At 39.8% G+C, this 141034-nt stretch overlaps 5 protein-coding genes and 1 pseudogene across 5 annotated transcripts; all 6 read right to left on the bottom strand.

Annotated features, from left to right (window-relative positions):
- Positions 1-22832: 22832 nt before the first annotated feature.
- On the bottom strand, positions 22833-27313 carry LOC118798685 (fucolectin-5-like). Its single transcript, XM_036558173.1, has 6 exons — positions 27235-27313; positions 26999-27075; positions 26142-26439; positions 24716-24870; positions 23558-23840; positions 22833-23080 (listed from the first exon to the last, which is right to left on the bottom strand). Exons 2-6 carry the CDS (start codon positions 27069-27071, stop codon positions 22930-22932), a joined length of 960 nt encoding a protein of 319 aa, XP_036414066.1. The 5' UTR covers positions 27072-27075; positions 27235-27313; the 3' UTR covers positions 22833-22929.
- A 4843-nt stretch (positions 27314-32156) lies between these two features.
- On the bottom strand, positions 32157-36663 carry LOC118798683 (fucolectin-1-like). Its single transcript, XM_036558170.1, has 6 exons — positions 36569-36663; positions 36281-36357; positions 34764-35061; positions 34140-34294; positions 32988-33270; positions 32157-32869 (listed from the first exon to the last, which is right to left on the bottom strand). Exons 2-6 carry the CDS (start codon positions 36351-36353, stop codon positions 32716-32718), a joined length of 963 nt encoding a protein of 320 aa, XP_036414063.1. The 5' UTR covers positions 36354-36357; positions 36569-36663; the 3' UTR covers positions 32157-32715.
- Positions 36664-38454: 1791 nt separating this feature from the next.
- LOC118798515 lies at positions 38455-57325 on the bottom strand. The gene is made up of 12 exons (XM_036557895.1): positions 57214-57325; positions 55778-55850; positions 54380-54677; positions 53961-54115; positions 50156-50438; positions 49842-49990; positions 48613-48621; positions 45845-45922; positions 42242-42539; positions 40289-40443; positions 39370-39652; positions 38455-39235 (listed from the first exon to the last, which is right to left on the bottom strand). The coding sequence occupies exons 2-12, from the start codon at positions 55845-55847 to the stop codon at positions 39085-39087; spliced, it is 1929 nt and encodes a 642-aa protein (XP_036413788.1). The 5' UTR covers positions 55848-55850; positions 57214-57325; the 3' UTR covers positions 38455-39084.
- Positions 57326-62422: 5097 nt separating this feature from the next.
- LOC118798514 lies at positions 62423-87520 on the bottom strand. Its single transcript, XM_036557894.1, has 11 exons — positions 87279-87520; positions 86075-86148; positions 85474-85771; positions 84229-84380; positions 81880-82162; positions 80427-80574; positions 69870-69942; positions 68379-68676; positions 65252-65406; positions 64318-64600; positions 62423-62773 (listed from the first exon to the last, which is right to left on the bottom strand). Exons 2-11 carry the CDS (start codon positions 86142-86144, stop codon positions 62623-62625), a joined length of 1911 nt encoding a protein of 636 aa, XP_036413787.1. The 5' UTR covers positions 86145-86148; positions 87279-87520; the 3' UTR covers positions 62423-62622.
- Positions 87521-112762: 25242 nt separating this feature from the next.
- On the bottom strand, positions 112763-121542 carry LOC118798684 (fucolectin-2-like). Its single transcript, XM_036558172.1, has 6 exons — positions 121375-121542; positions 120986-121061; positions 119626-119923; positions 117320-117474; positions 114612-114894; positions 112763-113536 (listed from the first exon to the last, which is right to left on the bottom strand). The coding sequence occupies exons 2-6, from the start codon at positions 121056-121058 to the stop codon at positions 113386-113388; spliced, it is 960 nt and encodes a 319-aa protein (XP_036414065.1). The 5' UTR covers positions 121059-121061; positions 121375-121542; the 3' UTR covers positions 112763-113385.
- A 3708-nt stretch (positions 121543-125250) lies between these two features.
- Positions 125251-131882, bottom strand: LOC118798686 (annotated as a pseudogene).
- Positions 131883-141034: the final 9152 nt, after the last annotated feature.

Below are 141034 nucleotides of genomic sequence, written 5' to 3'. Positions count from 1 at the left end.
ACACACAAACACACACATAAACACACATAAACACACACACACAAACACACACATAAATACACACATAAACACACACACACACAAACACACACATAAACACACACATAAACACACACATACACACACATACACACATCAGTGCTTTTATAGGATTAGATAAGTTTAGATACAGCAGTTTGGCCCCGCCCACTCAGCCTACAGCTGTTTAGTCCCATCCATTAAGCCTATAGCAGTTTAACCCCACCCATTCAGCCTACAGCAGTTTGGCCCCGCCCATTCAGCCTACATTAGTTTAGTTCTGCCTGTTTTTTCAGTGATGTGTAATAAAGGACAGCCAAGGAGAAACAAACAGAGCTCATTTATGTATATCAGTCTTAGAGGCACAGGAACAGAAACTGACTGTTTGATTCTCAGCCATAAAGAGAAGTTAGAAAATAATCATATAGGAATGAACTATAATATGCTGCGCAGAGAATTGACCACCATCCAAATAATATATGGATGACGGTGGCTCTGTGTTCAGAACCTGATGAGTGTTTTAGAGCAGCTGATAAACTGAACAGCAACAGATCAGCTACAGTTGGTAACTGAACACCTACAAAGAGGAGCTATGAAGGAGGTGTTTCTGATAAAGTGGCCATTAAGCATAGCTGCTGTAGACAATAAAGAGATTACTGTTCAAACATATATCATACCATACATTTTTATTTTTTATTTTCTTAAAAACAATGATAATAATATACACAATGAATATGTCAATGTTTTACATTAGACACCAAAATGTATGATATATTAAGTATTTTGAGAACAACAGTATGTTTTATCAAATGATATGTTTGTAGATTTGATCACTACTTTTGTAATATGAAGTATTACGAATATTAATTTTATTAGAACTTCATTCTTGATGTTCTCCAGCTTTCTCAGTGATTGAAGAACCTTCTGCAGCTCTGTTCTTCATTCTGAACCCACATTCTTCATGTCCTGCTGATGATCTGAAAGCTGTGAAGCTGTTCAGGATGAGCAGATTACAGTCGTTTATACGTTTATCTGAATCAGCGTTTTATGTTACTGTAAATTTTGCACTGCGGTGTACAATTAATAAAGACTGTAGATGTGAAAAAAGCTGCATTCGACTTTGTTTCTGTCTCCACAGTTTAACAAATGTGATTAAAGTAAATGAAACTCGAATAAATCCGGAGTCTGCGGTTAATTAGTTTTGGGTTTTGTTATGTCAGCATGTATCAGTTATTGTTTTAAAGTTTTATAAAGAGATCTATGTAAACGTCAGTATTAAGCATTGCCCGGCTGACGGGCTGCTTTTACAGTGTTCCTGTTCAGGAGAGTCCAGAGCGCCGGTGTGTCGGCCGTCCAGCCAAGCACAAAGCTCATAATCTTTTAATGCAGGAAAGATTAAAACATTTGGGTGTTGACAAGCGCAAGAGAATCTCCTCAAGTGTTTAAGCCGTTCTGCAGGAGTCACACACCACCACGTCCCTCTGACTTCATTAAAGTAATTGGCTTTTCAGATTGATCTCCATAGTCAATCAGGTATATCTGTGAGTAAGAGGCTTAGCGGAAATATTTCTCGTAATTAGACGGTCAGCGCAGCAGGCAGGACGGCGGAGAGGAGGCTGGAGAAAGAAAGGAAAAAAAAACATGAATGTGGCCAGAAGCTCCTCCCACATTCTGACAGGCCTGACAGACTCTGTCTGACTGACCTTCTGATGAACAAGAATATCAACACACTTGTTAAACTTCTAGTTCTATATATTTATGCATATGCTGATCCGTAAGAGAGGTGGGTAACAGAGATGATCTGTAATAGAGGTGGGTAACAGTGATGATCTGTAATAGAGGTGGGTAACAGAGATGATCTGTAATAGAGGTGGGTAACAGTGATGATCTGTAACAGAGGTGGGTAACAGAGATGATCTGTAATAGAGGTGGGTAACAGTGATGATCTGTAACAGAGGTGGGTAACAGTGATGATCTGTAATAGAGGTGGGTAACAGAGATGATCTGTAATAGAGGTGGGTAACAGTGATGATCTGTAATAGAGGTGGATAACAGTGATGATCTGTAATAGAGGTGGGTAACAGTGATGATCTGTAACAGAGGTGGGTAACAGTGATGATCTGTAATAGAGGTGGGTAACAGTGATAATCTGAAATGGAGGTGGGTAACAGTGATGATCTGTAATAGAGGTGGGTAACTGATGATTTGATATGGAGGCGGGTAACAGATGATCTGTAATAGAGGTGGGTAACAGTGATGATCTGTAATAGAGGTGGGTAACAGAGATGATCTGTAATAGAGGTGGGTAACAGTGATGATCTGTAATAGAGGTGGGTAACAGAGATGATCTGTAATAGAGGTGGGTAACAGAGATGATCTGTAATAGAGGTGGGTAACAGTGATGATCTGTAATAGAGGTGGGTAACAGTGATGATCTGTAACAGAGGTGGGTAACAGTGATGATCTGTAATAGAGGTGGGTAACAGTGATAATCTGAAATGGAGGTGGGTAACAGTGATGATCTGTAATAGAGGTGGGTAACAGAGATGATCTGTAATAGAGGTGGGTAACAGTGATAATCTGAAATGGAGGTGGATAACAGTGATGATCTGTAATAGAGGTGGGTAACAGTGATGATCTGTAATAGAGGTGGGTAACAGTGATGATCTGTAATAGAGGTGGGTAACAGAGATGATCTGTAATAGAGGTGGATAACAGAGATGATCTGTAATAGAGGTGGGTAACAGTGATGATCTGTAATAGAGGTGGGTAACAGTGATGATCTGTAATAGAGGTGGGTAACCTATCTATCTATCTATCTATCTATCTCTCTCTCTCTCTCTGTATGTATGTGACTGTATGTTCTGTACAAAGTTATAATCAAATGGATCACACACACACACACACACACACACACACAGGTTTTTAAACTGACACAGTTTGAGGCACACAGCTGAAGTCAGCTTTGTTTTTTCTGTTCTACCTTAAATGCCAGAATGTCCCTGCTGCACTGCTTCACATGTGAAGTAAGTCTGTGATGATTACATTACTTGTTAGCTCCATTAGCCTTATAGCTGCAGTCCTAAAACTGAAGTAGCAAACCTCAGTCACTGAACATGTCTTAGCCGATGGACTGTGTTTGGGGTAAGGATGTGCGTTACTGAACTTCATCGCTTTTATATATACTTTACCAGAGTATCACTTTAACCCTGTGCGTTAGTGTCTTCTGTAGCGTTGCAGAGGTTATTGTATAACTGCTGTTATAAAGCCCCTCACTGGCAATTCAGTGCGATATTCATTATCAGACTGATCATAGATCACCAGGGAGAGCAGCAGGTGACCGCAGGGCGGGTTCAGTGGGATTAAAGTGAGGGTCTGTGAGAGCAGGTGCATCCTCTAAAATCCTCTCAGATTTCATAACATCACTGTTCTGATTCAGCATGAAGATAAAATTAGTGTAAACAGTGCTGCTTCTGTACAGAATTGAACAATAAATAAATAAATAAAAAGACTAATCTATGCTTTGATGGGCTGACATTGGCTGGGTGGCATTTATCACAGTAGAGTCTATATATATATATATATATATATATATATATATCCTTTGTCTTACATCATTTAAACAATACAGTTAAATATGCAGGACTTTTATTATGATAACATTGGCGTTGGAGACTCTATGCTTTGCAGTTGTCCTCCAGTGCTTGAAAATGGGCAATAGCGGCTAAATCAGTGTTCTTCATGTACTTGTTTGATCATTTATATCTTAATTCTGCTGCGCTGTATCTGCCGCTGAGTCCTGAATGAATTCATGGAGGCAGATGTAACTATCGCTCCACATTAGAATAATAGCTGAGTTAGCTGTGGCTAAATTACAGTAAGTGTACAGCATTCATGCTGTGCCAGGTTTGTGTACTGAATGGTTCCTGTTGTGTGCAGCGCTCTGTCCCTGCTTTAACATTATAGTCATCAGTCTGAGCTGATTTTATAGAGTTTATGTTGGGGAACCAGACACAGTCGGTGCCGTCCAATCGGGAGGCCACTGTCTATGTTGGCAGGATTTTAAGGCAGCATGTATATATGTGTGCTCTCCTGAGACAAAGGCTGTTCCATTAGGAAGGCAGCAAAAGTCTGGAGTTAATTTTGTGCCAAAAGCTTTGAATAAAATAATAAACTCCACAAGCAAAATATTTACTACCAAAATGTCCAAAATATTTTGCAAATACAAAACAATGAGATTTAAATCAAAGTCAACTTTTCAAAAAGATTACTGCTTATTTTCACTCATTCTGATATAAATGTATTACTCATTTTGCCAGTTTTTGCTTTTAGGTTATGAGGGGAAAACTGTGCTGAACAGCTGAAGGCATTTCCTGCACATGTGGGGAAAACATGACGGAACCGGTGCCACGGGCTGAGGTCATTCTGGAACAATGAAAAATACGCTAAGTTACTGGACGATGTAAAAGTTCGAAATAAATACCGCAAATACTTATTTTTGTCTGCTCTGTTTGTCTTGAATTGCTCTGTATCAAAATTACATCAGTGTTTGGTGAATGTTGATGGCTAAATTTCAGACTCGGGGCCCATAAATCAGATGGAAATGGACAAATAAAATGTATATTAGCCGCTTAGCAGATTGTGTGCATTTTGTACAAAATTTAAAAAAGTATTTTTATCCGTTGTGTGTTAGAAATAAAGCAGGTTCATTAAGGTGGATGAGGACAGTGAATGAACTGAAATGATTCACAAACTAGTCATCACGATTATCTGTGTTAATCTGTGGCACCGAGTCGAGTAAATCACGACAGATACGAGTCCTTACAGCAGCTGATCTTCATATACAGTAAATTCACACGATGCAGGAAAGCAGCTGCTGCAGATTCAGAGCCTCCCTTAAACACTGAGGTGATCCACCTTTACAGTCGGAGGGGAGTGTCAGCTAACAAAGGGCCGCAAGTAAACAATGAAAACGTGAACAGTGCAGTGAAAGTTATGAAGTATGATGGCTCTGTAGAGTGTCTGGAATGTGATGCCTGCTAAGGCTCCTTTTCGGTTAAAGTGCTGCCCAACAACAGAGGAACCTTTGAAGGTAGTGACTAGTTACAGAGGCGTCCGGTGGGTGAAGCAGATCTGTCAGTTGGAATATTTATCCACACTAAAATGAAAAACTGATTTGTGTGTCAGATTTAACAGAATATGTGGTGGTCTCCAGTAGTTTGAGACCCCGGTTCTAGATGGGAGAAGTGCAGATACATGCTGGACGGGATGCTTCAGTATCAGTGGAGTCTGCGCTTTCAGGACGGCTGAAAATGTGATATTTCTGCTGTTTGGTGAGAAAACAAATCCCCTCGGTGTGGTCACAAGCTGTGCTAACAGCACTGACGTTTTCAGTGGCACCCTCGCCCTGACGCTGGACACGGGCATGCAGTCTGATTATTGTGTTTAGGTTTTAAAGTCTAACAGCCATGAATCAACCTTGAAGAACTAAAATGACACAATGAGAACGAAAAGCTGAACATGTTCCAGCCCAGCCTGTCAGCTTAGTTAGACAGATTAGCAGTAAAGGGAAAGATACGGTCAACAGTGTTTTAGGTAATTGTCCACTTTATGTTCCCTGATAGATGTGATTTTGTCCACCCAGTATGAGGGAGTGAATGTTGCAGTGATAGTTTGGTAAAAGAACAGAAAATCCAACCCTGAAATGTCAACAAAGTCTGCGTCTTTAGTTTTAGCAATAGAGCTATGACGCTAATGTAGCTAACACGTAATGGAAACTTATACTCCACCAGTTAGCATAGCGCCTAAACCAACACAGACCGTGTGGAGTTGATAAGTATCTCTGATAGATGTGATTCTGAGTTTTCTGACTCTGTATGTTGTGCTTTTATCTATAAACATGGACTAGTGTACCAGCTCCATTAGCCCTGAGGCTCCAGTGCTGAACTTAAAGACACAAACTTGGCTGATCACCTACATTTGCTGGGGAAACTGAGGGGACTTTTTTCTCTAAACATACACTTTCACAAAAAGCAAAAGCTCGTTCTTTCTGGTACAGAACACTGACAGTTTTCTGGTAGACGGTTCTGCTCCCAGGACGGAGGCTGAGGGAAAACAAACAGCTCCACTCCAGCTCTCTGTTTGCAGAGATGGTGAGAAGCTGTGATGATGTCACCACCAGAACACAGAACATCCCAAACTGTCTGCTCCACTCCAATCCAAACACATGAGTTCACCTTCACTCTGCTTACCAACCAATTCGTCTCTGTAACTGCTTCGTAATGCACTGATAAATTAACAGTGGGCCTATTAAGGTGGTCAACAACAAGAGGCAGGTGGTACTTGGCCTGTCACGGTCAGGAAATTTTAGCTGATGACGAATTGCCATAAATAAATACATTTTTTAATAAATAATTGTGATTAACAAATTAATGATCTCTTTTCAGCTTTTAAAGTACAAAGCTAAGAGGGTAAACCTGGTTGATTAGCTGTGGTTTCCCAGCTGTCGAAACTTACAGCTTCCAGCTGATGGCAGAAACAGCTGGAGCTGAATGTTACTGCATATTATAACACTAATGAGCCCATATGGAAAAAAAATATGTTCCAAAAATATTTTTGCAATGTATAAAAATGGCCAAAAAATCTATTTGTTAAATGTATGTTTATAAAGTTTGTAATAAAGTTTACAGATGTAACTAAACGTACTGACTTCTGTGATCTGCACTGTACTTTACATTAACCATGTACGTCTGCAGTCAGACTCTCACACACAATGTATTTCACATAAACAAGATATCAGATCATAACTGCATATCAATACCTACAACTATAAGGGCTGGCTCCAGGGCTGCGGCGCTCCCGGCCACCAGAGGGCACACCTCCCATGTCCAATCAAGCCCAACGTCCTACACCTGGGCAGAGGGCTTTATAACCGCAGAGAAGGAGCCACACGTTGCTGTGTCTTTGTCTCGTTGTGAGCCAACAGAAACGGCCGGTCATTTTGGAAAGAGGGCTGAGAGTTTTCTCCAGCCTCCTCTCGAGATTTCCTTCTCTGCTCTCACAAAAATAATAAAATAAAATAAAAAAAATAAAAACTTCTTTCTGTTCTTTTTTGGTTTTGTTTCTGTTGGGAAAGTCATCTGTCTTTTTTCAATTGGACTTCTGAGAACCAGTTTTTTCCCTGGTATCCTTTTTCTCTTTCCCGCCTGACAAAAACAGGTGGGTTTACAAATTCGGACAGCTTTTCCCTCGCTTCTGTCCTGTTAAAGGATCATTTGATCAGATTTAAAATGAAGATACTGGAACACAAACTCATTTCTAAAGGTATCAGACAGTGAAGAGCGTCAGACAGGATTCTGGATATTTTCATACATTTTCAGATGGATTTGATAAACACATTTACACACAGTTATTGTTGTGTAATATTTCCCCATACATTTTAAAATGAATGCATTTTAAAATATATTTGGTTAATATGGCAACATTTTCGGAAATACATTTTAGTGTTGAGTGTTTTTCAAATAAATCAAAAATATATGTCCATATTTTTAGTGGAATATATTTGAAAGGAAATGTGTCTGATTTACAAAACTGTATTTTCCTCTTCACAGAGACAACGTCAACATTTCTACAGAGCGCTTATTGTGTGTAAATGCTGTGTATGTTTGTGTATTGTGTGTTTGTGTAAATACTGTGTGTGTTTATTGTGTTTAAGTGTGAATAAAGCTGCAATTGTCTTTTTCTCAGCACGGGCATCTTTTTTGAAAGGGGGTCCTCACTTTTTACCCCTCATTGCTTTGCTAGCAGCTCCACACAGAGTCACAATCATTTTTCAGAATCTTGGAAATTTTTAAGTATAAAATTATATTTATAAGTATAAAAATGTCTAAACTCACCAGAAATATATTAATCTCAGTGTTCAGTCAGTTCACTGCTAACTTTATTCTCCAGAAGTGTCTTTTATGAAGGTTTTCACTCTCAGCACAACCACATTGTCTCGTATTTTGTTGAATTGTTCCCCAAAAGGCTGCATGTTCTCTAAGATCTCACCAAGAAATGCAGCTGATTCAAAACCAACAACCTCAACTTCTAGAAAAGCTGCATATATGAATTTTACATGTTTATTTCTAACAATATTCTGAATGTTACTAAAGAAGGATTTCTCAGCTGAATTTATGCTGAGTATATTCTACAAACAGTAGACCTGTACACCTTTTTACAGTGACAGTGCAAAGTATATAAACAGTAAACCACTTTTAAAAATCTGTTCAGCAAATTCCAGCATCATCCAAAAACTAGATTTTTAAATTGTCAAATATATGCATGTTTAAGATATTGTCCCACTTGCATATACAGATATTACAAAATATTTTATGTCCAACACAAATCATATTGAAAGAATATGAATAATCAGCTGTAAATATAGATTTTGATTTTTTTTTGCTTTCAACTTGTCTTAAATGAGAGTGTTTTAAGATGAAGTGAAGCTTCGCATCCCTGAACTATTAAACAAATAATGCCCAGGTTTAAAACGAACACCACTGAGAGACACAGGTTAGAGCCCAGAGCTACAAACAGTCATTAATTACAGGACAAAGTGCAAGTCTGAACTGTTTAAGACAGCAGGTTGAGCTGTTTTAGATGATACTGGACTGATGGCTGCAGTGAGCTGCGGATACAGCTCTCACTCTCTCTCTCTCTCTCTCTCTCTCTCTCTCGGGCCCTGACGGTTTAGCAGATGAAAGATGAGGCCCTGAGCTTCGGTCAGCTGATGAACCATTGTGTCCATGTAGTATTTAAAGCCTGACGTTTGTGAAAACAAGGCTGTGTCTCTGCAAGGCTAAATGTGCGATTCTGCAACCAAGTAGATCAGAGATTATGAACCTGAACATTTAGTGTGTGGAGCATTGAGTGGTCACTTCATGTGTAGGTTGTGTAAGTCCACATTAAATCACATTCTTGAAGTCTCTCAAAGAAGAGAACACGTGGAGAAAAGTAAACACAGAATTACAAATGCATGACTCTGATGGAGGGTTTGTGAAGTGTGTCCAGTGTATATTCTGATTGACCCCTTGACCCCACACTGAGGACCCTTTCATAGTTCTAACACAATCATAACAGGTTACAGGTCAGAGGAGCGATGGAGAGAAAGTAACTGAGAGAAAAACAAAGAAAGACAAGCAACTGACTATAAACATTCAGAGACTTCTACAGAGAACGCAGTTTCAAAAGAAAAGTTCTGCTTCACTCTGACTCCATCTAGTGGACAAACAAATGAACTGCCAGTGACTTAGTTGTTTAAGATGCATTTTCTGTAGTCAGTGCAGAGGCTGCCAATCTCAGTCCTGTGGACCCCAAACTATTCTGATTTTTGTGTTTCCCTCATCCAGCACACCTAATACAGCTTACTAACCCATCAATCGGCTCCTCGTGTGCTGCATCAGGCGTGAGGGTTGGGGTTGCAGTCAGGGGTTAGGTTTGGGGCTGGGATTTGGGCAGCTGTAATCGAGGTTTGTGTTTTAGGGATAGGGGTTCGGACGAGGGGTAGCAGTAAAATCATGTGTCACAGGGTTGGGGATCCATTCACGGCTGGCTCAGGTCCCTGGGGCGCCTAGAGATACATACCCCCTGCCCAACTGACCCTTTGGTAACAACACTAGATTACCCAGGCCAGCCAGACAAGGCCCGAGAATTGGTCTTGTCTTGGGGCCTATCCCAATCAATCTCCCCGAGCAAGGGGTAGAAAATCAGGACTCGGACGCATGTTTTCTAATGGTTTTCTGAAGGTTTTCCAGTGGTCGTCTAATGGTTTTCTGAAGGTTGTCTGATGGTTTTTGAAGGTTTTCTAACGGCTTTCTAATGGTTGTATAATGGTTGACTAATGATTGTTGGTTGTCTGATGGTTTTCAGAAAGTTGTCTAATGGTTTTCTGAAGTTTGTCTAATGGTTGTCTAACGGTTTTGCAAGGTTTTCTAATGGTTGTCTAATTGTTTTCTGAAGGTTGTCTATTGGTTTCCTAATGTTTGTGTAATGGCTGTCTAATGGTTTTATAATCGTTGTCTAATGGTTTTCTGAAGGTTGTATAATGGTTGTCTAATGGTTTTTGCAGGGTTTTCTAATGGTTGGGTAATGGTTTTCTACTGGTTTTCAGATGGTTGTTTTAATGTTTTTCTGAAGGTTGTCTAATGGTTTCCTAATGGTTGTGTAATGGCTGTCCAAAGGTCATATAATCATTGTCTGTCTAATGGTTTTCTGAAGGTTGTATAATGGTTGTCTAATGGTTTTTGCAAGCTTTTCTGAAGGTTGTCTAATGATTTTCTCATGGTTTTCTAATGGTTTTCTGATGGTTGTTTAATGGTTGCCTGATGGTTGTCTAATGGTTTTCTGAAGGTAGTCTAATGGTTTTCTGAAGGTTGTCTAATGGTTTTATGAAGGTTTACTAATGGCGGTCTAATGGTTTCTAATGGTCGTCTCAAGGTTGTTTAATGGTTGTATAATGACTGTGTAATGTTTTCTGAAGGTTTGCTAATGGTTGTCTAATGGTTTTCTTAAGGTTGTCTGATGGTTGTATAATGCTTTCTAATGGTTTTTCTGAAGGTTGTCTAATGGTTTTCTAAAGGTTTTCTAATGGTTTTCTGAAGGTTGTCTAATGGTTGTGTAAATGTTTTCTAATGGTTTCTTATGGTTTTCTGAAGAATTTCTGAAGGTTGTCTAATGCCTACATAATGGTTGTATAATGATATTCTGAAGGTTTCCTAATGTTTGTTCAATGGTTGTCTAATGCTTTTTTTAAAGTTGTCTAATGCTTGTATAATGGTTGTTTAATGGTTATATGATGGTTGTCCAATGGTTTTTTGACGGTTGTCTAATGGTTGTCTAATGGGTTCTGAATTTTATCTAATGGTTTCTCATGGTTCCCTAATGGCTTTCTAAATGTTCATCTAAATGTTTTCCAATGGTTTGTAAATGTTTTCTGAAGGCTGTCTAATGGTTGCATAATGGTTGGCTTATGGTTTTCTCAGTGTTGTCTAATGGTGGTCTAATTGTTTACTGAAGGTAGTCTAATGGTTTTCAATTGGTTTAATGGTTTTCATAATGTTGTCTAATGGTTTACTAATGGTTTCTAATATTTTTAAGGGCTTTTCAAGGCTGTGTAATGGTTTTCTAATAGTTTCTAATGGTTTTCTGAAGATTGTATAATAGTTGTATAATCGTTGTCCAATGGTTTTCTGAAGGTTGTCTCATGCCTTCTAATGGATTTCTACTGGTTTCTAATGTTTCTCTAATGGTTTTCTAAAGGTTCTCTAATGGTTGTATAAATGTTTTCCAATGGTTTGTAAATGTTTCCTGAAGGTTGTCTATTGGTTGTGTAAATGTTTTCTAATGGTTTCCTCAAGGTTTTCTAATGGTTTTCTAATGGTTGTCTAATGGTTTCTGATGGTTTCATGGTTTTCTTAATGTTCTCTAATGGTTTACCAATGGTTTCTAAACAATTTTGAAAGTTTTTTCAATTATGTGTAATTTTGTTGTTGTTTGATGGTTTTCTAATAGTTTCTAATGGTTTTCTGAAGGTTGTTTAATAGTTGTATAATGGTTCTCCAATGGTTTTCTGAAGGTTGTCTGTCTTCTAATGGATTTGTAATGGTTTCTAATGGTTTTCTCAAGGTTGTCTAATTGTTGTCTAGTGGTTTTCTTAAGGTTTTCTAGTTGTTTCTAATGGTTTTCTGAATGTTTTCTAATGGTTTTCTGAAGGAAGCCTAATGGTTGTATAATGGTTGTCTAATGGTTTTCTGAAGATTTTCTAATAGTTGTTTTATGGTTTTCTGAAAGTGGTCTAATGGTTGTGTAATGGTTTTCTGAAGGTTGTCTAATGGTTTTTAATGGTTTTCTGAAGGTTGTCTAATGGTTTTTAATGGTTTTCTGAAGGTTGTCTAATGGTTGTTTAATGTTCGTTTAATGGTTTCCTAAAGGTTGTCTAATTATCTAATTGTTTTCTGAAGTTTTTGTAATCGTTGTCTAATGGCTGTATAATGGTTTTCTGAAGTTTGTCTAATGGTTGTCTAATGGCTGTATAATGGTTTTCTGAAGTTTGCCTAATGGTTGTCTAATGGTGTTCTGAAGGTTGTCTAATTGTTGTCTAGTGGTTTTCTTAAGGTTTTCTAGTTGTTTCTAATGGTTTTCTGAATGTTTTCTAATGGTTTTCTGAAGGAAGCCTAATGGTTGTATAATGGTTGTCTAATGGTTTTCTGAAGATTTTCTAATAGTTGTTTTATGGTTTTCTGAAATTGGTCTAATGGTTGTGTAATGGTTTTCTGAAGGTTGTCTAATGGTTTTTAATGGTTTTCTGAAGGTTGTCTAATGGTTTTTAATGGTTTTCTGAAGGTTGTCTAATGGTTGTTTAATGTTTGTTTAATGGTTTCCTAAAGGTTGTCTAATTATCTAATTGTTTTCTGAAGTTTTTGTAATCGTTGTCTAATGGCTGTATAATGGTTTTCTGAAGTTTGTCTAATGGTTGTCTAATGGCTGTATAATGGTTTTCTGAAGTTTGCCTAATGGTTGTCTAATGGTGTTCTGAAGGTTGTCTAATGGTTGTCTAGTGGTTCTCTAATGGCTCTTTGAAGGTTCCTAGTGGTTGTCTAATGGTGTTCTGAAGGTTGTATAATGGTTTCTGATGTTTTCTGAAGGTAGTCTAATGGTTGTATGATGGTTTTCTAAAGGTTTTTTGAAGGTTGTCTAATGATTTGTATAACGGTTGTCCGGTGGTTTTCTCGGGGTTGTCTAGTGGATTCTAATGGTTTCGGAATAGTTTTCCAATGGTTTTCTGAAGGTTGTCTAATGGTTGCTTAGTGGTTGTCTAATTGTTATTTAATGGTTGTCCAATATTTTTTTGAAGGTTGTCTAATTGTTTCCTAATAGTTTTCTTAAGGTTGACTAATGGCGGTCTAATGTTTTTCTAATGGTTTCAAATGGTTGTCTATAGGTTGTCTAATGGTTTTTAATGGTTCTCTGATGTTTTTCTGAAGGTTTCCTAATTTTTTTAATGGTTTTCTGAAGGCTCACAAATTGTTTCAAATTGTGTTCTGAAGGTTGTGTAATGGTTACTAATGGTTTTCTCAAGGTTGTCTAATGGTTTTCTGAAGGTTGCCTAATGGTTTCTAATGGTTTTTAATGGTTGTCCAATTGTTTTCTGAAGGTTTTCTAATGGTGGTCTAATGGTTTCTGAAGGTTGTCTAATCGTTTCTGATATTGGTTTATAATGGTTTTCTTAAAGTTCTAATGGATTCTAATGGTTATCTAATGGTTTATAATGGTTTTCTGAAAGTTGTCTAATGGTTGTATAATGTTTGTCCAATGGATTTCTCAAGGTTGTCTAATGGTTCCTAATGGTTTTCTAATGGTTGTCCAATGATCCTCTCAAGGGTGTCTAATGGTTGTCTAGTGGTTTCTGAAGGTTATCTAGTGGTTTTCTAATGGTTCCTAATATTTTCCTCAAGGTTTTCTGAAGGTTGTCTGATGGTGTTTTAACAGTTATCTAATGGTTGTCCAATGGTTTTTTGATGGTTTTCTAATGGTTGTCTAGTGGTTTCTGAATGTTGTCTAATGGTTTTCTAATGGTTCCTAATATTTTCTTGGTTGTCTAATGATTTTCTAATGGTTTTCTGAAGGTTGTCGAATGGTTTCTAATGATTCTCTAATGGATTTCGAATGGTTTCTAATGATTTTCTCAAGATTGTCTTATGGTTTCTAATGATTTTCTCAAGATTGTCTTATGGTTTCTAATGGTTTTCTAATAGTTGTCAAAAGGTTTTCTTAAGGTTGTCTAATGTTTTTCAATGATTTCTAATATTTTCCTGAAGTTTTTTCTCAAGGTTGTTTAATGGTTGTCTAATGGTTTTTAAGGGTTGTCTAATGGTTTTCTGAAAGTTGTCTAATGGTTTTTGATGGTTTTCTGAATGGCTTCTAATCTTTTTCTAATGGTTTTTAAATGTTTTTTCTCTAATGGTTGTTAATTATCTTCTGAAGGTTGCCTAATGGATTCTAATGTTTTTCTAATGGTTTATAATTATTTTTTCAAGGTTGTCTAATGGTTCCTAATGGTTTTCTAATGGTTTTCCAATGGTTTTCTCAAGGTTGTCTAACGGTTGTCTCGTGGTTTCTGAAGGTTGTCTAATAGTTCGTAATGGTTTTCTTAAGGTTGTCCAATGTTTTTTTTTGAAGGTTGTCTAATGGTTTTCTGAAGGTTGTCTAATAGTGGTCTAATATTTTCTAATGGTTTTCTAATGGTTGTAAAATGGTTTTCTTACGGTTGTCTAATGGTTTTCTAATGGTGTCAAATATTTTTCTGAAGGTTTTTCTGAAGGTTGCTTAATGGTTGTCTAATCGGTGTCTAATGAATTCTAATGGTTTTGTAACGGTTTGTAATGCTTTTCTTAAGGTTATGTAATGGTTGTATAATGGTTATCCAATGGTTTTCTCAGTGTTGTCTGATGGATTCTAATGGTTTCTAATTGTTTTCTAATGGTTGTCCAGTGTTTTTCAGATTTTTATCTAATGGTTTCTTATGGTTGTCATATGGTTTTCTTAAGGTTGCGTAGTTGTTGTCCAATGCTTTTTTAGGTTGTCTAATGGTTTTCTGAAGCTTGTCTAATGGTGGTCTTATGGTTTTCTAATGGTTTCAAATGGTTTTCTTCAGTTTGTCTAATGGTTTTTAATCGTTCTTAAGGATTTCTATAGTTTTCTTAATGTTTTTCTAAAGGTTGTGTAATGGTTGCCTGATGGTTTTTTAATGGTTTTAGTTTTTCTGATTGTTGTCTAATGGTGTTCAGAAGACAGTCTAATGGTTTCACATGGTTTTCTTTAGGTTGTCTAATAGTTTTCTAATGGTTCTATGATGTTTTTCAGAAAGATTTCTAATGGTTTCTAATGGTTGCCCAATGGTTTTCTGACGGTTGTCTAATGGATTTTTTAATGGTTTCTGAAGGTTGTCTAATAGTTTCTATTGTTTTCTAATGACTTATGTTTTTCTGAAGGATGTCTAATGGATTCTAATGTTTTCTATCGGTTCTCTTAAGGTTGTCTCATGATTGTATAATGGTTGTCCAATCGTTTTCTCAATGTTGTCTAATGGATTCTCATGTATTTCTAAAGGTTTTTCTGAAGGTTTTCTTATGGCTGTATAATGTTTGCCCAGTGGTTTTCTCAAGGTTGAGCAATGGATTCTAATGATTTTATAATGGTTTGTAATTTTTTTTATAATGGTTGTCCAGTGGTTTTCTGAGTGTTGTCTAATGGTTGTCTAATGTTTTCTGAAAGTTGTCTAATGGTTTTTTAATGGTTTCTTTTATTTTTCAGAAGGTTTTCTCAAGGTTGTCTAATGGCTGTATTTTGGTTTTCAAATGTTATTTCATAGTTGTCTATGGTTGTCTTACAGTTTTCTGAATGTTTTCTAATGGTTGTCTAATATTTGTATAATGTTTGTCCAGTCTTTTTTTTGAAAGTTGTCTAATGGTTGTATAATGGTTGTATAATGGTTTATTGAAGGTTTTCTGAAGGTTTAATAGCTGTGTAATGGTTGTACATTAGCTGTCTGGAGGTTGTCTAATGGTTATTTAATGGTTGTCTAATGGTTTTCTGAAAGTTGTATAAAGATGCTCTAATGATTTTCTAGTGGTTTCTTATGTTTTTATTAAGGTTGTCTAATCGTTCTATAATGGTTGTCTAATAGTTTTCTGAAGGTTGTCTCATTGTTGTTTAAATGTTTTCTAATGGTGTATAATGGTTTTCTGAAGGTTGTCTAATTATTTTCTGAAGGATTCCTAATGGCTGTTTAACAGTTGTATAGTGGTTGTCCAATGGTTTTCTGAAGGTTGTCTAATGATTTTCTAATGGTTTTCTCAACATTGTCTAATGGGGGTCTAATGGTTTTCTGAAGGTTGTCTAATGGTTTTTATGGTTTTCTAATGGATTTCGAATGGTTTCTAATGATTTTAGAAGGTTGTCTAATGTTTTCTAATGGTTTCTAATGTTTGTCCAGTGGTTTTCTGATGGTTGTCTAAAGGCTGCATAATTGTTTCTGAAGGTTTTCTAATCTTTTCAAATCGTTTTTTAGTGGTTTATAATGGTTTTCTGAAGGTTGTCTAATGGTTTTTATGGTTTTCTAATGGATTTTTAATGGTTTCTAATTATTTTCTCAAGGTTGTCTAACGGTTTCTAATTGTTTTCTAATGGTTGTCCAATGATTTTTGAAGGTTGTCTAATGGTTGTATAATGGTTCTCCACTGGTTTCCTCAAGATTGTGTAATGGTTTTCTAATGGTTTTTGGAAGGTTGTCTAATGGTTTTCTGAAGGATTTCTACTGGTTGTTTACTGGTTGTCTAATGGTTGCATAATGGTTGTCCAATGTTTTTTAAGGTTTACTAATGGTTGTGTAATTATAATTGTGTAATGGTCTCTAGTGTTTTTCTGAAAGTTGTCTCATGGCTTCTGAACTTTGTCTAATGAATTCTAATGGTTTTCTAAGGGTTGCATAATCATTGTCTGAGGTTTTCTAATAGTGATCTAATGGTTTATAATATTTTTCTGAAGGTTTTTGCCGAAGGTTGTTTAATGGTTGTCTAATGGTTTCTAATCGTTTTCTGAAGGTTGTCTAATGGTTGTATAATGGTTGTCTAATGGTCTTCTCAAGGTTGTCTAATGTATTCTAATGCATTTCTAAAGGTTTCTGATTTTCCCAAGGTTGTCTAATGGTGTCTAATGTTTTTCTAATGGTTTTTGAAGGTTGTCTAATAATTTTTTCTGAAGGTTCTCTAATGGTTTCTAATGGTTTTAAATGGTTTTCTGAAGGTTGTCCAATGGGTTTCTGAAGGTTGTCTAATGATTGTCTAATGGTTTTCCAATGGTTTTCTTAAGGTTTTCTAATGGATTCTAATGGTTTTATAATGGTTTCTAATTGTTTTTGTCGAGGTTGTCTAATGGTTTTGAATGGTTTTCTAGTGGTATTCTGAATGTTGTCTAATGGTTGTTTAATGCTTTTGTAATGGTTGTCTGGCTGTTTTCTGAATGTTTTCTGATGGTTGTCTAATGTTTGTATAATGGTTGTCCAATTTTTTTTGAAGGTTGTCTAATGGTTGTCTAATGGTTGTCCAATTTTTTTTGAAGTTTGTCTAATGGTTGTCTAATAGTTTTTAAGGTTTTGTGAAAGTTGTTTAATAGTTGTATAATGGTTGTCCAATGGTTTTCTCAGGGTTATGTAATGGATTCTAATGGTTTTCTAATTGTTTCTAATTAGATTGTTCAAGGTTGTCAAATGGTTTCGAATGTTTTTTAATTGTTGTCCAATGGTTTTCTTAAGGCTGTCTAATGCTTGTCTAATTGTTTCTGAACATTGTCTAATGGTTGTCTAATGGTTTTCTAATGGTTTCTAAACACACTTCATGATAGATTCAGGACAACACATATGATGATGATGATGGACTCAGGACAACACACTCAATGTTGATGGACTCAGGACAACACACAAGATGATGATGATGATGGACTCAAGACAACACACTTGATAACAGACTCAGGACAACTAACATGAGGATGATGATGGACTCAGGACATCAAACATGTCGATGAGGGACTCAGTACGACACACGATGATGATGATGATGGACTCAGCACAACACACATTATGATGATGGACTCAGGACAACACACGATGATAATGATGATGATGATGATGATGATACACTCAGGACAACACACATGATGTTGATGATGATGGAGTCAGGACAACACACGCCATGATGATGATGGACCCAGGACAACACACGCAATGATGATGATGATGATGGACCCAGGACAACACACATGACGAATATGGACTCGGAACAAAACACATCATGAAGATGGACACAGGACAATACACTTGTTGATGGACTCAGCATAAGACACATGATTATGATGATGATGGACTCAGGACAATACATATGATGATGATGATGATGATGATGATGGACAACACACATGATGATGATAATGGACTCAGGACAACACACATATGATGATGATAATGGACTCAGGACAACACACATATGATGATGATGATGATGATGGACTCAGGACAACACATATGATGATAATGAAGGCCTCAGGACAACACACATGACGATGATGATGGACTCAGGACATCAAACATGACGATGATGATGGACTCAGGAGAACACACATGATGATGATGGACTCAGCACAACATACATTATGATGATCAACTCAGGACAACACACATGATGATGATGATGATGGACTCAAGACAACACACTTGATAACAGACTCAGGACAACTAACATGACGATGATGATGGACTCAGGACATCAAACATGTCGATGAGGGACTCAGTACGACACACACGATGATGATGATGATGGACTCAGCACAACACACATTATGATGATGGACTCAGGACAACACACGATGATAATGATGATGATGATGATGATGATGATGATACACTCAGGACAACACACATGATGTTGACGATGATGGAGTCAGGACAACACACACAATGATGATGATGGACTCAGGACAACACACGCAATGATGATGATGGACCCAGGACAACACATGATGATGATGATGATGATGGACCCAGGACAACACACATGACGAATATGGACTCGGAACAAAACACATCATGAAGATGGACACAGGACAATACACTTGTTGATGGACTCAGCACAAGACACATGATTATGATGATGGACTCAGGACAACATAAACGATGATTATGATGATGATGGACTCAGGACAATACATATGATGATGATGATGATGGACTAAGGACTACACACATGATGATGATGATGGACAACACACATGATGATGATAATGGACTCAGGACAACACACATATGATGATGATAATGGACTCAGGACAACACACATATGATGATGATGATGATGATGATGGACTCAGGACAACACACATGATGATAATGAAGGCCTCAGGACAACACACATGACGATCATGATGGACTCAGGAGAACACATGATGATGATGGACTCAGCACAACATACATTATGATGATCAACTCAGGACAACACACATGATGGACTCAGCACATCAAACACAACGATGATGATGGACTCAAGACAACACACATTATTATGATGATGGACTCAGGACAACATACATGATGATGGACTCAAGAGAACACATGATGATGATGATGATGATGATGGACTCAGGACAACCCACATGATGATGATGGACTCAACACATATGATAATGATGATGGCCTCAGGACAACATACATGATGATGATGATGATGATGATGACGATAACACATATGATGATAATGGACTCAGGACAACACACATGATGATGATGGACTCAGGACATCAAACGTGATGATGATGGCCTCAGCACATCAAACATGACGATGATGATAGACTCAGGACAACGCACGTGATGATGATGGATTTAGGACAACATACAATGATCATGGACTCAAGACAACACATATGATGATGATGGTCTCAGCACATCAAACATGACGATGATGATAGACTCAAGACAACACATATGATGATGATGGCCTCAGCACATCAAACATGACGATGATGATAGACTCAAGACAACACATGATGATGATGATGGACTCAGGACAACACACATGATGATGGACTCAGGACAACATACACGATGATGATGATGGACTCAGGACAACACACATGATGATGATGATGGACTCAGGACAACATACACGACGATGATGATGATGGACTCACGATAACATACGACGATGACAATGGACACATGATGATGATGATGATAATGGATTCAGGACATCAAACATGACGATGATGGACTCAGGACAACACACATGATTATGATGATGGACTCAGGACAACATACACGATGATGATGGACTCAAGACAACAGATATGATGATGATGGCCTCAGGACAATATACCTGACAATGATGATGGACTCAGGACAACACACGTGATTATGATGGACTCAGGACAACAAACATGATGATGAAGATGGACTCAGGACATCAAACATGACGATGATGGACTCAGGACAACAAACACGATGATGATGATGGACTTAGGACAACACACATTATGATGATGGACACAGGACAACACACATGATGATGGACTCAGGACATCAAACATGACGATGATAATGTACTCAGGACAACACTCTTGATGATAGACTAAGACAAGCTAACTGCTCACCTAGCTGGTTAGCTAACATTTGCTATCTTTTGTGGTAAAAGTTGTACAAAAATAACAAAAAAGCAACACATTTCTCTGCCCAACTACCAACTTAGAGAAGAAAAAAGCAGGAGTCTGACAGAAGTGTGCCTTCCTCAAGATGGGAAACTTCAGCCGGTCGGTCAGCTCTGCTCCTTTTTTCACATTTCTTTTGGAAAGAACACAGGCTTACACTGATGATCTCACAGACGCTAAGAGATTTTGATTGGCTGATGTTTTTGTTGGGCTGAATCACAGTTGTTACCCTCTGGACATCCGTGACAAAATCAGGAGGTGCGTAAATAAAAACAGCTGTTATTATCTTTGACTTGACTTGATAAACTGTGCTGTTCATGTATCAGAGTGAATTCAATCCATACATTCTTTTCTGTTCAAAAGATTTATTTAATGCATATTTTATTATGCAAAGTACAGATTTGTTTATGTTTAGGTTCTGAATCATTTTATTTCCCACCACAAACATCACTGATATCATTCTCAGGAATGTAGGCTGTTGGTTTGAGTTTGCAGCCCATCCACCTGACAAAGCCCTCTAAACACAGAGAGAGTGACACGTCTGCAGGCTTTAAAGCCTCTTATCACTGCTGTGTGTGTGACGCCCTTAAAAAAAAAAAAGAAAGAAAGAAGGAAAGAAAAAGTATGTTTCTGTTTTGATAATGATACAAGAAAAAAAATGTATGTTCAAAGAAGAAAAGAAAAAAAAGCGTGTTTCTAACTGTTTTGATACTGATAAAACACTGCATTTCTCTATATGAGCAAATACTGTGTGATCGATTGGTCGAGCCTGTCATTGATGTGCGATTAGTTCGGACTGAGCGCGGGAACCTAGAGAATGCACGTTTAGCTGTGAGCAGTACGCTTCGTGTCCTGTGTTTGCTCTAAAACTAATATTCTCTATCATTCCCCCTCTCAGGTACGAAATATTTAAAGAAAATTGCAAGTATGGTGTTTAAAGCAGCGTCCTTGTTTGTGAAATCCTGTTTAATTGTGGTTTTAATAGCAAATTTTCTGTCTTTATGTGACGTTTCTAAAATGCAAGTCACTAGCTTAGCTCACTGACCTGGTGCTCTGATAAAAGCTAAAGGAGAAAATAAGCTACCCAGCCTCGTTCTAAGGAGTTATATGTTCATTTAACAAGAGACTTATATGACTGTTGTAAGTTTCACTCATTTTCACTGTTCACATTTTGTATGGAAACTACTTTACTGTTCTTTAGTAATTTAAACTGAGCTATACTTACGGAATGAGTAATGCTAAAAGGCTAAGTAGCTCAGCTAAACAATGCGAACGTGCCTGTTTATTGTTAAGCCTGTTGTGATGTACAGATTTGCTGCTCTAGTTTGTGTTCAAAATGTGACTGATATAAAGCTAAATTGAGGTATATGGAGTTCAACAGCTTCAAGTACCAAGTTAATTAGGTACTATTGTTCTGTGTAAGTGAAGGCTGTGGGAAATATGGGGAAAGTGCTAAAATTTGGCTACTTGTGATTGTGCTAAGCTAAAAGTGAGTTTAAAAGCTAAAAGTGAACTAGTTGAGAGCTTCTGTATTTAATTTGCATATTCCTTTCCTTTGAGAAGTTGTGAAGTGAATGTATGTGTATGTATGTATGTGTGTTAGCTCAGCACGTGAACAGTGTATGCTTTTCTAATGCGCTATAAAGAGTGTTCAATGTAATGAATCCTAATTCTATGCATAATATCAAATGACTTATAAAGTGATGCAGCTGTGAGCAGTACGCTTTGTGTCCTGTGTTTGCTCTAAAACTAATTCTCTATCATTCCCCCTCTTAGGGGCGTAACGTGCTGCACTTGTGCTTCATACATAACAGGAAAAAAGTTAATTTTTTCTAAAAAAAAATTTCTGTGAACAATTTTGCCTCAATTAGCGGTCAGAGATACATTTTCATATGTTTATTTAAATTGGATGATTTTTACCAAATGTGCGGTTGACGATGATGGACTCATGACAACACACATGGTTTTGGGTTCTGTGGGCCCCATTTTCAATGTTTACCCAAATTAAAATATGATGTGATTTATTATTATTTCAGCCTCAGATTCTTGTCCTTTGCTCATTTTCTGTGAAGAACATATAAAATAACCCATTTTCAGTGTCTTCACTCTGTTCACCCCCCACACATTTATATTACACATGTGGTGTTGGGTGAACCCGCGGGGAGGAAAAGTGTGGAGGTGGTGTGTCCTTCACTCTGTTCTCCTCCTACATGGCCTGCTGTTAGTGTGTGTGTGTGTGTGTGTGTGTGTGTGTGTGAGGGTGGACAACACGGACAGGCTGCTGACTGGCTACAGCTGCTAAAGAAGAACCCTACGCTGGACACCTGTGATATTTTAAACATCTGGTATTTTTACATAAATTGTTATGACTGTATTGATTAAAAAAAAACAATAGTATGGTGGGTCCAGCAGACCACTGAGTGACAGACACATCAACACCACACAAGGGTTAAATATGATGTAACTGAGCCAGACATGAGAAGAATCAATCAGCCTCCATCAAATTTCAGCTTTACAATCAATCAGCATTAATAATCAAACAAGTTCCAGACTTTAATTTCAGTTGAAGTGCAATCACGGCTAACAACTGACTGAGAATTAGCAAAATAAAGGCCAAGAGACTCTTCAGACCAGAGGAACTCCAAACACCTCCACCTCACACAGAGAGAGATACTCCTTCCTTTCTGGAATCACAACGTTGATGTAGCGTCCCACCATCCCGTTACACTGGAAGGTCACAGAAGGGGTGTGACTTGCGTTAGGGATCAAACCACACCTACAGAAGCAGGAAAAGAGAAATAAATTATTACCAACAGTAGGTTATTTTATAACAAAAACCCTGTTTTAAAAATATTCATATGGAATGTTTAGTAAGACCAACACTGACTTGTATGCCTAGACTTGGTATGTATTTTTAGTTTAATGCATTTTAGTTTTTTAATCAAAGAAATGTTAAACGTTGAAAATATTATTTACAATACCAAGTGATACAGTCCCAAAACTGAATAATGGCGTGGTGCATTTTCTAACCAGTAAGTGATAATTAATAACAATAAACAGCCTTTTGTGTAAATTTTTCAACTTCCATTTTATTGAGACGTGTGTGCTCCATTAACCATGGAAAATCAGAAACTCAACATTTTCTTTGTATAATTAAAAAATGACAATTATAATGCTATTATACATTCATGAGCAAATTTTAACACACTTTGAGTACAAAATATTTTGTCACTTATACCTGAAGAAAGTTTACCTTGGGTTGTTGTTGCCGTTGTTGTCCAGAGTGTCTCCAATTCTGATTTCAGCTCCATTCAGCCTTTCGGGAACCTGGTCCTGCCTGTTAGTGACGGTGATGGAAAACACTCTGTGTTGTTTCAGCAGGTCCAGCCTCCACCACGGACCAAGGTCGTTGTTCGTGTGTGTGCAGGAACCGTGATTGTACACACCATCTCGATTTCCGTCAACGGCTTTAGATGCCAAACCAGTACCATAAAGGCTGGACTGTGTAGCTGCTTTTTTCAGTGCTACGTTCTCTCCTGCACAGGAAACAAAGTCAAAATTGGTGACTGATCATTTGTAGCAAATAGATCACTCTGAATCTAAAAAAACAATATAGCTGATTAATAAGCTGTTTACAAAAAAGTTTAAAGTAAAGCAAAAGCTAGAATATGAAGGTAGACAGGGTTCCTTCTGATAATAACCGAACCGTTAATTTTGCCCCTTATCTCTTCTTATTAAAGTCTGCTGCAGGGTTTCAGTGTCTTGGCGTAACACTGCAACCAGTATGTGAAATACCCCTCTGGAATTCTGGGGATCCCATGTTGGCTGGCTGCTAACTCACTCTCCATAGCAGCGCTAATGCTAGTTTCAGTGGCAGCAAAATGTTTGTTTTAGCAATTATTCATCTGGAAATGCTCTTTTCTAGTTTGGGCACTTGGTAAATTGGGAACGTTTTCAGATTTACAGATAAGCTGCGGCACATTGCAAAGTTTTTCAGAGGAATCCCAGGCATGGTTACAGTTGCTAGGCTATGAAGGACAAAGTGGATGAAACAATTTGCAACAGCACCACCCTGAGGCAGAGCAGTGCTGCAGCTCTAGTTAGGTAAGTTAGTTAAGAAAGTCAGAATCCCCCCTGCCCCAGAAATTTGATTTTGAAGCATTTATGGGGTCCAAGAGGTGTATTTCACACCTTGCCTGCAACCACATCATGAAGAGACTGGAATCTGACAGTGTAGCTTGTACAGTTCCATATTTATTAACCATTTCAGGATAAAAGCTCTGATGTTGGATGAAGCTTCTCATGTCCACAGAATTAGATGTGAATTTTACATTTGTAAACAGACGTAGACGATCAGTGCTCTTGCTCTGAGTAAACATGGACTCTACGTGTGTACATGTTTTGTTCTCACCACGCTGAGTGGGATATCCATAGACTTCAACCTCACAGAGAGTCAAGAGCCGGTTATTTCCAGGTATGATAATGTTTACATAACGTCCTGAGAACCCTTTATCCCAGTGGAAGGTGAAGGATCTTCCTGGAGGAATGGAGGAAATCACCTCCACTCTGAAAAGTAGAAAACACACACAGAAACTTAAGCTCCAATCACGAACCACTGAGTGCTGAACACAGGACCCATAGAAGCTGTCAAATATGTACGTTTATAATGTAGACATCAAAGCATGACCGAACACATACAGATCAAATGTGTTTTAGGCAGCGTAGGTTATTTTTCTTTAATATTAGCAGATTCATTAGTATTATATTACTCATTTTATATTCCTTATTCTCTTCATTAGACATTGTGATCTCTTTTACCTACTGCATATGTTTGGACGTATTTATTTGTTGGATTAAACCCCTATACACACCCCCCTTGGTCTCACACTAATGGGATGAGCTTTAAGTACTTTTCCCTATCATGTGGCTCGCGCCAGGGTTGACCCCTATCACCACTACTCTTCGCTATAACTGTACAGCCCCTGGCTTTTGCTATCCATACAGGGAGATCTTAAACAAAAAGTCTCTTTATATGCAGATGACGTGGCGTTATACATCACTGACACAAACGTCTCTTTGACTCAGGTCCTTCAAGTTATAACCATATACAATTTGTTTCCAGGTTAAAAGTTAAATGCTTAGAAAGGTTAGTTATTCCCATCAACATATTAGCTAATGATTTACCTCCCAGTGCTTAGTCCTTCCATCTAGTCCACCTTATATTTAAATATCTTGGTATTACTTTTGCCTGTAAACATTAAGACGTCTTAAAGTTTTATTTCGCACCACTTCTTGCCTGCATCGGAAATAAACTGTCCCATTGGTCCTCCCTTCCCCTGATATTCATTTGCTGTCAGTATTGCAAAACTTTATATGCTTCCAAAATTTCGTACGTATTTCAGTCTATTCTTACCAAGTTTTTGGTAAGTCTTCAATCAACAAAAACTTTTACGTATGTTGCCGACCTATTTCTTACTGTGAGGTTTCAGCGTGATAGTCTATTTTCAGATCATCTTAAGTGCTTCAACTAAAAATAGCAGCTTTTAAAGAAAAAAAAGTATTAGGATTCGTATCAGCCGATACTCAAGGTTTCAGTACTGGTATCTGTATCAATACTGAACAATAGTGGTATCATACCTATCTCTACCTAATGCTGATACTGTAAAATAAAATCTATTCTCTTGGTTATATAACACTTTTAGTAGGCTTTTGGACTTGATTAACATAGTAAAATTTATCAAAAAAATTATGATGCTATCAAACTAAAACTGTGTCTTGAGTTAAATATTGTATAATTAAAAATACAATAATATTACACATCAAAATGAATTTCTTACCGTGGATTATCATTTCCATTATTGCGTAAAGAGTTTCCGATGCATATTTCAGCTCCGTTGATCCTCTCTGGACAGCAGTCTCCTCTGTTAGTGATGGTGATGGAGGTCACTGTGTACTCGTCCAGAAGGTCCACCCTCCACCAGGGGTTTTGTTGCCACCTGGTGGCAGTGCACGACCCGTGGCCAAAGTTTGAATCAATATTTCCATCTATAGCGTTGTAGGCGTGACCGTATGCTGCATAGGGGTTTTCAACCAAGGATGACTGTGTGGCTTTTCCATAGAGAGCGAGGTTTTTGGCTGGAATTAACAGAGCAATGCAGACTCAGTTGTACATCAACACAAAAAGAATCATCCTGAGTTCAGACAGAATTTTGTGGGCTACAGTCGGTTCAGACAGAATTTTGTGGGCTGCAGTCGAGTTCAGACAGAATTTTGTGGGCTACAGTCGAGTTCAGACAGAATTTTGTGGGCTACAGTCGGTTCAGACAGAATTTTGTGAGCTACAGTCGGTTCAGACAGAATTTTGTGGGCTACAGTCGAGTTCAGACATAATTTTGTGGGCTACAGTCGGTTCAGACAGAATTATGTGGGCTACAGTCGAGTTCAGATAGAAATGTATCTGGCTTTTTGTGAAGCTCCAATGTCTTACAGCGAAAACTTAGACTGCTATCCATAAATAATTGAACAAAAACCATGTAGAATTTTATTAAATTGTTGTGGCTTTGTGGTTTAGCATATCTGAAAAAAAGTCATGACTGTGAAGATCAATTTCAGAACCTCTGTGTGATGGCATGATATGATGGCATTTACATGTGAGCTAACCGCACTGAAATTAAAAAGAAAAGCTGACGTGTACCTTGTGTGGAATATGCATCAATGAAACCAGATACTGCAATGATCCCAAGCAGGTAAAACATATGATGATGCATTTTTCTAAAAAACAAAATACATACATTATTTTAACTCTACTAATTGATGCACATTTATTGTCATGTGCTATATTCATTCTTCATTACATTATTCTAAAATACCATTTTCTAGCAAATTTATTATAAACATTCAGCTACGTTAAACATTCTGAGAAGAACTCACCTTTAACTGAAAGGTGCAGAATTATGCTGTCTCAAAGATGTGATCAGTGTCAGTTATGCATGCCAACAGCACACAGGCCTTTATATAAGGCTTAATATTCAAAACAGTTCATGACTGACAAACAATTCTTTGGTTACACAAAATAGGATATGAGCTATAAAGCCATCCTGTAATGTGAGCGAGGGCTCTATCTATGTTTACTGTTTTAATGTGAACTGTACTTCGTCGGAATTCCAGACTAAATTTACACAAGATATAAAATTTACACAGAACATCTGCTTCAATGTGATGGTATATGACTGTGAGCTGAACCACACTGGAACTGAGGCTCAACATCTGAACCAAATTTGCTGTTTAAATATCAGCAAATCTTCATGAATAATGTTTGAATATTTGCATGTTCATTTTTTAATGTTATGGATATAAAATTAAAATGCAGAGGTTTAAATGTTATTTTTAATACTTTATATTGGGTATAAAGCGATCTACTATTATATTTGATCAGAAGAGGGCTGTGTCTTTGTTTATTTTTCCTGAGAACTGGAATTTCACATGAATACATTTTTACACAAGTTACAAATTTAACAGAGCTGTAATCAAACCAGTGGATAATGTCAATATTGCCTCACCTCAGTGCTACTATCTCTTGGTGCTGAGAGGGTATATTTTATATTTCTATATGCGGTTTCAGGTACAAAAGATTTATTAAATCAGTTTCAATTGAATTTTCAAATAAATAGCATCTCAACTAAAAATTAACATGCCCTTTTAATATTCATTCTTTTAATTTTCAATAAGACAAGCTACTTCAGAGGAGATTATAGACCACTATGCACAGATTCTTCATTCAGAAACACACAGACTTACTAAAATATTTCCCTCTTAAATACTAAAAACAATAATGCGAAGAACTCTTCTTTGGGCTCAGTAGATCAGTAAGCAGTCGCTGTTTTATTCTGTCATCAGGAGATTGTTTAGTGCAGTATTACATCCCTCAGCCTCATCGGTTTGACAAAATTCAGAATTTTCTATTGTTTTCATGTTTTCTTTTATTAATAGTCTTTCACTACAATACCCACCACACATTGCGTAAACACATCTGTGGTGTGTGCCCGGGCCCCGATGGCGGCTGCGAGAGCCTGCTGGAAGGTGGGGCCTGAAGCAGGAGGAGGAGGACGACGACACTGCCGGTCACGAGAGGCACGAGGGCAAGGAGTGAGTCCTGAGCTCCACCGCCCGGGCCCCGCCCCCTGTTCCGCAGTGAGGCCACTTCACTACACCTCACGTTCGACCCAGGCGGCCGAGCTGCGAGCTGGGGGCGGTGACGGGGAGGTGTAGCAGCGAGCTCTCGTTCCCTCTTGGCTCGGTAGGTAGATAGGGACGAGCAGCAGCGGCAACAGAAGACTGAGGACAGCGCTGAAAAGCTTACTTTAAAAAGGACTGAAAAGTGGCCAGCACAGCTCTGATTATTTGGTTTTGCTTGCTTTGTGTTTATTTGGTGTGAAATTAAAACATGGTTGCTGCAACACTGAATCCTGCCTCCCGCGTCCTCCTTGTGCCCGGGTCAGCGCATTCTGTGCTACATCATCATAAAGCTATTGGGAATCCCTGTGGTGTCACCCAATCATGACTGCTAGTATGGCCACTGAGCTACAGGCTAAGAAACAACTAAGTTAGCAGTAATGTAACTCTTACCTTGATTAGCGAACAAAATTATTAAGGAAACAGAAAAACAGAGATTTTGTCGTTAGTGAGGATGAAGACCAGAGATGAGTTTTTACTCTTCTATTCAGAGAAAAGGAGCCAAACTGAGGTAAGATTGCTAGGTTTAGCTTTTACCTTGGTGTCCTACTCATCTGACGAGTCACTACTGTGACTGGAGTAATCCATTCTGTCCATTTTAATTATGATTTGAAGACACATGTCCACGTGGATGTTTAACAACTGGAACCCATAAAGATTTGTCTACCGGCTCCATATGGGCCCTGTGTGTGTTAACCCATATGGGGCCAAGTTGGGCTGCAAGTGGGGCCTATGTGAGCAAACATCCACTGGCCCTACATGGGCCCCTTATTGTGTGCCCTTATATGGGCTAATGTTGGGGCTGAGAGTGGTAAGTGGGGGCCCTTATGGGTAATAGGGGCCACAAGTGGGTTATCACATGTATTACATATAGTTACCATTGGCCGGTGTGCAAAAAAGTGATTATTAAAATTGCTCCAACTCATTCACACTGTGTAACTGACAGCATCACTTTTCTATCATATATGATGAAACACAGAATGCTAAATGGACTTTAATACTGTTAAGTAATTTATTAATTTCTTTCAATTTGATATAATGCTATTACAAAATGTTAAATAGTTTCACAGTTATTAAATCAACTGTAAAGGGTAAAGCAGTAAGCTACCACACTGCTTTGAGCAAAGTATCTGCAAGTATCAGTATATGAAATGTTTGAGCTTTTTAATGCCTCTTTACACAGAACCACATTATAAGCAGCCTGAGCTACAATAGTGCAAATTTCCACAAGTTTCCTTATGTTTCAGTGTTATGTTAGCGCCTAGCTAATAGTAGTTTGCAGTCACTTATCCACACTGGGTTTAATGCTATGAAACTTCTGGCTTTAAAATAGACCTTAAAGCTTATAAAACACATTAAATTATAACATATTCTACTCTGTATGTTGCAGTTTTCAGTGAATTATTCAGTAAATACTTCAGCTTAAAGCGTACAGCTTGTTAGCCTGTTAGCCATGTGCTGCATATTACACAGCATATTTCTTATTTCATCTTCAAGTTTGCATCAGAAGTCAAACTGAAGAAGATTTTACAACTCCTAAATCAGCAAAATAAAATGTTTTGCATGGTTTGTATACATAAAGACAAAAATGTTGGACAGTTAGTGAAAACGTTTACTTAGCCACATAGCAAGCTGGCTGTTTTAGAATTTGTTTGTTTCACTGGTTTACAGGCTTTATCTCACTTATTAAGGCTAATATCTTATCCCTGCAACAAAAAGTTCAATTTTACTTAGCAATAGCAGTGAAATTGGACTAAATATTCCTTTTTAGCTCCATAATTCTGTTGATTAATCCTCAGAAGTGGAAAGCTAGCCTTTTAGCTATTGAAGGCTCGAGGTGCCTTTTGAACCAGTTCCAACCAGTTCCAGAAAATAGCCTTTTATCTTTAGTCAAATATGAAGCCATGTGGAAAAGCAGAGACGTCTGCAGACTATGTCTTATACTCAGACTTATATATTATGTCTTATACTCATGTTTAAATGATCTTATATATCTTATAAATGTGTCTATATTTACAGTATTTCCTTAGGAATATTTAATATTGCTTATGCTTAACATTTTTAAAGCATTTGATATTCCATATTTGTAAATTTATGAAACCCAACTAGGGCCCACAGATGTAACCCGACTGGGGTCGATGACAGTCTCTAACTGGATCCTGTGTCTTTAACCCAGTTGTGGCTCATATACAGCCCTTCAAAAAGCCCATATAAGCCCATAATCACATAAAACCTACACAGCCCAGTTAAAATAAACATGCGGCCCATGTGAACATGGAAGCTGAGCAGTTACTACAGTTTTATGACTGCAGTAAGATACTCCTATCAGTAACATTAACCATCTGTTTTCTTTCTTCATTTACTTCCCAAACTATTAAAAAAACTATTAAAACGACCTGACACCAAAAGCTTTTCAAAAGTTCCTTCAAGATACATCATCAAAAGAGGGTTTTCCCAGTCTTTAAAAATTATGAAGACAGAAGAGCTAATTTTGGATTTCAGAAGGTCTAAATGCTGTGTAGTTTTTAGATTTATATCCACCACTACCTCAACTGTGCCTTATAATCTTCTGTACATCATTTTTTGTACATCATTTTCTAGAAATCTGCCACTTTGTTCACTTTTGCACTACTACTATGCAATGATAATAAAATTCTACCAGTGACACTTTAAGTGTCTTTTTTAAGTGAAATAAACACTCAACAGACTTTCAGTAACATATCAACAACATATCAATGATGTAGTAGCAGTGAATGCATTCAGTAGATTATCAAGAGACTTTGAATTAACTGTGATCTGTAAATGTTTAATCTGAGAGGAACTGAACATTAACAGGTTTAATACAGACCATCAACATCAACAAGCTGTTACAGACGCACTGGCACCATCCTGGACCTGGAGGGTTTGGGTTGAGGTTAAGGTTAGAATTAGGGCCAGAGTGAGGGTTAGAATTACGGCCAGGTTTAGGGTTAGGATTAGGTTTTGGGTTGAGGTTAAGGTTAGGATTAGGTTTTGGGTTGAGGTTGAGGTTAGGGTTAGGGCAAGGATTAGGATTAGGTTTTGGGTTGAGGTTGAGGTTAGGGTTAGGACAAGGATTAGGATTAGGTTTTGTGTTGAGGTTAAAGTTAAGGTTAGGATTACAGCCAGGATTAGGCTTAGGTTTTGTGTTGAGGTTAAGGTTACGATCTATCTATCTATCTATCTATACTGGAGATTACAGTGGTACAGCTGTTAGAGGCAAGTTGCCATGTTTACAACAGATGTCTTGATGATTACAAGGTTGTTACTCAAGAACAACCTTTGTCCTGAAAGGGGTGCTTCAGGGACCAAGTCTTGGTCCCCTCTTGTTTGCAATATACCATACTTTTCAGCCAAATCATCAGCAGTCTTTGTTTCCCTTCTGCATCACAGCATCTGACAGCATTTGAAAGCTCTGGAGAAATGATCATTTTCCTCAAGCAACCCAGAGAAAACTTGGCCTCTGATGTATGAAATGTACCAATTTTCACAAAAATGCAAGACAAAGTCTTTGAAAGATTATCAAGAGCTACTTTTATTCATAGTTTGCTGGAGCTAACCATAAAACAAGTTATACAAGTAGAAGATCTCATGCTAAAAAAGTAACACAGAAAAATAGGCCATTCTTTCAACCCAATGAGTTGCAATTTGGACTGGAATCAAAGAAGCACAACTTTTATTTTTCCTACTTGGCAGAAGACAAAACAGGGGGCTGTCCAAAAAAAAAAAAATCTCCATTTTGGGGGATTTGTGGTGATAGTTTTATGATGAGTGGACCAATAGAAATGCTTGAAAATGACTTTAAATAAAACCTCTTTACATTAACCTACATTAAAGGTAAAGAATGTTGTTGTTTTCTCCTGTACAGTTTTGCAGATACTTTTTGGTTTTTTTTTCATTTTTTGTTTTAGAATTAGTGGCTGTGTTTCAAGTTCTTAGTAGATAACCCACTTCACTGGTCATGCACACCAGTGCAGGGTCAGTGTTGCCATTAATTAGTGCCTTTTTTAGCAAATCTGCCTCCACAAGTTATTTTGACTTAAGAAAATACAAGTTTACATACAAAAAATACAAGAAAAGTTGTTTCATAGTGTAAAAGCTGGTAGAGAAATGAAACAGATCAACATCGCACTGCAATAACAAAAACCCAGATGAGGTTCTTCAGATCAGAGGAGCTCCGTACACCTCCACCTCACACAGAATGAGATACTCCTTCCTTCCTGGAATCACAATGTTGATGTACCGGCCCTCCATCCCGTTACACTCAAAGGACATGATCGGAGTCTCTTTATCAATGGTTGAGATCACCGCACAACTGATGAGGCAGGAAGTGAAAGGAAAATAATTAATTATAGTATTTTAATTATTTACAGAATTGTTTCTGCTGAGATGCAAAGAAGAAACAACTTATAATTTTAAATGATCACTGATACCTCGGGTTATTGTTGCCGTTGTTGTCCAGACTGTCTCCAATTCTGATTTCAGCTCCCTTGAGTGTGTCAGGAACATTATCCACCGTGTTAACGACGGTTACAGAAAACACTTTGTGCTGTTTCAGCAGGTCCAGCCTCCACCATGGATTGAGGTCATTATCCGTGTGTGTGCAGGAACCGTGAGTGTACACACTATCTCGGTTTCCATCAATGGCGTTGGATGGAAAACCAGTACTATAAAGGCTGGATTGTGTAGCTTTTCCATTCAGCGCTACATTCTCTCCTGCACAGGAAACAATCTGATCAAAATGAAACCAATAATATCCAATAATAGATCTATTCTGAAGGGTTCCTGTAAATCTGAAGAACAGTACCCTCACCAGCGCTAGTTACATTTATTTTTACATGAACTTCAGTACAATACTGGTGGATTTGAACTCTCCTGAGTATTTTCAAATAGTAATACTTTTACTTCTACTTGAGGATTATAAGTAAAGGAATCTACCTGTACTTAGTACTAGTTACTAACTCCTTTTTTGTGTTTAATTTCATTCTGTTTTGTTGGTGAGACCATCTGTACTGCTTTGTGATTGGTCACATCTTTGACTTTGGGGTGTTAGCATTTTATTTTAAAAGAATCCCAAAGAAGAGAAGAACAGAGCTGGACAAACTTTTCCAGTTCCTGTGCTGGTAGATGCTGGATGTTCTAAGAAGTCCCACTGCAGTTCTATAAGGTACTCAGTACTTAATCAGTAACCCCCTCTCTTGTAGCTCCACTGGGTGTACAGTTAAAGGCTGTTGATGCACAGTTTGTGTTAGCCATCATCAGCTCCATCAATGGGCAGTTTCTTGAACCTCTAGCAGTGATATTGGTGTGTAAAAACTCCAGCAACAATGACGAGCGATAGCGAATCTCTAAACTGGTGAAAGTTATAAAGTGACCACTCAGTGGGCGACCAAAGTAGTTTCTATAAAAGCTCTAGCTCATTTAACAATATGTTTTCAGTAAATAAAAGTTTGTGATGCACTGAACTAATGTCTGAACTGATGCCTGAAAGTAAGTCGAGTTACTTGATCTATGAAAAGACTAGTATGGGTTTGGATGAGTTATTAAACTCTCCTTCTAGGACACAGCCTGTCTGTTCTTCTCACCGCTTGGAGTGGGATAGCCGTAGACCTCCACCTCACAGAGAGTCAGAAGCCGTTTTTCTCCGGGGATGACCACGTTAACGTAGCGACCTGAAATGCCTTTCTCAAAGTTGAAGGTGATGGAGTTCCCTGTAGAGATGCTTGGGATCACCCCAGCCCTGGAGAGAAAACAGTGCATACATGTGAGATTGAGAGATTTTCAACAGAAAATATATGATGTGTTTAGTGTGTCTCCACTTTCCCTTTATTACAGTTTCCATTCTTCTCAGCAGACTTTCATCAGTGCAGCAGTAATAAGAGATGGCATGAGAGCTTATAACTGAACTCAGGAGATTTGTCTCCAGGGAGAACAAAAGTGGACTGAGAACTGACCCCTGCGGAACTCCACTATTGAGGCTTGTATGTGGACTAGTTGGTGTGGAAGACAGTCAGGTCTGTGGTTTTTGACAATGTGAAATAACCCAAGCCTGACATATATTTAAGACATTATGTCCAAACCTGGCAAGTATTTCATTAGTTGGTTAATTTGTTTGTTATGGCACAGGTTAGTTCTGATCCCTAGTAGCTTTAAAGCAATACCAGCAACAATTACCATTTCACAGTGAAGTAGAAGAACAGGTGTCTCACCATGGGTTGCTGTTTCCGTTGTCGAGTAAAGAGTTTCCAATGCGTATCTCAGCTCCGTTGATCCTCTCTGGACAGCAGTCTGCTCTGTTAGTGATGGTGATTGAGGTCACTGTGTACTCGTCCAGAAGGTCCACCCTCCACCAGGGGTTCTGATGCCACTCTGTGGCGGTGCATGACCCGTGGTCATAGTTCGAATCAGTATTTCCATCTATAGCATTGTAGGCATGACCGTATGGAGCCCAGGGGTTATTAACCAAGGTTGACTGTGTGGCTTTTCCATAGAGAGCGAGGTTTTTGGCTGGAGTGAACAGAGAAATGCAGAGTTTCAGTCAGTTGTACATCAACATGAAAAGCATCATTCTGTGATCAGTGAAGTTAGTTCTGTTTAATTAAGTTTTAGTAAGTAAAACAGCCAAAGTACAAAAAGGGAGCAACCCTTCACAAAGTTTGAGTGGTGAGTAAACAGTATTTAAAGTGTCCGTTAATGACAAGCAGCTGCCGCTTGTCAACACTCAGAGGTGCTCGATCTCTGGAATGGCTCACGATTGGCCAATGGTTCTGACATGTTAGTCATGTGATTTGCTGTTGCATCCTGGGAAGTGGAGTTTTGTAGGGGATCCACCTCTGAACTGACCGAGCCGGAGGGAAGCATGACATAACGGCTATTTTGACTGGAATTGAAGTAAATGAAGAGTCTGTGACTTTTGTACAGAGTTTTCTGCTACTGGCAAACAGTCCTCAATTAGCTATAATTATAGTTAGCTATAATTAAAAAATATATAAATTATAATTAAATCAGTGGTGACCAGTTCTCTAGGCTGGTATGTTCAACAGGGTTAGGGATGCATTGATACTGATACTGGTATCGGGTATTGGCCTATACTGTACTCAACCTCATAAAAATGCACCGCAATAATAATAAAAAAAAATGCATGAATGTGCTATTGATGGTTCTATATAGAACCTTTTTAAAAAAGGTTCTATGTAGCACCTAGAAGGTTCTTCTATTGTTACAAGCTTGACACCGTAACAATAGAAGAACCCTTTTGGGTGATATATAGAACCATTTTCAAAAAGGTTCTATATAGAACCATCTACAGCACATTCTCCATCAATCTGAAGAACCATTTCACCATGCAAAGAACTCTTTAAATCATGCAAAGGATTCTTTGAGTGTTCATGGTTGTATATAGAACCATTTTCTTTATTAAAGAACCCTTGAATGTTCTTTGAAACCCTTTTTTAAGACTGTACTTGTACTCGGTCTGAAAAAAATACTCTCACTGTTTTCCTTAACAGAATAATGAATTACATTGTTCAACTTAATATGAACAATTTCATCCTTAATTAATTCATTAATTAGTCAGGTATTCATTAGGTTTGTACATAGGACTGTGTACAACCTCGATCTTAAAAAAGATCACAGTGCACAGAAAACTGCTTTATGCCTTGTTTATGTTGCTGATTATTATGTATACTTGTGTCCATATATATATATATGTGGAGATGATGTGTACCTTTCATAGATGATGCATCAGTGAAACCAGCCACTGTAATCACTCCCAGCAGGTAAAATATGTGGAGCCCCATTTTTCTATAAAAAAATGGAGTAAGAGTACAGTAACTATTGATTCTGTCTGCTCATCGCTGTATTACATTGTATTGTAGGTTATGTTCGTTATGGGTTTAAAAAGTATCCAAGCATTACTAATAAACTACCTTCATTAAGTGTTAGATATTTCCAGCATGCGATTTTGAAAGTATTTCTAGACATGCAGTGCATCAAAAATCTGAGATGAACTCACCGATAAGAGAAACTTGAAGAATTAAACTGCTCCAACGATGCTGCTGCCACTTTTCACTGCAGTGTGCCTTTTTATAAAGCAGAGTGTTATGTAAAGCTTAAAGGGGAGTTCCACCTATTTTTCAAAATTCCACCCATTGTTGAATGTGTGAGATTTGTGAGAATGTGTGGTTTGGTGTGAAATGGTTCAGATGTCTTTACAGTGGTGGTGATAGGAACCAGGGGTCGCCATGACGACAACACAAATATAGACATTTTATTTACTATCAGAACCACCAGTGAACCTACACGAGTCTTCTGAGTTTATATGGAATGTTGATGATGGAAAACAGTGGAAAATCTGAAATAATACGTTTTCTTTGGGGACTATTTTGCCTAATAACACCCTGCATGTATCCCTCCACTATGAATGGAGTTTAAGTTCTCTAAACTATCCTAAAACAGTGTCTCAGTCATCAGGCAGTCAATTCATAACCATTTCATGTAGGAACTTTCTGTGACGGAGCTTTTAGAGGTGGACGTCTGGTTCCTATCACCACCACTGTGAACAGTTCTGACTCGGTAAGTTTATCTAGAACAGAGCGTTTCACACCAAACCGCTCTGAATTAATTAACCAATTAAGAAATTTTGAAAAATCAGTGGAATTTCCCTTCAATGTGGTTGTTGTTATGTCTGGTCTTGCCTAACTGTTGTGTAAGTATGGAATCTTATTGGTCTCCTGAGGCCAGTTTGAACCAGTAAACACTGTGCCAGATGTTTAAGCCTGTTGCAATCACTGCAGTGTTGGTCCAGTGGAACAGTTTGAACTTTTATAACTACAAGATCCTAAAAAAAAGGTTCTTATAAATGCTACATTCATATGTGAATATATTAGATATGAATATGTTAAACATGGTAAATAGTTTAGATATTTTAATAATTTTCTAAGCTCCTGTTGTTATGATCCAAAAGTGGTTCTTCTATGCCTTCACATAGAGAACCCTCTTTGGCACCTTTATTTTTAAGACAATATGCAAAACTAAATCACAAAAAGTAGAGAATGTGACTATTAAGTCTAGTCCAAGAACAGAGGTCATATTAATCACTAGTCCACAATGGTTCCTAAAACAGTGTAGCTTATACTATCAACAGACAACAGAACTGTTTATTAGCTGCCTTTTATGTGGAAACCAAATGATTTAATCTGACTCCAAAAACACTCCCGGGCCACTTTATCGGAAACCCTTCACTTGTAGTTCCACCTTACTAGTGTTCAGTTATAAAGACAGTAGCACATCTGTCACTGTTGTCCAGTTTGTGTCAGTCATCCAAATAATATCTGGATGACAGCGGCCTTGTGGTCAGAAACTGATGTTGGCTGGAGTAGAGGGGGGCTGAAGGAGTGCAGCAACAGATGGACTTCAGTCTGTAACTGTACACTTACAAAACCTTAAGGTAGGTGTTTCTAATAAAGTGGCCAGTGAGTGGAAGCAAAAGGGAAGTGTTTCTTATAAGCTGGCCAGTGAAGGAAAACACAAGGTAGGTGTTTCTAATAAAGTGGCCAGTGAAGGAAAACACAAGGTAGGTTTTTCTAATAAAGTGGCCAGTGAAGGAAAACACAAGGTAGGTGTTTCTAATAAAGTGGCCAGATTGTGTAAGTACAAGGCAGGTGTTTCTAATAAAGTGGTCAGTGAGTGGAAGCACAAGGTAGGTGTTTCTAATAAAGTGGCCAGTGAGTGGAAGTACAAGGTAGGTGTTTCTAATAAAGTGGCCAGTTAGTGGAAGCACAAGGTCGGTGTTTCCAATAAAGTGGTCAGTATGCATATGTGTATTGAGGACTGGCATAAACGATATTTAAAACTATAACTGAGGAGTCAACTTGCGCTACTACAAAGCAATCAACAAACTGTAGAGCCAACAAAATTTATTCTTTCCCCAAGAGAGAAATAATAATCAACCAATTGTGATACAGTGTAATTACAGTGAACAGAGGACCAAGTAACCCAGCAGTGTACCCAGAAATACAGAAGGATATGAACAATAGAGCAGAATGGACTGTTCATAATATTCAAAATAACAGCAGCGAATAGCCAATTTTAAACCCCTTCAAGCAGTTTTAATCAAAATACAGTTGTTACAGTAGGTTTAAGCAATGGGAATATTCAAATTAAAAAAGGCCACATGGAAACCTGCAGGCAAATAAGGTTCATAAGAAATAGGACAACTTCTCCTTTTGAAAGGAGAGACCACATTCAGAGACCAGCACAGAGAAATAATCTGTAAATGTTCGCCTACTAAATGAACCCACATGCAACATAAAATATACTGCAAAACAAGACCAAACACAACGGAAATATATATCCAAATATAGCATCACCCTTAATTGCTAAGGGGAATGGTCAGTGAGCCTGTCGATCCTGGCCAACAGTCCCCTCACAGATAAAGATGTGGCCATTTGGTGGTCTCAGGGCTGTAAACAAAGCCTGTTATATGAGTGATCACAGTGATCAGCATCACAGTGTAATCATAAAGCGCCTTCAGATCAGAGGAGCTCCGTACACCTCCACCTCACACAGTATGAGATACTCGCTCCTTCCTGGAATCACAATGTTGATGTACCGTCCCTCCATCCCGTTACACTCAAAGGACATTGTCGGGTTGTTTTTATCAATGGAGATCACTGCACACCTGATGAAGCAGGAAGTGAAAGGAAAGTATCTCAGGATGACAATAGCTGACGAATGAAAACTGTTTTAAATTAAATAAACCAATAAGTGCAGATCAGAAGTTACATATCATTCAAAACATCATTTAAAAAATACCTTGGGTTGTTGTTGCCGTTGTTGTCCAAGCTGTCTCCAATTCGGATTTCAGCCCTGCTCAGCCTTTCAGGAACTGCATTCTGGGAGTTAGTGACGGTGACAGAAAACACTTTGTGTTGTTTCAGCAGGTCCAGCCTCCACCAGGGATTGAGTTCTTTGTTAGTGTGTGAGCAGGAGCCATGATCATACACACCATCCCGGTTTCCATCAACAGCACTGGACGCAAAATTAAAAGAATAAAGGCTGGACTGCGTCGCTCGTCCTTTCAAGGCTACATTCTCTCCTGCACAGGAAACAATCAGTCCAGTGAGAACGAAGAATGTCAATCCAATAACAGATCAATCATCAGTACATTCAACAGCCTGTCCACTTTATCAGAAAGCCCTCTCTTGTAGCTCCATCTCGCTGGTGTATCTGTTGATGCACACTTTGTGTTATCATTGGTCAGTTTCTGACTGTGGAAGCAGCTGGTCAGATTTAAATCAGTCTTTACTGGCCAAGTGTGTTTGCACAGGCAAAGAATTTTTCTTCGATTACAGTAGCTCATAATAAAAGGTAACTAACAGTTTAAATCTCATGTGTGCAGTCACATGGACATCCACACCTGAGTTCTGCCACACACACTGTCACACAACACATTCTAGCTTCTATTCCTGTAGACATTCGCACATTCGCACATACGCACATACACACATTCCCAGCAAAACCCCAGCAACCCTACTGTACTAAAGTGGCCGGTTAGTGGAAGAACAAGGTGGGTTGTTTATAATAAAGTGGCCAGTTAGTGGAAGAACAAGGTGGTTGTTTATAATAAAGTGGCCAGTTAGTGGAAGAACAAGGTGGTTGTTTATAATAAAGTGGCCAGACAGTGGAAGAACAAGGTGGGTAAGCACAATGTGGGTTATATTTTTTTTCTCACCATCTGGAGTGGGATAGCCGTAGACCTCGACCTCACAGAGAGTCAGGGCCTTGTTATTCCCGGGGATGACCACGTTAACGTAACGACCTGCGATGCCTTTCTTAAAATTCAAGGTGATGGATTCTCCTGCAGGGATGCTAGAGATCACTCCAGCCCTGAAGAAAACAGAGAATACAGTGCATATAAGAGAGATTGTATACATGTGCATTTGTATAGTCCACAGTCAGTAATAACTGAGAGGTCAGTTTTAGCTAAAACAATGTGCTTAAATGAACAATGGAGAAACTTTAGATGACTGTGCTTTGGGTAAGTGCATTCAAACGGGATTATGAAACAACTAAAGTTAAGTGGTTCCTTCTACTGAATGTCCTGATGTACCTGATGTCCAAACTGAGGTGGATTCTCATTGTTACTGCAACTCTGGCTAGTACTGCCTAAGTCAGATCTTCCTGGCTGACCTAATTCCTTGGCCTTGCGCCTTCTGACAGTCTGGACTCAGTGCAACTGGTACAAATCATTAATCTGACCAAAGCACTGGTGCATACTGAGGGACTAAGGTCTCTGCTCCATCAGAGATAAACAGCGCCCTCTGTTGGATCAGTCGCACCGATGCACAAACCATGTGATGACAGCTCCAAGCTTAAATGCCACATGGTGTGAAATCACCAAGCTGATCCAGCACCTCTTGCACACCTGCACGTCTCCTTGCACTCCAGTGTTTACCCTTTCCATTGCCCCCCTTTCCATTCCACCATCCAATTCTTGACCATTCCTTCTTGCAAGGTTTCAAACTCTACTTGACCCACTTATTCTTCCTGTCAAACTCTACATGTCTCTTCCAGTCCCATCTGGCCTGCACCCACAAATCCCCCAAGGTTGAACTTCAGTCTCTCCTCTTGCTCTGCCTCTAAACAAGCACCATCACTCCAGCCCTCCCCCAGTGCCTTTTGACCTCCACTTGCAGATGCTAAAAGGCAGACTTCTGTCTTTCCTCAACGCTCTGCCCCCTTGCTGGCTCATTCACTCCCTGCACAATTGATGCTGATGAATCTCCCTACTACTGAAATGCTGAAATCTGTGACATCATCCCACTCTACCTATCAGAAGTCTGCCTTACCACATTACTGATTCTGTTCACCTGCTCTATGTATCATATGACCTAGTTAGGACGGTTTATAAGCCCAGGCTTTTAGCGTTAAACTTTGTGAGGTATTGCTTCTGTTTAGATCTACTGAGTGTTCTTTTCCTAGTGTTTGTATCCGACTCCGGCTCTGATCTTCTGCACCGTTCTTGACTTTGCCTTTTTACCTCCTCCCTATTGGAATTGTTTGCCAGATCTTGTTTGTTATGTTCATCTATTTTTGTATTTTGTCTCTATTGTTTTTGACCCTTGCCTGTTTTCTGCTGATGACTCTGGATAATGGACTGACTAGTAAAGCTTCTTTTACTCTTTTTATCTGCAAGCATCTGACTGATTATGTCACGTTACACAATCCTATTCCAACAACATTTTTAAAAAGAATTATTTGACAGCCTCTGTTTCAAAGTATTAGACATTATAAAATGTAGCTTAATATCCTTTGTGGAAGGTGGATGGAGGAAAACAAAAGTGTAACTGGGTGTCATCAGCATAGCAGTAGAAAGAGAAGCCGTGTGAGAACAGAAGTGGCCCAAGAACTGAACCCTGAGGGACTCCATCAGTGAGGCATGTATGCGGACTGCTTTGTGTGAGGATGGAGGATGGACTCACAAAAGAGTCAAATAACCCAGGCCTGAAATATGTTTGAGAAATGATGTCTGAAGCTGGAAAATACCTTCAGAAACGAATTTAGAAATTGCATTTACATTTACAGAAATGTGATGCAGGTGTTGCCATGTGCAGCTGACTCCAAGCATTTTCATAACATACTTCCAAATGTTTATACTTTCATTTTACAAAAAACATTCTCTCACCATGGGTTGCTGTTTCCATTGTTGAGTAAAGAGTTTCCGATGCGTATCTCAGCTCCGTTGATCCTCTCTGGACAGCAGTCTCCTCTGTTAGTGATGGTGACAGAGGTCACTGTGTACTCGTCCAGGAGGTCCACCCTCCACCAGGGGTTCTGCTGTGCCTTAGTGGAAGTGCATGACCCGTGGTCATAGTTGGAGTCGGTATTTCCATCTATAGCGTTGTAGGCATGACCATATGGAGCCCAGGGGTTATTAATCAAGGTTGACTGTGCGGCTTTTCCATAGAGAGCGAGGTTTTTGGCTGGAACAAACAGAGAAATGCAGAGTTTCAGTCAATGTACATCAACACCAAAAGCATGATTCTGAGGTCTATGGAGGTGGAGATGTTTACCACTGTGTTTCATCACCACTTCTTTTAACAACACTCTGTAAGTGTTTAGGAACTGAGGAGACCAATTGCTTTAGTTTTGAAAGAGAAATGTTTTTCCCGTTCTTGCATGATATAAGATTTCAGCTGCTCAACAGTTCGGGGTCTCCTTTGTCGTATTTTTCATTTCATAATGTGCCAAATGTTATCAGGTCTGGACTGCAGGCAGGTCAGTTTAGTACCTTGACTCTTTTACTAAAGAGCAATGCTGCTGTAATATGTGCAGAATGTGGTTTGACATTGTCTTGCTGAAATAAGCAAGGCCTTCCCTGAAAAAGACGTCATCTGGATGGCAGCAAATCGCTGCTGTCGGAAGAAAACCTTGTATCTCCATTTTTGTTGTTTTTCTGTTTTTGACATAATTTGAAAAGCCTGTTGCTCTTTACATTGTGCATAAATTTCATGATGAATGGACCAAAAGAAACAGCCCAGTATGACTTTGGGGGAAAAAAAGTCTGGTTCCATTGACTTACAATAAAAGTAAAGTGTGTTTTTTTCCTTCTCCTGTAAAGTTACCATTTTGGAGATACAAGGTTTTCATCCAACAACAGCGGTATGTTGCCCCTAAACCTGCCTATAGTTCAGCATTAATGGAACCTTTACAGATCTGCGAGTCACCCATAGCATGTGCACTAATGCCCACCCAAACCATCACAGACGCTGGCTTTTGAACTGTGTGCTGATAATGAGCTGGATGGTCCCTCTCCTCTTTAGCCCAGAGGGTGCAGCGTCGATAACATTTGTTTTTAATACAGTGTCGTCTGAGGGCGCGAAGATCACAGCCAGCCAATACTGTATTTTGGCCTTGTACTCTGCAGAGATTTCTTTTAATGATATTATGTACCTTAAATGATGAAATCCTCATTCGTTTTACTGACCTGTTGCCAATTAACTTTACCTGTTTTGTTGCCCTGTCCTAACAGCTTTGAAAAGTGCTGCTAGCATCAAATTCAAAATGGACATATCTTTTTCAAAAACCATAATATTTCTCATTTTCAGCATTTGATATGATGTGATTTTGTTTTTGTTTTTATTTCATTTTATTTGCCCAACATCTCAACTATTTTGGAAACAGGGTTGTATTTTCAATTTTATATATATTTCTGAAATATAACTGTTCCTGCAAGGATTCTATAAATGTGCACATGCAAAACTGAGCTAAAGTTTGGCATCACTTGCTGTTGCTATTTTATATCCAGTATTAACTTATCCAGTGCAGACTTATACCAGGGGATTCCCCTCCATGCCTCCAGGGGTCACTCTCACCCCAATACTAAAGTCACCTGTACTCACCTGTAACCGTTTGTGCTAATCAGTGGGCTTTACGTGGGCAAAATTTTTAGTCTCTCATTGTAATGTCTTGTGTGTTCTTTCTCACTGCAAGTCATACACTCTTAAAAAGATGGTTCCTCAAGGGCTCTTTACTAAAGCAAATGGATCTAGAACCATGATTTCTTTATAGTGCAGTTTCACTCTTAAATGGTTCTTTTCATGGTTCTTCAGATTGATGGAGAATGTGTTGTAGGTGGTTCTATGTAGCACCAAAAAAGGGTTCTTCTATTGTTATGATGTCAAGTTTGTAAAAATAGTAGCACTGTTTTTGGTGCCATTTAGGACCATATAGAACACATTCTCCATCAATCTGAAGAACCATTTCATCTTATAATCATGGAATGCTTCTAAATAGAACTCATGGTTCTAAATAGAACAATTCTTTTTACTAAATAAACATTGAAGAACCACCTTTTTTAGCTGTTCTCAGTTAAGTCCCTGTCTTATTTTTCGGCCGTTCAATCTCAGACTGTTTTTTGGATTTTTGGCTCAGATTTTGTTTTTCTCTCTTTCTCTTTTGTACTGATCTGCTTCAGCCTCCTCATTAAACCTGCAATGACTAGTGAGTTTGTCAGTTTGTTACAGAACTCGACATCAAAAGTATTGTAGATGTTTTATTTAACCTTTCAAGGATTTTGAGTTATTATAAGATGCATAAACTGTATTCTGTAATTGTGTCCATTTACATGCAATAATGCAGATATCTGATTATTCAAATGGTCATGTAAACAGCACACTCTGATTTCTTAGGTCGGAGCAAGGTCTAGAAATCTGATGAAGAAATCTGATAAAGAGGCTGGGTTTTAGCTCAGTAATCAGATTTCTCAGTGCTGTAAACTCTTACTCTGATTTCTTTCAGATTTCTCAGTCTGAGCATGTGTGAAAACAGATGGTGGTACCGGAAATAAGTGAGCAGCATCGCTGCGAGAATCCAACTATATGGTTGACGAAATGAAGGATTTAAATATTCTCCATCTTCTAGATGATGTATGTTCATATTTTCAATATGCGGCATGAAGTTTGAGTTTTATGTTAACATTTACATCACATCTTTGTCTGTGAGTTTATTGGCTGGTTGTAAAGCAGAAATCTGATTATTGTCTGACTCATGTAGACCTGGAGTTTCCCCATTATCTGATTACTGAAGTGCATGTAAACACGTTGATCAGATTACCGACAAAATCTGATTTTCTGCAGTTATCGGATTAAATGCATGTAAACACACTCAATGTCTTAATCAAACTCAAGATCTGATCGGTTCTTTTCAAAAAACCAACATTCTGGATGTTACATTTATTATTACTTAATTCTAGATGTGCTTATGATGTAAATACTGACAAATATATTGTTTTGTTTTTCATACTTGCGTGTAATTTTCTGTGAAATAGCTAATGTGGTTCTTTGCATGGTGTAATGGTTCTTCAGATTGATGGAGAATATGCTGTATATGGTTCTATAAAGCACCTTCTATTGTGACAACAAAAGAAGAACCCTTTCTGGTGCTATATAGAACCATACACAGCACATTCTCCATCAACCTGAAGAACCATTCAAGCTTTAAGCTTAAGCAAGAATGTTCATGGTTCTATATGAATGAAGCTGTATTATGTTTTTTCTTCTACTGACGCTGTCCTGATTTAATTATATATACATTTTAATCATTTTTACTGGAAATTAAATCAGTGGTAAACAGTTATCTGAGCTGGTGTGTTCAACAGGACCATAAATTAAGTTTTACCTCTTAATAAAAACATTTCTTCTGTGTTCATTAGGTTTTTCTAGAACTGTATTCAAAATGAATCTTAAAATAGAATAAACATCCATAAATATGTACCGATGATATGTACCTTTCGCAGATGATCCATCAGTGAAACCAGCTGCTGTAATCACTCCCAGCAGGTAGAATATGTGGAGCTCCATTGTTCCTAAAAAAATCAAGTAAGTACAGTAATAATAAACTAATAAATAATAACATTTTTTTAAAGAATAAAATAATAAACTGCCTTAATTATTTCAGACTATTAAGCACAATATTTTCATACAATGGCATCAAGAATTAGAAAGGAACTCACCAATAACAGTTAAACTGCTTCAAAGATGCTGCCAGTTTCACTGAAGCCTGCTTTATATCAGGCTGAGTGTTATGTAAGGCTTAAAGGGAAATTCCACCAAATTTTCAACATCAGGCAGTGAATTCATAACCATTTCATGTAGGAACTTTCTGTGAGGGAGCTTTTAGAGGTGGACGTCTGGTTCCTATCACCACCACTGTGAACAGTTCTGACTCGGTAAGTTTATCTAGAACAGAGCGTTTCACACCAAACCACTCTGAACCACTCTGATTACCTGATCTTAACCTCTTAATTATGCGTAAATGTTGGAAAATCTGTGGAGTTCCCCCTCAACATTTTTTGTTATGCCTGGTCTTGTCATAGTATTATATAAGCATGGAATCTCCTTTATCAGCAAATGCTGTGCCAGATTATATAAACCTGATGCAGCTGTTCATGGTACAGATCCACTGTGAAAGGACAGACTTTCATAACAACAGGACAATAAAGAATATTTTAAACACTATATTCATATGAAATTACCTATTTTGAATTGAATCATATTAATATAAATATATTAAACATGGTAAAGTACACATTTTTGCATATTTATCTACTGACAAACTTTTGGTAAGCGATTTATATACACGCCAATATGAATACTGTAATTGCAAATATTTAAGTCCTTAATAAAGAGAAGATTTAATTGGATGCAAACAAAATGCATTATTTACCCAAGAGAGAAATAATCAACCAACAAGAAATACAGAAGGTTATGCACAATGGTGAAGATGTGTTAACAGTCATTAAAATAACAGCACCTTTTAAAGCCATTGAAGCAGTTTGAATCAGAACACAGCTGATACAGTACCAGGTTAACCAATGAGAATCAAATCATTAGATTTATAACAGACCATGTAGTAAAGTAGCATCAAGTCAAATAAAGATCATGACAATCAGGGCAGCCTCCCATTTGGAGAGAGACCACAACTGAATTGAATTCAGAGGCCAGCACAGAGTAATTCTGACATCTTATACATAATAATGACATTTTGTACATCTTCTATCCATATATCGTATAATCTGGAATATATATATATATATATATATATATATATATATATATATATATATATGTATATATATATCACCACCACTGTGAAACTGTGTGACTCTGTAAGTTTCTCTAGAACAGAGCGTTTCACACCAAACCACTCTGAACCACTCTGATTACCTGATCTTAACCTCTTAATTATGCGTAAATGTTGGAAAATCTGTGGAGTTCCCCCTCAACATTTTTTGTTATGCCTGGTCTTGTCATAGTATTATATAAGCATGGAATCTCCTTTATCAGCAAATGCTGTGCCAGATTATATAAACCTGATGCAGCTGTTCATGGTACAGATCCACTATGAAAGGACAGACTTTCACAACAACAGGACAATAAAGAATATTTTAAACACTATATTCATATGAAATTACCTATTTTGAATTGAATCATATTAATATAAATATATTAAACATGGTAAAGTTACACATTTTTGCATATTTATCTACTGACAAACTTTTGGTAAGCGATTTATATACACGCCAATATGAATACTGTAATTGCAAATATTTAAGTCCTTAATAAAGAGAAGATTTAATTGGATGCAAACAAAATGCATTATTTACCCAAGAGAGAAATAATCAACCAACAAGAAATACAGAAGGTTATGCACAATGGTGAAGATGTGTTAACAGTCATTAAAATAACAGCACCTTTTAAAGCCATTGAAGCAGTTTGAATCAGAACACAGCTGATACAGTACCAGGTTAACCAATGAGAATCAAATCATTAGATTTATAACAGACCATGTAGTAAAGTAGCATCAAGTCAAATAAAGATCATGACAATCAGGGCAGCCTCCCATTTGGAGAGAGACCACAACTGAATTGAATTCAGAGGCCAGCACAGAGTAATTCTGACATCTTATACATAATAATGACATTTTGTACATCTTCTATCCATATATCGTATAATCTGGAATATATATAAAATATATATATATATATATATATATATATATATATATATATATATATATATATATATATATATATATCTCCAAATGGTAACTTCATATCTCCAAAATGGTCACTTTACAGGAGAAGGAAAAAACTTTACTTTTAATGTAAGTCAATGGAACCAGACATTTTTTCAAGTAATTTTGGGTCGTTTCTTTTGATCCATTCTTCCTGAAATTTACACACAATATAAAGGCCAACAGGCATTTTCAAATTGTGTCAAACCTGAAAAATGACAAAAATGCAGATACAAGGTTTTCTTCCGACCACAGCAAGATACATATATATAAATATATATATATATATATATATATATATATATATATAGTGTGTTTGTTTTTTTCTTATATACTTTTTTATATCTAAGCACTACAAGGGGCTGTGCATCTAAGATTTTCACTCACCATCACACCTAAATGTGATGTGGCAATGAACGTGAATGTGACTTGGTAACTGTAAACCTCAAACTACTAAATAAACCCAACTGTCAAGATCACCACAGTAATCTGTGACACCACCACATAAGGGGACCTGTGGAGTACCTATTTTTAATGATCAACACTAACATAGATTTCAGGTAGTGTTATTTAGGTTACCCCACAGAAAATAAAGTCTCTAATTTCCTTTATGACTTATCACTGGGATGGTCTGATAGAAGTTGTGGCCTCATCTTATGTCTGGTATTTTTATTATGTCTTCCATATTTTTTGTTTGAAAATGTTTCCTGGGCATTCCAACGGGGACTCTTATTTTGAATATAAACCCTGGTTTGGGAACAGGAAAGGGAAGTGTGGCAGCCATTTTCTTGGAGGATCAAGTTTGGGGAAGACAGGCCTGGTGGAGCCTTGCTGTTCAAGCCCTAACTAACTTTTACTCCTTTTTTTTTTTTTTACTCATCTTTGTCCTTGAAGAGTGGATCCCTCTCTAACTGTGGAGTTACCTCAAGGAACTGGGTGAGCTCATTCCTGTTTTTTGTGCATTGCTGGGCCCTTTTTTGATTTTTGATTGTTGGGTATTTTTGGGACACTGTTTGCTTGGACTATGGTGGCAGTTGGACATTTTTTAGATGACTTTTTTTTTGGATTCAATAGAGACAATCTTTAATAACTCTATCCCATCTAATGGACTTCTGCTTCAGATCTTATATTCTACTGCTTCTCTGCTTGTTTGCTGGTGCTGTTGCTGTTGCAGATGCTGTTAGTGTTGTCTGTTCTGGGGAATAAGAATAAGTAAAAGCTAACTTGTGCAAGCTCTGTTGTGTTCTGGTGCTCACGTTTTTTTTTCTCTCACCAAATTAGTGATCGGATTTTATTAGTAACTGCTGAGTTGATCAGATTGTTACAAATCAACATAACATAAACAACGCTGCAAAGTAAGACAAAGCCTAATAAAATTATACTCAAATATCCAAATATAGTATCAGCTTTCATTGCTATGGGAAATGGTCGGTGAGGTCAGTCCTGTACCCTCAGATATGCACATCAATGTCCTTTCAGAGATAAAGATGTGACCATTTGCTGCTTCCAGGGCTGTAAATTTAGCCCATGAAAGTTTTTATTACATATTCCAGTGACCCCTTCAATCACTGCCCAACTATATGACTTAAATTTCATTTTAATCCAAATTCTATTTAATTTCTGTCAGGGTACAGTCATGGCCAACAACCACCAGAGAAATAAAACTGATCCAGCATCACACTGTAATCATGAAGGCCAAGAGGTTCTTCAGATCAGAGGAACTCCGTAAACCTCCACCTCACACAGAGCGAGATACTCGTTCCTTCCTGGAATCACAATGTTGACGTACTGGCCCTCCATCTCGTTACATTCATAGGACTTGGTAGGATCTCCAGTGACGGAGTTGATCACTGCACAACTGATGAGACAGAAGGTGAGAAATTATTACAATAAACATTTCGTAATGGTAAAATTGACTGGGAAGATTGTACATTTCAACTATTATTTATACGTAAATGCACATCTAAAGTGGCTTTTATTGAAAATTCATTCTTTTTGTAGCTTAAACCTGAAGAGAGTTTACATAGGGTTGTTGTTGCCGTTGTTGTCCAGAGTGTCTCCAATCCTGATTTCAGCTCCAAGCAGCCTTTCAGGAGAGCCATCCTGCCTGTTAGTGATGATGACGGAAAACACTTTGTGTCGTTTCAGCAGGTCCAGCTTCCACCAAGGACTATAGTCATAGTTAACCATGGAGCAGGAACCGCGAGACGGTATACCATCTCGGTTTCCATCAACAGCATTAGATGCAAAATAATATGAATAAAGGCTGGACTGTGTAGCTGTTCCTTCCGGTGCTACATTCTCTCCTGCACAGGAAACAGTCAAAGAGTCGGTTAGAGTAAATGAAGCATGCATTCTGATGATCAGTGATTTGTGTAAGTCATCCTTTGAATTTGAAAAATACACTTCACTTCGTCAGAAACCCCTCTCTTGTAGGTCCACCTTGCTGGTGTACAGTTAGATACTCTGTCTGTTGACACACAGTTCATGTTAGTCATCCTTGAGCCCACAGGCTCCCAACCCTGATGCTGGAGTACCTCCTGCCCTGCAGTCAGTTGCACCAGCTGAACGTAAGTTCGATCATAAGTTGGGGTGTAAAGTCCATCCTAAACCTCATGCTGAGAGTAGTTGGTTTAAACTAGCGACACACAGAATTTCGGTCGCACCACAGACACTTATGGTATGTCTTAACTAGTAGAGCGTAAAGTGATCGTAGATCAAAACACGGTGGCACAGAATGACGTTTTCACTCTGCAGCCGATCAGTAACGCTACCCGACATAAACAGGAAGCATTGCACGCAGTAAAATCGCTCGCATTTCTTTTTGTGGTACATTTACTTGGCTTAAGGAAGGTCAGTCATACTAGCTACAATTCAAAAAGAGACTGTGTCTTCAAAGCGTCCGTCCCTTGTATGTGTGTTTATTCTATTCTGCTGGAATTTTTTCGATGTTCAAACTGGGCTCTCATGCACAATTCATCGTCTCACACAGCCTGAGCACTGATGGAGCTGATCTTATTACTCTGAATGCAGTTGGCTTGTGTACTTGAACAGTCGGCCACCAGGTTTTGGAACGACCCTATAGAAAAATATCTCAGTGTCAGACACAAAGCAGGACCCAGGGCTCTGTTCCTGTGTTGTAAATCTGTAGCAGGAGGTCTGTGATCTTTTCCACCGAAAATGGGTCTAATCTATCTTGCAGAACAGGTTGCCGACACAAATCGAGATGTATTTGGTTCGACCAACCATTATAACTGATTTTTTATGGCAGAACTTACACCGACTATAGGATATGTGTAAATTTTAAGCTATAACTTAAAGCTACATTGAAACTACGTTACTTGGTGCAACCGGTTAAATTCTAGTAGCTCTAGTGCCACTACATTCAAGTTTATGTTCGAACTAGGCTACGAACTTACTTACGTCTAGCTGCTGCAACTGGCTGCTGCACCTTTTAGTGTTTTTCTGTTCTAAAACACCCAGTTTAACTCAGAAAAGGCTTGATAAATAACTGCCTAGTTAGACTTGTTCTGTGAGTTCGGTACGTTTGGTCGAGTGCAAAAGCTGTTTTGGAGTTTGGGAGTTGAACAGAGAACCGATCTCTGGTCTACTTGAAATTACTGGTCTGGGGTCTGCGGCCCGCTACACGTGCGGAAGCTATCCGCTCCTGGCACCACGTGTGGATTGTTTTATTTGTAATGTGACTGCTTAAACGTATCGTGTTACTTCCCTTTTCAAGTTTTGTGATGGCGGGGAGAGGACTGCTGCGGATGGCGGAGGAGACGAAACAGCTCATAGTGTTTGCATTCAAAGAAAATAATAAAAAGGAGCAAACAGATGAAGCTGTGCTGACCATTCTGCAAACCTGTCCTGGGTACAGATTCAAGTGGACTCAAGTATTCGGGACACAAGTCAAAACACCCTAAACTGTGCAGGGCAGGGGGCTCCTGCTCCACTTTGGCTCCACCCACTCTATCACATGCATTTATACATCTGCACACATTTGTTTAGCGCCACTATTTGTAAAATCTTGCCATTTTTCAGCGCTTCTTGGTTATAGTATTTTAGACCCTTGCTTTGTGTTCTTAGTTTTTGATTATCAGTTTGCCTCGTCACTTCCTACACTTGTAAAAAAAAAACACTAACACCACTGTGTCCGACAGACTCATACCAGCACCATGTCGGTGTCATGGTCTCAAAAGCTTTAGCAGATTTCTACTGAATGCAAATGAATGCACTGCTGCTTTGCATTTAGCCAACTGAGCAAATACAACTTTCTCTGAAAGTAGGTTTCTTGTTGCTGAATCCCAGTTTAACATAATACTGAAAATATCAGTTTTTTTACAGAATTGGTGACAGTGAAGATTTTGAAGGAAGATATTTGATTGAAAATGTACATGATTTGAGTGGGAAAGCAAAATTTAAATCATACAGAGCTTGTCAGTACTGTCATTACAAGCATCAGTTCTCCTTCTGCACTGACAGACTGCTGAGAGAGTTCTGTGATCTAGAACTGAGCTGTAAAAGAAAATGATGAGATCTCACACTTTTCTCATGGAGATATTGTTCTGCTGAGACTGGGCTGAGACGAATCAGACCCTAAAAAGTCAATCCACATGTGTGACAACATTTTGACCAAAGTAAGAAAATCTGAGGTTTATTTCTCAGGAGCCGAATTTCAGAAGCAGGAGAAAACGGCTTCAGTCTCAGTCTGATTTCAAACTGGACTGAACTGTGTCCAGGAGAAGAACCTGAGATCAAGAGGAGATCTTATTTAGAATACTGCTCCCCTCTCGGACTTGCTGTTACCAAAACTACACTGAGCTAACTCAAATTTCACAGTGACGGGTTTCCCTCTTGGCAGTTCTGAAAGTAGCGTGAGTAATTTGATTAGAACGAGATTAGTACTTGAACTACTGTATTGGTTTGAATGAGTCAGCAGGTACACTTGTTCTGACAGTATTAAGTGTTATGGGTCATTCTACAGAAATGTCCACTTTTCTATCTCTCCATAGGTGTCACGTGTCACTGGTGTTACTGATCCTCATTGGTGTTCCACATAATAAAGGAACACCAGAGACATTTTAATGAAAAATGCATTTTACTAAACAGCTGCTACAGAGCATCAAACCACATGTTGTCAATCATGGAATATCCACTAAAATATGGAATTTAATCCATTTGTGTTCTATTTTCTCACAATTACCTCAGAATAAAGTCGGTCACACCAGTGACTTCAGCTAAAAGCTTCATATGAAATCATGAGCTAAATGAGAAAATCTCTGCTAACTGAAACACACAGTGGACTCACCATGAGCTTTTCTTCATAGATGCTCAGAAAACAGGTAAAAGGAAGTCGAGTGATGTCATCAGTGTGACTTTTATTTCAAAATAAGAGTTTTTTGTTACGCAGTAACACCAGTGACACGACTCCTGGGGACCTTCATTATATATTTTATAATATTTCTTTGGCATTTGTTTTCTTTATGTAATTTAAATCCTATATTTCATAGTCATGTATAGATTATTGTAGTTAAAATTGCAGAAAAATGTGTTTTTTTTTTCTTCAAAATATGGCCTCAGCCTTCACACATGACTGTGAGGACATGCTCTTCTGTGGTGCTTGGAATTTAAAAACCAATATTGCTGAATTGAGGCTCAAGAATTTGTAATTGTTAAAATAACGTATTGTTTTATTTTTAAATATAAATAAATTGTAACTCTAACATGTTTTTCAAGTGTAATATATCTGTAAACGCTAAGGACACAAAAATGGACGTTTCTGAAGAATGACCCTTATAAGTACAGTGCAAGTCGTCCCTTCTCACCATGTGGAGTAGGGTAGCCGTAGACCTCGACTTCACAGAGAGTCAGAAGATGGTTATCTCCAGGAAGGAACACGTTAACATAACGACCTGGGATGCCTCTCTCAAATTTAAAGTTTTTGGAAATACCTGCAGGGATGCCAGAGATCACCCCAGCCCTGGAGAGAAAAGAAAACAGCACAAGAGAGTCAGTGTACACATGAAACAGTTTGGAAAACTGAAACTGGCAACACTGTACTAAAACGTCTACCATGTCACTGTCATTACTGTCTATAATTCATTATTAGATAAACGACTTTTTAGACATTTTCTTAATGTGAATTCTTATATAAAGCAAACAGTGGAGGAACATCTTGAGACAAGGATTTAGAAATGTAATGTTTTTTCCATGCAAAGCTGACTCAGACAGTCAGTTCCCTCACAGTGAGTTGCTGTTTCCGTTGTCGAGTAAAGAGTTTCCGATGTGTATCTCAGCTCCATTGATCCTCTCTGGACAGCAGTCTCCTCTGTTAGTGATGGTGATGGAGGTCACTGTGTACTCGTCCAGAAGGTCCACCCTCCACCAGGGGTTTTGTTGCATCTCGGTGGCAGTGCACGACCCGTGGCTATAGTTTGAATCAATATTTCCATCTATAGCGTTGTAGGCATGACCGAATGCTGCATAGGGGTTATTAACCAAGGATGACTGTGTGGCTTTTCCATAGAGAGCGAGGTTTTTGGCTGGAATGAACAAAGCAGTGCAGATGTGTTCAGTTGTACATCAACCCAATAATTCTGCTTTAATATTTCAGGTTACTTTCCATAAATTAGTTTATTTTTTTATGATCTATTATACTTGAATTTGTTTGTGAACCTTATTCACTAATTCATAAATGTTTTCTATAGTTATTTTCATTTCTTTGTAATGTGTGACTGTTCCTGGAGGGAATCAAAAACTATTGCTGGACTTCCCAGCAGGCCAACCCTCTTACTGAGTGACTGACTGATCAGCATTGTTAAAATGTGCTCACCTGAGAAAAGCACTAGGTGGCGCTATATACCATTAAATGCCACACCTTTCCAACACTAATGCCAATATAACAAATAAATACAGCTAAAAATGATTAGAGGAGAGAAAAAATGCATCCATGGGTCTCGCGATTATGAAAACCTAATGAGTGGTGAAATAACACAGCAGTGAGTGGTTCGAGTTTAAACTGTGTGACTTTAGTTGGAATTTTTCCTGGATCAGAGAATTTCTAGTGAACCGTAAACTGGCACATGTATAAGGAAGGTTACCTGATTTACTTCAACACTTATTGAACATTTTGCCTATTATTATTCTTATTCGAATTATTATTATTGTTCTTATTATTATATGCAGTCATGTCATGCTGTAAGGCCAATAAATGTAACTGTATAATCATTTTAAAATAAGCAATAATATTAAGATATTTTTAATAAATCTATAAACAATTCCTCCACCCAAATGTGAAAAAACAGCACACATATTTTAAAATAGTAAATATTTATATTTTTATTATACTTGAGGTGTTGTGAGGTACTATGCCGGATGATGAACAGTCTTGATTACATAAAGTTGTAGCCTACAAAAATAAAATGTATGTGCTAAACAACTAAGTAGGCTGGTTCAAATGGAACAATACTTTTGATTTTGCAACTTAAATTGCAATTGTTAATTGGGGTTCATGAACAATTTGTTGACTGCCTACCCTGGGCATAGTACAAGGAACTGTGCTGTGGAATTATGGTGTTTTGTGCCTTGTTTATATTGGAATATAGTATGTTTGTGTCCATATGTATGTAAACATGATGCGTACCTTTCATAGATGCATCAGTGAAAGCAGCCACTGTAAAAACTGCCAGCAGGTAAAACGTGTGAAGGTTCATTTTCTGGGGGAGGGAGGAAATTCAGTACATTAACTTTTTACGTGTTTTGTTATTGTTCGGTTGCACTAAAGTGAATCGTGCAGGCCGCTCCATAAGTTGTACAGGCATGAAACTTGGGTAGTCGTCCTTCCTGCTACTCAGGTGCACAAGCTTGATCTGCCAGATGGGAGCGCTACAGCAAAGCTTCAAACTTTTTGGGTCAAAATTCTCCTCATTAGTTGTCTTACGGCCCACAAAAAGCCAAAAGTAGCATGTAGCTCCACCCCCTAAGATTTTGACATTATTTGCATTTTGTGCAAAATCGCACACACTTTTGAGTGCAAACTAATCCCAGTCTGCACAAATCTGGTCTCAAAGAGGTCAAAACCTGAAATTTAATCATTATCAAAAAAAAAGGAATTTCCAAACAGCATACTGGCCACTCCCAAAAATATGGGTGGAGCTCATATTGCTAAAATCATGCATATACAGCCTAACTCAGAAATGCTTTGGCCAATTGTTATGAAACCTCACAGGCATGTACCCTAGGGGAGTTGAAAGCAGTCTTCAAAGTTTGGTGGAACTGCATTGCTAGGTGGCACTACAACAAGCAAAAAGTGTTGTGCACCTGAAGATTTTGCAATTGTTGTGAAAATTTGCTGCTACCGTGTGCTGTCCTAGTTAAGGATCATTGAGGCTCAAGTCATATTCAAAAACCATGGCTGCTATCAGCCAGGTATTCGAGTCAGCCAATCACCATAAAACTTGGTATACCTGCTCAATGCCTACTGTTGAAATAACTTGCAAAGTTTGGTTGACACAGGTTAATAGGGGACACTAAAACATTACTTTAGTCTCATGTCATTTGTTTGAAAACATGCTTGGACCCCTGAATTGCCGCTTGTAGGTATTGTATTTTGCGTAAAACTTTAACTGTGCAATGACGTAAAATCAAAAATCAGCTTAATCTTTGTTTCTTTATAGCACTCATAGACAGGTACTCTCTCAGTTCTCTCTTTCCAAATGGGTTCCCACTGTGAAGTCTAGAAATCACATTTTTCTGTAAGAACTAAAAAAAAATGAAAAATTAAGCTGTTTGTTCTAATAACTAATACTGCAATTCCACGTGGTCAGACAGATAAAGACAAAATCAGCATTTCCCAACCCAATGGCTAGGCAAACAGAAAAAAAACAAATTTATATTTTTGGCCACCAGATGTCACATTAGCCCTCATCCAACTACCAGTAAAGGTGTCTATCAAATGATCACTGTCTGATTTAACTGTTTGATCTCTGGCTTTGACTCTGCAGAGTCTTGAGCTGTTGTGAAAGATTCTCACCCAGTGTACAATTACCTTTAAAGAAATAAAACTTTACTGGTACTCACTCAGCTGTGTTCCCAGAGAGCCTCAGTCTTCAAGATCTTTTGGCTCCCCTTCGTGTGAAACACCAAAGTGAGAATGCAAGTGCGCTGTGCACACGCTGAAGGCCCTTTTATACAGCTACATGAGGAAATCTGACTGAACATTCCATTCAGGCCTCAGTTTAGCAAAGGATTTTAGGGGCTTTTACTGAGAGTCCTAAAACCGCAATTTCCTCATTCCTGCGGCCGAACACCAGCTCCATCACTTTTGCTTTCTCTTGAAGTTTCAATCATCCAGTGTTTTCACATATCCTTCTATATGCTTTAATTGTCATTCCCAAAATAAATGGCCAAGGCTGTTAGTGAGCAAGGTACTGGGCACTCTGGTCTCCATTTTACCTCTGCTGGACCCAGACTTGAAGATCTAGATCTAACTTTGAATTTCCATTCTTGCTGGATTAAGGATTCAATCCCAATGTCATCACGTGATGATGCTCATTTCCCAAGACATGCAGACTGACTCTAATCAGTTACCTTCATGGTGTGCTGTGAGAATCTCGTTTTTCTCTAGGCATAGTCATTGAGATAAGGGGAGGAAAGAGGCAGACACATATTTGACAAGTTTATTTGCAAAAAACAAACACCTAAAAAACAGGCTACCTGTAGTGGTTTATTCATAACATATAGCACTTTCTGAACCTTGAAATATGTTTGTCACAAAAGCCTTTATTGTCCAAAGGAAATGCAAGTTCACGTCTTACAGCAGAAACAGTCAAATACCAGCGCTGTTCAACAGCAGAACCCAATAAATGTTCAGTGCAGAGTATTCGGGTCATTTGGCATAACACTGTTTTAGGCAAAATAAAGACAGAATCAGGACCAGAAATGGAGTCAATATGAGAGACAGAGTCAGGATGACACACAGAGTCAGGACAAAAGATAGAGTCAGGATAAGAGACGATCAGGACCAGAGGCTGAGTCAGGGTCAGCAACAGAAGTCAGGACTAGAGATGGAGTCAGGACCAGAGACAAAGTCAGGGCAGAGACAGAGTCAGGATGAGACAGAGTCAGGGTCAGAATCAGGGTCAGGATTAAAATTAAGTTTAGGGATGTTTGCACTTGCGCTGCTTTAAGCTAAACTGTTCACAAATGGTTGTTGTTCAAAACACAGTTTACATTTTCATGTGTAGCAGTGATGTCATTCTTTTATTCTATATTTAAAAAAATGAAATAGTTATTAAAAATATGTAGAGGTTGAAATCAGGAACAAGATCAGCACAGAGAGTTAACGAAGTGATAGAAACTGAATCACTGTAGGAATTTGCTCTGGGGCATGGCACAAAACAGGAATGCAGAAACAGGGAACCAGTGTCTAGTAACAAAGCAAGGAAGTTTAAAAACAACTCAAAGTCGCAGCTAAAACAAACATCCCTCTCATGGGCAAAGAAGTATCACACGCTATGTTACAAAAACACAAAGAAACATAGACCAAAGTCAGGCTTAGAGACAGAGTGATGATGAGAGATGGTGTCAGGACCAGAGACAGAGTTAAGGTCAGAGACATAGCCAGGACAAGAGCTGGAGTCAGGACCAGAATCTGAGTCAGGGCCAGAGACAGTCAGGTCCACAAGACAAAAGTAGGACCAGAGGCAGAGTCAGGACCAGAGATAGTCAGGATGAGAGACAGAGTCAGGTCAGAGACAGAGTCAGGGCCAGAGATGAAAATCAGGGTCAGGATTAAAATTAGGGTTAGGGATGTTTGCACTTGCGTTGCTTTGAGCTAAATTGTTCACAAATGGTGGTTGTTTAAAACATGGCTTAAATTTCCATTTGTAGCAGTGATGTGTAATTTACTTTAATAAAAAAAATTAAATATTATTAAAAATATATGGAGGTTAGAATCAGGAACAAGATCAGGTGACAGAAACTGAATCACTGTAAGAATTTGCTCTGGGACATGGCACAAAACAGGAATGCAGAAATTCAGCTCTCTGAGTTCATTTATGCCTCAAAACAGGGAACCAGTGTCTGGTAAAAAAACAAGGAAATCAAAAAATGAATCAAAGTCGCAGCTAAGACAAACATCCCTGTCATGTGCAAAGATGTATCACATGCTATGTTGCAAAAACACAAAGAAACATAGACCAAAGTCAGGCCTAGAGACAGAGTCACAATGTGAGATGGTGTCTGGACCAGAGACAGAGTCAGGACCAGAGACAGAGTTATTGCCAGAGACAGAGTCAGGACTAAACACAGAGTCAAGCCCAGAGACAGAGTTAGGGCCAGAGACAGAGTCAGGACTAAAGACAGAGTCAAGACCAGAGACAGAGTTAGGGCCAGAGACAGAGTCAGGACTAAAGACAAAGTCAAGACCAGAGACGGAGTCAAAACCTGAGACAGAGTCAAGACCAGAGATGGAGTCAAAACCAGAGACGGAGTCCGGATCAGAGACAGAGTCAGGATGACAGGATGGCGTCTTCTGTCAAATTTATTTTGTAAAGAAAACAGGCTCACACTGATGATGCCATAGACACTAAGAGACGTTGATTGGCTGATGTCTTTTCTTGGACAGTTGTGATTTGGCAAAATCAGGAGGTGCCCACTCGTTCTGTCCAAAACTGTGCCCTCTTCACTATGTAGGGCAATATTATGTGGTTCTGCAATTTTGTAGTGATGTCTGAAAATATAGTGGAGAATATCCAGTGCACTTAAACAATCCCACAATGCACTGCAATAAGTAGTGTACAACCGATGTACCCTAGTGGATAGGGTACACTCATAGTGCACTGTGTTGTTTATAAGCAATGAACAAACCCATTTAACATTTGTAATCTAGACATTTAAAAAAGATGGTTCTCAAAGGTTATCTAGTAAAGAAAATGATGCTGTATGGAACCATGAACACTCAAAGAACCCTTTGCATTAAGGGTTCTTTACATTGTAAAAGGGTTCTTTAGAATGACAGAGAGTGTGTTTTATATGGTTCTATATAGAACCTTTTGGAAAAGGGTTCAATATAACACCAAAATTGGTTCTTGTAGAGAAAGTTATAACTTACCTGATCTGAAGTCCCTCGTGTGTCAACCTCAAAAAGTGCAGTCAGTGTTTATGTTCTACATATATAAAGTGGCAGAAGTTAATAGGACATTCTGCCATGAATACAGACAGAGGGAAGAGCCTGATTTTTGTTCAAATGTACACTCAACTAAAACAATTTTTCAGTGACCAGCTGACCAACTGGTTATTTGCGTCCACCCTCCTCCCTCTGTCTTTCCAGAAAATCTTATTCAAGGCAAAATCACATTCCAAATAAAGGTGAATGTACATTTCTGAGGAACCTGAGGAACAAAGATTGTAATGGTTTGAAACAAAAATAATATTTAATCTTTATGGGTTAATTTTCTTGGTGAAGGACAGACTGACCATCGCACCATATCCTGTTTGGTATTATCCAGTGCAGATTTATCACACATAAGTTACAGACACCTCTAGATATGTACACTCATCCTTGTTTACTAAGAATGGATTTACATGACACTTCTCATAAAAGACAAGAGAAGGTAACATCAAAAAGCAAGGGTGACGGGGGGCACCCTTGTCTTTTCTCTCTAAACATAGGGAAAGGCTAGGTATTATGTGGCTTGTTAGAACAGATGTGTGTGGTGCTGCGTATGAATTCTTAATCCAGAACCTAAAGGTCTAAGCATCTAAGTATACCATGGCTTCTAGACTATCTTTACTGCTAGGTAGATATATCAAACTGGATGAAGAGTTTCCAGTTCCTGTCCTTACTTGCTCAAAGCATTTCTCAAATTGTGCAGGGTCATGAAGGACTGAGGCTGTAAGGTGGTTTTGTTAGCTTTCCCTAGTCCAGTAACATGGCTCTTTTATGGTTTAATGGGACAAACAAAGGTGTACTGTGTACAGAAACTGTGGCATGTGCCCGTCCCCAACAACCGGCAGGAGGGTGGGGCCCAAACCCCGTGGGGACAGTGGGGAGAGGATGAAATCCATGAGGGAGTGGGGGATGGCATGTGAGTCCTGAACCCTGCCTCCAGTGTCCTTCCTGAGCCCAGGATAGCACACGGCGTGCTACAGAAACTTTGTCAACCAATTCACAAACCCCTCTTTCTTAGCCCCAACTTGCATGGGGAGACTGCAGCTCATATGTTGATGCAACCTAGCAGTGACACCGATGTGTAAAAACCCCAGCATCACTCACCAGCACCACAAACACTATCATGTAAGTGTCACTGCTGTGCTGACAGTGAACCACCACCCAAATAACATCTGGACAACAGTGGTGCTGTGGTCAGAAACTGACCAATGCTGAATGGGGTAGAGGGGGTGCTGGCACTAGATGGGCTACAGCCTGAAATTGTACACTTAAATATTGGAGCTATAAGTTAGATGTTTCTAATAAAGTGGCCAGTGAGTGGAAGTTCAAGGTAGGTGTTTCTAATAAAGTGGCCAGTGAGTGGAAGTTCAAGGTAGGTGTTTCTAATAAAGTGGCAAGTGAGTGGAAGTTCAAGGTAGGTGTTTCTAATAAAGTGGCCAGTGAGTGTATGTACTGAAGACTGGCATAAGTGATATTAAGAATTGTAGCTGATGCTCTAACAGACAACTTGTGCGGTTAATAAGCCATTCACAAAGTGCAGAGCTGACAAAATTTATTGACCCAATAGAGAAATAGAAATCAATCAAAGAAAAATAGACTGCGATTACAAAAAGTAGAAAACTAAGCATGTAATCAGAAATGCATGAGGTTATGCACAATGGTGTAGATTGTTTACAATCCCCAAAAATATCAGCAGCAAAAGGCAATCTTTTAAATCCATTCAAGCAGTTTGAAACAAAACCCAGTTGTTACAGTACCAGGTTAACCAATAAGAAACAAATCAATGGGTTTATCACAGACCATGTAGTAAAGTAACATCAAGTCAGACAAGGACCATGATGATCAGGGCGGCCTCACATTTGAGGGGAGAGATCACGGTTGACTTGAATTCAGAGAAAAGCACAGAGTAATAACTGTAAACATTAAACTACTAAATGAACCCAACTGTTAAAATCATAACATAGCATAAACTACGCTGCAAAATAAGACAAAGCCTAATGAAAATATACCCACAGAGCCAAATATAATATCAGCTTTAATTGCTGTGGGAAATGATCGGTCCTGTCCCCTCAGATATGCACATCGGTGTCCTTTCAGAGATGAAGATGTGACCATTTGCTACTTTCAGGGTTGTAAATTTAGCCCATGAAAGTTTTTATTACACATTCCAGTGACCCCTTCAATCACTGCCGACTTAAATTTCATTTTAATCCAAATTCTATTTCATTTCTGTCAGGGTACAGTCATGGCCAACAACCACCAGAGAAATAAAACTGATCAGCCTCACACTGTAATCATGAAGGCCAAGAGGTTCTTCAGATCAGAGGAACTCCGTAAACCTCCACCTCACACAGAGTGAGATACTCGTTCCTTCCTGGGATCACAATGTTGACATACCGTCCATCCATCCCGTTACATTCATAGGACTTGGTAGGATCTCCAGTGACGGAGTTGATCACTGCACAACTGATGAGACAGAAAGTGAGAAATTATTACCATAAATATTTTGTAAAGGTACAACCCCATTTTCAAAAAAGTTGAGACGCTGTGCAGAATGTAAATAAAAATAGATCGCAATGATATGCAAATCATGTAAACCATATTTTTAAAGGAAGATAGTACAACGTATCAAATGTTGAAACTGAGAAATTTTATTGTTTTTTGAAAAATATTTGCCCATTTTGAATTTTATGTCAACAACACGTTCCATAGAAGTTGGGACGGGGGCCTGTTTACCACTGAGTTTCATCACCTCTTCATTTAACAACACTCTGTAAGTGTTTGGGAACTGCAGGCAGGTCAGTTTAGCACGTATTGTATTACAGCGTAGCAATGCTGTTGTAATACATGCAGAATGTGGTTTGAGATTGTCTTGCTGAGGTAATCAAGGCCTTCCCTGAAAAAGACGTCATCTGGATGGCAGCATATGTTGCCAAAACATGAATATATCGTTCAGCATTAATAGTCCCTTCATAGATGTGCACGTCACCCATGCCATGTGCGCTAATTCACCCCTATACCATCATGAATACTGGCTTTTGAACTGTGCACTGATAACAAGCTGAGTGGTCTTCAGCCCGGAGGACACAGTGTCCATGATTTTCAAAAAGAATTTCAAATGTTGATTCGTCGGACCACATGACACTTTTCCACTTCCCCTCAGTCCATTTTAAATGAGCTCAGGCCCAGAGAAGGTGGCAGCATTTCTGGATCCTGTTTATGTTTGTTTTTAGAGTTTTAACCTGCATTTGTGGATGCAGTGATGAACTGATTTCACAGACATTGGTTTTCAGAAGTGTTTCTGAGCCCATGCAGTGATTTCCTCTACAGAATCATGTCTGTTTTTAATGCAGTGCTGTCTGAGGGTCCAAAGATCACAGCCAGTAAATTCTGGTTTTTGGCCTTGTCCCTTAAACACAGAGATTTCTCCAGATTCTCTGAATCTTTTAATGATATTATGTACCATAGATGATGAAAAGCAAAAGTTCTTTGCTATTTTACGTTGAGAAACATTATTCTTGAATTGTTGCACTATTTGCTCATGCTGTCTTTCTCATCTTTACTTCTGAAAGACTCCGCCTCTCTGAGATGCTCTTTTTATAACCAATCATATTACTGACCTGTTGCCAATTAACCACCAGGTGTTTTTTTAGCATTACACAACTTTACCAGTCTTTTGTTGCCCCCGTCCCAAATTTTTTGAACCGTGTTGTTGGTATCAAATTCAAAATGGATATATTTTTCAAAAAACAATAAAATTTCTCGGTTTCAACATTTGGCATGTTGTCTTTGCAGTATTTTACTTTAATATATGGTTTACATGATTTGCACATCATTGCATCCTATTTTTACTTACATTCTGCACAGCGTCCCAACATTTTGGAAATGAGGTCGTAAAACTGACTGGGAAAATTGCACATTTCAACTATTATTTATACATAAATGCATATCTAAAGTGGCTTTTAATGAAAATTCATTCTTTTTGTAGCTTAAACCTGAAGACAGTTTACATTGGGTTGTTGTTGCCGTTGTTGTCCAGAGTGTCTCCAATCCTGATTTCAGCTCCAAGCAGCCTTTCAGGAGCAGCATCTTGCCTGTTGGTGACGATGACGGAAAACACTTTGTGTCGTTTCAGCAGGTCCAGCTTCCACCATGGACTGAGGTCATTGTTAACCATAGAGCAGGAACCGCGAGGCACTATACCATCTCGGTTTCCATCAATAGCATTAGATGCAAAATAATATGAATAAAGGCTGGACTGTGTAGCTGTTCCTTCCAGTGCTACATTCTCTCCTGCACAGGAAACAGTCAAACAGTCAGTTAGAGTAAATGAAGCATGCGTTCTGATGATAGTGACGCTTTGAGCTGACAGCAGAGCTGAGTGCTATGGCTCAGCGGGTATGCTCAGTGTTCAACAAGGCAGTGTGAAGGATTTGGGCAGGGCACCTTGTGGGTCCTGATGGAGCACTATGCTTCTGGTATTTTCTTCCTCACGTTGATGTTACAGCATAGATCTGCTCTTGGTGAAGTCCTGCCAATGTTTCAGTGCTTTTCTGTTATAGTGTTTCAGACACTTGCTCTGTGTTCTTGGTTTTTGATTATTAGTTTGATTATAAGTAACATCATTGTGTCTGATACACTCATACCAGCACCATACCACTACCATGTCAAAGTCACTGTCTCACCATGAGGCGAAAAACTCCACTGTATGCAATTGAGCATTTAGTCTAACTAATGCATTGCATTTAGCCAAACATGCAAACAAAACTACTCTGAGCTAACTCAATTAGCAAAATGACAAATATCCCAGTATATATACTTGACAGTTCTGAAAGTAACTTGAGTAATACTGGAACTACTGTATTGATTTGAATGAATGAGCTTGGAAAACTTGTTCTATCTGTATTAAGTGTTACGAGCACAGTGCGAGTCGTCTCTTCTCACCATGCGGAGTGGGGTAGCCAAAGACCTCTACCTCACAGAGCATCAGCGACAGGTTCTTTCCGGGGAGGAACACGTTAATGTAACGACCTGGGATGCCTCTCTCAAATTTGAAGATCTTGGAAAATCCTGCAGGGATGCCAGAGATCACCCCAGCCCTGGAGAGAAAAGAAAATGGCACAGACACAAGAGAGTCAGTGTACACATCCCTAATGAAAAACTCATAGAAACCAATGTGTTTCTGTTGGTTCATGGTGGTTTTGAAATGAGTTTTGGCATTTTTAATGGGCCCTTATGTTCTGCAAGCTGTTCATGGCACTTAGCAGTGTTACATCCGATTCAGTTCCCACTCAAATTCATGTTCCCCTTCATAAATTGAACGCTCGGTCGCCACACTCACTGAACAGAAATCAACAGCAAGGGACAGTGGAACTACGGAAAGTGGGAAAAAAAGTTTGAGAAAGGCTGTACGGACGAAAGGTTGACACACTCAGTAACAATGGCCATTTAACGTTAAGCTTTCCTGAACAGTTTCATTTTCTGTAGTTCCAGTGTTGCTTGCTGTTGATTTATTTTCAGTGAGTGTGGCACCGGAGTTTGATTTGTGAAGGGAAATGTGAATCAGATTTGGTATGAAGATAAGTCACCCATGCCTATAGCAGGGTTGAACCAGAGGGGCCCTGCAGAGGTGGAACTGACCACGATAAAAATGATTACAGTTTGGAAAGATGTGTTCACATTTCAAGCAAGGCCAGTATATTTTATTGTTACAGAGCAGTGCATTTCAGCTGTTAATGGAAAAAAAGGTCTTAGGGTGTAGCTACTCTTTAATGTCCAACTGTGTTCCTTATATGAGTTTTTAAGCTTCACGACATTCAATACATCCGCATGGGCTCTGGAATACAAACTGTCATCATTTAACACCTCTTCTGGCATAAAAACGTCTCTGGACTGGAGCGCATCTGAAATGGACTGATGCTCAGTGGAAACGTGTATTGTGGTCTAACAAGTCAGCCTTTCAGATTATGCAAATAATGGATGTCGTGTTCTCCAAGCCAAAGGAGTAAAGGACCATCCAGACTGTTAAGCGCAAAGTTGAAAATCCAGCATCTGTCATGGTGTGGGGGGGTATTATTGGGTAGTGAATACCCTGCACATCTGTGAAGGCAGCAATGACACTGATATATGCTATATGGACAAAAGTATTGGGACACCTACACATTACACCTACAGGAGCTTTTATAAATCCAATTCTAAATCCATAGGCATTAATAGGAAGTTGGTCCCCCTTTGCAGCTCTAACAGCTTCGACTCTTCTGGGAAGCTTTCTACAAGATTTTGGAGAGCGTCTGTGGAAATGCCTATTCATCCGGAAGAGCATTTGTGAGGTCAGACACTGATGTTGGACGAGAGGTTTTGGCTTGCAATCTCCATTCTAGTTCATCCCAAAGGTGTTCGATGGGGTTGAGGTCAGGGCTCTGTGAGGGCCAGTCAAGTTCTTCCACACCAAACTCACCCAGTCAGGCCTTTATGGAGCTGCTTTGTGCACTGGGGCTCAGTCATGCTGGAACAGGAGAGGTTCTTCCCCAAACTGTCCCACAAAGTCGGAAGTGTACAATTGTCCAAAATGTCTTGTTCTGCTGAAGCATTAAGATTCCCCTTCACTGGAACTAAGGGTTCTAGATCAACCCCTGAAAAACAGCCCCATATCATCATCCCCCCTTCCACTAAACTCTACAGCTGGCACAGTGCAGTCAGGCAGGTAACGTTCTCCTGGCATTCGCCAAACCCAGACTCAACATCAGACTGACTGATAGAGAAAAGTGATTGTCACTCCACAAAATATGTTTCCTCTGCTCCCGAGTCCAGTGGCGGCGCTTTACCCCACTCCACCCAGTGCTTGGCATTGTGCATTTTGATCTTAGGCTTGTGTGCAGCTGTTTGGCCATGGTAATCCATTTCGTGAAGCTCCTAATGCACAGTTCTGTTGTTGTTGTTTCTTCCAGAGACAATTTGGAACTTTTTAGTGAGTGAGTCAACAGAGGATACACACTGTGCACTTCAGAACTCAGTGGCCCACTCTGAGAGTTTGCGTGGTCTACCGCTTCAGCTAAGCTGTTGTTTTTCCTAAATGCTTCCATTTCACAATAAGAGCACTTACAGTTGACAGGGGCAGCTCTAGCAGGACAGAAATTTCACACACTGACTTATGTCAGAGGTGGCATCCAAAGACAGAGCCATGTTTAAGGTCTCATCAGTACGTCCCATTTTACTGCCAGTGTTTGTCTATAGAGACCACAAGGCTATGTGCTTAATTGTATCCACCTCTTGGCAATGGGTGTGGCAGAAACACCTGAACTCAATAATTAGTGGGTGTGTCCCAATACTTTGTCTATGTAGTATACACACATTTTGGAGCAACGTAAGACGCCATCGGTTTCATAGATGCTATTTCAACCAGACAGTGTGGGTGCTAGACTAGTCTCCTGTTGAAAACTTGTGGTGCATTATGAAGCACAAAATACAACAACAAAAGCACGGTACTGTTGCACTGCTTAAGATTTAAGTGCTTTAAAAGGAAAAGTGAGGTAACAAAGTAGTAAACAGGCCACTGTCCCAACTTTATTGGAATGTGCTGCAGGATTCATATTTGGAATGAGCATAATTTTACAAAAAACAATAAAGTTCTAAGGTGAAACATCATAGATCATGTTTTGTACTTTTTCCAGTTTAGTACAGGTCAAACAGAATTTATAGTAACTGCTTTCTGGTTTTATTGCCATATCACATACTGCCTCAACTTTGGATTTGTAAAGTGTTTTAATCGGCCAAGCTCAGCTCTGAGTTTGTTGCAAGTGTCACTCACATTTGTTGGGCTATCAGTCGCTGTCACTACTATTTATCATTCAATATGAGAAAATAGAAAATGTGAAGAATTAGTGTTCAATGGATTGTGTTCAAATTCACATGCTCAATGGCATTTTGGTTGTGGTTCATTGTTGTGTGAAGTGGGTTATGTCATATAAAACAAACAATGGAGAAATATCTTGAGACAAGGATTTAGAAATGCAGTGTTAATATTGCCATGCAAAGCCAACTCCTACAACTGTCAAACAGCCAGTTCCCTCACAGTGGGTTGCTGTTTCCATCATCGAGTAAAGAGTTTCCGATGTGTATCTCAGCTCCGTTGATCCTCTCTGGACAGCAGTCTGCTCTGTTAGTGATGGTGATGGAGATCACTGTGTACTCGTCCAGAAGGTCCACCCTCCACCAGGGGTTTTGTTGCGTCTCGGTGGCGGTGCACGACCCGTGGTTGTAATTTGAGTCAGTATTTCCATCTATAGCGTTGTAAGCGTGGCCTAATGCCCCCCAGGGGTTTCCAATCAAACTTGACTGTGTGGCTTTTCCATAGAGAGCGAGGTTTTTGGCTGGAATGAACAGAGCAGTGCAGATTTGGTCGGTTATACATCAACATAAACAGCATCATTCTGTGATCTGTGTTTTATGAAAATAATTTTGTTTGAAAGTTTTAGGTTACTTTCCAGAAATGTTTTTTTTTTTTCATAATTTATTATGTTTGAATTAATTTATGAACTTCATTAACTATTCTATTAATGTTCTCTATAATTAGTTATAATTAGTTGTAATTCATATTGCTGGACTGCCCAGCGGGACAACCTACGAAAGTTAATGCGTCTTACTGAGTGACTGACTGACTGATCAGCGTCGTTGAAACAAGCCCACTTGAGACAAGCAGCAGGTGGCGCTAAACACCACTAAATGTCACAACCTTCCAACTTCATTGCAAATATAAGTAACCGATATAGCTAAAATTGATTTAAAGACAGAAGAACTGCATTCATGAGTCTTGCGATAATGACAACCTAATAAGTGGTGAAATAACACCGCAGTGAGTGGTTCTGTTTGAGTTTAAACTGTGTGAATTCAGTTGGAATTTTTCCTGGATCAGAGAATTCCTAGTGAGCCTTAAAATGGCACTGACTGCAGGCCTTGAACACCACTGCTATCACATAGTCCCATAAAAACGTCCATTTAAATAAGCTGATGTACTTTAACACTAACTGAACATTTTGCCTGTAATTATTGTTATTATTTTTGTTCTTATTATCATTATACAGTCATGTCATGCTAAAATCCAATAAATGTAACTGTATAAAGTATAAATCATTCTAAAAACACCAAAAGTCTAAATTAATAGCTAACTATTATATAATACTAAGAAATCTATAAATCATTCCTTCACCCAAAAAACAGCACACATATGTTTCAAAATAATAATTGTTTACTTTTTATTATACACAACGTGTTGTTGGGTACTATGTCTTCATTATGTTAAGTTGTAGCCCACAGAAACAAAATATACGTGCTAAACAATCAAGCAGGCAGGTACATGGAGAGGAACAATAACTTTTTCTACTTAAATAAACTGTAATTTTAGTATTAATTAGTGTTACTGAACAATTTATTGCCTTTCTATTATAAATCATAAAAAGAAAAGCATAGTGTAAGGAACCGTGTGGTGGAATTGTGGTGTTTTGTGCCTTGTTTATGTTGTAATAAAGTATGTTTGTGTCCATATGTATGTAAACATGATGTGTACCTTTCATAGATGCATCAGTGGAAGCAGCTGCTGTAAAAACTGCCAGCAGGTAAAACGTGTGAAGGTTCATTTTCTGATGGAGGAAATGAAGTACATTAACTCTTAACTCTTTTGTTATTGTTCAGTTATTCTAATACAGCTGACAGGCAGAACACAGAGGTTCCCTGGTAATATACATACACACACACACACACACACACACACACATATATATATATATATATATATATATATATATATATATATATATATATATATATATATATATATATATATACATACATTGCCTATATATCACTGTTGTTGGAACAGAACCTTGTATCTCCAAAATAAGAAAATTTACAAGAGCAGGAAAAAACATACTGTACTTCTATGTAAGTCAATGGAGTAATGTCATTTGTCATTTTTCAGTTTTTGACATTTGAAAATGCCTGTGGCCCTTTACACTGTCTACAAATTTCATGATGATGGGACCAAAAGAAACGGCCCAAAATTTACTTGGAAAAAGTCTGGTTCCATTGACTTACATTAGAAGTACAATAGGTTTTTTCCTCCTCCTGTAAAGTTACCATTTTGGAGATACGAGGTTTTGTTCCACCAACAGCGATATATATAAAATCAAAAATCAGCTTAATCTTTGTTTCCTTATAGGACTCATAGACAGGTACCATCTCAGTTCTTGCTTTTATTCACTCTTTCCGAGTGGGTTACCACTGAGAGGTCTAGGAAAAAATGTTTTTTTTCTGGAAGAACCAGAAAAATAAAAAATTAAGCTGTTTGTGTAACAACTAATACTGCAAATCCAGGTGGTCAGACAGGTGGAGACAAAGTCAGCATCTCTCAGCCCAATGTCTGGACAAACAGACACCCAACAAATTGATGTGTTCACTTTAGCCCATTGGGGCTTTCAATGCAATTTGAACTAAAACCAGCCCAAATGCTTTTGATTAGATTTAGGTTAATCTTTGAATTCATCTGATGTTTTCACATATCCTCCCAAATGTACCTATTAAATGTTATTCATAAAATAATCAGCCTAAGCTGTTAGTGAGCATAGGAAGATGGAAGAAAGAGCTTAGCCAAGGATTAAATAAAATAAAATAAAATAAAATAAAACAATAATGAGTTATGTTTTTTCAAGCAGCTTCATGAGGAGCCACCTGGTGTGCTTTTCCGGTATGACTGAAGAAAATTTAATTTTATGTCTGTTCTTAATTTCACCACAAGGTGCCACTGCTGTGTTAATAATGCTCCACCATCCAAATAATATTGATTACACATACTTTAAATTTACTTTGGTTAAATCGTGATTTTGTTTCATGTTTTTAGAGATGAGTCACACTTATTATCTTTTCAACCTTCAACAAACTTGTGAATATTAATGGCTCTGTGGTGTGGCTTTTATTTTGAAATACTGGATGTAAAGATATGTTTGATGCTATTGCTATGGGAATGAAATTACATTCATAAATGCCATGCATTGATAAGAGCTTTTTGAGTAGCGCTGTTGTGGGAAGAAAACCTCGTATCTCCAAAATGGTAACTTTACAGGAGAAGGAAAAAAACCTACTTTACTTTTAATGTAAGTCAATGGAACCAGACTTTTTTCCAAGTCATTTTGGGTCGTTTCTTTTGGTCCATTCATCATGAAATTTACACAGAATTCTTAGTAATGAATCTGCAAATGATTTAATTTGACACGTCTCCTTTTCTGTTTTCCTCATTCTTATTCTCCCTACAATAACTGTATTCCTTTGTTAAACTTATGATTTATAGCTTTCTTCAAAATGCAACTGTTGGTATAATGAGTCAGTAAAAAAATCAGAGTTTCCGCACTGCTGATTACAATATTGTGGTGGTGTTCATTTGTGCTAATCTGCTAAACACAATATTTCCAGTGTAATGAAAATAGTTGGCACTCAATCTGTTTGAAACTATGCCCTGTTCACTATATAGTGCAATATTGTGGGGTGATGTCTGAAAATATTGTGCAGAATATTCAGTGCATTTAGACAATCTCACAATGCACTGCAATAAATAGTGTACAACCGATGTACCCTACCGGACAGGGTACACTCATAATGCACTGCATTGTTTGTATGTAATGGGCAAATCTGTATAACGTTAGTGTCCAAAACTGTTTACAACCATCGCAAATTCTGTTTCTTATGATAGTGTTTTCGAATGTAGGTTGTGAGTCATTCTACAGAAACGTCCATTTTTGTGTCCCTAGCGTTTACAGATATATTACACTTAAAAAAGGTTTGGGTTACAATTTATTTATATTTAAAATAAAACAATAAGTTATTTTAACAATTACAAATTCTTGATCCACCAATTTAGCAATATTGGTTTTTAAATCAATCATACAGAATTCCAAGCACCACAGAAGAGCTCATCCCCACAGTCATGTGTGAAGGCTGAGGCCATATTTTGAGGTAAAAAATGTTTTTCTGCAATTTTAACTGCAATAATCTATACATGACTATGGAATATATCAATTAAATGACATAAGAAAAAGAAAACAAACACCAAATAAATATTATAAAATATATAATGAAAGCTGTGGTCCCCAGGAGTCGTGTCACTGGTGTTACTGCGTAACAAAAAATCTCTTATTTTGAAATAAAAGTCACACAGATGACATCACTTGACTTCCTTTTACCTGTTTTCTGAGGATCTATGAAGAAAAGCACATGGTGAGTCCACTGAGTCTTTCAGTTATCAGAGATTTTCTCAGTAGCAGTAATGCTAACCAATCAGCATTCAATAGCAGTAATACTAACCAATCAGCACTAAGTAGCAGTAATGCTAACCAATCAGCATTCAATAGCAGTAATACTAACCAATCAGCACTAAGTAGCAGTAATGCTAACCAATCAGCACTCAATAGCAGTAATGCTAACCACTCAGCACTCAGTAGCAGTAATACTAACCACTCAGCACTCAGTAGCAGTAATGCTAACCAATCAGCACTCAGTAGCAGTAATGCTAACCAATCAGCACGCAGTAGCAGTAATACTAACCACTCAGCACTCAGTAGCAGTAATGCTAACCACTCAGCACTCAGTAGCAGTAATGCTAACCAATCAGCACTCAGTAGCAGTAATGCTAACCACTCAGCACTCAGTAGCAGTAATGCTAACCAATCAGCACTCAGTAGCAGTAATACTAACCACTCAGCACTCAGTAGCAGTAATGCTAACCAATCAGCACTCAGTAGCAGTAATACTAACCAATCAGCACTAAGTAGCAGTAATGCTAACCAATCAGCACTCAATAGCAGTAATGCTAACCAATAAGCACTAAGTAGCAGTAATACTAACCATTCAGCACTCAGTAGCAGTAATGCTAACCAATCAGCACTCAGTAGCAGTAATACTAACCAATAAGCACTCAGTAGCAGTAATGCTAACCAATCAGCACTCAGTAGCAGTAATGCTAACCAGTCAGCACTCAATAGCAGTAATGCTAACCAATCAGCACTCAATCATAGCCAATATACCCACGTTGTCATAAAATGTTTCAAAACAATACATGTAGTATGTATTAAAGTATACTGCCAGAGTACACATTAAATTAAAGTATGTAACTTTTGAAACATGCACCCTTTTTCACAAGGGGTCAGACAGGTGTGGAAAAAGTAGGCTTTTCTCACCCCAGTGGCTGGACAACAACAACACATCCAACAAGTTGATGTTTTTAGACACAATGCATCGACCCTTTCCAACCACCACCTTTTCCAGTAAAGGTGTCAATCAACCATCACTGTCTGATTTTACTGGTTATCTCTAGCTTTATTAAGAGACCCTGAACGGCCTCCATGCAGTCGCTCTGTATTAGTGCAATTATCACCCAGCTCACGACTCCTTTTAGAAACACCTCAGTCAGGAAAACTTTACTGGTACTCACTCAGCTGTGTTTTTAGAGAGTCTCTGTGTCCAAGAACTTTTGGTGCGATGTTCATGTGAATTATCAAAGCAAGTATGCGTGTGAGTGCACTGTGCACTGTGCACAGGCTGCAGGATCAGCCCTTTTATACTTTTACATGAGGAAGATTGATTCTTCTCTAGTACTCCGTTTACATCACGTTCACTCAGCAGGGAATATTTTCCCAAACAAAACAAAGCTGTGACCTAAAATGAGCCCCATTGATTTTGACTCTTTTAGGCTCAGATTCATCTCTGATTTCATCGGATGGTTTCACATATCCTCCCGTATGTGCATTACCCGTCATTCCCACAATAAATGGCTCACAATAAATGGCTCTCTGTGCAATTTAATAATCAGGTTGATTTAAGGCAAGTATTTGTTTTTATTGCTCTCATAATGCGTGCAGTAGAGAGTTAAAATGCATTTGTTTGTATTTGATTTTTTTTTTTAATTTTATATAGTTTTAACAAAGCTTACATTTAGGACTAAATATACACAAATTGAATGAATGGTACTGCATTAACCATGTACGTCTGCATTAAGACACTCACACACAATGTATTTCAAATAAACAAGATTTTAGATCATAACTGCATTTTCACAGAGTATCAATACCCACAACACTCGCTTCTGTCCTGTTAAAGGATCAGTTATCATATTTTAAATTATGGGGGTCTAATAAAAGAACAAGGAACATGGAACAAGAAACACGACAGCTAGGATAAACATCTCACATTAAAAAGAAAGTATCAGTGTTACATTTCACAAAGACAGACTATAGATACACAGAAAAAGACAGAGATGATATCAATGACAGAATGGGAAACACAGATAATAGGTGCAGACAACGGTTAATCCCAGGGACAATACCTGGGAAAGTAACTCCCCAAACTCGGTATATAAAGGCTGTCCAAAATTTCCCCAAGGGCTCAGATACAGTTCAACCAGGAAGTCGCCAACTGTTCTGGAAGAACATTCAGGGAACTGCAGAAAAAATCTGTGCTCATGAATTCACAGTACAGAAGGGACAGTAAGGCACAAACACTAATATCTAAAAGAAACATCAGTGCTCGTCTCCCATTAGCAAAAAAGCACCTGGACAATCGTTAAGCCTTTTGGGATGATGTTCTATGGGCAGACCAGTCCGTATTGACTTTCTGGACAACGCATGTCCCTTTTTGCCATAAAGCAAGTTCTGCATTTCATAACAGGAACATCATACCAAGTGCTCGGTGCATTCAGATGGACACTACACTTCCACAGTACACACTCCATCCACTAGGGGGTGTCTTTGTTCCCCGAGATCCCTATATACAGGAAGGAATGTGTCTTTAAGAAGATGGCTTCTGGATTTGAACCCTGTGTGGATGCAGGAGTGGAGTCTGGATGTAGCACATAGTGGAGCCAAGAAGCACCCAAATCCCTCAACAAACTGCCAGACGTTGTTATGTCCTACTAATGTGCCCTTATTGTTCTTCCCTCTTGAACTTACTCATCTGAATGCTCAGGCTATCCAGCAACTGAGCCACTGCTTGGGTTGGCTGGGGATCTTCAGGTGAGATGGGTTACTTACACAGACACATTTTACACCTTACTTACATGCTGGGTAATTGCAACAGATAGTCATTAGGATAGAGCAGGGGTCTTTAATTAAAACTCAGTAAGGGCCAGTTAGAGAAAATATCCTGAAGCAAAGGTCCAGAACATCATAATGTCTAACTTACATCATGATTCAGTGCCATATACTGTTTACTGAAGTAGCCTAGTAGGTATATCAACATTATACAGTCGACTGAATGTCAAATCAAATAAAGTACAGTTCTGTAATATTTCAACAATATTTATTGTCAGTTTTCTCTTTTTAGAGCACAACATGTGAAATAACTTCCCTCTGACTCACTTTCTTCTCCGATTGCTGTGTCTCGCCTCGTCCCTGCCCTGTGCGTGGCGTCACTCATTCGAGTCTCAGTGCTCATCGTAATGCACAGATCTAATTGGCTGAGTAGCGTCACGTGTGATGTTTACAACACATACGATTGGTCTGTGAGTCTCCGGGCACTAAAGCGGCACCATAAAGGCTAGAAATGTTACGCAGATTAAAATAGGACCATAATAATTCTCCATAGTTTATTGGTTGTAGGTCCAGGAGCGCATAGGACAGCGTCTGGGTCCGGACTCGGACCGCGGTCCGCCTATTAGTGATCTCTGGGCTAGAGACTGTCGTGGGAAAAAAATATTTCCACAGCTTTGCTCTTGACACAAAACTAAAAATAAACCTCAAAACACCAGGCTCGGCAGGAAAAGGCACAATTCCTTTATTGAAGATTAAGTCTTTCCAGAATCAAGCGTTAATCTTGAGTTGGCCCGGGAATCAACTGACGAACCCACGCAAATCCACGCTTTTTCTACTATTTTTGGTCAATACCTCCTAAATATTTCAAACTTTTTGATTTGCAGACCCTTATCTCCAAAAGTCACGGCTATTTTTACCACCTTTACTTCCAAAAGTAATATATATTTTTTTAATTGTTGCAGGCCAAGGCTGCTTTCAGGCCCAAGCCTTCAAGCTTTATTTGCTTCATTAGTTACATTTGGTTTCATGTTTTTGATTTATTTCTGCTACATATGTACTTTTCCTTTTTTTTTCCCAATGATAATTTTTAATGTCTCCTGATATAAACAGACTCCAGCTGTATGTGTGTGTCCCATCAAGCCACAGCCGACACCTCAAGGCCACTCACAGACACACACACAGCCAAACTGCTCATCCACCATATAATACTTATATATGAATAATTATGATTCAGTTCATCTAATACAATTGAAAAAAGGTTGCTTTGTTTCGTAGCATGACATTCGAACGCTGTGGTGAAGACCGGAATGTCTGGTGGTGGGAAGGTGAGGGCATATTTTGCTGCCTAAGGACCTGGACTAGTCTAAGTCCTGACTTGGACCCAATAGAGATGCTGTGGCAGGGCCTCAAAGAGCAGTTTATGCTCAAAAACCTACCAATGTGCCTGAATTTAAGTAGCTCTACGAAGAAGATTGGGCTCAAATTTCTCCACAACAATGAGGACGGATGACATGAAATTGTAGATTTTCATATGGGTAATTTGCATGTTGGATAACTTTGCTTCTTAAATAAATTAAATAATAATTTAAAAATTGTATTTTTTTAATTGAGACTGTTTTCGGTCTATTATTACATTTTATTAAAGGATATGAAAGCATTCAGTGAGGCAAACATGCAATAATGGAAAATTAGGAAGGGGAAATTTCTTTTTCCTGGCACTGTAAGTAAGATATTCTTTTTTGTCTTAATTATGTTCATAAGCAAATGAAAGTAGCATCTGCTTTACACAGATGTAGAAGGGGAAGTTACAGCGGGATGGTTTCACAAGGCTTTATTTTTTAAACTGCAGTCCAATTGCAATCAATAAATCTTCTAATACTAACATTTCTTTTAGTGAGTCGCTCGTCTGTGTCAGGGCGGCGGTCCAGACTTTCAGAGGAATCTGTGCTGTAACTTACAAAAATGAAATGGAAGCTTTAGTGAAAGTTCTGCCACGAAGACTCTGATGTTATTGAATGTCATTCATTCATTCATTGGTCCTGACCAATCACGGGCCTTCACCTGTCTTTAAAATGACTCGACTTATGTACCTATCCTGCTGCTTTCAGGTGCCTACGTTTTGACGTTCCCCTCCTTCCTCCCCACCACCAGTTGGGTCCCTGTCTGGTTGTCCGGGGGTAGGCTCCGCCCCTGCCGTCTCTATCCGGCAGGATCAAGTCAAGTCAAAGTTTATTTATGTAGCGCTTTTACAGCAGGTGTCGTCACAAAGCAGCTTTACAGAAAAATCTGGGTCCGAGCCCCCATGAGCGTCGCAACAGTGGCAGGAAAAAACTCCCTAAGAGTATGAGGAAGAGACACTGAGAGGAACCAAGACTCAAAAGGAGAACCCATCCTCCTCTGGTCGACACCAGATAGCAAACAGCATTAATATAAAATATTAGAATACAAAACGGGGGAAAAACAGGTGGAGCAATAGTTAAATAGATAGTTTAAGGTTATGCAGAGCTGAGGTCTCTCTGCTTTGGGTCCAAGTAGTAGGACCTCAGTTTTGTTAGGATTAAGAAGAAGGACACTGTTGGTCATCCAGCTTTTGATATTTTTAACACATTCTTCAAGTTTATTTAGATTCAGAGCCTCATTTGGTTTAGCAGATATGTAGAGCTGCGTGTCGTCTGCATAACAGTGAAAACTAACTGCGAACCTGCAAATTACCTTACCATAATTCACTCTTGCCTCCTGGATCAGCGAGGGTCTCGATGCGCCAAGACCTGGACGGAGGACGGCGCCTACGCCAAAGACCCTTTAATTTCTAGTTAATTGTTATCTTTCAACTTGTAAAACTGGATTGAGGATTTAAAAATTGTCCTCTGTCGCTCTTGAGCCTCCTGAGCCTTTCTGGCAGAACTATTATATCCCAAAGTGAGCTGATCTCAAACTGAGACAAACAAGTCCACCATTCATATCAAGGACGCAGGAAGGTGTTTTCAGTTTAGGGTGATGATATTTATAGAAGCACATGAGCGGTGACGTCATGCAAAATTATTTGCCTTTGTTAATTTAAATTAGAATGTGTCATAACGTGCTATAAGGTTGCGTGAGACGACAGTGCAAGGTAAGCTTAAAGTGGCCAGTGAATGGAAGTAGAAGATAGGTGTTTCTAATAAAGTTCACAGTAGATTTTTCTAATATAGTGGTCAGTGAGTGTGTGTATTTAGAATTGCAGCTGATGCTCTAACAGACTCGTACAGTCAATGAGCAATTCACAAAGTGCAGAGCTGACAAAATTTATTTACCCAATAGAGAAATAGAAATCAACCAAAGAACAATAGACTGTGATTACAAAAAGTAGAAAACGAAGCATGTACCCAGAAATGCATGAGGTTATGCGCAATGGTGTAAATTGTCATCATACAGTCATCAAATATCAGCAGCAAAAGGCAATCTTTAAAACCCATTCAAGCAATTTGAATCAAAACGCAGTTGTTACAGTTCCAGGTTAACCAGTGAGAACCAAATCATTAAATTTATTACAGACCACGTAGAAAAGTAGCATCAAATCGGATATGGATCATGACGATCAGGGCAGCCTCACATTTGAGGGGAGAGACCACAACTGACTTGAATTCAGAGACCAGTACAGAGTAATAATCTGTAAATGAATCTAATGATCTTCTCTGATCTGCTGATAGTAATACTCTCAATATTCTCCTTCTCCTCGACTTACATGCAGCTTTTGATAATGTTAATGATGATGTTCTTGTTTCTTGTCTTTCCTCTTTTGGCACTGATTCAGCCTTCAGCTTGTATCTTACAAAGAGACGAAGAGTCCACACAAGTCCTCCACCTGTCCTGTTACATGTGGTGTTCCTCAGGGCTCAGTTCTTGGACCCCTTCTTTTCCTAATCTACATCCTACCACTTAGCCAGATTATTCATAGCCATGGCCTTAACTTTCACTGCACATTTTTGATCTACGTCCCTCAATAAGACTGCATTCTTTAACTTACATTATATTGCTCATCTTCGCCTGTTCCTGACTGATAATGACACATAAACTTCATTGTGTCTCGTGTTGATTATCGTACCTCCCGCATTGTTGGTCTCCCTGTAAAGTCTATACAAAAGCTACAGTACATTCAGAACCCATTCAGAGAGTTCTCACCCATACTAAGCGTTCAGCTCATGTCACTCTCATTCTCTCTCAGCTACACTGGCTACCTGTCCTGTCCGGTATAAAGTTTAAAATTTTACTCTTCACTTTCAAAGCCCTGCATAACCTTTCTCTCCTCTACCTCAGAGAACTCCTGACCTCTTACACTCCCTCTCACTCTCGCAGGTCTTCTTGTAATAACTTGCTGTCCCTACACACCAGACTTTCCACCTTGGGACGGAAGTCCTTCAGTGCCAATGCCCACAAACTCTGGACCTCTGTTCTCCAATCCCTCCATGACTGCTGTTCTTTTCTACTTTTAAATCTAATTTAAAGACGTTTCTTTTCATGAGCATTTCTCTTCCTCCTTCACTGCTTAGTCTTAGGGTTTTTGTGTTCTTTGTTATGTAACGCTACCTTGGGATTGTGAAAGGTGGTATATAAATGTAACATTATTATTATTACTATTATTATTATTATTATTATTATTATTAACTCCTCCTAAATTAACCCAACTATCAAAATCACCTGAGTGATCAACATAACCAAAAATATGCCGCAAAACAAGACAAAGTCTAATGAAAATATACCCAAAGATCCAAATATAGTATCATTTGATAATAAGTGATGATAAATGCTGTGGGAAATGGTCAGTGTGGCCAATCCTGTACCCTCAGATATGCACATTGGTGTCCTTTCAGAGATAAACATTTTGTGTTTTCAGTATTGTAAATTTAGCCCATGACAGTTTTTATTACAAATTCCAGCGACCCCTTCAATCACTGCCCCACCATATGACAAATTCATTTTAATCCAAATTCTATTTAATTTCTGTCAGGGTACAATCATGGCCAACAACCACCAGCATCACATTGTAATCATAAAGGCCAAGAGGTTCTTCAGATCAGAGGAACTCCGTACACCTCCACCTCACACAGAGTGAGGAACTCCCATCTTCCTGGAATCACAATGTTGACGTACCGTCCCTCCATCCCTTTACAGTCAAAGGTAAAGGTCGGCACTTTGTTCTTAGTGCTGATCACTCCACACCTGTTAAAGCAAAAAATGAATTTTCAAACTTGTGAAAAAAAACTGCATAGGTAAGCTAATATTGATTAGGGCTGGCCAGAATAAATACTCAAAGTACTACTTTTTCTTTTTTCAAGCCACAAAAAAATGCCTTTAATAATACGAAGAAGCTATTCTTAATATGTGTGAAATGTTAAAATAAATAAATTACAGCTCTTTTAGTTACGTACATTATAAATTCGTGTTACCCCCTCGTCTTCACCGCTTCTCAAATGGCCATTAAAACTAAATTTTAAAATTTACAATAAGAAATTCGTATGTTCAGAAGGCATGACAAGTGTGATGAATCATCTCAAATATGTAAGCATGTTTGATTAATCCAGGTAAACTTATCCACACTGAGCCTATTGTGCCTCCCCTCTGTCATCACCGTACTTCACAGGCTTCAAAAGTTAAGTAGAGTAAACTGTGTAAAAGATCTAATTATTTTCAGAAACAGAAGAGCGCTAGAAATAATTCACTTAAATAAATGGAGCCTACTACAACATGAAAAACTCCACCAGCTAAAAATTCTGATCTCTTAACCAAACTCAGATTTTGTGGTGCTGATGGAAACCTGGCTGAGAAAATCTGTAAGAGATACTATATTGTTATAATCTGTATAGAACTGACCCCACCGCGACCCAGAAGGATAAGCGGTTTAGATGATGTATGTATGCATGTATTGAACTGACAGCATAGCAAAAATGGAGGAGTAGCTGTCATAGATACAGTATCCAAGCTATAACCCTTAATTCAGTCTCTGAAGAAAATGTTTTGGATTTTTAGCCCTAAAAGTGGGTCTTGCTGTTGTGAGGATCTGTAGACCCTCCTGCTCTCTCCTATGCAGTTTACAGTATAGCTGGACTTTTATCACAATACTGTATATGTGCTACCTATTTAATACTGATATAGAGATGCTGATGGAAGGTGATTTTAATCTTAACTGGCAGACTAATGCATCTGATCACAAGGAAATATGTGATAATCTCACTCACACACTACTTATTAATGAACAGAGTAGGCCAAATCTAAGTGATCTAAGGTAGATATGTTTTTAAACTGCAGTAAGAAAAGACACTTTAAACAATGGTAAATTATGAAATATTAATATTATTACTTTTAAGAGTGATTATAAGAGTTAATATTTTAGGACTGATCCAGAAATACCAATCAGTATTTTTAGCCTGTAAAACTCAGGTTGGACCTGTCATTGTAACATAATTGCAGATCAAAAGTATCACTGAAAATCTGCTCTTTTGTTGTTCAGCCCTGCAAGCAGTTTACCTCGGGTTATTGTTGCCGTTGTTGCCCAGACTGTCTCCGATTCTGATTTCAGCTCCATTCAGCCTGTCAGAAACAGCATCCTGCCTGTTAGTGACGCTGATGGTGAACACTTTGTGCTGTTTCAGCAGGTCCAGTCTCCACCAAGGGCCGAGGTTTTTTTCAGTGTGTGTGCAGGAGCCGCGATAGTACACACCATCTCGGTTCCCATCAATGGCGTTGGAAGGAAAACCACGATCATAAAGGCTGGACTGTGTAGCTGTTCCTTTCAGCGCTATGCTTTGTCCTGCACAGGAAACAATCAGTCTGGTGAAAAGGAAATCTGCTGATCCAATAAAAGATCAATACTGAAGTTTGCCTGTAAATCTAAGTATCCTCACTTTATCAGAAATGTGTCGCATGCATGGTTATGTTTTTGATTTAATACTTTTGCTGTTTTGCTGTTCCTGTCAGGGTGTATACTTGGGGTGCAACAACACACAAATTTGTTGATAAGCTATACTCGCCAGACAAAAAAAAAAGGTCACCTTGTGTATTTAAGGTGGTAGTAACTTCAGGCTCCTGCAGATGGGAAGGCATGAGGATGATTGGGCTGTAACTACTTGCGGGGTGTGTGAAAGGATTCATAGATTGAGAAGAGGTGGTACAGTGCAGTGAATGTCTCATTCGATGTGTAAAAAAAATGGATCGCAAAGCAGATGTTAATGATTGGCTAAAAGAAGTGATTGCATTTGGGCCAGAGTGAAGGAAGTAGCTGAATTTGCAGGTGTATCGAAGCTTACGGTCATACGAGTCGACCAACAGTGGCAAAAATCCCAGCCTACAGGAAATTCTCAATAGAATTGTGGCTGAAAGATGTAACTGATGGACAGGGACTGCCAGCATGTTTCACGGCTTGTGAATAAAAATTGCTTCACTTCCAGGCAAGAATTGCTTCTAGAATACAACGCAGGTTCTTCACAACCAATTTCTGAAAGAACACTCCGGTTGGTTGCAACACTTTGGTTGATGTGACAGTAAATTTGAACCACAGTGCTGACACTGAGCTGCTGGACAACCAGGTTTTGCCTTTTGCTCATCATCTTATTAAAGAACATCTATGGGACAACCAGGAACAATGAGTAATATGCCAGGGAAATCCACAAAATCTGGCCAAACTGTGCAATTCTTAGATGCAAGAGTGGCTGAGCACTGATGGCCTACTTTCAGAAGCTTGTCCAGTCTGTGCCAAATCAAATTGCAGCTGATATTCGTGCTTGTGTTGGTATTACAAGCTATTAGGTATGTTTCAGTCACAGGTGACAAATTTTTTGTCTATCTCTCTATTTGTCATCTATCTATTTGTAATTCCAAAAATGTTTTTTTTTCACCAAAAAGACAACAGTGCTTGTTGAAGGGCTTAAATGAGTGTTTAACCCAAGACTCTCTACTTCTGACTATTCGAAGCTACACACATCTCTTTTGGGTTATTTTTTTTGCCCATGCAGATTCACCACTTGGCGGCTGTTTAAATCCTGTGTGAGGAGTAGCTGCTGTGACTCATGTTCTCTCCTCCCTCTGCTAACTGAAGCTTTTGAGAGAGACTACAAATAAGTTAGCATAGTTGAGGTATTAGCATGGGCATTTGGTGTGACAGTGCCGACACACTGTCACCGTTCAGTCTGCCACTCTTTGCCCATCACTGTTGCACCTGAAAGACCTGGAAAGCTTCACTTCTTTCAGCTTAAGTTTGCTCTCTTTGTTCGTCATTTCAAACAGCTCAGCTAATCAACCATCCAGGGTAGATAAAGCTAAAGTTAGCTTCTTATTCGCCAGCTACATCTTTAAATTTTCCTCAGGCACCTGAATGTAACTGCTGCAACATTTAAGGTGGAACAGAAATGTCCAACCAAAACCAAACCAGTTTTTTCCTGTTTTTTTTCTGTTCATGGTTAAACGTTTCAGGACTATCATCAAGTTACATGATATTATATTTTGTATATAATAGTATAATATACAATTCTATAACATACAAATATAGAAATCATTCCTGATATAACACCTTTTCTAATATGGAATCTAACTGTATCCGATAAACAGCGCGTATCATCTCACAGCCCCCATACAGAAAAAAATTCATATTAACATTTGTATCATGACACCCCTATTATACACATGTACTGTTTACTAAATATGGTTACAGGGAGTAAAGATCAGATATGTGGCTTTGAAGCTACACTGGACTAATTCCTTTAGTCACTTAAGTCACTTGATCTAGGATCAAACGTTGTGCGTACTTTACTGTTCTAGTTTAGATGAGTAGAAAAGCAGTTTTATTTTAACAGTATAAAGAGTGATAAGTGTCCTTCTCACCAGATGGAGTGGGATAGCCATAGACCTCGACCTCACAGAGAGTCAGGATCCGGTTATTTCCAGGGATGATCACGTTGACGTAACGACCTGAGAAGCCTTTCAAGATCAAGGTGCTGGATTTTCCTGCAGGGATGCTAGAGATCACCCCAACCCTGGAGAGAAAACAGTACATATATGAGAGGATGTGCACATTTCTATAGGCCACAGTCAGGAATAGCTGAAACTGACAGAGTATAAAAAGACAAGAGACAAGAGTCAACTCAACATAGCCCTGGAGCTCTTGGCCTGGTACAATGCATGCTAGTTAGATTTTTGATTGAGGAGTCACAATTACATAAACCATGATATTCTCATGGGATGGAGGCCGTAGCAGTGGTCAGCGCCAGGCACGGCAGTTGATTTTTAACAAGCAGGACGAGTTGAGATGCGTCTTGATAATTGGTGGTGAACTCCAGACCTGGAATGCCGGAGTCCAGCACACTTTGGTGATTATCTTACTCAAACACTCCTAATTCAGCTCAGCAGTTAATTGCCAGGTTGTGTGTTAAGAGCAAGACAATTACTAATCTGTACTGGACACTGGACCTCCAGGACTGCAGTTTGCTACTCCTGCTCTTGATGACGACAGAGCTTAATCTTCATTGTTTGTCAACTTTGTTCCTGGAGATTTTCCTTCCTGCAGGTTTTAGCCCTATTAAATTTCACCTGATCCATTTAATTACTGCCTCCAGAAGTCTTTGATTAGCTAAATGATATGTGTCAGATCTGGTTTAGAGGTGAAACCTGTTGCTGGTAAAAACTCCCTGGCTTGATGGTCTTTTCCACTCGTCCTCCGACTACAGCTAGGTACCCTCAGTACCTACCAGTGGGAGGTGCACTTCAACTAAACTAGACAGGTAAAGTTTGTCAATAAACTTTAAGTTGGCTTTACAAAGCCAGCTAACAACACTTAATAACATGGTTGCTAGGGTGTTGCGACATGGTTGCTCCGTTATCTCAAGTGTTTGTTAAAATGTTGCTATGCTATCTTTACGAGGTGGCATCTGGTGTGTACAACTTTCCAAGAATCACCCGAATGCAGCATTACAACACACAGAAAGGGGCGGAGCCTGACCAGGAAACGGACTAATTTGGCTTGTGGTTTTAGACATGTGGTTCAAGTTTTGCTGTGCATAACTAGTAGCTTTCAAGTGATACTAGCAATTAGCTATTACCATTTTACATTGAAATGGAAATGGAAATCACCTGGTGTTGTTGTTTCCATTGTTGGCTAAAGAGTTTCCGATGTGTATCTCAGCTCCGTTGATCCTCTCTGCACAGCAGTCTCCTCTGTTATAGATGGTGACAGAGGTCACTGTGTACTCACCCAGAAGGTCCACCCTCCACCAGGGGTTCTGCTGTGCCTCAGTGGCGGTGCAAGAACCACGGTTGTAGTTTGATTCACTATTTCCATCTATAGCATTGTAGGCGTGACTGAATGCCGCATAGGAATTATTAACCAAGGATGACTGTGTGGCTTTTCCATAGAGAGCGAGGTTTTTGGCTGGAATGAAAAAAAGCCACGCAGATTTGTTCAATAATACATAAGCAAAAGAAACATCATTTTAAAGGTGATTCTGTCTAATTGTGTCAGGTTACTCTTGTCATCATTGTAACTTTCATTACATTTAAATATCATTTATAACCCCTGGGGGAGTCTATAAATCACACCAGCCCTGGAGAGAAAAGAAAACAGCACAAAGGTGTTTTAGAATTCTAAAGTCTTTTTTTCTGCATGATGTACTGATTACATCAGAATCTAGAGGCTACAAAACTAATGTGTGTGTGTGTAAAGATGTATGTTTACCTCTTAAAGATGCATCAGTGAAACCAGCCACTGTAATCACTCCCAGCAGGTAAAATATGTGATGTTTCATTTTTCTAAAAAACCCCAAAAAACAACAACAAAAAAACATAAAAACAACAAAAAACAAGTAAATATAGTACATTAACTCTATTAACTTGTATCTGGTTATTGCTGGGCTATCTTAATGCACCTCACCGTACTTTACATTTTCACAAAACACACTGCAGCAGTTTTTCTAATGTAATGCTGAAAGACAGTATGCAGTTCTTAGTGGTAAACATTACATTAGTGCTGTTCACTTATGATCTGAGCACCCAGCACATGTTAATGACAGGCGTAAATGGATGTAGCCGTTTCTCTCTGGCTGTACTCTGAGACTTGAAGGTATTTTGCTGATCCCAGGGATGCCGGAAGGTGTTGTAAGTTGGGGGTGCTGAGATTTTAAGCAGTATATATGTGATGTGAATAGTAATGTTATGCAAAATTATTTGCCTTTTTTTCTTTTTAATTTAGTTAGATAATTCATGCCAAATTCATATCATAACACATCATGATGTGTCATGATGTGCTATAATGGTGAGAGATGACAATGTACCCACATAACTCACACAATAAATGCACAAAATGATTCCACTCTCTCTCCTTCTGGACGAATTTTAAGCAAATTAGTTGAGTGACGTCCAATCCAGTGACATCCAGTGACGTCCAGATTTTTGATGTGTGGCACGGAAACTGATTGTGTCAGGTCCACAGTCACACAAACTAATACACACTAACTGAGAGATATGACAGTTGATTAAAAAAAGAATAAATTCAAAGCACGGGACATTATTGTGTTTTTTGACTAAAAAAAAACATATTAGGCCACGTTGGGGCTCAGAAACGGCCCACAGCTCTCTGTTTTAGTGACCTGTCCCCACCAAGTGCGAGAGGGAAGCAATTCGGCTCACTTAAATGACATATATTCTTGACGTAAACAGTGTAAGGCTGTTGCAGGTTTATAAAATACATAAATAAAAGTTCGAGTTCAAGCCTTTCTTTATTATTTAACCAACCCTGAAATCTGGGGACGCTGCCGCACCAACGGCACCCCCACTTCCTGCATGCCTGGTTGATCCTGCAGCACTCAAAGAAATCTCCTCCAGTTCACTGATCACTGAATCTCAGTTAGAAAAACTACTGCAATAAATATACTGGTACTCACACAGCTGCTTGCAGAGAATCTCGTCCTCCCAAAGTAACCTGGCACAACTGAAGTTCTTGTAAATTACTAGAGTGAGAAAGATTGTGCAGGAGTGTCTTTTATACATGTACACTCAGAAGTTCTAAGGGAACGCCTCATCATATTGTTTACATATATTAATCAGCTTTACAAGGAATTATGGGAACCTTCCTCTAATTTGAATTTGTTTTGGCACAAGTCCATCTCAGACTTTATCTGATGGCTCCACACATCCTCCCAAATATGCCACTCTAGTGATAAATGGCTCTTGATGAGCATGCACTGACAGTCTCATCTCCATTTTTCTTGCACTGGACCCTGACCTGAAGATGTGAACTACCTGTGCAGCTTTTCTAGTCTTTCTCCATACTTAAGACCCAGTCCAGTGACTAGGTCATCGTATGATGATGTACATTTCCCCTGAAAAGCATACTGACTCCTTAATATTGTGCTGAGAGACTTATCAATCTCCAGGGAGGATGAAGGAAGACAGTTACATGCCCAGGTCATCTTTTACTGGGACTTGAAGAAGAAGGGGACAGAACATAGGAAGGTTTAATAATTATATTCCTAATAAAGAGAAAGCCCATCATCCAGATAAGCATCACAGTAGCAAGCCGGTTATTAACAAAACAAGGAACTTGGAACAAGAAACAAACCCACAGCTAAGGACAAACACAACTCAGATGTACAAATAAGTATCACATGCTATGCTTTGCACACAAAGAACCACAGACTGTCACAGTGTCACAGTAAAAAACAGATGATCTCAGTGACAGTACAATTAATACGTATGTGCAAACAATGATGAACTGCACCATTTTGGAAGTATGTAAATTTAAAACACAGGGTCGAGCCTGCCGAAAAGCCACAGTCATCTTGAGACAAGCCCTAGGGTAAAGACAAAATCAGGGAGACAAGAGACAAGGTCAGGCAAGGTTCTGGGCCAGATACATGGTCATGGCCAGAGGTAGATCTTAGAATCAGGACTAGAGATATAGATGGGGCACAGTGTCAAGGCAAGATGAAAGGTCAGGGCCAGAGACATAGATAGGTACAGAGTCAGGGCCAGATGTATGTGTAATTCTTAAATCTATAGAAATTACTTGCACTACTCCTCTCAGCCATCGGGGGCAAATGTAGCAGACTGTGCCATGTCTTTCATAAAGAAAGAGCTACTAAGAACTCTCAACCCCAATAACAATGAGCAGGTCCATTGAAAGCAGTAGCTAAGAGTGAGGAACAAAAAGCACTTAAAACAGTTAAAATAGTATTCAACAACATGGCCAGAATAAAACAATTAATGAGTACAATGCCACAGCACTCTTGACATCATAAGTAAACATACAAAACCAAAACATATCATCACAATCAAGAATTGAAAGTGGCAATTTAACAGCGACCACCCAATGGATTTAAGATGACGAGGCCAGCACAAAAGTGTATAATACGTCAATGCAATAAAGATTTTATTTTTGGTGGCCACCGAGCCCCAAGGGCGAGGAAGCAGGGGGATCTGCATGCTGGCAGAAAACACTCATGGAGCTAAGCTGCAAAGAAAATCCGTTAGGAGCCAAGACCACCTGAAAGCTGTTATGCTTCAGAGCTTGACACATCCCTGTGCTCCCTTTACAAACCCGCCACTATGATGATTCCAGAGCAACTCTTTATTTCCCACCGAGTCCAGTTTAAATTCAGGGATTGGCAGAATTGCAAAACCATCTTGAGCGTTCTGTGTCAAACCGTGCCCTTGTGGAAATGCCACTGCAATGGTTACTCTCCATCTGTTCAGCCCTGTAGTGGAAAAGAGGCCATGGTTAGGAACAGGGTCAGGGGCACAAACAAGGTCAGAGACAAGGTAAGGAGCCAAAGACAAAGAGGCATAGGCCTTTTCCACTGTGGTCAAAGGGTGCCCAGGGCTGTGCTGTGCGTCAGAATCTAAACTGTTTTCTGGTCAGAGCTAGTAGCATGCTAGGGTTAGAGTGGCGCAAACGTCTAAGCGTTGGCCCTATCATCAGGAAATCGCAAGTTCAATCCCTGTTGATGCTACAGCCGTCCACGGCCGGGAGTCCAAGAGAGCACAATTGGCCGCACTCTCTGAGTGGGTAGGATGGCCCCCCTTCTCCCTCCATCACTCAGCGCAACGCTAGTCAGAGCAGGCATCTGTTAGCTGACGTAACAGAACTGGCGGTTGGTGCTTTCCTGTACAATGATGTTGCATGAGCGGCAGTTGGAAAAGATGCGGCGGCTGGCTTCACAGGTCTTGGAGGAAGCCTGTGCTAGCCTTTGCCCTCCTAGCATTGGTAGTATCATGTGACTGGGGGAGTCCGAATTAGTGGGTGAAATTGGAGATGACTAAATTGGGGAGAAAATCGGGTAAAAATCTAAAAAAAATAAAATCGTGTTGCTGGCATCAAATTCAAAATGATCTTATACTTTTCAAAAAACAACATTTCACAGTTCTGGCATTTTACATGTTGTTTTTGTGGTTCGGACCATGCCTTCAACATGTGGTGGCAGTATGAGGAAAGATTAATTAAGGGAAGGGAGAAGAACTCTCAGAACTTAGGCTGGAGTTCTGGGTGGCTTCTGCCTGGAGCTAGAAGACCGGACCACCAAAAATTCCAAGATGAACTCAGAAACTGTTCAGGTCTAGGACTGAGTGAGCTTCACATAATGAGTAGGACAGATGTCCAGAAACCTCTGTTCTGCAAGAGCTTATTCTGAAGTGTAGCAGCTGGGGTGGAGAACTTTGTATGAATTCAGAATCTGGTGTTGATCAGACAGTCTAGTATTTGGGTATCTGAGTGAGGCATAGTATGGTTAGGTAGAGAAGTTTAGCCTACGCAGAAAAGAGGTCTAGTTACATTGACGCTTGTATGGTGCTTGAAGTAAGTAGTTTTGCTGTTAAAATTGTAAAATGAGACGAAAAACAGAACAGATTAATTTGATTCATTGTGAGATAGTGGCATGCTGTTTAACAGACATCCAGGTCTGAACCCCTGATGAGCAAGCCAAGGGTGACAGCAGCAAGGAAAACTCTCAATGAGGGAGAAACCTTGATAGGAACTAGGACTTGACAGAGGAAACCATCTTCCTCTGCTTGACACCGGATTGTGAAGATTGTGTTAAACATAGCAGGCAAAAGAAGCTGGATGAGAGTAAAGCAGATTATATCCTCCTGAATGGAATGAAAATGGAGCGGGAATGGCTATTAGAAGGTAGTTGCTACATGTGGGAGTTGATGGGTGTGATGACGGAGGCAGCTGGATGATGCTGTGGTCACTGCAGGATGTAGTTTAGCGTGGAAAATCCTGGAGGCAACAGCATGGTTGTTCAGTTATGACATTGGATAAGAGCCACTTGCCCCCAAAAGGACAGCGATAGTGAAAGGACTTGGCCCTTAGGGACTGAGAGCTGAATGTGATGAGAGTGAAGACAACAGCATGAGGGAAATCAAATCAGCAGTGACAGAAGAACGGCTGAAAAGACTAGGTGAGCACCAGGTTCCCAGGGGCACAGGCAGCATCTTCACAAACCAATATTAGTCCAGTCTGAGGGAAAAGAAAGAATTGGAGTCAAGTCGAGATGGAGCTGATCCAAGGTGGAGCTGATCTGAGGTGAAGCTGAGTTAAGACAGGGATGAGTTGCAGAGCTGATGGTGTTGGACCTGGTCCGAGATGGAACTGAACTGAGATGGAACAGATCCAAGATGGGGCTGATCTGAGATGGAGCCGAGTTAGATTAGAAAAGTTGTTTGTACTTGGGGCTGATCTGAGATGCATCTGATCCAGGGTGGAGCAAAGTTGATTCAGAAATAAATTACAGAGCAGAGTTGCATTGGAGCTGATCCAAGATGGAGCTGATCCATATGAAGCCGAGTGGAATCAAGAAGAGTTGCAAGCTGATTCTACTGGAGCTGATCCAAGATGAAGCAAAAGTGAGTCAGAGATGAGTTGCAGAGCTGAGTTGCATAGGAGCTGATCTGAGATGGAGCCGATCTGAGATGGAGCCAATCTGAGATGGAGCCGAGTTGAGTCAGAAGTGAGTTGCAGAGTTGATTATACTGGAGCTGATCCAATATGGAGCAGAATTAAGACAATAACGAGTTGCATGGTGAGTTGTGTTGGAGCTTATCTGAGATGGAGCCAATCCAAGATGAGCTGAGTGGAATCAGAAAAGAGTTGCACAACTGAGGCATATTGGAGCTGGACCAAGAAGGTGTGGAACATGAGATAGAGTTCTGTTGAGATGGAGCCGAGTAGAGTCAGAAAGGAGTTGCAGAGCTGGTTTGCAGGAGCCGATCTGAAATGGAGCAGGCTGAGATGGAGCTGGGTTAAGATGGAGCTCAGAAGGGATGGAGCTGAGAAGGGATGGAGTGCTGAGGTAGAGGGAAGAAACGGGTGGGGGAGGATGCGGAATAAAAGGGGCAGGGGGGATGCAGGAAGGAAGGGAGGAGGATGAAGGATGAAAAGGTTGAGAGAGAGAAAGAGAGAAATAAGGCCTGAAGAGATGAAAAAGAGAGAGAAAGGGATGAAAAGAGGTGGGTGTGGGATTAAAAAGGGGTGGAACTGGGATGGAAAATGAGTCTGGGGGTTTGGATCAGTAGGTTGAGCAATTGCAATATCACTAAATTACATAATACTCCATGGAATGGAACATAAAAAAAATCAAGTGGCACTATCAACATTACATAGGCAGTGAACACAGTACAATAGGATCAAATATGCAGCAAAAAGCAAAAAAGGCTTAACAAAATATGGCATTGCATCCAATTGAGTAGATGCAAGGCATGGTAAGGGACAGGAATTTTGGCCCCATGTCAGGTAGAAAAGAGGAGAATATGAGGGAGGTGGAAAGAGACAATGGCAAGAGAGAAGAGAAATGGTGGCTTGTGAAGCCAGTTGGAACGGCATAAAGGGGTGACGTCATCGAGCAGAATACACGCTCTGCTGTGACGACATTGCACAGGGTGAGCATGGTGTTGTCCCATGGTTTGCGCAACCACACAAGCTGAGGGTTAGTGGGGGGCAGAGGGCAGGTTTTGTTTACATCCAGCAGAGCCGAGATGGAGTGAAATATGTCAGCACAGAAGAAGCCATCAGGGCATGCTGGTGTGTGGTCACAGTCCAGACAAGGATTTGGATGGTCTTGTGGAGGGCAAGGGCAAAAGCGTGAGCTGTTGAGGCTTCAGAACACAGCAGCCACGCTGGAAGCATTGGAACTGTGCAGTGAGAGCATGCGGCTAGGGATATCAGCCAGGCCAGCGGATCCTATCGAGGCCGCACTAGCCAGGGCAGCAGGTATGATGAAAAATGATTTCAGCAGGATTTTGCCTGGACTGTATCTGCAGAAGGAGCTGTTAGATGGCCAAAGGGAATTCAAGAGAGAGAGTCGAGGTCTGTGGGTGAGGATGTGAATTTATACAGCATTAATTTGGAAGAAGGAGGGGTTTCAGGCATGCCCAGTAAAGACAGTAAATGTGAGTAGCACATTTACTGGAGGTTTACACCTTTAGAAAAATTAATCAAATAGTTAAAAGTTCAACTTCAGCTAATGTTACTGCATGCATTTCCTTAAACACCTCTTTTACTATGATTTTTAGCTTAACACATATATACTCATAGTTGATAAGCCTTTAGAAACATTAACTAATCTTACAGAGTTTAAACTTTTTACATTTTGCAACGATCATTTATCAAGTAAACCTGACGGCATGCTATTTCACTGATACAACACACCTGACTCACTTTCACTCAGGCACACGCATTTATTGGATCCTATTTGTCATATTGTCATGTTGAAACTGACTTATATTGATGGGTATCACTATAGGGCAGTTATCAGCAGGAAACAGATTGTGTAATGTGATGTTAACTGTATAGTTCCTCCTGAAGATGCCATCTGAAGTGCTCAAATTAAAAACAGATCATTTGAAAGCATAGTAGTTTTCGAAGAACAAATACTGGATCCATATTAGTATTGGCTGATGCTATAGGTTTCAATGTCAGTACTGGAAAAGAAAGTGTAGTATCATGTTATCTCTAACTGTTAATTTAGTATGTAGGATACATCTTCTTGATGGTCATGTCAGACCAAATGTGTATCCCTGTGACTAATCGATATACAGAAGATCAGCACACATCCAAGCTAAGGCAGGCCTGGAGGAATGATAGCACACAGACGGTAAGTAAAACTACAGGGGTGGACACACCCAGTATGCAAACAGATGGCACCACAAAACTAATGGGAAAGATTTACTCAACAACAAGATGCACTGATCAAACATTTATCAAGTAAACCTGACATGTCATGCTTCTTCACTGACACAACACAAGTGACTCACTTTCACTCAGTTACACACATTTTATGGATTCTATTTGTCATCTTTGTTGATGAGTTAAAAATAAGCATGCAGATTTTTTGTTTGTAAATGCATGCATCGTAAAAAATTCAGAATCAGAATCATTCCCTGCTAGAATAACCAGCATAGACCAGCATATGTTGTTTTTTCTATTCCTGGTAGGCTGGTCAACCAGCATAATTATACTATGTGACCAGCTAAACCAGCAGCAGAGCAGCATAAACCAGCTTAGACCAACATGGAATTCATAGACCAGAAAGACCAGAGACATGGTTAGGGCCAGAGCCATAGTCAGAGTCAGATATAAGGGCATAGTCAGTCATGATCAGTGTTAAGATGAGAGACAAATTCAGGGCCAGAAATACAAAATTAGGTTGTTAAGTTAATAAAAAAGAGTGTAAGAGGAGGACCATGCCTGAAGATCCTTTCAATCTAACGTTATGGATATTTCCATCTTTATCTTGCTGTGGTACCCTGGTGGTTGGATGAGAAAGGAGTATGGCTGAGGCACATGCACGTGCAGAGATATTTTATTATATCACTCATAATGGAACAAAAATAAAAACAGGCTTGGAGCATGCAGCTCTCATCAATTATAAAATGAAGATTCCATCATCAATCTTGTCATTCAGGCTAAGCTTGTCATTCAGACGTCAGGTTTCTCTGCTGCCTCTGTTCCTCTCTCTATTGAGGAAAGAAGAGCATATTAGTAGGGAGAGAGAGAGTTATCCACAGGTGCACGCACTTACCAATCATCCAGCCCCCTCACTCAAACCAGCCCTCTGCCTCACATAGAGCACCTGATCAGGCCCCCGTTGCCACATACCCCTACTTCCTACATACCCCTACATTCAGCCAGCAGCAGCCACTAAGCCACCAAAGTTGGAGAGGAAATCCACCACCAGCATGTGGACCATCTCAAACTTAAAGGGCTGCAAGGCCAGATACCAGGGGGTGAACTTATTGTTGGATCTTTCTGCAGCTTCATGCAGTGGAGCCAGTGGAGTGGGTGTTATCTGAACAGAGAGTGAAAGACCTTCCAAACACATAACAGTAGAGGGTGAGAACCGGCCACTTGATGGCAAGAAACTCATTCTCAATGGTGCTGTATTTTGTCTCCCTCACAGAGAGCTTGCGACTAATGTACTGCACCATGAGGTCCTCCCTATCCACCACCTGAGAAAACAGCCCCCTAGCCCCCTGTCCCACATGTTTGTCTGCAAGATAAAAAGGGATAGCAAAGTCAGGTGAGTGCAATAGCAGACTTCTACAAAGAACTGCTTTAACTTGAGTAAAAACCTGTTGACATTGCTCTGTCCACTGGACCGGATCTGGTACCCTTTTTTGATTGAAATCAGTCAGGCTGGTAATGCAGTGGGAGTTTTTAGTGGCCAGTTGGGCCTCCCCAGTAAGCAGGGGAAGCATTCGAACCACCCAGCCCCACAGACAGGACACTGGACCACTGACCACTGTACACTCTGTACAAAGATGGCTACAAGGCACAGTCTCATCCACCTTTTTGGAAATTGGACCATCCTACCATCTTCCTCAAGCCTGTGTAGGGATGTTGGGCGCTGAACACACCAATTGGTGGTCGCTTTGCAGGATGCTCTAAATGACACAAACTGGGACATGTTCAGGTGCAGCTCTGATGACATCAATATGTTTGTAGAATTTGTGGGGAATTTCCCAACAGGAAGTCATGGGTGGATAAAATCATCTTGCACCACTGCCTACAACGCAGGGCTCGCTACCAGGAAAAGGGACTTATACAAGACTGCATCCTACACTGTGCGCAGTGTTGAAGGAGGCAAAGCAGCACTATGGGAAGAAACTAGAATCACAGTTCCAACAGTGTGGCTCTAGGAACCTGTGGCGGGTACTAAGAATGATGAAAGACTATAACTCAGCCACCAGAATTGTGAATGTGAATGTGTCTCTGGCATTCTGGTTTTTATGCTCGCTTTGAGGCTGCAGCCAACAGAATTACGATGCAAATGGCGTCAACAGTGCAGCTGATCAGAAAGGGGCATGCCTTCACCATCATGGCACATAACATGAGGAAAGATTTCAGACCTGACCTCAGTTGTGATAAAGCGCCTTGAAAGCCTGGTCAGAGACTTCATCATCTCTTCACTGACTTACCATTACATCCATTACAGTTCACATACCGCCCCAACTGCTCAACAGATAATGCACACTGTTGAATCTGCGTGACTTTCAAGCCCTCAGATGGCACTACATTAAAAAACGCTATGCTACTGTGTTAAATACATTAACTCGGGAGTAGTTTGGAAAATCGTTGTCACTTAACACAGTATATCACTGCATCAAAAAATTAAACTTTAAAACTCTATCAAGCAAGGAGAAATCCATACATGAATGCTATGAAGAAATATGTGTGAAGGTACCATTGACACAGAGATGTATATTGGGATTTTAGAGAGACACTGTTATCAAGATGACGTCTTTTCCTGATATGTCACTCCTTGTTTCAGAAAGACAATGCAAGGCCTCATTCTGCACATACTAAAACAGCGTGGCGTTCTAGACACAGAGTACATATGCTTCACTGGCCTGCCTGCAAACCAGATCTCTCTCATATTGAAAACGTTTGGGGCGCCATGAAGAGGACCACGGACTGCTGAGGAGCTGAAGTCTTATATCAAGTGAGAATTCCATTAAAGCATAAGCAAGAAAACATGGAAGAGATGACGTATGTCTAAAATGTGTTATGTGGTCATTGTTAAGTCAGATGTCAGATTGCCATTCTGGAGTAATTCTACCTTAGTCTTAGTGCCACTGCCTTGTTTGGAGTATTACAGTACTATACAAGTAAAAGTAGTCAACTTAAAAGTGTTGTGAAAGATGTTGTGGTTGTTTTAATGGTTTATAATTAAAGATCTCTGATTCATTTTACTATTTAAATAGTTTAACTGTTTGTTTATGGATTATTTTACATTGGTTTAAAGTCAGAGCTGATTTAGACTTTAGACCAAAATTATTTTACTTGAGTAAAATTTTACTTGAATGACCCTATAACTTAATTATGCATGTTTTATTAAAATAAATGATTGAACATTCCATTTTGTTACTACCAAAACAATCACACCACTACTGAAACTGTACAAAAAAGTTTACTTATTTCCAGAAAATTCATAATGTTACACACTGTCCCAAACGTGAGAAATCTTTAAGATTTTTTAAAAGTCTTTTTTTATTATTTAAAAATTAAACTTATTATAAATATATGTCCCTTCCTGGATCGGGGCCTTGTCGTGGCAGAAGGGCTTGTGTGGTCTAGGGATCTTCAGAGCTAAGTCGTCGGGAGCAACATGCTCCTGGTAGGGTCTCCCAGGGCGAACAGGTCTGGAGTGAAGACCCAGACTAACTCGATCCAAAAACCTCCATGAAAAACGGACACAAAACATCGTGTACCCTGCCCGGGAGAGGGTCACCGGGACCTACCCCTGGAGCCAGGCCTGGGGGTAGCGTCCCTCGGCGAGCGCCTGGTGGCCGGGCAGCCCACGTAACCCGGCCGGGCTCAGCCCGAAGAGGCAACGTGGGGGGACCATGTGGGCCCACCACCCGCAAGGTCCAGCATGGGGGAGTGGTGCAGTGCCGTACAGGCAGTGGGAGATTGCAGGGGGGCCCTTGGTGGCCTAGGCCCCTGCGGCAGAAACTGGCTCTTGGTACGTGGAACGTAACCTCACTGGGGGGGAAGGAGCCGGAGCTTGTGCGGGAGGTTGAGAGGTACCAACTAGATATAGTTGGGCTCACCTCCACCCACAGTATCGGCTCTGGAACCAAACTCCTGGATAGGGGTTGGTCCCTCTCCTACTCCGGGGTTGCACAAGGTGAGAGGCGCCGGGCGGGTGTGGGGATACTCACGAGTCCCCGGCTGGCGGCAGTACAGTTGGAGTTTGTCCCGGTGGACGAGAGGGTCGCCTCAATGCGTATTAAAATCACAGAGAGGAAAACTCTGACTGTTGTGTGTGCTTATGCACCAAACAACAGGTCGGAGTATTCGGCCTTCTTGGAGCAAGTGGGCGGGGTTCTGGAAAGGGTCCCAACTACAGACTCCATAGTCTTACTGGGAGACTTCAATGCTCATGTTGGCAATGACTGGGAGACCTGGAGAGGCGTGATTGGGAAGAACGGCCTGCCCGATCTAAACCCGAATGGTGAATTGTTATTGGACTTCTGTGCCAGGCATGGATTGTCCATAACGAACACCAAATTCGAACACAAGGATGTTCATAAGTGTACATGGTACCAGAGCTCCTTGGGTCAAAGGTCAATGATCGACTTTGTTGTCGTTTCATCTGACTTGGGACCATATGTTCTGGACACTCGGGTGAAGAGAGGTGCTGAGCTGTCAACTGATCATCATCTGGTGGTGAGTTGGATCAGATGGCAGGGAAGACTGAGGGTTAGACCTGGTAGGCCCAAGCGAATAGTGAGGGTGTGCTGGGAACGACTGTCAGAGGCCCCTGTTCGGAATGATTTTAACTCCCACCTCCGGGAGAGCTTTTCTCATGTCCCGGAGGAGGTAGGGGACATAGAGTCTGAATGGACCCTGTTCAAAACCTCCATTGTGGAAGCTGCCAGGCGCAGCTGTGGCCAAAAGCTTGTCGGTGCCTGTCATGGCGGTAACCCAAGAACCCCCTGGTGGACACCGGTGGTGAGGGAGGCCGTCAAGCTGAAGAAAGAGGCCTTTAGGGACTGGATGGCCCGAAGGACTCCCGATTCAGCAGATAGGTACCAACATGCAAAAAAGGTGGCAGCTGCAACGGTGGCAGAAGCAAAATCCAGGGCGTGGGAGGAGTTTGGTGAGGCCATGGAAAAAGACTTTCGGTCGGCCTCGAGGAGGTTCTGGACAACTGTCCGGCGACTCAGGAGTGGTCGGGGTGACTGCGCCCAGGCTGTATTCAGCAGGGGTGGAGAAACTCTGACTTCAAATGAGGATATTGTCGGTCGGTGGAAAGAGCACTTTGAGGAACTCCTTAATCCGGGTGACATGCCTCCCTCTGGCGTGTCAAGCTCCATTTCCCTGGTGGAGGTCACTGAGGTAGTTGGCAAGCTCTTCAGTGGCAAGGCACCGGGGGTGGATGAGATTCATCCGGAGATGCTTAAGGCTCTGGATATTGTGGGGCTGTCATGGCTGACACGCCTCTGCAATAGTGCATGGACCTCGGCAACAGTACCCTTGGACTGGCAGACCGGGGTGGTGGTCCCTATTTTCAAGAAAGGGGACCGGAGGGTGTGTGCCAACTATCGGGGTATCACACTGCTCAGCCTCCCTGGGAAAGTCTATGCCAAGGTGCTGGAAAGGAGACTTCGGCCGATAGTTGAATCTCAGATTGAGGAGGAACTATGCGGATTCCGTCCTGGCCGTGGAACAATGGACCAGCTTTTCACCCTCTCACGGATTGTTGAGGGGGCATGGGAGTTTGCCAACCCAGTCTACATGTGTTTTGTGGATTTGGAGAAGGCTTACGACCGTGTTCCCCGAGATATCTTGTGGGAGGTCCTCCGGGAGTATGGGGTGCCGGGGTTACTACTCCGGGCCATTCAATCTCTGTACGCCCGGAGTGAGAGCTGTGTTCGTATACTCGGCATTAAGTCGGACTCTTTCAGTGTTAGCGTTGGACTCCGCCAGGGTTGTGCCCTGTCTCCACTCCTGTTTGTGATATTCATGGACAGGGTGTCAAGGCGTAGCCGGAGTCAGGAGGGCATTATGTGTGGAGGCCGGAGGGTGGCGTCTCTGCTATTTGCAGATGATGTTGTTCTTTTGGCTGGATCACATGGATGCCTCCAGCGCATACTGGAGCGGTTTGCAGCTGAGTGTGAAGCGGTTGGTATGCGGATCAGCACCTCCAAGTCTGAGTCCGTGGTCTTAGCCCGGAAAAGGATGGTATGCCCACTCCAGGTAGGGGGAAAGGACTTGCCCCAGGTGGAGGAGTTTAAGTATCTCGGGGTCTTATTCACGAGTGATGGGAAGAAGGATCGTGAGATCGACCGCAGGCTGGGACAAGCGGCAGCAGTAATGTGGTCGCTGTACCGGACTGTAGTGGTGAAGAGGGAGCTGAGCCGTAAGGCGAAGCTCTCTGTTTACCGATCGGTCTACATCCCGACCCTCACCTATGGTCATGAGCTGTGGGTAATGACCGAAAGAATGAGATCGCGAATACAAGCGGCAGAAATGAGCTTTCTTCGCAGGGTGGCGGGCTACATTCTATTTGATAGGGTGAGGAGCTCGGCCATCCGGGAGGAGCTCGGAGTAGAGCCGCTACTCCTCCGCATTGAGAGGAGCCAGCTGAGGTGGTTCGGGCATCTGATCCGGATGCCCCCGGGACGCCTCCCGGTGGGGGTGTACCAGGCACGGCCTACCGGAATAAGACCCCGGGGTCGTCCTAGGACCCGCTGGAGGGATTATATCTCCAAGTTGGCCTGGGAGCGGCTTGGGGTCCCCAGGAATGAGCTGGAGGAAGTTGCGGGGGACAGGGTCACCTGGGATTCTCTGCTCTCCCAACTGCTACCGCGACCCTATCTGGACTAAGCGGTTAACGATGATGATGATGATGATGATAAATATATGTGTTTATTTATTTACTTTGCTGTGGGAATGCGGTTTGAACTAATTAATGTTCATGTTTCATATTTATCAAGTCACATTTAATAGTTAACAATTACTGGTCATCCGTGACAGTAAGCAATGTAAACGCTAAGACAAAGATAAATATTAGCATGGTTATGCGTTTGCTAACATGTAAACATTCATAAGCGATAATATCCTTTACACACCTTTAGACACATTAATTAAATATTTCTTAAAAAGTAACTTCAGGTAAGTTCAGATATCCCAAAAAGATCTGAACTTACTGCATACATATCTTTAAACACATCTGTTACCATGACTTTTAACTTCACAAATGTATTATTCATAGCTGACAAACGCTAACTAATTTTGAAGAGTTTCAACTTTACTTTAGCTACTTTTAAACTGTCCAAAACAGAAGAATACATATTTTGCACATATCTGTTAATAGGACTTTTAATTTCACACATAACTTATTATTTACCAACAATATATTTTGTCATTATATGTACAAAAAGCATAAACTTCGCTATTAGAAATTTCTACATCTCTAAAATCTGCTGCAGTGAGTTGTTTACTGATGTACATCTCATTATTTATTAATGAAACAATGAGCTGTAATTGTACAGGAAAACATCATGTACATCATTTCTAAAGCTGAAGACATACATCAACAAATACATAAGCTGTTACCTATGGACATTTGCAAATTTCACATTTTGATGAAACAATGATATGTTCCTAGCTATTAATGGTCTGCTAGTGGTTGTTCATTAAAAGAAGGCATCAAAAGAAAAAATCATTTGTTTTGAAAAGTCTGGATGGGCGAAAACAACACAACACAAGTGTTTGTCTTTGAGAGTAGCGAGGGCTGTCCAATCTGAGGGTAATGGTCTTGTGAAGCTACCTACTTTCTTTGCATTCTTTGCTTTTCCTCTCCTTTTTTGACCAGCAGTGATAGTGAATAGAGGCTTGGAGATAGAGGAACACTGTAGTATGAAGTGATGGTAGTAAAGTATCATTCCAAGAAAGGATTTAGGATCCTTAGGGACAAACACTAACAAGTCATCCAAATAGCAGAGCAAAATGCTGAAATTCAGATCACCAAAGATACTCAACATCATCCGCATGAAATGCCTAGGACTATTAGACAAACCCTGAGGCATCCTATTGCACTCACGAAGACCTAATGGGGTAGGAAAAGCTGTGTACTTCTTGTATTCTTCACTTATAGGGATATTATAAAAGCCCAATGTCAAGTCCATATAAAAATTAGTAGCAAAAGACAACAAATAATTGTCCCAACAGAAACAAAACCAAAACTGAAGAGAAGAAAGGAGGTTCCTTCTTTTTTATTTTTCTTGATAGGAGGCTGGAGCAACTTGAGAAGTGAGGGGGAATGCAAACCTCTCAGCCCTCTTACCCAAATGAATGGCTGCTTCTGTTAACCGTCTCCGGACTACCGCCTACTTGTGAGTTGCGGTGGCAGCCTGCAGGGCTCTACGTGCCCACTGCCAGGCCTGATGGCAGCGGCCCACGAGACTTCCCACTGCTGGGGCTCTGACATCTTTCTCCAGTTCCACAAACATGGGTGGAGCATACCCAAACTGCCACTCAAATGGGGACATGCCCAGGGACGAGTGCAATAATGTGCATGTACTCCACTTACATCAGGTGTTCTGACCAGGGCGAAGGGTTAGAGCAGGCCAGACACCGGAGGGTGTGCTCTAGATCTGGCCATTTGACAGGGGGTGGAAGCCCCCAGTAGCTTGCAAAAAAACTACCCAGAACCAGCTGGCAAATTGAGGTCCTCTATCTGATACAACATACCTAGAAAACTCATGGACTCAGACTACTTGCTCTAGGAATAGCTTGGTCATCTCCCTGGCTGATGGAAGCTAACAAACAACAAACTTGCTCACCTTAGTGAAGCAATCAACAATTACCAAGATTACAGTGTTACCCCAGGACAGGGGCAACCCTATGATAAAGTCAGGGGAAACATGAGACCATGGGCAGGCCTGCTGGTTTAGTCATGGGCTCCTTATTGCAGGTGCACACCCTGCAAGCTGACACATAGGCCCATACATCTTGGTCCATGCATGGCCACCAGAACCATCTATGCAGGAACTCTAATGTGTGGGTCACCCCCGGTTGTGCAATGAATGGGGAAGTGTGCCCCCACTGCAGCACCTGGATCTGGCTCATTTCTGAGGCCCCGTTGTACAGCAACTTCCACCCCCTACTGAATGGGAGCCACTATGCGGCCCTCTGGGACTATGGTTGTTGGCTGTTACACTGTTGGGAGAGAGCATCTGGCTTAGCATTCTTCAACCCAGGTCTGTATGACATCACAAAAATGAATAGGGCAAAGATCAGTACCCAGCTGGCTTGACATGGATTTAGCCATTTGGCCTGCTGTATGTAGGCCAAATTTTTGTGATCTGTCCAAACCAGGAAAGGATGTTTGGCTCCCTAAAGTCAGTACCTTCACTCCTCTAAGGCCAGTTTGACAGCCAACAACTCACAATCACCCACATCATAGTTTTGCTCCAAAGGGGAGAGGTGGTGAGAGAAGAAGGCACAGGGGTGTAGCTTCTGGTTCCTCAAAGGCCTCCTGGGCTTCAGGGGTCCACTGAAACCACCCTGAACTCTTTTTTGTGAAGGCAGTCAGCAGCACGACTATCATGCTAAAGTTCTTCACAAATTGGCAGAAGAATTAGGAAAGCCCTGGAAGCGCTGTACCAAGCGGAGGCAGGTGGGTTGTGGCCATTGGGCCATAGCCTGGACCTGGCTGGATCCATGCTCAAGTGGTTCTTTGACACCACAAATACCAGAAAGAATGCTGTCTGAACATGGAACAGTGATTTCTTCAACTTTACAAACAAGTGGTTCTCCTGGAGCAGCTGGACATGGGGTATGTGTTCATCTTGGTTCTTGCTGTGGATGAGAATGTCATCCAAAACAAACACGTCATGATCATGTCTCCCTCAGAACCTTGGTAATGTAACACTGTAAGACAGCTGTGGCATTCATCGGCCCAAAGGGCATAACTAAGTATTCGCAGAGGGGTGATGAAGGCAATCTTCCATTTGTGCATGTGCAGCTTGGTGAAGATGGATGCCTGTTGCAATGCCTCAAAGGCAGAGGACATGAGAGGTACAGGGTTGTGGTCCTTAACCATGATCTTATTGAGTCCCCAGTAATCAATGCAGGGGTGAAGACCCCTGTCTTTCTTCACTACGAAGAAGAAACCTGCTCCTGCAGGGGAGATTGATGGCCAGATGATACCCAGTGCCAAGGACTCCTGGATGTAATCCTCCATGGTCTTACGTTCTGTGGCAGACAGGGAAAACAGTTGGCCCCCGGAAGGACTGGTGCCAGGTAACAGGTTAATAGCAATATTGTAAGGCCAATTGAGGGGCAGGAGCTGGGCCTTCTTCTTGCTAAAGACCCCCTGGAGGTCCCAGTATTCTGAGGGTATTCAAGATCATCACTCAACGCGATGCTAGTCAGCACAGGCGTCTGTTAGCTGACGTAACATAACTGGAGGTTGGCACTTTCCTCCAAGCACATTCAGCTGTCCAATGATATTGCGTGAGCGGCAGTTCGAAAGGATGCGGTAGCTGGCTTCACAGGTCTCAGAGGAAGCTTGTGCTAGCCTTCACCCTCCTAGCATTGGTAGTATTGTGTGACTGGGGAGTCCTAACTAGTGGGTGGAATTGGGGGCGATTAAATTGGGGAGAAAATTGGGTAAAAATCAAAAAAAAAAAAAAGAGAGGCCAGGGGATTCTGGATCTGGGAGTTGGGAACTTACCTCTTGGAGCACTGGGACCTGCAAATAGGAGGTCTGGCACAGGGGACCCCATGAAAGGATGGACCAGTTCTGCTAGTCAACACGACGATTGTGTCGTTGGAGCCAGGGACAGCCCAGCTCTAACTGCACATCAGGGGCACAGGTATACAGAGACCTGTGGAGTGTGCTGTCTGATGCATAGAGTGAGGGGTTTGGTTTTGTGAGAGACTGCCCATGACTTGAGAGACCGCCCAGTGATGGCCAAGACGGGTAGGGGCTGGTCTAGAATGATCAAAGGCAACCTCAGAGCCCTGGCTGGCACTGTATCAATGGAATTCCCCGCTGCCCCTGAGTCAACAAAGGCCCTGAGGTGCTCCTCACTTTCTTCACCCATGAGGTGACAGCATTTAGGAACACCTAAATGAACATAGGCCCTGGGGGGAGTGGATGAGATTGTCACAGCCTCCCCAATAGACATGCTGGGTCCATTGTTTGGCTGTGTCTTTCTGTAACAGCTCACCAGACAGAGGATGTGAAAGCAAGCCCCCTGAGTTATATCCCAGAGGATTACCAGGTGAGCCATGACAGGTTTTAGGCAGACAGGACCCAAGTGCCAAGCTAAAGTACAACATGAAGGATGAGCGCAACTAAAAACCTTATGAGGAATCGCCCAAAAATGGGTGGGAAAAATATATCCAAATTCTAAACCCATCCATTTTGGTTCAGGCGGTAAAAGAGAACAAAGGACGCCATGGGAAAACTGGCTTTCTCAAAAGTAGAGAGAAAAATTAGTAACTAAAGACGACAAATAACTTTCTCAACTGAAACAAAACCAAAGAGAAGGAGTGAGGATTCCTTGTTTTTTTGTTGTTTTATTTTGTTTTTTTTCCTTAGAGACAGAGTGCAGAGAAGATAGCCTTAAGAGGAGGCTGGAGCAACTCGAGAAGTAAGGGGGAGTGCAAAACTCTCAGCCCTCTTACCCAAATTACCAGCTGCTTCTGTTGACGTAGAATGAGACAAAGACACAGCAATGTGTGTCTCCTTCTCTGCCCTTATGAATTCCTCTGCCCAGGTGTAGGACGTTGGGCTTAATTGGCCTTGGGAGGTGCGTGTGGCCTCCCTCTGGTGGACGGGAGTGCTGCAGCCCTGGAGCCAGCCCTTACAGAAAGATTTTAGGTTAAATTAATAAAACTACATTTATACCTGCTACACATTACCAAAACCAAATGTTTTTGTGTAACAGGACAGAATGAGTCAGACACATTCAAAAGTAACAAAAGAGCCTTTACTAGTTGGTTCATTTTCCAGAGTCGTTGTCAAAAAAACAGGCAAAGGTCAGATCCAAAAGCAGCAAAATACAAAAGCAGAAATACATAACACAAATCTAACCAAGCTGACAAAATCCAAACAGGGATCAGAACTGGAATCAAACATCCAAAACACGGCAAAGGATGCTCAGTAGCTCACAACAGAAGAAATACCTTGCACTGAGCTAGCCTAAAGCCTGGGCTTAAATACTAACTGAACTAAACACATAATATGAGAAACACATGTGACAAATCAGTAATCAGGTGAGACAGATCTCTGATACATTGGCTGATTTGATGTCACAGTCATGTGTTCACCGAGAGGGTTCTGGGAAATGGAGTCCACCAAAGAGTCAGGGCTGGACGGATGTGTGACAGTACCACCCCCCCCCAAAAAAAACGGGACGAGGCAGACCATGACAACCACCACTCACGCGACCAGAGGCTGGAACAGGACGACCATGAATGTGGTTCGGGAGTGAGCTGGGGGGGACCCTTCCTAGGACAACCCTGAGGACGAGAAGCAGGTTTCTCTGGGTTCTGACTGTGGAGGTCAGCGATTAACCCTGGATTCAGGACATCACATGCTGATACCCAACATTGCTCCTCTGAACCGTATCCTCCCAATCCACCAGATACTAGACCTCTTCTCCACATCTTGTGGAATCCAGCAACTGATGGACAGTGTAGACAGGGCTCCGTTAACCTCCTCCAGAGGGGGTGGCGTGACGTCCAGCATAGCCTCATGAAGTGGTCCTGGAACAACAGGTTTGAGAAGTGAGACATGGAATGAGAGATCTGAAATTGGGGGCAAGTCAAGTTTATAAGTGACATTGTTAATCTTTTTGAGTAGCTTAAATGGACTTTTATACTTAGGTTGAAGCTTCCTCAGCAAGTCTGAAGTCTCTTGTTTAGAGCCAAATGTGGTCTCCAGACTGATAGATAGGAGTCATTCTGTGAGGATGATCTGCTTGTTCCTTCTAGCAGCTTCTATTCTCTGGTGGGTTTTGTCCCAGACCCTCTCACTCTGCTGCATCTACTGCTGGAACATCAGAAGTCATGCCAGTCAATGGTGCAACAGGAGGTTAGTAGCCTAATACACATTGAAAAGAGGTAAGTTCAGTAGCCAAACTAATCAATTAGTGTCGGGCGATCTCAGCCCACATGAGAAACTGTAGCCAATCTGTATGGTTGTTGTGATAGAACAATCTCAAAAACTTTACTAGTTCTTTGTTAATGCGCTCACACTGAGGGTTATAACCTGTTGTCAAATTAACTGACACCTCTGCATGTCTGACTGACATCTCTTAATGAATAGCAGCTCACCACTTGAAGCTCAATCCTAGCAAGACTGAGCTGCTTTTCATCCCTGCAACTACAGGTCCTCATCATGATCTCGCCATCTCATTCGAGAACTCTCTGATTATTTCGTCTGAAGAGGCAAGAAGTCTTGGTGTAATTCTGGATGGCCAGTTATGATTCTTGGCTCATATAACCTAACTCGGTCATGCAGGTTTCTTCTGTACAACATCCGGAGGATCTGACCCTTCCTTATTCGAGAGGCCACCCAGGTGCAAGTTCAATCTCTTGTCATCTAAAGGCTTGACTACTGCAACTCACTCTTGGCTGGTCTTTCTATGCAGGACATCAAGCCTCTGCAACTTATCCAGAATGCAGCAACACGGCTCGTCATCAATCTTCCTAAGTTCAGTCACGTCACTCCACTGATGCATTCCCTTCACTGGCTTCCTATAGCTGCACACATCAGATTTAAAACCCTGATGCCTACAAAGCCAAAAACGGATCAGCCCCTCCCTACCTGACGGCAATGGTCAAAACTCGAACTGTATCTCAAGCCCTTCAAGCTTCAAGTACAGCTCGGCTTGACCCGCCATCCTTCAAGTCACGTGGAAGACAAGCATCAAGACTTTTCTCTGTGCTGGAGCCCAGGTGGTGGAACGAGCTCCCTCTGGCTGTCCGAACAGCAGAGTCTCTCGCGGTCTTCATACACAGACTGAAGACCGTCTCTTTATTCAGCACTTAAGTGAGCACTGAGTTAAGTATTCATTGTAATGTATTGTGCTGCACTTATTGAAATGTATTGCACTGCTCTGTGTTTAACTCGGTTCCTTTTTCTCTGGGTATCAACATGGACTTTTGTTTCTAGCAGTATCTAAGCTCAGGACTGGCTTTCTCTCAAACCTATTTGTAACTAGCAAAGATACTTTCTCTAGATAGACAAAGCCCTTTTTGTAAGTTGCTCTGGATAAGAGCATCTGGTAAATGTAATGTAAATGTACCCCTATGTGTTCAAAAAAGGCCGACCAGGCTTGTGAGGTGAACTGTGGGTCACTATCCTTGAGAATGTTTTTAGGGACTCCAAAATATTTAAGATACCTGATTTATTAATGTCTTATCAGTTAGACCTGAGCCAGTTTACCACTGAGTCAACTTTATGATCATTCATAACCACCCTGTTGAAACCGATAAATCGTAAAAAAGTGGCTGACTGACTAACTTGCATTTTTTACCTTTAACAAACCAAAAATCTGTCTCTTAGAATATCATTGATGAATGCTTTGAAGACTGACAGAGTCTTCCATTCATCTCCCTCTCTTATCCAAACTAGGCTGTATGGCTTCTTAGGTCTAATGTTAGTATATGGCTCCATGTAACTCTTCTAATGCTATGGGGATGAGGGGAAGTAGGTACTTCTTTGTAATCTGGTTAAGTCCTCTGTAATCTATGCAAGGGTGCATTTTTCTTAACAAAGAAGAAACCAGCAGCCACAGGAGAAGTAGAGAGTCTAAGGAAACCTTGGTCTGAGGCCTCTTGAATGTACGTGTCCATGGCATGTTCCTCCTCCTGTGTTAAAGAGTAAATTCTGGGTTTAGGATGATTGGGCTGTCAATAAGATTTATAGCACAGTCATAGAGGTGATGAGAAGGTAGTTTGGTGGCATTTCCTTTACTGAAAACTTCTTTGAGGTCTGCATACCCAGGGGGAATTTTAATAAGGGCCCGGCGTTAGGACTTTCTATTGAACTGGACCTCACTGCTAACACGGGCAGTGCAATACAGGTCTGTTGGCAAAATTCTGATCATGATGATAGTTCATGTTCCAACCATGCAACCTGCAATTTCCCTCTGGGATCAATAAAGTTCTATCTATCTATCTATCTATCTATCTATCTATCTAACCAAGAGATGCTGGGGTTGTGTTTTTCTAACCAGGGCAAACACAAAATATTAGGGACTTCTGTTGAATTTACAACCAAAAAGGAGAAAAGTTCACGGTGGGGAGCACTCGTGTTCAATTACACTGGCTTGGTTTTTAGCATGATAGTTTCAGCTCCAACAGGACCCCCGTCTACTGCTGCTACTCTCCAAGGGTTCTTCAGAGTTTCAATCTGCTGTTCTTTAACGAGTTGTGCGTGGATAAAATTTCCCTCTGCATCAGAGTCAATCAGGGCTGAAACGACAGAAGAAACCTGATGACAGTACACAATTACAGGTAGAGCAAAAGACTTAAAGACCAATCCCTTTGTGGGAACACTCACCACATCGGTGGACAGACCCAACAGTCATGACAATGATAACCAGCACTGCCACAGTACATGCACAGACCTTTTCTCAGCCAATGGAGCCTCTCCTCCTTTGACAGACGTGATGAATCACATTGCATAGGTTCCTCATAGACGTTATCGCTAGAATCACATGGTGTTCCTAAACATGAGGATGTCCACTTGAGACTATTTGCTCTTCTCATGTATGAGTTGATCCAGATGAATTGACAGAGTTATGAGTTAGTGTAAAGTCAGATTGTCATACCCTATAGATGATGATATTGTATCCATTTAACTTATTACTATTTTCATGAATGCCTTGGATTTAAATAGATCAAACATAATGTTTGTAAATATCTGAGATCTGAATACTTCTTTGTTTTTTATTTTTTTATTTTTTTTACTGTGGGAGAGCTGTTTGAGCTTTTTCAGTAGAAGCGTCCATGGTTCAATATTTATCAACAAGTGTTTCATACTTATCAACATAAGTTTGATATTTACCAATTACTGGTCATCCGTGACAAGTCATGAAAGCACTTAGTCAAAGATAAATATTAGCATGGTTATGCAATTGATAAAGTGTAAACATTAATAAGAAACTGAGATGCAGCTTCTCTGGGAGGTTACATCTCTTTAGAGACATTAAGTAAATATTTATCTGTTTCAACTTCATGCAAATTTAGACACAGTGACATGCAAAAGTTTCGCCACCCTGAAAAAATTTCTGTTACTATTAATAGTTAAGTGAGTAGAATGTGGACTGATCTCTAAAAGGCATAAAAGATTCTTTTCAACATTTTAAACAAGATTAGTGCATTATTTCTGTTTTGTACAATTTTAGAGTGGAAAGAAAGGAAAGGAAGACCATGTGAAAGTTTGGGCACCCCAAGAGATTTGAGCTCTCAGATAAGTTTTGCAGGGTCCTGCACTCACAGACGCCGTTTGAGCTGCTAGAGAGTGTGAAAATTAAATTTTTCTTGGTTAAGACAGTTCTGCTACTCACCTTGCTGTCCACTTGGTGAGTTAGAGAGTTGCCTTCCAGTTCTCAGTTCAGTTCTGCCTATACAGGGTTGCCCATCTCAACCTAGTGCTTGTTCCATTGGATGGTGGAAGCAATTAGTTGTTAGTTTGTGCCACTGCCACCTGGGCTTTTCCGCACACATTCATCAAGTTCTATCATTAGATATCACTGCGCTGTTACTGGCCCATACCATCCTCAATGTGAGCACCGCATAGACATAATGTTTACGGTTGTAGTTTTTCACTAAAATCGCCTCAGTGCATGCAACCATTATGCAGCCTCCACTCTGGCTGCTTTCATCAGGGTGCCTGTCCTGACAGCTCGTCATCACTCACTATCTATATGGAGGCATTATGCAGTCACACTGGACAGGACTATAATTCCTTTCAGTGCTCTGGTTGCTTCCCTGACACATTAGTCTTGCCAGACAGATGGAAAGCATGTAATACGGGAGCTGGCTATATCTTTCCCATAGTGAGATCCCGAATGAAGGTTTCAGAGGACCAAGGTTACACAGGGAGCTGTATGTTTTGAACACGTCCACTATTACAGAATTTTTTTTGGAAGAGTATCTATGATCTGTCTCAATGTTTTTGTCACCAAGATGCAATATATGTTTGACAGCTTAATTCAATTCAGTGTTTTAGTAGAAAGATATTATTTCTAATGATATCTTTCATAATGTTAATGAGATTTTGAGTCACCTGTCGAGGAAGGTGACACTTGATTGATGTTATAATATAGCTGAAATTATGCACTTTTTAATAAGCTAAAGCACAATTTCCACATTAACATTAACAAATTAAATAATTAATGATGTATGTGTCCCACTGCTACTTTTAAATACTGTATTTTTTAATTAGCTAAATTTGAGCAAATACGACTAATGTGATTGATCCTGACGAACTACTGAAAATAATGTGATTAATCTTGCTTATTTAAGTCTGAGACTTATAACTAAATTATTTAAAACTATTTGTCTGGATGTTAAGTGTATTTTTGCCATAAAATGCTGTATAACATTAGGAAAGCAAAAAGCAACAAGAAGTTTTTCTTTTCCGGTTGTAAATTTATTATAATCATAGAAAAAACATATCTTGGAGGATAATTACAAATAATACTGGTCTTCCTCAAAGAGTGGGCAGAAAACACATAAAATCACTACATACCTATTAATATAATTTGTATTTTATTGCAATATTACTGCCTAGATTTTTGCAAGCAATGATTTTCTGTATGTTAGTGTGTTTACTTTAATCACTTCCAAAGGTCTCCTTGAGGAAGCCCAGTATTATTTGTAGTTATCATTCAATATTTCATGTATCTAATCAATAATTCGTTGAACTAAAGCAAGTGCTGTTAAATGAATTGAAAAAATCCATGTGACATCTAGAATGCAGCGAGAAGTCAAGATCCAAATCTGTTTTCTTGTACTTACTTTCTTGTTGTTACTTTTTAGTGTATTCATGTTTTTTTTTTTGTTGTATAAATTCAAATAGTATATGATGATTTGACAAGTAAAAACACACTCACTGCTGAGATAAATTGTTTTAAATAATGTGCTTAGATGGCCAAGACTTTTGCACGGTACTTTTTTTTACATATTACAGTACCATTTTACATAATATATTTAAATTTAAATTTTTGTACTGATCTTCTTCCATTTTGAGGAGCCGCATGTGATGTTTTGCCAACAGGACTGAAGAAAGTACATTAAATAAAAACACTGTACTTGTTTTGAAAGTAAATGTGTTGTGTTCTTTCTTAATTTCACCAGAAGGTGTCACTGTTGTGTTGAGAATGCAATTGAAATAACATTGCTCACACATGCTTAAATATGGGCGTCATTTTCATATATACAACAGTTGCTACATGTAATAAGTTAATGTAACTTATGAAGCACATCAGACATAATTTTAGAGCACCTGTATGGAGGTAAGGGAGTACATCGATAGGATTTGTTTAGAAGAGAAGGTATTATTCCTCAAAGAGCTGGCATTGTTGGCAACATCAAAAGCAATGGGGACAGGGGGCACCCTTGTCTCGTTTTTCTAAAAGTAGGGAGGAGGCTCGGTACTATGTGGCTTGTTCAAACTGATCCCTGTGGTGCCATATGTAAAATCTTAATCCATGACCTAAGGATTGGGCCTAAAGCTAAATTTATTTGCTGTGAACTGGTATTTATAATCAACACTTTCAAGTGATTAATGACCTTTGGACTCACTGCTAGGTACATGTATTACTTGTGTCATGTGACATGTAAAATCAAAGTAATAGTTAAATGACCAGTTTCCAGTTCCTATCCTTCCTTGCTTGTTTACAGTTACAGACTGTAGCTGATCTATTGTTGCACAGTTTGTGTTGGCCATCCACTAGACCTACATTGGTCAGTTTCATAGTCACTATTAGCTGAATTTTTTGGGTGGGTGGTCTACTATCAACCTAGCAGTGTTACTGATGTGTAAAAACCTAAGCATCAATCATACCACCACCACACACTACCATGTCAGTGTCATTGCTATGCTGAGAATGTATAACCACACAAATAACATCTGGCCAACAGCAGCCATGTAGTTAGAAACTGGCCAATGGTGAATGAGGTAGAAGGGGCTGATAAACTCTGCAGCAACTAATGGGTGACAGCCTGTAACCATTGACTTCTACATTGGGGATATAAGGCAGGTGTTTCTATTAAAATGGCCAGTCAGTGGAAGCACAACATAGGTGTTCCTAAGTGGCCATATATATTGAAGACAAGCTTGAGTCATATTTAGAATTGTAGCTGGTGCTCTAACAGATGACACAGACAAAGTGCAGAGCTGACAAAATGTATTATTTACCCAATAGAGAAATAGTGATCAACCAAATCACGATACAATGTAATTACGAGGAATAGAAAACTAAATAATCAGCAGTGAAAGGCCACCTTTTAATAATAACCCTTGAATAAAAACACAGCTGTGCCAGGTTAACCAGTGAGAAATCATTAGATTTATAACAGACCATGTAGTAAAGTAACATCAAGTCAGATAAAGACCATGATGATCAAGACAGCCTCACATTTGGGGGAACTGACTTGAATTCCGAGACCAGCATGGAGTAATAACTGTAACTGAACCCAACTACCAAGATCACCACAGTAATCAACATAACCTAAAATACGCTGACCAAGACCAAGCCTAATGAAAATATACTCAAAGATCCAAATATAGTTTCATTTTTAAATGCTGTGGGAAATGGTCAGTGTGGCCGATCCTGTACCCTCAGATATGCACATTGGCGTCCTTTAAGAGATAAACATTTCGTGTTTTTTAGCTCTATAAATTTAGCCCATGACAGTTTTTATTACACATTCCAGTGACCCCTTCAAGCACAGCCCCAATACATGAAATAAAACTGATCATCACACTGTAATCATGAAGGCCGAGAGGTTCTTCAGATCAGAGGAGCTCCGTACACCTCCACCTCACACAGAGTGAGGAACTCGCTCCTTCCTGGAATCACAATGTTGATGTACCGGCCCTCCATCCCTTTACAGTCAAAGGTAAAGATCTGACCTGCGCTGGCAGTGTTGATCACTCCACACCTGAAGAAGCAAAAGGTGAAAAATTTATATTATAAATTATTAGCACAATCGGAAACAATTGTGAAAAGGAATTGCACACGTGAGCTAATATTGATTATTGATGTGCATATCGGAGGGTGCATGATAAACTCCACCAGCTAAAAATTCTGATCTCTCAACCAGAATCTGTAAGAGATACTATATTGTTATAATCTGTATAGAACTGACAGCATAGCAAAGATGGATGGGTAGCTTTCTACAGCCCCCTCCACAATTATTGACACCCGGGTAAAAATAAGTAAATAGGGTTAAAATTTATTAATTAGATAATTTCACACTGAAAAAACATAAAATCCAACCATTAATTTAGGTAATTTTACTCTGAGATTAAAAAGAATCCCTCATCAAGAAATAAACACAGTTACTACAGTCCCAGTAGTATTTAGTGAACTGCAGGTGCTCATTCTTTCTGTCTTACTGTCCACCTCACTGTGTGTTGTGGCAAAATAAACTTGGGTCCTTGTCCAGCCTTTCCATGACTTATTAAGGTCAGTGTAATTGTTCGGTATTTTAATTGTGTGTTCTCTTGTCTTTCTCATGAACTTGACCTCTGGATCACCTTATATATATATATATATATATATATATATATATATATACCCCAGTGAAAAAGGAAGTCATGGATTACTGCTTGAAAGTTTCTAGACACTCTTAAGTATTAATACCACTTATTAATGAACAGACTAGACTAAATCTAAGAGATCACTCTAAGTCTTCCTTAATTGACTTAATTTAATCCAACAGACGCTACAATATTACTGCTTTAGGTTTATTCAACTCTGTATATATATATATATATATATATATATATATATATATATATATATATATATATATATATATTTAAACTGCAATAACAAAGATACTTGAAATAATAGTTAATTAGGAAACATAAATATGGCTTTTCAGAGTGATTCTGAGTGTATTTTAGTACTTATTCAGAAATTATTCAGAACCTGTCATTATAACATAACTGCAGATCAAACGTATCACTGAAAATCTGCTCTTTTGTTGTTCAGCCCTGCAAGCAGTTTACCTCGGGTTATTGTTGCCGTTGTTGTCCAGACTGTCTCCGATTCTGATTTCAGCTCCATTCAGCCTTACAGAAGTAGCCTCCTGCCTGGAAGCGACACTAATGGTAAACACTTTGTGCTGTTTCAGCAGGTCCAGTCTCCACCATGGACTGAGATCATTTTCAGTGTGTGAGCAGGAGCCATGATTGTACACACCATCTCGGTTTCCATCAATGGCGTTGGATGGAAAACCACGCTCATAAAGGCTGGACTGTGTAGCTCTTCCTTTCAGCGCTACATTCTCTCCTGCACAGGAAACAGTACCGAAAGCATGTCAGTCCAATAACAGATCCAATAACAGATCAAAAGATCTGTCAGAAATTTTTGCTGATTTTAATTGTTTGACCAGTTATTCTAAGTTTTCAAACAATTAAACAGATGAGTTTTGGCATTTTGGATTGAAAACCGGCAGATAATTGGACACCACTGGGTTACAGTCTGTAATCATACAAATACACTATATGGCAAACAGAATATGGACACCTGACCATCACACCTAGATGAGCTTGTGGACCATTTCAAAACCATAAATATTAACATGGAGTATAACAGCCTCCACTCTTTTGGGAAGCTTTTCACAAGATGTTGTAATGGGGAATTTTTGCCGATTAGGTCAAAAGAGCGTTTGTGAGGTCAGGCCTCGCTGGCAATCAATGTTCTGATTCATCCTAAAAGTGCTCAGTGCTGTTGTTGCTGCTAGATGCTTCCATTTTACAATAACAATCTACCTACCTACCTACCTACCTACTTGAAGTGCAATTATTAAAAATAAATGAATAAATAAATAAATAAATCTAACTGGGATACTGGAATAAATATTTTTCCCAAATCTGTGTGTGCCACAATTGTTGCACGCCTTCATTTAATGCTTTGCGCAGCCTCACTTTGCAAAGATAGCAGCTCTGAGTCTTCAATAATGCTTAATGAGACTGGAAAACACATGACAAAGGATCTGAGACCATTCCTCCATACAGAACCTTCTTATTCTGAGGTCCACACCATGGACTCTCCTCTTCAGCTCATTCCCCAGGTTTTCTATAGGGTTTAGGTCAGGAAAGTGGGGTGGCCATGGAGAAACCTTAATTCTGTGGCCAATGAACCATTTTTGTGTTGATTTAGAGGTGTGCTGAGGATCATTGTCCTGCTGGAAGATCCCAACTATGGCCGAGTTTAAGCTTCCTGGTTGAGGCAGTTTTCCGCCTGGCTGTCTATGTGTCCACGCCAAACTCACCTTTGGTGTTTGTTGTCAAAACCTCTGTTTTGGTCTCATCTGACCTCAGAACACAGTCCCACCGAAAGTTCCAGTAACGTTTGACAAACTACAGGAGCTTGAGTTTGTTAGTCCTTGACAGCAACACCCCCAAACAGCTTGTTACAGTTATACGGGTGGTGTTCGATTGTGGTTTGGGAGACATTCTGTCCCCAAGGTCTAATTTCTGCAATTCCCCATCTGTGATCCCTGGACATTCTTTGTCCACTAAAACTATCCTCTTCACTGTGTGTGGGGTCAGTACAGACATGCATCTTCTTCCCGACAGATTCTTAACATCTCCCATCGTTTTAAGCTTCTTAATTATTGCTCTGATAGTGGAAATGGGCATTCTCAACAGTTTAGCTCTTTTCTTGTAGCCATTTCCTGATTTGTGCGACTCAACAACCTTTTGTTGACTATCATTGCTGTATTCTCTGGTCTTTCTCACAGTGATGGATGACTGAGGGAATTTGGCCTGTGTTTAGTAGTTTTATATATACATATTCCCCAGTGAATCAGGAAGTCATGGTTGACCATTGAACTGTTCCTAATTACTCAGTCAAACTTTAAAACTTAAAATATTAAAGGGAAAAAAATTTCAGTTGGATTTCACTCTTAAGAATTTGAAGGGGTACCAATAATTGTGGTACACATAGATTTAGGAAAATTATTTCATGACAAGATTAAGTTTTTTTTTTTTTTAATTATTGCATCTATGTAAATAAATAAATAAATGTTTTTTTTTCTAATATTTTAGATGAAAGATCAAAAGTATAAGTAATTAAGAATAATTTTTACTTCTCATTTTGCGCAAGATTAACAGGGGTGCCAATATTTTTGGAGGGCACTGTATCTGTCTATCTATCTTGGTAAATCCAAAAATGCTTTTTCCCTACAAAGATGACAGTGCTTGTTGAAGACCTAATCATTTTCATAGAAGATAAAAATCAATGAAAAATAATATAAATATAATATAAATGCGTAATCCAAGACTTTCTACAGCTACTAGAAGCTACACACATCTCTGTTATTTGTTTGTCTTGTTCAGATTCGCCACTTGGCGGCTGTTTGAATTCTGGGAGTAGCTGCTGAGACCCGTGTTCCCTCCTCGCTCTGCTAACTGAGGCATTTGGGTGAGTCTTTAGAAATAAGTTAGCATAGTTGAGGTATTAGCATGGGCATTTGGTGTGACAGTGCTGGCTGAATGTCACCATTCAGTCTGCCACTCTTTACCCATCACTGTTGCAATCTACTGAGAAACCCAAGTGTTTCCAAACGGGAGATGAAGACCTGGAAAACATTGCTTTTTCCAGCTCAAGCTCGCTTGCTCCGCCCACCATTTCAAACAGCTCAGCTAATCAACCATCTAAGGTAGATAAAGCTAAAGTTAGCACATACAGTGAATACAGTGTTTCTCACCATCTGGAGTGGGATAGCCGTAGACCTCGACCTCACAGAGAGTCAGGAGCCGCTTATCTCCTGGGATGATCACGTTGACATAACGACCTGAGAAGCCTTTCTCGAAGGTTAATGTCATAGATTGTCCTCCAGGGATGCTAGAGATCACCCCAACTCTGGGGACAAAGCAAAATACAGTGCATATGAGAGAGATTGTACGATTTCTATAGGCCACAGTCAAGAGCAGATGAAACTGACAGGCCAGGAATGTGTAAACATATTAAATTTTACATTTACAAAACATGGACTCTGACCGGTTGTGCATGCAAACATTTGCATAGGACTGTAGACGACTGTTGTGCAATAAATGAGGGACATAAAACAGGGACAAACATACAGACTGTCAGGCATTCAAAGGTACAAAAAGATAAGAGTCTTGTTTAACTTTGGCGCAGCCCAGCACAGATTGGTTAGCTGGCCTGGTACAATGCATACTGGTTCGATTTTTCACTTACATCGACGCGTCACAATTACATAAGCCATGATATAATCATTGGTGGTGAACTCCAGTCCTGGAAGGCCGGAGTTCAGCACAGTTTGGTGATTATCCTACTCAAACACTCCTAATTCAACTCAGAGGTAATTGCCAGGTTTATGTGGTGTGTTAAGAGCAGGAAAATGACCAATTTGTCCTGGACACTGAACCTCCAGAACTGCAGTTTGCCACCCCTGATGACAAAGTTTAATCTTAACTGGTTAGACCGGTGGTCACCAACTTTGCACCTGAAAAGCTGCCTTCCTGCAGATCTTAGCTATTCAACCCCACCTGATCCATTTAGTTACTGCCTCCAGAAGTCTTTGATTAGCTAAATGATATGTGTCAGATCTGGGTTAGAGCTGGGTGGATCTTCAGAAGGAGGTTTGGGGACCACTGAGCGAGACTATCCACTGATAACCATGAAGACACAAACTGTGCTGAATATGAAATTATGTCTCATAAAATCTGCAGTGTGTCTGGTTATTATTTTCACCTGTAAAATTCAAATGTATGTTCTTTAAAGAAGAATAAGCCATGAGATCTTGGTAAAAACATCCAGAGGTCTATTCAACTCATCCACTGCCGACAACTAGGTACCCTTACTAGCTGCCAATGGGAGGTGCACTTCAACTAAACTAGACAGGAACAGTTTGCGAACAAACTCTAAGTTGGCTTGACAAAGCAGCTGTTGATCATTGTTGATAATTATATGTATGTATATTGTAATTATTTGTTGAATTTAGTGTGTTGTTTATGTTTTGTGTAGATTTAGGTTTTTAGGTTTATGGGTTATTTAAAGTTACTTGAGTTATTTATATATTCCAAGTGGGTGCTTTGTGGTTGCTATAGTATTGCAAGTGTTTGCTAAGGCATTGCTAGGCAGTTTATATTTTTTTCAAAAGGGTTGCTAAGGTGCTTCTGTGTGGTCGCTATAGTATTGGAGGTCTGATATCTCTGGTGGTTGCTAGGGAGCTGTTTGGTTGTTGCTATTGTGTTTCAGGTGGTTGCTAGCGTGTTGCAAGTGTACCATGTGTTTCATCGTGATATATGAAGGGAATACAAATCTTTGCCCACATAGTGAACGATGACTGCAGTAAAATAAGAAGTTCATCTAAGGAGATCATAAAGCACAAGCACACTCTGTGGGTATAGGTTCTACAACTAGTTTTGGCTTTATGAATAAAGTTGTTTTGCACTTTCAATTTACACTGTAAATATTGTTCATGGTATTAAAAAAAAAAAAGTATGAATGTAGTGGTTTTACGATGTCACGCCACTATAGTACACTCTGTACTCCCCAATACTACACTCCCCAAACCCAAACTCCCAGAGTCCCCCAGGAGACCATGTGACCAACATGCCACAGCCATCATACAATCACAGATCCTTATCACCTGAGAAAGATTGTTTGTTTTCAGGTTTATTCCTCTGTGTTTATGACTGTTTTTTGGCTTTTCCCTTTTCTTGGCTATGTTTGCTATCTTAGTACTCTCTTGTTTTTGATCTCATTCTTTCTTTGACCACTTTTTGATGTTTGTGTTATTAAGTACCCGTTTTGTTCTGGTTTTGAACCCGGCCTGTTTTTTAACTACATGTTTGGATTGTTCTTTTGCAATTAGAGCCTCAAAGTTTTTTTTTACTGTAAGTGTTTGACTTATTCTGTTCCATTATATACAGTGTCAAAATTTCCATGCTCCTTTGCTTTTGCATTGTAATTGGATGTTTTTTCCAGCAATACTAACAACTGTTAACATTTTACATTGTAATAAAAAACAAACTGTTTTATCACCTGGTGTTGCTGTTTCCATTGTTGACTAAAGAGTTTCCGATGAGTATCTCAGCTCCGTTGATCCTCTCTGGACAGCAGTCTCCTCTGTTATAGATGGTGATGGAGGTCACTGTGTACTCGTCCAGAAGGTCCACCCTCCACCAGGGGTTTTGTTGGAACTCGGTGGCGGTGCAAGAACCAAGGTTGTAGTTTGATTCAGTATTTCCGTCTATAGCGTTGTAGGCGTGACTGAATGCCGCATAGGGGTTTTCAACCAAGGATGACTGTGTGGCTTTTCCATAGAGAGCGAGGTTTTTGGCTGGAATGAAAAAAGCCATGCAGATGTGTTCAATAATACATAAGCAAAAGAAACATCATTTGAAAGGTGATTCTGTTAACATTCCTCAAGTTACTGTTGTTATCACTATAATCATGATTATTGTTTGTTTTTATATCATTCATTTATATCATCTATCTATTAATCACACCAGCCCTGGAGAGAAAAGAAAAACAGCACAAAGGTGTTTAGAATTTTTCTTACATGATGTAATGATCACATCAAAATCTGGAGCCTACAAAAATTGTAGTTGTAAACAATTAACTTCTTTAATATCTATGAATGCATGTACCCTCATGTCCATATATATATATATATATATATATATATATATATATACACACACACACACACACACACACACATCAGCTCCACTTACCATATAGGTGCACTTTGTAGTTCTACAGTTACAGACTGTAGTCCATCTGTTTCTCTGATACTTTGTTAGCCCCCTTTTACCCTGTTCTTCAGTGGTCAGGACCCCCATGGACCCTCACAGAGCAGGTACTATTTGGGTGGTGGATCATTCTCAGCACTGCAGTAACACTGACGTGGTGGTGGTGTGTTAGTGTGTGTTGCGCTGGTCTGAGTGGATCAGACACAGCAGTGCTGCTGGAGTTTTTAAACACCTCAGTGTCACTGCTGGACTGAGAATAGTCCACCAACCAAAAATATCCAGCCAACAGCGTCCTGTGGGCAGCGTCCTGTGGGCAGCGTCCTGTGACCACTGATGAAGGACTAGAGGATGACCAACACAAACTGTGCAGCAGCAGATGAGCTATCGTCTCTGACTTTACATCTACAAGGTGGACTGACAAGGTAGGAGTGGATATGATCTACCACCCAAATAGTACCTGCTCTGTGAGGGTCTATGGGGGTCCTGACCACTGAAGAACAGAATAAAAGGGGGCTAACAAAGTATCAGAGAAACAGATGGACTACAGTCTGTAACTGTAGAACTACAAAGTGCACCTATATAGTAAGTGGAGCGGATAAAATGGACAATGAGCGCAGATGTATATAATGTGTAAAGATGATGTGTACCTTTCATAGATGATGCATCAGTGAAACCAGTCACTGTAATCACTCCCAGCAGGTAAAATATGTGATGTTCCATTTTCTTAAAAAAAGCAAAGACATTACAAAAGTACATTAACTCTTATCTTTTCTCTGGGTATTGCTGGGCTGTCTTAAGGCACCTCACTGTACTTTACATTTTCACAAAACACACCAGTGTTAATTCCATCAACTTATGTTCAGAACACCCAGGACACATGTTAATGCCAGGTGTAAAGGTTTTGTCTGATTTAAGCTTTTATCTCTGGCTTTACTATGAGACCCTGAAGGCATTTCACTGACCCTGCAGCACTCAGAAAGAACTCTCCCCCAGTTCACTGTTCCCCTCAAAAACAATCTCAGTTAGAAATACTTACAATAATAAAGTTGCACTGGTACTCACTCAGCAGTGTTTCCAGAGAGTCTTATTTGGCACAACTGAAGTTTTGTAAGTTGCTAGAGCGATAAGTAACTCTTATTATCTTCTATATTTGCCTTTATTGATCAGCTTTACCAGAAATCCCTGGCACGTTGCCCTGCTTTGATTTTGACCTGTAGTTCAAGTCTGCCTCTGACTTTATCTGACGGCTCCACTCATCCTCGCAAATATGCATGGACTTTGACTGTCAAAGACAATATATCAAATGTTCAAATTGAGAAATTGTATTGTGCTTTGCAAAATATATGACCTTTTTAAATTTATACCAGCAACACATTTCAAAACCAGTTCAGCAGAATGATCAATAAACAAACCCACACATTTATAAGCTCTCTCATTCGTCATGTATAGTGCTGTAATACTGTAAATGGGGTTTTATATATATATACATACACCAATCAGACATAACGTTCTGACCACCTCCTTGTTTCTATGCTCATAGTCCATTTTATCAGCTCCACTTACTATATAGGTGCACTTTGTAGTTCTACAGTTACAGACTGTAGTCCATCTGTTTCTCTGATACTTTGTTAGCCCCCTTTTACCCTGTTCTTCAGTGGTCAGGACCCCCATGGACCCTCACAGAGCAGGTACTATTTGGGGGTAGATCATTCTCAGCACTGCAGTAACACTGACATGGTGGTGGTGGTGTGTCTTGTTTGTGTTGCGCTGGTGCGGGTGGATCTCCACTTTTTGACGTTTCAGTTTTTGACATAATTTGAAAATACCTGTCTTTATTTACATTGTATGTAAATTTCATGATGAATGGACCAAAAGAAATGACCTGAAGTGACTTGGAGAAAAGTCTGGTTCCATTGACTTACATTAAAAGTAAATTATGTTTTTTCCCTCTCCTGTAAAGTTATCGCTTCGGAGATACAAGGTTTTCTTCTGACACCAGCGACATGTATGTATACAGAGGGAGAGATAGAGAGATAGAGTAGTTCATTGCACATTCTATACCATTCATTTGATATAATTTGTACATAAATATATATTATTTTGTTTATATGTTTTGTACAATATAACAAATAAATAACGTATAGCCTAAAAATTATTCATTATCTGAACTTTGCACTGTAACTGGGCACTGAGGTGGTTATTCTTACTTCCTTTCCTCTCTAAAACTTATTCAGAATCACCAGCTAAAGTCAAATGAACATAAACTAAACTACACTACATCCAGTTTTATTATTAAATGAGAGAATAGTTATAATAACATTCTGATCTGCTCTCAGGGCATGTTTGAACTTTGGAACCAACAAACAAATAATACTGAGTTAAATGATAATAATGAGTTAAAAGATGAAGCCCAGTTAGCTTCTTATTCTCTAGCTTTTTATCCTAATTTTTAGCAGTTATACGTATTAATTTAAGGTGGAACATAAATTTGATTAAAAATGATCTGTACCCTCTGGAAGAGTTTTTCTAGAATTAGTGACACAAAGAAGAAGCTGACTGCACGGAAAAAATATCAACATGTTTTTTGAAGAAAAACCTATAAACTAGAAAACCTCTTAATCTAGGCAGATGATTTATGGGGCCTTTATTAATAGGGAAGCTTGAAAACAATAACACATAGTATTCACCGTAACAGGTCTGCTGTGTACTGAAAAAGTATTGGCTCTTGTTACTGAATTTTCAGTTGACATGTAAAGGACTAGTTTAACTGAACATACTGAACATATAATGTGAACATTACTGAACACTAAACTGAATTTTGTTATGTGATGTTATTTAAAAAGAAGCAATGAGAGAACTCTGATCTCTTTATTTCATATTAATGTCAGACTTTGTTATAATTTTTTCACATTCACCATTTGTCATTGTCAAAAATCACATGCTTTAAAGTACTGGTACCGGTACCGGTATCGGGATATTAGCCTTGGTATTGCTTGGTATCAGGTCAAATAAACAATCAGTGGCGTCTCCTAGATTAGGCCATCCCTAATTTAAACCAGGCACTAATAGAGACAGTAATAAGCTAAATATATACAAAACCATCATTTATAGGGTTCTATTGAAAGGAGACTGTCCCAAACACTAACCTCTAAACTTACACTTGGGAAAACAATACTTCTGTATTTTTTTCAGTGTTGTTTGTAAAACTCTCTTTTTGATTTATTTTTAAGTGAAATTTGTTTCGATTTGTCATGAGGTTAATTTTTAAATAAAAAACCTTTATTCAAAAAATATTGTACCACATTTGGGACAAGGTGTAACATTAAGAATTTTCTGGTGGACTTGCTTGTGTGCTTCAGATCATCGTCCTGCAGCATAACCCAGGCCCGCCGGAGCTTTAGGTCACGAACAGGATGCGGTGGCACAATACCAATATAAACGTAGAGCCAGGCAGCGAATAGCTACAACATTACGTCATCCCACCAAACCGTTCTGTGGCCCTGAGTATGTTTAGCTTTTTTAAGTGTTCCGTGTCGAACCGTGTCCATGTGGAAAATTCTTTTCCACTGCAGGGCCTAATGGTTCTAAGCATGGAGGGTAACCGTTCCAGTGGCATTTCCACACAGACGCGGTTTGACACGGAACGCTTAAAAACCAGGCGGTTTTGATTACAGACGGAATCAACCGTGTTTTGTGGTGGGTGGTGTGTGTGTAGCTTTTTGATTGTTAGCAGTTAGCCACTTGTTTGTGTAGTTTTCTTGGGTATATTCCTGGTTCTGATTTAGTGGTACAACAGATGGGAGAAGAAACCGGACCAGCGCGAAACGGCCCAGTACTGCCCTGAGAACCTCTATAGTGTAAAAGCGACCTTTGATACCACTGGAATTTGCATTTCCAATAAGACCTGTAATCATATAGAGCAAACAAAAAAGTAATTTCTTGTAAATTACTTAAATATTATGATTCATATATGTTACTTTCTATAAGAGAACGATGCTTTCATATAGAGCTAAGCTGCCAACTTTCAGCAGTGACAAGCTCCCCTTTAATCCAAGATATAAGATTGTGTAGCTTCAGAAGTTACAAAATTTACATAAAAGGATATAAAACTTATAAGACATAAAATCTGTGTAAATGTTTTGTTTATGTACTATTATTCAACATTTTTTCAGCAACTTCAGTAAAAGCTTTGTATGAGTGTCAGTTTTTTATTCAAAAGTTGTGACAATTTTAACTTGTTAACTGATAAACGTGTTTTTATATTATTACCATTAAGCTGTTTTCACTTTTATAGGTCTTCATTTTTTGCTTATCACAAAACAAAACTGCATTTGAACTGTGTACTATTTCACAGATTTAGGGCGCCAGCATTAACTGTGCAGCAACAGATGGTAGTTATAGACAGCCTGTAATTATACTCTTATATAGTGGGGCTATAAGGTAGGTGTTTCTAATAAAGTCATCAGTGAGTCGAAGCACAACATAGGTGTTTCCATTAAAGTGGCCAGTGAGTGAAAGCACAACATAGGTGTTTCCAATAAAGTGGCCACAGGTTTTGAAGACTGGCATAAGTGATATTTGGAATTATAGCTGATGACTCACGCTGTTAAAAAGCAATAGACAAAGTGCAGAGCTGACAAAATTTATTATTTACCCAATAGAGAAAAAGAAATCACCCAAATCACGACACAATGCAATTAAAAAAACTAAATAAGAAAAATTAGAAAACTAAATAATCAGCACTGAAAGGCCACCTTTTAAACCCGTTCAAGCAGTCTGAGTAAAAACACAGCTGATTCAGTACCAGGTTAACCAACGAGAATCAAATCATTAGATTTATAACAGACCATGTAATAAAGTAACATCAAGATCGTGAAGGGCAGCCTCACATTTGGGGCGAAGAGACCACAACTGACTTGAATTCAGAGACCAGCATGCAGTAATAACTGTAACTGAACCCAACTGCCAAGATCACCACAGTAACATCACCAGTAATCACACTGCATCGTGTGATGTGATGTAACAGCATCACACTGTAATCATGAAGGCCGAGAGGTTCTTCAGATCAGAGGAGCTCCGTACACCTCCACCTCACACAGAGTGAGATACTCGCTCCTTCCTGGAATCACAATGTTGACGTACTGTCCCTCCATCCCTTTACAGTCAAAGGTAAAGGTCGGCCCTGCACTGGCAGTGTTGAATCACTCCACACCTGAAGAAGCAAAAGGTGAAAAAAATGATCACAATCAGAAAATTTGCAAAAAAAGAATTGCACGTGTGAGCTAATATTAATTAGGGCTGGCCTAAATAAATACCTGTTTGATAAGGCCTGTTTGTTATGTTGGGGATTAATTAATTAATTAATTTATTTATTTCTGACTGTGTTTAGTCCTCCTCACTGTGTGTGGGGGCAAAATAAGCTTGGGTCTTTGTCCAGCCAAGTTTGTCACAGTTCCAGCTGATAGGAATTTTTCATTATATTTGTTCTATTGCCTGTAAATAGATGTGGACATTTTCAGGTGAGTAGCTATTTTTTATAGCCCTAGTCACGGACTTATCAGGTTAATATAATTTTCCCTTATTTTAATTGTGTGTTCTCTTGCCTTTCCATGAATTGGACCTCTGTGTCACCTCATATACACATACATATATATGTATATATGTATATATATATATGTATATATGTATATATATATATATATACCCCAGTGAAAAAGGAAGTCATGGATTACTGCTTGAAAGCTTCTAGACACTCTCAACTAAAGTAATAAAATATAAATGGAAAAATGCAGTTACATTTTGCTTTTAAGATTTTTTTGTTTTTAAGAAGTGTGCAAAATTAGGCAAAATTATGTATTTGTTGTTGTGAAGTTCTACAGGCTTCCTCCTGCTCCCTCAACATAACTGGACTTTTATCATAATGCTCTAATGTAGAGATGCTGATGCTAGGCAATTGTATTCTTGACTGGCAGACTGTTGTATCTGATCACAAGGAAATATGTGATCATCTCAATCTCACACTGCTTATTAATGAACAGACTAGACTAAATCTAAGAGATCGCTCTAAGTCTTCCTTAATTGACTTAATTTAATCCAACAGAAGCTTCCAAATTACTGCTTTGTGTTTATTCAACTTTTAATATATATTTTTTAAACTGCAATAACAAAGATACTTGAAATTATAGTTAATTAGGAAACATAAATATGGCTTTTCAGAGTGATTCTGAGTGTATTTTAGTACTTATTCAGAAATTATTCAGAACCTGTCATTATAACATAATTGCAGATCAAAAGTATCACTGAAAATCTGCTCTTTTGTTGTTCAGCCCTGCAAGCAGTTTACCTCGGGTTATTGTTGCCGTTGTTGCCCAGACTGTCTCCGATTCTGATTTCAGCTCCATTCAGCCTGTCAGAAACAGCATCCTGCCTGTTAGTGACGCTGATGGTGAACACTTTGTGCTGTTTCAGCAGGTCCAGCCTCCACCATGGGCCGAGGTCATTTTCAGTGTGTGAGCAGGAGCCATGATTGTATGAACCATCTCGGTTTCCATCAATGGCGTTGGATGGAAAACCACGATCATAAAGGCTGGACTGTGTAGCTGTTCCTTTCAGCGCTACATTCTCTATATGGCAAACAGAATGTGGACACCTGACCATCACACCTACATTCCTGTTTCATTCAGGATAGATTTTAAAGTTCTGCTACTAGATTTTAAGGCTCTAAATGACCTTAAAGCACCGCTTACATCACAGAGTGTCTGTCTGTTTATGGTCTTAGATCTGCAGATACTGACCTACAATCACCTTCAGTAAAACACAGAAAACGTGGAGAGACTCTTTCAGTTGTTCTGCTTCTAAACTGTGGAGCTCAGTTCAGCTTTTATTAGACAGTCGAGCTCAGAGCTCACTTTTAATAAACATCTGAAAACGCAGCTCTTTAACTCAGAGCTTCGTTAAACTCTACGACTCTTTAACTCAGAGCTTCATTAAACTCTACGACTCTTTAACTCGGAGCTTCAGTAAAACTCTACGACTCTTTAACTCAGAGCTTCAGTAAAACTCTACGACTCTTTAACTCGGAGCTTCAGTAAAACTCTACGACTCTTTAACTCAGAGCTTCAGTAAAACTCTACGACTCTTTAACTCAGAGCTTCAGTAAAACTCTACGACTCTTTAACTCAGAGCTTCATTAAACTCTACGACTCTTTAACTCAGAGCTTCAGTAAAACTCTACGACTCTTTAACTCAGAGCTTCATTAAACTCTACGGCTCTTTAACTCAGAGCTTCAGTAAAACTCTACGACTCTTTAACTCAGAGCTTCAGTAAAACTCTACGGCTCTTTAACTCAGAGCTTCATTAAACTCTACAACTCTTTAACTCAGAGCTTCAGTAAAACTCTACGACTCTTTAACTCGGAGCTTCATTAAACTCTACGACTCTTTAACTCGGAACTTCAGTAAAACTCTACGACTCTTTAACTCGGAGCTTCAGTAAACTCTACGGCTCTTTAACTCGGAGCTTCAGTAAAACTCTACGACTCTTTAACTCAGAGCTTCAGTTAAACTCTACGACTCTTTAACTCAGAGCTTCAGTAAAACTCTACGACTCTTTAACTCAGAGCTTCATTAAACTCTACGACTCTTTAACTCAGAGCTTCAGTAAAACTCTACGACTCTTTAACTCAGAGCTTCAGTAAAACTCTACGACTCTTTAACTCAGAGCTTCAGTAAAACTCTACGACTCTTTAACTCAGAGCTTCAGTAAAACTCTACGGCTCTTTAACTCAGAGCTTCAGTAAAACTCTACGACTCTTTAACTCAGAGCTTCAGTAAAACTCTACGACTCTTTTAACTCAGAGCTTCAGTAAAACTCTACGACTCTTTAACTCAGAGCTCATAAACTCTACGGCTCTTTAACTCAGAGCTTCAGTAAAACTCTACGACTCTTTAACTCAGAGCTTCAGTAAAACTCTACGGCTCTTTAACTCAGAGCTTCATTAAAACTCTATGACTCTTTAACTCAGAGCTTCAGTAAAACTCTACGACTCTTTAACTCGGAGCTTCATTAAACTCTACGACTCTTTAACTCGGAGCTTCAGTAAAACTCTACGACTCTTTAACTCGGAGCTTCAGTAAAACTCTACGGCTCTTTAACTCGGAGCTTCAGTAAAACTCTACGACTCTTTAACTCAGAGCTTCAGTTAAACTCTACGACTCTTTAACTCAGAGCTTCAGTAAAACTCTACGGCTCTTTAACTCAGAGCTTCAGTAAAACTCTACGGCTCTTTAACTCAGAGCTTCAGTAAAACTCTACGACTCTTTAACTCAGAGCTTCAGTAAAACTCTACGACTCTTTAACTCAGAGCTTCATTAAACTCTATGACTCTTTAACTCGGAGCTTCATTAAACTCTACGACTCTTTAACTCAGAGCTTCATTAAACTCTACGACTCTTTAACTCAGAGCTTCAGTAAAACTCTACGACTCTTTAACTCAGAGCTTCATTAAACTCTACGACTCTTTAACTCAGAGCTTCAGTAAAACTCTACGACTCTTTAACTCAGAGCTTCAGTTAAACTCTACGACTCTTTAACTCAGAGCTTCAGTAAAACTCTACGACTCTTTAACTCAGAGCTTCAGTAAAACTCTACAACTCTTTAACTCAGAGCTTCATTAAACTCTACGACTCTTTAACTCAGAGCTTCAGTAAAACTCTACGACTCTTTAACTCAGAGCTTCATTAAAACTCTACGACTCTTTAACTCAGAGCTTCAGTAAAACTCTACGACTCTTTAACTCAGAGCTTCAGTAAAACTCTACGGCTCTTTAACTCAGAGCTTCAGTAAAACTCTACGACTCTTTAACTCAGAGCTTCATTAAAACTCTACGACTCTGTGGTGTTTATCTGTTTATTTGACCAGTGTCTCTTTCTTTCATGATTCTAAATTAATACTTATATTCCTTCTTTCATTCTTTTTTTCTTTCTTTCCTTCCTTCTTTCTTTTTTCTTTCCTTCATTCTTTCCTTCTTTTCTTTCTTTTTCCTTCCTTCTTTATTCTTTCTTTCTTTCTTTCTTTCTTTCTTTCTTTCTTTCTTTTCTTCTTTCTTTCTTTCTTTCTTTCTTTCCTTCTTTTCTTACTTCTTTCTTTTTTCTTTCCTTCTTTCTTTCCTTCTTTTCTTTCTTTCTTTTTTCTTTCCTTCTTTCTTTTCTTCTTTTCTTTCCTTCTTTCTTTCCTTCCTTCCTTCTTTCTTCTTTCTTTCTATCTTTCTATCTTTCTTTTCTTCCGTTCTTTCCTTCTTTCTTTCTTTCTTTCTTTCTTTCTTTCTTTCTTTCGTTCTACCCACCTGGGCTGAAATACTGCACTGGTTACCCCTCCACAAAGGTGTAATGCTAAACTGCCATTTGTGCGAGCTTTTATGCAGCGTTCCCCAGGTGCAACCAGTCAGCACTGATTGTCGCTAGGGCTTCTGGGAGTTGGAGTTCTGGGAGCTGCACCTTGCAGCTCTCCTGGAACGCCCAGGCCCCCTAGTGGCGACTGGTGTCGTAGCCTGACCCCTCACATTCCTATAGGCCGATCTAGGATCAGACCTCTGTGTACATTACTGAGTTGGTTTAGAAAAGCACTCTTGTTTTCACAGTATAAAGTGTAATGAGTACAGTGTGAGTGTCCTTCTCACCATCTGGAGTGGGATAGCCGTAGACCTCCACCTCACAGAGAGTCAGGAGCCGATTTTCTCCAGGGATCATCACGTTAACATAACGACCTGAGAAGCCTTTCTCGAAAATCAAGGTGATGGATTTTCCTGCAGGGATGCTAGAGATCACCCCAGCCCTGAAGAAAACAGAGAATCCAGTGTATATAAGAGAGATTGTACGATTGCTATTGGCCACAGTCAGGAGCAGATGAATCTGACAGGCCAGGAATAAAGTAATAAACCCCACACAAGGGCTTTAAATATGGTAAAAAAAAACATTCACATTTTCTGCCAGTGAAACACTACAAATGTGAAAATATACCTGATGCGTTTCTAAATTATCTATCTCTGATAGCAAGAGAATAGTGGGCCACTGGTGTTTTCTGGGTGGCTCAATTTTCCTTCCCTCCTTTCTGTAGTTATACTTTGTAAATTAGTTTAGTAGATAATTTTAAGTGTCAACCATAACATTTTGTATAAATCATTTTATATATTTGCCTTATTGTATTCTCCAAAATAAAAGGCTCTGTGCCTTTAAAGTCTGTTTGAGTAGATTAAAAACTACTTACAGCTTGTATGCAGGACAGTAATCTGGGTGGACCAGCAATGGCAAACAGTCAGCAGGGTGCTAACCTGATTAGATTAAGTGACCCTTATTCGTCCCACAACGGGGAAATTTCACCTCCACATTTAACCCATCCATGCAGTGAAACACCACATACACACTAGTGAACACACACACTAGGGGGCAGTGAGCACACTTGCCCAGAGCGGTGGGCAGCCCTATCCACAGCGCCTGGGGAGCAGTTGGGGGTTGGGTGCCTTCCTCAAGGCACATACTGTCAGCTCAGGGGATCAAACCGGTGACCTTCCGGTCACAAGGCTGGTTCCCTAACCTCCAGCCCATGACTTGCTAAGTAATATTAGCAACTATTATGATTTTACATTGTTAAAAAAAAAAAACAGTTTTCTCACATGGGATTGTTGTTTCCATTGTTGCATGAAGAGTTTCCGATGCGTATCTCAGCTCCGTTGATCCTCTCTGGACAGCAGTCTGCTCTGTTAGTGATGGTGACAGAGGTCACTGTGTACTCGTCCAGAAGGTCCACCCTCCACCAGGGGTTCTGCTGCCACTCTGTGGAAGTGCATGACCCGTGGTCATAGTTGGAGTTGGTATTTCCATCTATAGCGTTGTAGGCATGACCGTATGGAGCCCAGGGGTTATTAACCAAGGTTGACTGTGTAGCTTTTCCATAGAGAGCGAGGTTTTTGGCTGGAATGAAAAAAGCCACGCAGATTTGTTCAATAATACATAAACAAAAGAAACATCATTTTAAAGGTGGTTCTGATTGATTGTGTCAGGTTACTGTTGTCATTATTATAATTATAATTAATTCATTATCTTTATAACTATCAAGTATAGTTGTGGTTATAACTCAAGTACATTATGTGGTTCATACACTGTAGTGGGTAAGACCTCTGCCTTCTATGCTGTAGACTGGGGCTCAATCCCTGCCTGGGTAAACACCCTACACTATACTGTAAGAGTCTTTGGGCAAGATTCCTAACACTACCTTCGCCTACCTGTGTAAAATGATCACATTGTAAGTCGCTGTAAATATAAATATATAAATGTTATATGTAACTGTTCCCTGGGGGATTCTCTAAATCACACCAATCCTGGAGAGAAAGGAAAAGTTTTTTTTACATGATTACTGATAACATTAAGATCTATATATATATATATATATATATAAATAAAAGATGTATGTGTACCTTTCATTGATGATGCATCAGTGAAACCAGCCACCATAATCACTCCCAGCAGGTACAATATGTGATATCCCATTTTTCTTTAAAAAAATAAAATAAAATAATAAAAAACAGTAAATACAGTACATTAACTCTATTAACTGCTTATAAGTTGCCAGGCTCTCTTAATGCATCTTACAGTACTTTACATTTTCACAAAACACACTGCAACTGCACTGTTTATTAGTAACACATTATTTGGAGTGGTCCTTTGTAGATGATAATAAACTCTTAACAGAGTATCAGTAACACATCAACAGTGAAGTAGCAGTAATCTCATCTCAGTGAAGTAGCAGTATTGAAGAATCTGAATACACGGAAGTAAATATCTTGTAGATGTTCTGTTGATACATTGCTTACATTAAGTAGACCTTACCCAACTTTACCCAACACCTAACCCTAACCCTGGGCCTAATCCTAACCCTCACCCTGGACCTAATCCTAACCCTAACCTTAATCATAACCCAAAACCTAATCCTAACCTTAACCTCAACCCAAATCCTAATCCTTGAGATTTTAAGCGGTATGTACGTGATGTGAACAGAGACGTCGTGCAAAATTAGTTGCCTTTTTTTTCTTCTTAATTTTGTTTGATAGTTTACACCAAAGTGTGTCATGACGTGCCATAATGTGGCGAGAGACGACAATATACAAACAGATTTGACACATTAAACTGCCAACAAACACACTGATTTCACGCTCTCTCTCTTTCTGGACAAACTTTATGCAAATTAGTTGAGTGATGTCCAGTCAGATGGTTGATGTGTGCATCTTGACCTGCGGGTTTTAGTCACATGTCCCTGCCAGCTGTGTGTAAGAGAAGCTATTCGGCTCGCTTAAATGAAAATACATCGTTAACATAACCGGTGCAGCTACTGCACAGTGGCACAGTGGGTAGTGCTGTCGTCTCACAGCAAGAAGGGGGTGGGTTTGATTCCCGGCTGGGCGCCCAGGGTCCTTTCTTGTGTTTCTGAGTTTGCTTGTTCTCCCCATGTCTGCATGGGTTTCCCCCACAATCAGGCCAATTGGACATGCTAAATTGCCCCTAGATGTGAGTGTGTATGTGAATGTGTGTGACTGGCAACCTGTCCAAGGTTTCCTGCCTTCCGACCCTGAAATCTGGGAACGTTGCTGCACCATCAGCACCCCTACTTCCTGCATCCCTGGTTGGCCCTACAGCACTCAGAAAGAATTCTCCTCCAGTTCACTGATCCCTTCAAAAATATCTCCGTTAGAAATACTACTGCAATAAAAATGCTGGTACTCACCTCCTCTTTCGAAGGGTCTTGTCCTCCCAAAGTAACTTGGCACGACTGAAGTTCTTGTAAACTACCAGAGTGCAGGAGTACCTTTTATACATTTACACTGGGAAGTTATAAGTGGACTTCTTATTATCTTATTTACATCTGCTGATCAGGTCTACAGGGAATCCCAAGAACATTCCCCTGGATAGATTTTGATTTCTGTCTCTGACCTTATCTGATGATTTCATACATCCTCCCAAATATGCCTTGCTGTCGTTCTTTTGATAAATGGCTGTTGGTGAGCATGCACTGACACTCTCATCTCCATTTTTCCTCCCCTGGACCCTGACCAGTAATAAACAAAAAATAAAAAAATAGACAAAAGAGTGGCTATCTGCTAACAGGCTTATAGATACACTACAAGATAAATTTCATTCTGGCTGTCGATCCAACACTGATCACTCGACATTGTGCTCTGAGACTGTTTATAGTTTAAATGGGTGCTCTTTGAGCATCAGTTACCGAAACCGAGCCTGTACTGTAGTGGTCAGCACGTATAGCATGCTAACTTTGCTAGGTCAGTGATGTACATTCCTAACATAGAGAAAGCTCAAACTATACAACAAAGTTGGAACGTGCAAAATATAAATAAAAACAGAATGCAATCATGTGCAAATATAATATATAACAACATATTGAATGTTGAAACTGAAAAATCTTATGCTTTTTGAAAATATACGCCCATTTTGAATTTGGATTTGGAGCAACGTGTGCTGCCATCCAGATGACGTCTTTTTCAGGGAGGTCCCCTGGGCTCCTTTGATGGTCACAATAGCTAGCAGGAAGGCAGAGCCTGAACCTTGAGTGCACACAACTGCCTGCAATGACAGCAGGGGAAGGATGATAACCGCAAAGTTTGGGGTGATGGCGTCCAAGTCCTGAGCTGCGCCTCCTGAGCCCCACCTTTAGTCCTGCAGCGAGGCCATGTTAATAGACCTTTTGTTTGAATCTGGAGGCCTCACTGTGGTTCGAGATGGGAGCGCTCAGGTGATCATGCTGCCCTTAATGAAATCCAGCTGGCAGCGTGGGTGCCTTTAAAAAGAGCCGAGAGGGAACAGAGAGAGAGGAGAGGGACGAGCAGCATCAACAGCTACAGACTGATAAGCTGATCAGCTTAAGATATTTAAGGTGGAACGAGAAAATTCAGACAAGAAGCTGGAGATATCTGACTTCAGCTTCATATCACTGAAGAATTAGGGGTGGGTGATAATAAATAATTGCCCCCTCTTTGAAGATCATATGATGCCCTAAATGTAACTAAAGCCCAGCAGTGAGGAGCTGAACTTTACCCTCCTCTGCTGTCACTGCAGACTGGCAGGGTCGCCTACAGAGCAGCGCTGGTAGCTGTTAATGAAGTGATTTATTTGAGGGTCCCATTTCAGAGGAAGATTTCAACCACTAAAGCTGGTAACTCAGTTAAAGGCAAGGTGATACTCGAAAACAAAGGGTAGGGGTAAAAATAAAGAGATGGAATTGGGCCATAGTCTGTGTTTCCTCATGTATTTGCAAAGCATGTGACATTTCTTTGTACATCTGATGTGTGTTTCTTCCAGCTGTGGTCTTTCTTTTTGTCCCAAGTTCCTTGTTTTTTTTAATTGTCCTTGGTTTCCTGTTCTGATGCTTATCTGTATTTGAGCTTTCTCTAGTTTTGACCAGGAAAAAAAGGAGATAAGAGTGCCAGTGTATGCTCTGTGAAACCATCAGGTAAAGTCACAGATGATCCTGAAAGTAATCAAGATAAATCCAGGGAGAAGTATAGGACTCCTTACTAGGCTAAGCAATAGATGCAAATGAAAAAATAAGCAGTTCATAAGAAGTTAAAAGGTAATCTTGCACATACACTCTCATTTTAATCATTTACAGAGAGTTGTGCCCAAAGACCTTGGGGGGACAAGACTCTCTGGAAATATAGTGAGTTCCAGCACAATTTTATTGCAGAAGTATTTCTGACTGAGATTCCAGTGGATAGTCAGTTTACCTGCCACTTACATTCTTTCACGATGCATTCAAAATGTCATAGTAAAGCCAGACATATACAGTTAAATCAGACAGGCCACGTTTACACTTGTCATTAACAAGCATCCTGGGTGATCCAAATATGTACTGTCTACCACTATGGAGCACTTCATCAGTTCCCGATCTTCCTATACACAAACTATGCGTAGGGCCTCCAAATGTAAGCATGACTGCATATTTTATAGCTATTTGTTATAAAGGAACTCGGTGCCCTCCATATTGTTTGGGACATCAGGCATCATTTTTTTTACGCTACCTGCCTCTGTACTCCACAGTTTTGGAAAATTTCCTTAAACAATCCACATGTCCTTAAAATGCACACTCACTTTAATAAAGGGCATTTTTTATACATTTAAGCTTTACTATTTAGAAATTACAATTTTATTCTGTACAGTATTGTTCTTTTATCTTACTGCCGTTTCTGATCCCCTTATTACCTTATTGCTTCATGTGAGTGGGCAGTTATCCAAGCATTTCACTGCTGGTTGTACCGTGTATGACTATGTATGTGACGAATAAAACACTGAACTTGAACTTGATCCTGTCCCTCCCCCAGGCTTTGCCTTCAGACAGCTATGGCTTTTTGGTAGGCCGGGCCCTGTGTCCCAAATGGAAATACTTCAGAAATGGTGCAATTCATCCTTGTTTGAATGAATGTATTACTTGTATCCACATCCTGCCGTTGAGTTCATCTGTGTCTTTTTCTGTGTATCTATAGCCTGTGTTTCTTTGTGTGCAAAGCATAACGTGACAGTTCCTTGTACATCTAAGATGTTTCTCCTAGATGTTATTTTGTATCTTGTTCCAAGTTCCTCATTTTGTTACTAGCCTAGTTTCCCTGTTCTGATGCTTATCTATAGTTTGAGTTTTCTCTTTAGCTGTGTGCGAAACTGTGCCCTATTCACTGTGCACTATTCTGTGGTTCCGCTTTTACTGTAGTGATGTCCAGTGCAGAAGATCCAGTGGACTCAAACAATCCCATGGTGGACAGTAGTTGGTATAGTGTAGTGGGTAAGACCTCTGCCTTCTATGCTGTAGACTGGGGTTTAATCCCCTGCCTAGGCAGGCACCCTACACTACACCAATAAGAATCGTTGGGCAAGCCCCCTAACACTAAATTCGCCTACATGCGTAAAAATGATCAAATAGAATGCAAAACATGTGAACCATATTTTTAACCACTGTGTTTCATCACCTCTTCTTTAACAACACTCTGTGAGCGTTTGGGAACTGAGGAGACACTGCTGTAGTTTAGAAAGTGAAGGCCAGGCAGGCCAGTTTAGCGCCTGGACTCTTTTAATACAGAGTCATGTTGTTGTAATACATGCAGAATGTGGTTTGACATTGTCTTGCTGAAATAATCAAGGCCTTCCCTGAAAAAGACGTCATCTGGATGGCAGCATATGTTGCCAAAAACCTCTGCATATTGCTCAGCATTAATGGTGCCTTCACAGATGTGCGCATCACCCATGCCATGTGCACTAATGCCCCCTATACCATCATGAATACTGGCTTTTGAACTGTGCACTGATAACAGGCTGAGTGCTCTTTAGGCCGGAGGACACAGTGTCCATGATTTCCAAAAAAAATTTCAAATGTTGATTCATTAGACAACAGGACACTTTTTCACTTCCCCTCAGTCAATTTTAAATAAGCTCAGGCCCAGAGAAGGTGGCAGCATTTCTGGATCCTGTATATATCTGGTTTCTTCTTTGCATTTTAGAGTTTTAATTAGCATTTGTGGATGCAGTGATGAACTGTTTTCACAGGCAGTGGTTTTCAGAAGTGTTTCTGAGCCCATGCAGTGATGTCCACTACAGAATCATGTCTGTTTTTAATGCAGTGCTGTCTGAGGGCCCAAAGATCATGGCCAGTAAATACTGTATTTTGTCCTTTACATACAGAGATTTCTTCAGATTCTCTGAATCTTTTAATGATATTATGTACCGTAGATGATGAAAAGCAAAAGTTCTTTGCTATTTTATGTTGCTTCTTGAATTGTTGCACTATTTGATCGTGCAGTCTTTCACAGAGTGGTGAACCCCTCCACATCTTTACTTCTGAAAAACTTTGCCTCTCTGAGATGCTCTTTTATACCCAATCATGTTACTGACCTGTTGCCAATCAACCACCAGGTGTTTTTTTAGCTTTACACAACTTTACCAGCCTTTTGTTGCCCCCGTCCCAACTTTTTAGGAACATGTTGTTGGCATCGAATTCAAAATGGGCAAATATTTTTCAAAAAACATTAAATTTCTCAGTTCAGCATTTGATATGTTGTCTTTGTACTATTTTAAATTAAATATAGGGTTTAAATGATTTGCACATCATTGCATTTTGTTTTTTTATTTACATTTTGCACAGCATCCCAACTTCTTTGGAAATGGGGTTGTAATGTGTAAAATGTCATTGTATCTGTTTGTTTCCCCCTCATATATATGCAATGTTGAGCTCAAAATTAAAATTGCACATTCAATACTGAGACTTAAATTTGGCATTTGGTACACTAGTATTGACATTTTATTTACACAAAGATTGTCATGCTTAATGAGTAACATTATTCAATTTCCAGAATTTCCAGAATTGCATATGTATGCTTAATGTGATTATACAAAAATAATAATATGTCATTTTTCTTATACGCATTTTCACTCTCTAGTAAAGTTATTTGCTAACTTACATGCTGAACATCAGATGTAGATATACTGTTGTGTTACACTTTATCTGTTAACAAAAATGTGCTCACAAAATGATTTAGTTGTAACTGTACTGGTACACATAGACGGGTACCTTGTCGTAGTGTTCCAAAAAAGTTGAGACGCTGTGTAAAATGTAAATGAATGACCCATATTTTTATTTACAATAGAACATAGAATACATATCACATGTTAAAAGTGAGACTTTTTACCATTTCATGAAAAACATTAACTCATTTAGAACTTGATGGCAGCAACACATCTCAGGGACAGGGCAACAAAAGTCTGCAAAAGTAAATAGTACTAATAAAAAACAGCAATTTGCAGCTACCTCACATGACTGGGTATAAAAAGAGTGCTTTAGAGAGGCTCTCAGAAGCAAAGATGCGCAGAGGTTCACCAATCTGTGAAAAACTGTGTCTATTTGTGGAAAAATGTTCCTCAGTGTAAAATTGCTTTGGATATAACACTATCTACAGTACATAATATCATAAAAAAGATTCAGAAAATCTGGAGAAATCCCTGTTCGCAAGGAACACGGCCGACGGTCAATATTGGACACTCGTGATCCAATATCTTCGCACCCTCAGGTGGCACTGCATTGAAAACAGGCATGATTCTGTACTGGAAATCACTGCATGGGCTCAGAAACACTTGTCTGTGAACACAGTTGGCCATGCCGTCCACAAATGCAAGTTAAAGCTGTATCATGCAAAGAAGAAACCACATGTCAACGCCGCCACCTTCTCTGGGCCCAAGCTAATTTAAGCTTGAACTGAGGAGAAGGGGAAAAGTGTCCTGTGGTCCAACGAATCAAAATTTGAAATGGACACTTCATCCTCCAGCCTAAAGACCTTCCAGCTTGTTATTAGCACACAGTTCAAGAGCTAGTATTCATGACGGTATAGGGGGGCATTAATGCACATGGCATGAGTGACGTGCACATCTGTGAGGGCACCATTAATGCTGAATGAAATATACAGGTTCTGGCAACATATACTGCCATCCATACAACGTCTTTTTCAGGGAAGGCCTTGATTATTTTAGCAAGACAATGTCAAACCACATACTGCATCCATCACAACAGCATGGCTTCGCAGAAGAAGAGTTCGGGTACTGAACAGACCTGCCTGCAGTCCAGACCTGTCACGAGTAGAAAACATTTGGCACATCATGAAACAAAAAATCCAGCAAAGAAGACCCAGGACTGCTGAACAGCTAGAATCCTACCTCAGGCAAGAATGGGACAACATTCCTCTCCTAAAACTCCAGCAATTGGTCTCCGCACTTCCCAGACATTTACAGATTGTTGTTAAATAAGAGGGGATGCTACACAGTGGTGGACACGGCCCTGTCCCAACTTATTTGAGATGTGTTGCTGCCGTCAAGTTCTAAATGAGTCAATGTTTTTTATGAAATGGTAGAATGTCTCACTTTCAACATCTGATATGCGTTCTATGTTCTATTGTGAATAAAATATGGGTCTATGAGATTCTCAAATCATTGCATTCTGTTTTTATTTATATTATTAACATTTTACACATTTTACACATAATTGGGGTTGTATAGGCAAAATAATCTGTATTTCATGATATGTCATATTTGCTTGAATGATTAATGCTGCTGAAATATTCACAGGTCTGGTTGGTATTGTAGGCCAAATATTACGTTTTGAATATCTATCATATTTGTCAGGAGGTCATATTTGGACATTGTGAGTTAAACACTAGCACCTTAAACACCTGATCTACCTGGACATTCTGTTTTATCTGCACACTGTATTCCACAATATTCTACGTATTTCAATGTATGACATGAGGGAATATTTCGATATTTTATTTTTTATGTATAAAGCATTAGATGAATCTGGACAGTATACTATGTGAGGCGAATGCTGGCTTGGTGTCCCTGGCATAAAGCGTATTAAAAAATTCCACATATGTTTCAGATATGATCCAGATTCTTGCAAAAAAAATTTTTAAAAGGCTTATCTTTGTCACAGTAGGTGTGTCTCGCAGTTGCCTCCAAGCACCTTTTCCCCAAAAGGTTTCGAGCACATGGTGCACATTGCACAACTTTATTTTTTCAAAAAGAAATGAGTATGAGCCAGTTCTCCCTCAGCCCAGCAGAGGGCGCCAGCCCCTTGCTGTTGGGTCCAGTCATGTGGCCCGTCTCGTTGCTCAGGCTGCACCTTGGTGTGCTCTCCTTGATTTCCATAGGTCATGATAGATCTCGGGTGGCACGGTGGCGCAGTGGGTAGCGCTGTCGCCTCACTGCAAGAATGGCCTGGGTTCGATTCTCAGCCAGGTGACCAGGGTCCTTTCTGTGTGGAGTTTGCCTGTTCTCCCCGTGTCTGCGTGGGTTTCCTCCGGGTACTCCGGTTTCCTCCCACAGTCCAAAAACATGCAGTCAGGCTGATTGGACATGCTGAATTGCCCCTAGGTGTGACTGTGAATGTGTATGTCTGTCTGTCTGCCCTGCGATGGACTGGCAACCTGTCCAGGGTGTATCCTATAAGTGGTTTAGATGATGGATGTATGTATGATTGATCTCTCAGCTGGCTCTGCCAGAAGCGTTGCCATTGGTGCTTCTTTGGTCAGTCACACAGAGGGCGTTTCCCATAGTAAGCTACTGAATGAACGTTTCAGAGAACTGGGGTTATGCACGTAACTGTACATTTTAAACACATCCAGTACATTTTTCACCACTGATTTTGGAATTTTCAGTGTATCTTTCGATCCGCATCATTGCTGTTTTGTTACCAAGAGACAATTTTTGTTTGTCAGATCAATTCAATTCAGTGTTTAAGTTTCGTAGATGAGATTCTGTATATTTAAATTAACTAAATTGGAGCAAATATGACAAATGAGATTAATTGAGATGAACTACAGACAACGATGAGATTAACCATGCTTATTTAAGACTTATACGCAAATTGTAGAACTATTTACCTGGGCGATAAGTGTATTTTTGCCCATAAAATGTTGTATAACATTAGAAAAGTAGTGAAGAGTGAGCTAGTTAGAAAAATACAGGTTTGGACCCTGACTTACTTTGTTCAATTCTGTCAGCAGCACTTATACAATTTAATACAATGAAGGATTGATTATGTAAACAGATATTGGATGATAGCTATGCATAATACTGGACTTCCACCAGGAGAGGGCAGGAAA

Source organism: Colossoma macropomum, unplaced genomic scaffold (genome assembly GCF_904425465.1).
Source record: "Colossoma macropomum unplaced genomic scaffold, Colossoma_macropomum, whole genome shotgun sequence".
NCBI classification, from domain to species: Eukaryota; Metazoa; Chordata; class Actinopteri; order Characiformes; family Serrasalmidae; genus Colossoma; species Colossoma macropomum.
This window is presented reverse-complemented; position numbering and strand designations above follow the sequence as displayed.

Bases quoted from the DNA above. Each gene is read 5' to 3' on its own strand.
- LOC118798684 (XM_036558172.1), bottom strand. From the start codon at position 121,058: ATGGAACATCACATATTTTACCTGCTGGGAGTGATTACAGTGACTGGT. The intron at 119,924-120,985 runs GTACACATCATC...TTTTCATTCCAG, and splicing joins TGATGCATCATCTATGAAAG to CCAAAAACCTCGCTCTCTAT. The intron at 117,475-119,625 runs GTGATAAAACAG...CTTTGTCCCCAG, and splicing joins AATGGAAACAGCAACACCAG to AGTTGGGGTGATCTCTAGCA.
- LOC118798685 (XM_036558173.1), bottom strand. From the start codon at position 27,071: ATGCATCATCATATGTTTTACCTGCTTGGGATCATTGCAGTATCTGGT. The intron at 24,871-26,141 runs GTAAGAAATTCA...TCTACTTTTCAG, and splicing joins AATGGAAATGATAATCCACG to AGTGGAGGTGATTTCCTCCA. The intron at 23,841-24,715 runs GTGAGAACAAAA...TTTCCTGTGCAG, and splicing joins TGGATATCCCACTCAGCGTG to GAGAGAACGTAGCACTGAAA.
- LOC118798514 (XM_036557894.1), bottom strand. From the start codon at position 86,144: ATGAAACATCACATATTTTACCTGCTGGGAGTGATTACAGTGGCTGGT. The intron at 85,772-86,074 runs GTAAACATACAT...TTTTCATTCCAG, and splicing joins CACTGATGCATCTTTAAGAG to CCAAAAACCTCGCTCTCTAT. The intron at 65,407-68,378 runs GTGAGGGAACTG...TTTTCTCTCCAG, and splicing joins GATGGAAACAGCAACCCACT to GGCTGGGGTGATCTCTGGCA.
- LOC118798683 (XM_036558170.1), bottom strand. From the start codon at position 36,353: ATGGGGCTCCACATATTTTACCTGCTGGGAGTGATTACAGTGGCTGGT. The intron at 35,062-36,280 runs GTACACATCATC...TGTTCACTCCAG, and splicing joins TGATGCATCATCTATGAAAG to CCAAAAACCTCGCTCTCTAT. The intron at 33,271-34,139 runs GTGAGAAGAACA...TTTCCTGTGCAG, and splicing joins CGGCTATCCCACTCCAAGCG to GAGAGAATGTAGCGCTGAAT.
- LOC118798515 (XM_036557895.1), bottom strand. From the start codon at position 55,847: ATGAACCTTCACACGTTTTACCTGCTGGCAGTTTTTACAGTGGCTGCT. The intron at 54,678-55,777 runs GTACGCATCATG...TGTTCATTCCAG, and splicing joins CACTGATGCATCTATGAAAG to CCAAAAACCTCGCTCTCTAT. The intron at 54,116-54,379 runs GTGAGGGAACTG...TTTTCTCTCCAG, and splicing joins AACGGAAACAGCAACTCACT to GGCTGGGGTGATCTCTGGCA.